Consider the following 144179-nt stretch of genomic DNA (forward strand, 5'->3'; position numbering starts at 1 on the left):
GTAGATGAAAGTGATGAGGATAGTTATAGTCGCCAGGATGACATAGCAAGGATGTTGCAATGGGAAGAAGCATGGCAGAGAAGTGCGGAGAAGTGTGAAGTGATGCACTTTGGGAGGACTAAAATGGAAAGACAGTGTGCTATAAATGGCTCAGTGACAGGGAGCCAATGGTGGAAGTGAATGGATGTTTTTTCAGACTGGGGCAAGGTTAGTGGGGGAGATAGCTGTCCATGGTGTTCATCAAGCGTCATCTTGTGTCTTCAACTTTTCACCACATTTATTAATGACTCATTTTACAAAAGGTCAACCACCTTGGAACCAAGTAAGATAACTCGGTGTATTTTCTAAATGATGGGAAGCTATTAATTTGAGGAGCAAAGAGGTTTGTGAGTCCCAGTTCACAAATCATTAAAAACTAGTATACATGTACAAAAATGTGTTTGATAATGTCTGGCATAAGAGAAAGTTAGCTAAACGCGATGCTCGTGGAATTGAAGGCAAATGATTGTCCTGGTTAGGAAATTGGTTGAGTGACAGGATTCAGAGTGCACGGATAATGGGCAGGCACTTCAGTTGGCAGGATATAACTAGTGGTGTCCCGAGGGTTCTGTGTTGGGGGCTCACCTATTCACCATATTTATTAACGATTTAGATGATGACATTGAGAGCCACATATCGAATTTGGATGATGACACAGATAGGCGGCATTGTAAGCAGTGTAGATGGAAGCATAAAACTACATAGAGATATTAATAGATTAAGGGAATGGGCAACATTGTGGCAACTGGATTTAAGTATTGAGGAAGGTTGTATTAGCTTTGGAGATATTAAGGTGGACTAATAGGGGAAATATAAAGAAACAATACCTGATGGTTGTGAAGTCTAGGACTAGGGGAAAAAGCCTCAAAAATTAGAGCCAGGAGTGAAGTTAGGAAACAATTCAACGTGCAAAGGATGGTAGAAAGTTGGAAATTCCTTTGACAAATGGCAGTTTTTCCAGAGGTGAGGTGAGAGTGACTGTCCTTGACACCAAGGCAGCATTTGACCGAGTGTGGCAGCAAGGGACACTAGTAAAATTGAAGTCAATTGTAATCAGGGGTAAAGCTCTCCACTTGCTGGAGTCATACTGAGCACAAAGGAAGATGGTTGTGGCTGCTGAAGGCCAAACATTTCAGCCCAGGACAGCACTGCAGGAGATCCTCAGGGCAATGCCCTAGGATCAACCATCTTCAGCTGCTTCATCAATGACCTTCCCTCCATCATTACGTCACAAGTGGGAATGTCCGTTGATGACTGCACAGTGTTCAGTTTCATTCACAAATCTTCAGATAATGAAGCAGTCCATGCCCGCATGCAGCAAGGCCTGGATGACATTCAGGGTTGGGCTGATAAGTGGGAAGTAATATTCGCACCACACAAGTGCCAGACAATGACTACCTCCAACAAGCAAGAGTTGAACCACCGTATCATGAAATTCAATGTGATTACTGTCGCCAAATCCCTGACCATCTACATCCTGGGGGTCACCATTGACCAGAAACTAAACTGGACCAGCCACGTAAATACTGTGGCTACAAGAGCAGGTCAGAGGCTGGGTATTCTGTGGCATGTGTCTCACCTCCTGACTCCCCAAAGCCTTTCCACCATCTACAAGGCGCAAGTCAGGAGTGTTGTGGAATAATTTCCACTTGGCGGGACGGGTGCCGCTCCCATAACATTCAAGAAGCTCCACACCATCCAGGATAAAGCAGCCCGCTCGATTGGCACCCCATCCACCACCTTAAGCATCCACTCCCTGTAACACCGGCACTCCTGCAGTGTGTACCATCTACAAGATGGCAGCTCGCCAAGGCTTTTTCGAAAGCACCTCCCAAACCTGCGACCTCTACCACCTAGAAAGACAAGGGCAGCAGGCGCAGGGGAACACCACCATCTCCCAGTTCCATATGATCCTGTCTTGGAAATATATCACCCTTCCTTCATTGTTGCTGCGACAAAATCCTTGAACTCCCTTCCGAACAGCAATGTGGAGTACCTTCACCACACGGACTGCAGCGGTTAAAGAAGGTGGCTCACCACCACCTTCTCAAGGAACAGTTAGGAATAGGACTTTAATGCTGACCTTGCCAGCGACGCCCACATCACAAGAATGAAAAATAGAGTCTTTGGTGAAGATTAAAAAAATATATAATTCATTAGCTTTTAGCCTTTTCTTTTGTCTCTTGTATCTCTCACTCTCTTTTATTCACATATTTATTTTCTCTCTTCATTGAGGGTTGATGAGGGCAATGCGGTTGATGTGGTGTACATGGACTTCCAAAAGGCGTTCGATAAAATGCCACATAATAGGATTGCGAGGAAAGTTGAAGCCCATGGAATAAAAGGGACAGTGGCAGCATGGTACGAAATTGGCTAAGTGACAGTACACAGAGAGTATTGGTGAACGGTTGTTTTTCAGACTGGAGGAAAGTATGCAGTGGTGTTCCCCAGGGGCCGGTACCAGGACCACTGCTTTACTGGATATATTTTAATGACTTGGACTTGGGTATACAGGGCACAATTTCAAAATTTGCAGAGTACACAAAACTTGGAAGTATAGTGAACAGTGAGGGGGATAGTGATAGACTTCAAGAAGACAGAGACAGGCTGAGTGAATCGGTGGACACCTGGCAGATGAAATTTAAAGTAGAAACGTGCGAATGATACATTTCGGCAGGAAGAATGAAAAGAGGCAATATAAACTAAAGGGTACAATTCTAAAGGGGGTGCATGAACAGAGCAACCTGGGGGTACATGTGGACAAATCGTTGAAGGTGGCAGAGTAGGTTGAGAAAGCAGGATCCTGGGCTTCATAAATAGAGGCAGAGAGTAGAAAACACGGAAGTTCTGTGAACATTTACAAAACACTGTTTCGGTCTCAACTGCAGCATTGTGCCCAATTCATGGCACCGCACTTTAGGGAGGATGTGAAGGCCTCAGTGAGGATGCAGAAAAGATTTACAAGAATGGTTCCAGGTATGAGGGACTTCAGCCACATGGATAGGCTGGAGAAGCTGGGGTTGTTCACATTAGAGCAGTGAAGTTTGAGAGGAGATTTGATAGAGGTGTTCAAAATCATGAGGTGTATAGTCAGAGTAGATAGAGGGAAACTGTTCCCATTGCCGGAAGGGTCGAGAACCAGAGGACACAGCTTTAAGGTGATTGGCAGAAGAACCAAAGATGATATGAGGGAAAAAGAATTATGCAACGAGTGGTTATGGTCTGAAATGCCCTGCCTGAAAAGATGGTGGAGGCAGATTCAATCGTTGCTTTCAAAAGGGACATAAGTACATGAAGGAAAAATTATCAGGGCTACAGGGACAGGGAAGGGGAGTGGGTCCAGTTGAAGTTCTCTTGCAGAGAGCTGACAGGGGCCCGACAGGCCGAATGGCCTCCTTCTTTGCCGTAAATTTATATAATTTTATTATTGTCCTTTGCAATGGAATAGCACTTTACAATGGAATAATCTTTTCAATAAAATAGTACTTTGCAATGAAGTAGCACTTTGCAATGGAATAGTCCTTTGCAGAATAATTGCGCTTTGCGGTGCACTGTGAATTTAAATGGGTGCCACATGTGTTTCAGGATGGGGTCCTGCGCCGCTGCTTTGTGCCATTGCCTGGAGCCGCTCACAGGCTGTGCAGCTGCTCACACATACCCAGGCAGGAGCACATGGTGCAGGAAGGAGGGAAGGAAGGAATGGCAGCTGCAGCTCACCAGCTTGGCTCCTGTGTGTGAGTGAGTGTGGAGCTCAGGACCACAAGGGGCTGGGGGATTGGCGGGGGTGAAAATGAATGTAGGGGGTGATTGACGCCCCAGGAGATGGGCACGGAGGGAGTGTGAAAAGAATCAAATACAATCAAGAATAAATAATAACAACATATGGACTTTACTTCTGTTAATGAAGTGTCTGCATTCTGTGATTTGAGTGGAGTGGAATAAAATGAATGGAAAGATCCCACAGTAGATTTTGCTCTGAAAACACTCCAGAAACTTTCCCCCAATAGAGCCCAGTCCAGAAAAACATCAAATGGATTATTCTGAAAATAATAATAATAATAAAATATAATATATATATACTTTGTTTTTTCAAAAGTCTTGTCTTGTCTTTTTTGGGTTGGGAATTCAAGGGAGAGTAAGGTCCCACAGCAGGATATGCTCTGTCACTTCCCATAAGCATACTCGATAAAATCCAGTTCAGAAAGAAAATCAAATGGCTTGTTGTATATATGTAGCTTTGAATTTTACAAGTCTTGAGAGAAAGGCAAAGTAAGATCCCACAGCAGTGCGGTCTGGAATGAAATCAGTATGATCTAATGGTGTACACTTTCTGTTTTTACAGACATGAGATGCAGTACCAATGATCACGGCAGATAACTTGAACACAGACAAGCCCTGCATACACACCAGCTTTTGCACTGTCTATGTTTCTCTCACACACAAACACAGGCCAGCCTGCAAAATTTCCACACAACACTGTCAGCAATGAAAGAAAGTTGATTTCTCTCATTGCTCTGCTGTGTTTGGCAGTTTAAAAGTAAAAAAAACAATTTTCAGTTTCTTATCTTTTCATTTTGCAGCCTACAAAATTAGGCTTTCCATTCTGCATCAAAAGCAAAAGACTGTGGATGCTGGAAATCTGAAATTCAAACAGAAAATGCTGCAAATACTCAGCAGGTCAGGCAGCTTCTGTGGAGAGAGAGAGAAACAGAGTTAATTCAGCTCGATGACATTTCGTCAGATTCTGGATCCCCAACACTCAAGAAGCTCAACACCATCCAGGACAAAGCAGCCCGCTTGATTGTCTCCGTCCACCACCGGCGTACCGTGACTGCAGTGTGGCCCATCTACAAGATGCATTGCAGCAACTCACCAAGGCTTCTTCGGCAGCACCTCCCAAACGTGTGTCCTCTTCCACCTAGAAGGACAAGGGGCAGCAGGTGCATGGGAACACCACCACCTCCAAGTTCCCCTCCAAGTCTCACACCATCCGGACTTGGAAATATATCGCCGATCCTTTATCGTCGCTGAATCAAAATCCTGGAACTCCCTCCCTAACAGCACTGTGGGAGTACCTTCACCACACGGACTGCAGTGGTTCAAGGCGGCGGCTCACCACCACATTCTCAAGGGCAACTAGGGATGGGCAATAAATGCTGGCCTTGCCAGCGACGCCCTGATCCAATAAAATAATAAAAAAGTAATTGAACAGAGACATTAACTATGTTTCTCCCTCTCACCACAGGCGCTGCCTAACCTGCTGAGTATTTCCTGGCTTTTTCTGTTTTGATTTCTATTCTGCCTGTTGTCTTAATTTCAAGTGTCTCTCTCATTGCCTGCCTGCCTTGTCTTGATTTGAGTGGAGTGGAATAAAAAGAATTCAAAGATCGCAGAGCAGCTTTTACTGTCAGACAGTCCACAAAGACATTTTTCAGTATCTCACTGACTGTCTTGAAGTGAAGTGAAATAAAGTGATACACAGCAGCATTACACGTGGACCAGGCAAGAATGAAATCAATAGGGTTTAATACAACAGCAGATAATAAGACAGCAGAACACATCTCACACAAACACCAGCTTTTGCTCTCTCCCTCTCACACACACACACTGGCCAGCCTGCAGAATGATGTCTGCCGTGTTGGAAAATTAAACCCAAAAATACACTTTTCTGTATCTTTTCACTTTGTAGCCTACAGAAAAATGCTTTCTATTCTGCATCTTGCCTTTTGATTTCATGTCTGTAATGATATCAGCAAATAGTGATGGTATTTGCCTGTTTGATTATTTATGCCTTACCAGCAGAGGATATCAGCAAATAGTGATGGTATTTGCCTGTTTGATTATTTATGCCTTACCAGCAGAGGGCATGTGAGAGACAAGCAGTTTGGTTTTTGTTTCGTTTTAGATGGATCTCTAAGATGGTGTCTCCTGTAATGCTATTAACTGAGTTGAACTTACTTTAGATAAAAAGTCATTCTCTTTCATGAATGTGTCGTCATTGAACCCACATACAAATCGATACAGATAATGTAAGTTCATTAAGTGTTACAGTTAAAATGCAGATTAATACAAAGAAAACATGTTGTTAGATAAAAGTAAAATACATTTGTTTTCTGAGAGAATTACTTTTTATCTAAAGTAAGTTCAACTCAGTTAACAGCATTACAGGAGACACCATCTTAGAGATCCATCTAAAACAAAAACAAAACCAAACTGCTTGTCCCTCACATGCCCTCTGCTGGTCAGGCATAAGTAATCAAACAGGCAAATATGCTGGTAAGGCATAAATAATCAAACAGGCAAATACCATCACTATTTGCTGATATCATTACATCTCCCTTTCTTAAAACAAAAGTATTTTACTTTTATCTAACAACATGTTTTCTTTGTATTAATCTGGAACACAAAACCTACCTGAACTCCACACTGGTGACCAAGTAAGCTTCAAAGACAAAACAAACATATGGACTCAGAAGGGAACTGTCCTGAGTGAAGTCCAACCAAGATCACACACCATTCAGACAGATGAGGGTGCTGTTCTGCGAAGAAATCGTCGAGATCTTCTCATGGGACCAGCCACAGCAGGTCAAAAGACTGATACTGTTGAACAACCTGATCACACTGCTGAGAAACCATCATCTGAGGCAACAACTCAGATTCAAGGACAGTCAATCAGAAAATCCTCAAGACGCGTGAAGCCTCCTGAGAGACTCATTGAGCAAATTTAAGGACTATTGTTACAGAAGGAAGTAATGTTATCTTATTCTCTCTTCAAGTTATAGTGTATTTACATATTTCATGTGAACACACAAAACAAGGTTAACTAACTTTGATGATAATGTAAGTTCATTAAGTGTTACAGTTAAAATGCAGATTAATACAAAGAAAACATGTTAGATAAAAGTAAAATACTTTTGTTTTAAGAAAGGGAGATGTAATGATATCAGCAAATAGTGATGGTATTTGCCGGTTTGATTATTTATGCCGTACCAGCATATTTGCCTGTTTGATTACTTATGCCTGACCAGCAGAGGGCATGTGAGAGACAAGCAGTTTGGTTTTGGTTTTGTTTTAGATGGATCTCTAAGATGGTGTCTCCTGTAATGCTGTTAACTGAGTTGAACTCACTTTAGATAAAAAGTCATTCTCTTTCATGAATGTGTCGTCATTGAACCCACATACAAATCAATACGTCTCACTCTCTCACTGGCTATCTGTCTCTCACTCACACACGCTCCCTCCCATCCAGTGAACTAAGACTTAGTGACATGACACACAGACACCCACGCACATACAGACACGCACACAGACTCTGCAATTTGCAGAAACACCGACACCCACTCACATACAGACACACTCAGACTCTGCAATTTACAGACACACACCCACTCACATACAGACTCACTCATACAGACTCTGCAATTTGCAGAAACTCACACTCACACATCCATTTTGAAAGGGGTGCAGCCTGGGTGTGTTAATTTTTGATGATGTCCCTTCCTGGCTGTGCGGCCATGTTTGATGAGGACAATCCAACAGGAAGATGAGAAGCCGAGGCCCCAGAAATCCCGGTCCCCGAGAGGAAATGAAAGCCCGGGAGGGTGAAAAGAAGTAAATACAATCAGGAATAAATAATAATATATATACTTTACTTCTGTTAATTAAATGGCTGCCTGTCTGTGGTTTGCCTGGAGTGTAATAAAATGAATGGAAAGATCGCACAGCAGCTTTTGCTCTGAAAACATCCCAAGCACATTCCCCAATAAAGCCCAGTCCAGAAAAAAATCAAATGGATTATTCTGAAAATAATTAAAAAAATTAATATACTTTTTTTTTTACAAAAGTCTTGTCTTGTTTGGGTTGGGCTGAAGGGGATAGTAAGACCCCACAGCAGGATATGCCATGAAACACTCCACAAACATTCCCCTATAAAGTCCAGTCCAGAAAAATATCAAATGGCTTGATGTAAATATGTAGATTTGCTTTTTACAAAATTCTTGAAAGGCAATGTAAGAGCCCACAACAGTGCAGTCTGGAATGAAATCAGTGTGATCTAATGGTGTATACATTCTGTATTTCTCAGACATGAGATGCAGTACCAAGGCACACAGCAGGTAACTTGAACACAGACAAGCCCTGCATACACATCAGCTTTTGCTCTCTGTCTCTCTCTCTCACACACACACAAACACAGGCCAGCCTGCAATATTTCCACAAATCACTGTCAGCACTGAAAGAAATTTGATTTCTCTCATTGCTCTGCTCTGTTTGGCAGTTTAAAAGCAATCAGTCAGTTTTCATTATTGTATCTTTTCATTTTGCGGCCTACAGAAACAGGCTTTCTATTCTGCATCAAAAGCAAATGCTGTGGATGTGGGAAATCTGAAATAAAAACAGAAAATGCTGGAAATAATCAGCAGGTAAGGCAGCATCTGTGGAGAGAGAGAGAAACAGAGTTAATGTTTCAGCTCGATGACCTTTTGTCAGATTCTGGCAAGGTTCTGATGAAAGGTCATCGAGCTGAAACATTTACTCTGTTTCTCTGTATCTCCACTGATGCTGACTAACATACTGAGTATTCCAGCATTTTCTGTTTTTATTCTACCTGTTGTCTTGAGTTCATGTGTCTCTCTCACTGCCTGCCAGGTCTTGATTTGAGTAGGGTGGGATAAAAAGATTGCAAAGATGCCAGAGCAGCTTTTATTGTCAGAAAGTACAAAAAGATATTTTTCAGAATCTCACTGACTGACTGTCTGTCTTGAAGTGAAGTGAAATGAAAAAAAGTGCAATAAAGTGATACACAACAGCATTACATGTGGACCAGGCCAGAATGAAATCACTAGGGTTTAATACAACAACAGGTAATAAGACAGCAGAACTCATCTCACACAAACACCAGCTTTTGCCCTCTCTCTCTCTTTCACACACACACACTCACAGCCTGGCCAGCCTGCAGAGGGATGACTGCTGTGTTGGAAGATTTAAACCAAAAAGACACTTTTCAGTATCTTATCTTTTCACTTTGTGGCCGACAGAAACAGGCTTTCTATTCTGCTACTTGCCTATTGATTTCATGTCTCTCTCGCTCTCAGTGACTGTCTGTCTGTCTCTCACTCACACAGTCTCCCTCCCACCCACATTGAACTAAAATTTACAGTAACATGACACACAGACTCTACAATTAGCAGAAACACAGACACCCACACACATACAGACTCACTCACACAGACTGCAATTCGCAGAAACTCTCATCCATTTTGAAAGGGGTGCAGCCTGGGAGCCGCTGAGTCTCGGGACTCTCTGACTGGTCCTCTGACCTCACAATGGGAGGTGACGCGATCAGCTCGAGCTGGAAACCATTAAATTAAATTAAAATCAAATCAACGGCCGGAAATGGTCACACAATGGGAGCAGTGACGTCATCACTTGGAATGGTCACACAATGGGAGCAGTGACATCATCACTTGGAATGGTCACACAATGGGAGCAGTGACATCATCACTTGGAATGGTCACACAATGGGAGCAGTGACATCATCACTTGGAATGTTCATACAATGGGAGCAGTGATGTCATCACTTGGAATGTTCACACAATGGGAGCAGTGATGTCATCACTTGGAATGGTCACACAATGGGAGCAGTGACGTCATCACTTGGAATGTTCACACAATGGGAGCAGTGATGTCATCACTTGGAATGTTCACACAATGGGAGCAGTGATATCATCACTTGGAATGGTCACACAATGGGAGAAGTGACGTCATCACTTGGAATGTTCACACAATGGGAGCAGTGACGTCATCACTTGGAATGTTCACACAATGGGAGCAGTGACATCATCACTTGGAATGGTCACACAATGGGAGCAGTGACGTCATCACTTGGAATGGTCACACAATGGGAGCAGTGACATCATCACTTGGAATGTTCACACAATGGGGGCAGTGACATCATCACTTGGAATGTTCACACAATGGGAGCAGTGATGTCATCACTTGGAATGGTCACACAATGGGAGCAGTGACATCATCACTTGGAATGGTCACACAATGGGAGCTGTGATATCATCACTTGGAATGGTCACACAATGGGAGCAGTGATGTCATCACTTGGAATGGTCACACAATGGGAGCAGTGACATCATCACTTGGAATGGTCACACAATGGGAGCAGTGACATCATCACTTGGAATGTTCAAACAATCGGAGCAGTGACGTCATCACTTGGAATTGTCACACAACGGGAGCAGTGACATCATCACTTGGAATGGTCACACAATGGGAGCAGTGAGGTCATCACTTGGAATGGTCACACAATGGGAGCAGTGATGTCATCACTTGGAATGGTCACACAATGGGAGCAGTGACGTCATCACTTGGAATGTTCACACAATGGGAGCAGTGACGTCATCACTTGGAACGTTCACATAATGGGAGCAGTGATGTCATCACTTGGAATGGTCACACAATGGGAGCAATGACATCATCACTTGGAATGGTCACACAATGGGAGCAGTGATGTCATCACTTGGAATGGTCACACAATGGGAGCAATGATGTCATCACTTGGAACGGGCACACCATGGGAGCAGTGATGTCATCACTTGGAATGTTCACACAATGGGAGCAGTGACGTCATCACTTGGAATGGTCACACAATGGGAGCCGTGACATCATCACTTGGAATGTTCACACAATGGGAGCAGTGACGTCATCACTTGGAATGTTCACACAATGGGAGCAGTGACGTCATCACTTGGAATGGTCACACAATGGGAGCAGTGACGTCATCACTTGGAATGGTCACACAATGGGAGCAGTGACATCATCACTTGGAATGGTCACACAATGGGAGCAGTGACGTCATCACTTGGAATGGTCACACAATGGAAGCAGTGACGTCATCACTTGGAATGTTCACATAATGGGAGCAGTGACGTCATCACTTGGAATGGTCACACAATGGGAGCAGTGATGTCATCACTTGGAATGGTCACACAACGGGAGCAGTGACGTCATCACTTGGAATGGTCACACAATGGGAGCAGTGATGTCATCAATTGGGAGCAGTGATGTCATCAATTGGAATGGTCACACAATGGGAGCAGTGACATCATCACTTGGAATGGTCACACAATGGGAGCAGTGAAGTCATCACTTGGAATGGTCACACAATGGGAGCAATGACATCATCACTTGCAATGGTCACACAATGGGAGCAGTGATGTCATCACTTGGAATGGTCACACAATGGGAGCAGTGATGTCATCACTTGGAATGGTCACACAATAGGAGCAGTGACGTCATCACTTGGAATGGTCACACAATGGGAGCAGTAACATCATCACTTGGAATGGTCACACAATGGGAGCAGTGACGTCATCACTTGGAATGGTCACACAATGGGAGCATTGACGGCATCACTTGGAATGGTCACACAATGGGAGCAGTGACGTCGTCACTTGGAATGGTCACACAATGGGAGCAGCGACATCATCACTTGTAATGGTCACACAATGGGAGCAGTGACGTCATCACTTGGAATGGTCACACAATGGGAGCAGTGACGTCATCACTTGGAATGTTCACACAATGGGTGACGTCATCACTTGGAATGTTCACACAATGGGAGCAGTGACGTCATCACTTGGAATGGTCACACAATGGGAGCAGTGATGTCATCACTTGGAATGGTCACACAATGGGAGCAGTGACGTCATCACTTGGAATGTTCACACAATGGGAGCAGTGATGTCATCACTTGGAATGGTCACACAATGGGAGCAGTGACGTCATCACTTGGAATGTTCACACAATGGGAGCAGTGACATCATCACTTGGACTGTTCACACAATGGGAGCAGTGACGTCATCACTTGGAATGTTCACACAATGGGAGCAGTGACGTCATCACTTGGAATGTTCACACAATGGGAGCAGTGACGTCATCACTTGGAATGGTCACACAATGGGAGCAGTGACGTCATCACTTGGAATGGTCACACAATGGGAGCAGTGACGTCATCACTTGGAATGGTCACACAATGGGAGCAGCGACATCATCACTTGGAATGGTCACACAATGGGAGCAGTGACATCATCACTTGGAATGGTCACACAATGGGAACAGCGACGTCATCACTTGGAATGGTCACACAATGGGAGCAGTGACGTCATCACTTGGAATGGTCACACAATGGGAGCAGTGACATCATCACTAGGAATGGTCACACAATGGGAGCAGTGACGTCATCACTTGGAATGGTCACACAATGGGAGCAGTGACATCATCACTTGGAATGGTCACACAATGCGAGCAGTGACATCATCACTTGGAATGGTCACACAATGGGAGCAGTGACATCATCACTTGGAATGGTCACACAATGGGAGCAGTGACGTCATCACTTGGAATGTTCACACAAGGGGAGCAGTGACGTCATCACTTGGAACTTTCACACTTCCACACTCAATCCTGGTCTTGTTACCCGCAGTAACTCCAGCTGTTTTTTTCCGGTTAAACTGAACTGATTCACCCCCAGCCTGAAACAGATTAAAGATTAAACAGGAAATAAACAGATTGAACAACAGCGTAAATAACCGCGAGACTGGGGTTAATATTTCAATAATAATTACAGACAAATATTACCCAGAAAAGTGACTGAATCCCATTGATATTTTATTTATTACATTAAACATTAACACAAACACTCACCGGATCCGCTCCAGACTCCTGCAGGTCAGTATGAGGCGGCGGAGAGCAGGGACTGATCGGTCTGTGAAGGAGTTAAATCTCAGGTCCAGATCCGTCAGTGAGCGGTTTGTACTGAGAGCGGAGGCGAGATCCTTGGCACAAGAATCTGTGAGACCGTTAGCACCCAACCTGGGGATCAGAGAGAGAAATAACAGGAATCAGAGTCAATCCCCAGAGTTTATTAATAACACTATTACTGATACTAATAATAATGTTCAGTGTCAGACATCCAGTTATTATAAACACAATCTCACACAGTCTGGAACTTACCCCAGTTCCTGTATTTTACAGTCCGGGTTCCTCAGAGCCGCAGACAGTAGTTTCACTCCTGAATCTCCCAGTTTAGTATAACTCAGGTCCAGATCCGTCAGTGAGCGGTTTGTACTGAGAGCGGAGGCGAGATCCTCGGCACAAGAATCTGTGAGACCGACATCCCATAGACTGGGGGTCAGAGAGAGAAATAACAGGAATCAGAGTAAATCCCCAGAGTTTATTAATAACACTATTACTGATACTAATAATAATGTTCAGTGTCAGACATCCAGTTAATATAAACACAATCTCACACAGTCTGGTACTTACTCCAGTGTCTGTATTTTACAGTCCGGGTTCCTCAGAGCCGCAGACACTAGTTTCACTCCTGAATCTCCCAGTTTATTATCACTCAGGTCCAGATCCGTCAGTGAGCGGTTTGTACTGAGAGCAGAGGCGAGATCCTCGGCACAAGAATCTGTGAGACCGACACCACCCAGCCTGGGGATCAGAGAGAGAAATAACAGGAATCAGAGTAAATCCCCAGAGTTTATTAATAACACTATTACTGATACTAATAATAATGTTCAGTGTCAGACATCCAGTTATTATAAACACAATCTCACACAGTCTGGTACTTACCCCAGTTTCTGTATTTTACAGTCCGGGTTCCTCAGAGCCGCAGACACTAGTTTCACTCCTGAATCTCCCAGTTTATTATCACTCAGGTCCAGATCCGCCAGTGAGCGGTTTGTACCGAGAGCGGAGGCGAGATCCTCGGCACAAGAATCTGTGAGACCGTTCGCATCCAGCCTGGGGATCAGAGAGAGAAATAACAGGAATCAGAGTAAATCCCCACAGTTTATTAATAACACTATTACTGATACTAATAATAATGTTCAGTGTCAGACATCCAGTTATTATAAACACAAGCTCACACAGTCTGGTACTTACTCCAGTGTCTGTATTTTACAGTCCGGGTTCCTCAGAGCCGCAGACAGTGGTTTCACTCCTGAATCTTCCAGCTCATTATAACTCAGTCTAAATACAAACAGAGAGAGAGAAACAAACTGAATCAAAGCCCGGATCTGATATATTTTTCTCTCTGGGATATTACAGCAATCACTGAAAGTACTTCAGGACATTAATTACCCAGTTTCCCCCCTGATTTCCCACCTGGGCGCGTCGGTGACAGCCTGGGTCGGGTGGGGCCAGGGTTGGGTGGGGCTGGGGTCGTTCGCGGTTCGGGTGAGCCGGGGTCAGTGGCGGGTCGAGTAGGGTCGGGGTCGGTGGAGGGTCGGCTGGGGCCGGGAGTCGGGTCAGGTCAGGGTCGGGTGGGTCCGGGGTCGGGTCGGGTGCGGCTGGGGTCGGGTCGGGGTTGGGGCCAGGATCGGGTCGGGTGGGGTTCGGTTCAGGTCGGGGTCTCGCTCTGGGGAATTGCAGGAAGTGGGTTTGATGACCTCATTTGATGACACACATTGACTTTGACCATTGTGCTCTCAGTGTTCTACAGTATTGAGGTTCTACAAACACTGACAACATCAGCACAGAGGAGTTCGGCTGCACCCAAGCTCTCCCAGAACTCCCTCTAGATGATTATGGAGGGAGCCACAGCCCGCAGGGAGGTTCTCGTCACTTCCAAGGGGTGAGAGAGACCCACACAGCCTGGCTGCACATTGCACAGTGGGGCTCAAGCAGTGATGTCGTCGGGAGGACCAGCCTGCAGTGACAGAAACCTTTCAATGGTTTGAGTAGATCACAAAACGTTACTGCAAACCCACACTTAACCTCATCCGGCTGTGCCTCTCATCACATCCCCATCACTCTGCCTTCCCTACCCTACTCCTGCACATCCTTACTCTCACCAACTTACCTTGCACCTCCACCCATCTCTCTCTCTCTATATTATCACATCCCCATCTCACGAGCCACCCCTTACACTCACCCTCACCCTAGTCCAATCATACCAACTAACAACACACAAGGGTAGGCAATTGTGTGTTTTAGCCAATGTTCATGCGAAGTTTCTATTAATATGGTGTCCAGCATTGAAATCTTTATTTTCAACACTTTCCGTTCTTAGACATAATTGTGCGCACCTTTCGATGTGGCATAGTGAGTTGCAGTGCATGGCGAGACATAACAGAACCCCCCCCCGCAATGCTGATGTGTGTGACAGGAATGGTTTGGGCATTGTAGGGATGCTTTGTGTTGTTGGTGTGGGCTGGTGTTAACCTGGTGCATCATGTGTCATCCAGGGCATGCAGCGTCAAGTGAAGAAACTCTGCCCACTGTGAGGCCATCTCTGGCGACCCAGTCAGCAACGTGGCCGGGTGTTGATGCCCTCTTTGCTGTGCAGCATCAGGAGTTGTGGAGAAGGCTGGTGCTGCTGGTGTGCCTGGTGCTGCGGGTGTTGGGGCTGATGGTGGCGAGGCTCTGAGGCACAAGGTGAGACAGTATAAACCATACCCAGCAAAAAGAGACTATAAGAACAAACTAGTGTCTCAGTACGGCAGGGGCTCTGATGCCAGACGCATGTGGCAGGGACTAAGGGCCATCACCAACTACAAGGGGAGCTCAGCGGGAGTCACCAACACCGATCCCTCCCTACCAGACGAACTGAATACTTTTTATGCTCGCTTTGAGAGGGAGGACACTGAGCCGGCCATCAAAACCCCCAGCCACCCAGAGGATTACACATTACAGCTGACTAAATCCGAGGTCCGGAGAACCTTCAGGAGGGTAAAAGCACGGAAGGCAGCCGGCCCGGACGGGGTTTCACCCCTTGTCTTCAAGACCTGCGCAGACCAGCTGGCTCCTGTGTTCACAGACATTTTTAACATCTCATTGCAGCAGTCTGTTGTACCAGTGTGCTTCAAGGAGACAACCATTGTGACGTTACCTATGAAGACCAAGGTAACAGGCCTCAATGACTATCGTCCCGTGGCTCTAACATCTATACCCATGAAGTGCCTGGAAAAGCTGGTCATGACACACATAAGCAGCATCATATCCGATTCCTTGGACCCATTCCAGTTCGCATATAGGGCGAACAGGTCTGTAGACGATGCCATCTCCTTAACACTACACACTGCCCTGGAACACCTAGACAGGAGGGACACTTACGTCAGACTGTTGTTCATTGACTACAGCTCTGCATTTAATACTATTATTCCCTCCAAGCTGGTCCTGAAACTGAGGGACCTAGGCCTCGGCACCCCCATCTGCAATTGGATTCAACTGGTAGGCCTCAAGCGGTGAAAATAGGGAACAACACCTCATCCACTCTGGTCCTCAACACCGGAGTGCCACAAGGCTGCTGCCTCAGTCCTTGGCTGTACTCTCTGTTTACACATGACTGTACAGCCATACACAGCAACAACCGGATTATCAAGTTTGCCGACGACACCACATTAATTGGCCTGATAAGCAACGATGACGAGACGGAGTACAGAGATGAGATAGTCCAGCTGATGAGATGGTGCAATGAAAACAACCTTGCCCTGAACGTTGGCAAGACTAAGGAGCTCATCGTGGACTTCAGAAGCCACCGAGGGAACCATCGCCCCATCAGCATAGATGGGACACCAGTGGAAGTCGTCAGTTGCTTCCGATTCCTGGGACTGCAGATCTCTGATGACCTGGCCTGGAACCATAATACGGAGGCTATGCTGAAGAAGGCACACCAGCGCCTCTACCCTCTACGGTGCCTGAGGAAATGCGGCATTAGCACACAGTGGCTTGTGAACTTTTACCGCGGCACCATAGCGAGTGTCCTGACGAGTGGTGTCAATGTGTGGTATGGTAACACCACTGCACAGAACAAGAAAGCCATCCAGAGAGTTGTGAATACGGCAGAAAAGATCATCGGGTGTGCACTTCCGTCCATCGAGGAGATCTTCCAGAACAGGTGCCGGAACAAGGCCCCCAATCACCCTGGGCACAAACTGTTCTCCCTCCTGTGGTCTGGACGTCGGTACCGCAGCATCCGAACCAGGACCAGCAGGTTTAAGAACAGTTTCTATCCACAGGCAGTGCGCCTACTGAACTGCTAACTGCACTGCCCCACATATTAAAGTTATATGTTTATGTAAATATATATATTATATACTTATTACCATATATTTATCATATTACATTACTATTATTTCCAGTAGTAATTGAGGCTTTTTGGCACTATTCATCATATCCTGCAAGTTGGACTGTTATTGGTATACTTTCTGCTTATTTGCTTATTGTTATACTTTTTGCTTATTGTTTTTATTTATACTTGTTTTTACTTTTTGCTTTTATATTTATATGCTTGTATTGTGGGAGTGAGTGGGGAGTAAGCATTCCATTGTACTAGTTACATATGGCAATAAAATGATCTTGAATCTTGAATTTTGTAATAGATGGCAGGTGAACTTGAAATGTCAGAAGCAATCTGTCAATGGTGAGAGAGGTTGTTCCAATGAGGTGACACTGGATAGAAAGTTTGCTCCAAGCACATGCAACCTGCATAAAGCTCAATCTGTCTTCCAAATGCAGTGAGCAACAGCTTCTGTGCTTGAAAAGTGAACAGCTGTGAGATGGGAGCTTTTCTTGCACATTTCCAGCTGTCAAGTAATGAAACGATTCCATGGCCTTTCAACTCCCGCCCTGGTTACCTGACGTGATCCCCGAGCAGTGTGGACCACACGGGTGAACTGGAAAACTCTGAAGGTGAGCTCAAAATAGTCGTTAATCCTTTGCTTACAAGGTTATAATGACCTGAATTGCCTCCCCCGCCGCTACGTGTCAGGTCTGCTCAGCGCTGACAGACCCGACATTTTGGAAAAGTGTGTGGCGGCGGGTTGACAGCTCGCCCACACTGGGAATTACCCTCACAGAATTACCCTCCTGGAGCTCAGTGACCGGCCTCGTCATGTTGGGAGAAACTTGTCTCATTTCTGCTGTAAAGTGCCTAATTGAAAGATGAGGTGCTGTTCGTCAATCTTATCTTGTACATTGTTGGAAGAGTGTAAGAGGCCGAGAATGGAGAGATCAGAGTGGGAGTGGAGCTGAGAATTAAAGTGACAGGCGACCAGAAGCTCGGGGTCTCCCTTACAGTCTGAGCAGAGGTGTTCCGTCAAGTGGTCACCCAATCTGCGTTTGGTCTCCCCAATGTAGAGGAGACCGCATCGTGAGCAGCGAATACTGTATACTAAATTGCAAGTACAACAAATAACTTGCTGTTTCACCTGGAAGGTGTGTTTGGGGTCCTGGACAATGGGAAGGGAAGAGGTATGAGGGACAGGTGTTGCATTTCCTGCACTTGCACGGGAAGGTGCCGGGCGAAGGGGAAGGGTTGTTGGGGGGTGATTGAGGAGTGGTCCAGGGTGTCGCGCAGGGAGCGGTCCCTTCGGAATGCTGAAAGGGGAGGTGAGGGAAAGATGTGTTTGGTAGTGGGATCAGGCTGGATGTGGCGGAAATGGCGGAGGATGATCCATTGAATGTGGAGGCTGGTGGGGAGAAAGGTCAGAGAGACCCATTGACTCAGATACACACTGGTCCTGGAGATGGACTGGGGAGAAAGGTCAGAGAGAGTCCCATTGACTCAGATACACACTGGTCCTGGAGATGGACTGGGGAGAAAGGTCAGAGAGAGTCCCATTGGCTCAGATACACACTGGTCCTGGAGATGGACTGGGGAGAAAGGTCAGAGAGAGTCCCATTGACTCAGATACACTGGTCCTGGAGATGGACTGCGGAGAAAGATCAGAGAGAATCCCATTGACTCAGATAAATACTAGTCCTGGAGATGGACTGGGGAGAAAGGTCAGAGAGAGTCCCATTGACTCAGATAAATACTAGTCCTGTTGACAGGACAAAAAGGCTACACATTCAGTCAGGAAATGTTTAGAATGAGACTGGGAGAGTCTGACCACCGAGCACAATTATCCAGCATGAGGCCGTGCAATGGGATGTGAAGTCAGATCAGTTTCTGTCTCTGAACACACAAGTCACAGTGAATCTTGTGTGTGTTTTCTAGTAAAGGGGTTTGATCTAAATAGTAACTCCGGTCTGAAACAGAGCCCAGCAGACAGACACGTGCCTGTTTATCAGGTGGGGCTGAACTCACACCGACACCATCAGATCTCAATTATAAATGAGCTTAGATCTGGTGACTATTCAATTGGAAAGGTGGAACCGGAAACATCACAGTCAATTTAGTGATCACGATTCACAGACCAATCTCAAAGATTAGCATGGCCTATCACCGACAGAATCAGTTATTCATTCACTAACAATTGTAGTTATAACGAAATATATCGCTAATTACAAATATCTAGAATGTGATTTATTGATCACGAGAGATGTGCAGAATTCCACACGCACGTCCCGCACTCACCCCGAGCCACCCGCACGTGCCTCACTCACCCTGACCCACCCGCACGTGCCGCACTCAGCCCTGACCAAACCGCATGTCCCGCACTGACCCCCTGACCCACCCGCACGTCCCGCACTGACCCCCTGACCCACCCGCACATCCCGCAGTCACCCTGACCCACCCACATGTCCCGCACTCACCCCCTGACCAACCCGCATGTCGCACACTCACCCCCTGACCCACCCGCACGTCTCGCAGCCGCCCTCTGATCCACCCGCACGTCCCGCACTCCCCCTGACCCACCCGCACGTCCCGGACTCAACTTGACCGTCCCGCACTCGCCCCCGACCCACCTGCACGTCCCGCACTCGCCCCCTGACCCTCCCGCACCCGCTCCCTGACCCTCCCGCACCCGCCCCCTGACCCTCCCGCACCCGCCCCTTGACCCTCCCGCACCCGCCCCTGACCCAGCCGCACGTCCCGCACCCGCCCCCTGACCCTCCCGCACCCGCCCCCGCCCCCTGACCCTCCCGCACCCGCCCCTTGACCCTCCCGCACCTGCCCCTGATCCACCCGCACGTCCCGCACCCGCCCCCTGACCCACCCGCACGTCCCGCACCCGCCCCCTGACCCACCCACACGTCCCGCACTCGCCGCCTGACCCACCCGCACGTCCCGCACTCACCGCCTGACCCACCCGCACGTCCTGCACTCACCACCTGATGAACATTGAGTGGCAATATTTTTCACTATTTTAGAATTTACAAATCGATGTCCTCGTCTCTCAATTTTGTATCAACGGTGCAATGGAATTTTTTGAATCTGCGTGTTTCTGTTCTATTCTAATATACCCTGCTAAATCCTGGAATTAAATCTTTTGCAGATAAGACGTTGCCTGAGATGGGGCACTTCTCAAGTAAACCAAGCGATGCAATAAATCACCCCCAGAATCAATGCCCTGCTCCTGGGGAAGGTGATCAGGCCGCAGGAACCAGTACAAGTGAACAAAGTCAGGGTCAAGGCCCCGCTCCTGGGGAAGGTGATCAGGCTGCAGGAACCAGTACACATGAACAAAGTCAGGGTCAAGGCCGTGCTCCTGGGGAAGATGATCAGGCCCCAGGAACCGGTACAAGTGAACAAAGTCAGGGTCAAGGCCGTGCTCCTGGGGAAGGTGATCAGGCTGCAGGAACCAGTACACATGAACAAAGTCAGGGTCAAGGCCGTGCTCCTGGGGAAGATGATCAGGCCCCTGGAAGCAGTACAAGTAAACAAAGTCAGGGTCAAGGCCGTGCCCCTGGAACCAGTACAAGTGAACAAAGTCAGCATCAAGGCCGTGCTCCTGGGGAAGATGATCAGGCCCCTGGAACCGGTACACGTGAACAAAGTCAGGGTCAAGGCCGTGCTCCTGGGGAAGGTGATCAGGCCCCTGGAACCGGTACACGTGAACAAAGTCAGGGTCAAGGCCGTGCCCCTGGGGAAGGTGATCAGGCCCCTGGAACCAGTACAAGTGAACAAAGTCAGGGTCAAGGCCGTGCTCCTGGGGAAGATGTTCAGGCCCCTGGAACCAGTACATGTGAACAAAGTCAGGGTCAAGGCCCCGTTCCTGGGGAAGGTGATCAGGCCCCTGGAACCAGTACACATGAACAAAGTCAGGGTCAAGGCCGTGCTCCTGGGGAAAATGATCAGGCCCCTGGAACCGGTACACGTGAACAAAGTCAGGGTCAAGGCCGTGCCCCTGGGGAAGGTGATCAGGCCCCTGGAACCAGTACAAGTGAACAAAGTCAGCGTCAAGGCCGTGCTCCTGGGGAAGATGATCAGGCCCCTGGAACCAGTACAAGTGAACAAAGTCAGGGTCAAGGCCGTGCTCCTGGGGAAGATGATTAGGCCCCTGGAACCAGTACACATGAACAAAGTCAGGGTCAAGGCCGTGCTCCTGGGGAAGATGATCAGGCCCCTGGAACCAGTACAAGTGAACAAAGTCAGGGTCAAGGCCGTGCTCCTGGGGAAGATGATCAGGCCCCTGGAACCGGTACACATGAACAAAGTCAGGGTCAAGGCCGTGCTCATGGGGAAGATGATCAGGCCGCAGGAACCAGTACACGTGAACAATGTCAGGGTCAAGGCCGTGCTCCTGGGGAAGGTGATCAGGCCCCTGGAACCAGTACAAGTGAACAAAGTCAGGGTCAAGGCCGTGCCCCTGGGGAAGGTGATCAGGCCCCTGGAACCAGTACAAGTGAACAAAGTCAGGGTCAAGGCCGTGCTCCTGGGGAAGATGATCAGGCCCCTGGAACCAGTACACGTGAACAAATTCAGGGTCAAGGCCCCGTTCCTGGGGAAGGTGATCAGGCCCCTGGAACCAGTACAAGTGAACAAAGTCAGGGTCAAGGCCGTGCCCCTGGGGAAGATGATCAGGCCCCTGGAACCAGTACACGTGAACAAAGTCAGGGTCAAGGCCGTGCTCCTGGGGAAGATGATCAGGCCGCAGGAACTGGTACACATGAACAAAGTCAGGGTCAAGGCCGTGCTCCTGGGGAAGATGATCAGGCTGCAGGAACCAGTACACATGAACAAAGTCAGGGTCAAGGCCCCGTTCCTGGGGAAGGTGATCAGGCCCCTGGAACCAGTACAAGTGAACAAAGTCAGGGTCAAGGCCGTGCCCCTGGGGAAGTTGATCAGGCCCCTGGAACCAGTACAAATGAACAAAGTCAGGGTCAAGGCCGTGCTCCTGGGGAAGATGTTCAGGCCCCTGGAACCAGTACACGTGAACAAAGTCAGGGTCAAGGCCCCGTTCCTGGGGAAGGTGATCAGGCCCCTGGAACCAGTACAAGTGAACAAAGTCAGGGTCAAGGCCGTGCCCCTGGGGAAGGTGATCAGGCCCCTGGAACCAGTACAAGTGAACAAAGTCAGGGTCAAGGCCGTGCTCCTGGGGAAGATGTTCAGGCCCCTGGAACCAGTACACGTGAACAAAGTCAGGGTCAAGGCCGTGCTCCTGGGGAAGATGATCAGGCCCCTGGAACCGGTACATGTGAACAAAGTCAGGGTCAAGGCCGTGCTCCTGGGGAAGATGTTCAGGCCCCTGGAACCAGTACACGTGAACAAAGTCAGGGTCAAGGCCCCGTTCCTGGGGAAGGTGATCAGGCCCCTGGAACCAGTACAAGTGAACAAAGTCAGGGTCAAGGCCGTGCCCCTGGGGAAGGTGATCAGGCCCCTGGAACCAGTACAAGTGAACAAAGTCAGGGTCAAGGCCGTGCTCCTGGGGAAGATGTTCAGGCCCCTGGAACCAGTACACGTGAACAAAGTCAGGGTCAAGGCCGTGCTCCTGGGGAAGATGATCAGGCCCCTGGAACCGGTACATGTGAACAAAGTCAGGGTCAAGGCCGTGCTCCTGGGGAAGATGTTCAGGCCCCTGGAACCAGTACACGTGAACAAAGTCAGGGTCAAGGCCCCGTTCCTGGGGAAGGTGATCAGGCCCCTGGAACCAGTACAAGTGAACAAAGTCAGGGTCAAGGCCGTGCTCCTGGGGAAGATGATCAGGCCCCTGGAACCAGTACACGTGAACAAAGTCAGGGTCAAGGCCCCGTTCCTGGGGAAGGTGATCAGGCCCCTGGAACCAGTACAAGTGAACAAAGTCAGGGTCAACGCCGTGCCCCTGGGGAAGATGATCAGGCCCCTGGAACCAGTACACGTGAACAAAGTCAGGGTCAAGGCCGTGCTCCTGGGGAAGGTGATCAGGCCCCTGGAACTGGTACAAGTGAACAAAGTCAGGGTCAAGGCCGTGCTCCTGGGGAAGATGATCAGGCCGCAGGGACCGGTACAAGTGAAGCGACTCCTTCTCCCGGAGATTTATTAAAAGTGAATACTCCAAGCTTTGACCAAAAAACAGGTTAGTAGAATGAAACTCACTTCAAGTAAAACAGTTCTAAACATTTCAACCACTACAGCAAAACTCTGCCCTTTCACTCACTGACCTGCAAAAAAATATATAATATAGTTACAATGATGAAACAATTGGAACGGCTACACTTGTGGCATATTCTGGTTTCTGTTCTCTACCCGTATACTTTATTATTTCAGGATGTTTTTAGACAAAAGTGCTGAGGGGGCAGAAATTGCTTTTAGGGCACAGAATAGACACCGCCCTTTGAACGTGCACATAATCACGCGGCCGCAGAGAAGGACTTAAACTTGCCCATCCCTTTAATTGAAGTAAAATAAGTGGGCTGTCAGCGCCACTTGGGCTGCGGTTTGGCTGCACGCAGAAAGATAGGTGTCAATTTCACCATTGCTGACGCAAAATAATGACAACCTGCACCTTTGAAAGTGGAGGAGCTCTTTGGCTGTCGGCAAATATCAGTGAAGATTGTGGACAATGGCCGGCACAGCGCACCCCACAAGTGCCGCCCAATATTCGGACACTGCTTTTGAGGTATTGCAGGAGGGCTCCAGGAATAGGGAATTCTTCTATCCACCAGGCGACAGGAAGATATCCAGGCAATCTGTGAGTGGGGAGTGGTGGCAGAAATATAGCCCTATAACAGCTGCAATGCAGGAAGAAGTTCAACCTCCTCGCACAGAAACCCAAGATAACTCTACTAACTCATTTATATAATTACTCTCCCGTTAGCCTTACTTTACCTGTTCCCCTGACACTCGCAACCCTTCCCTCCCCAATTACCAGAACTCTCCTTGATTCACTGCAAATTCCTATCTGTGCATTCGGCAGCCCAGTAGCAGCAACATCTTCTGGATACGGGCAATACTTTTTAATACAGTTTCTGCTAAACCAGAAAAATAACATTATAATTACACAGCAGGTTGCATAGATACATATAGTTCATAAGGTTTCCCGTTGCCATGGTTTAATAAAACTTTTTAAAACTTGATAACGCCTGTTTCAATTCCTTTTACAATAGAGAATATTGTTCACTTGTTCAGAACTCCCAGCACTGGAGGGCGCTGTAGTGAACATTAACACATGTCCGCCTGCCATTCTCGCCTGTTTCAAACAATGCAGTGAGAACACTTTCCAGTTCATCTGTCTAAGCATGATCGAAACAATGGAGATTCACCAGTAACCAATTAAACTTCTTATTTATAACGCACACTTTCTGTAATCGTCACACATATTGCTTCCCTTGTCACATTCACTTCCTGTTACACATCAAAATTCACAATGCAGACATTAACTTTGGAATATAACATCTCGCAACTTGTTACTGGGGTAGCGGGGCTGGGTCAGCGGGGTGCGGCGCTGGGAGCGGGGCATGGGGGCGGGTCTGGGTCAGGGGGGGCAATGTATAGCATCAATATTCTGCCCACCGATCATCCCTGAGCTTGAGAACCTACAATGGCTCCCTGTCCCCCAGCACATCCACATTAAAACTCCCATCACCCTTTAAATCCCTGCATGGTCCTGTCCCTTCCTGTCTCTGTAACCTCCTCCAGCTCTACAATCCCCACCACCAAGATCTCTCTGTTCCTGCAGCTCAGGCCTCTTGTGGCATTTCACCCTCTCCTCCCCCTGTCTATGGCGACTGTGCCTTCGGCTGTTCCGGCTCAACGTTCATCAATTCCCCACCTAAACCTCTCCAGCTCCCTCCTCCTTTAGAACCCTCCGAACCTCACTGCTGTGACCAACATTCTGACCACGCCTCCTTCTACCCCCTTTAGTCTCAGCCCATCTTTTGTCGTATTTGGCGTCTGTGAAGCACCTTGCGATGTGTTTCGATGGAAATGTCATTTGGTGCTTCTGTGTGTTTATTGTACCAGTGTCAGTGTGAGTGACGCAGCAGATAACTCAATCTTACAAGGTCTGAAGCTTCCTTATAAGTTAATGCCGGAGAATAACTTCAAATAATGTTTGGAGAAATTATTGATCCGAGACTGAATCGCTTTTATATTTCCCCAGTTGGGAAAGGGAAGGACGCTGACTGAGAGTTTGATTGGACGGACATGTGTGGACACACACACAGCGGGACACGCGCACAAGTGGAGAATATTCACTGTAAAACAGCAGGCAAATCTCCCATTTGTATATTTATGGCCATTTCTGAGATTGAAAAGACCTGTGGAAATATCCCACTAATCAGTTCTGTGCCTCACCTCACTGTTTAAAGTGACATGATTCACAACATAATACATTAGTGTTAATATTAGTGGAACAGCAGTAAATGTCCTCGCCTCCTACAGTGCTCATTGGTCAGGTGCTGGCACCATGAGAGATATGGTCAATATATTCAAATAGAAAGAACCAACCAGGACACATCTCCATGAACACACGGACAATGTCACTGCCCATAGAGACCAGAGGGATCACACCCAGCTCTATATTGTGTATGTGGGTAGGTATATATTCATAAAGTACCAGAATTTAGTATCAAAACACTGCAAATCAACAACATTAAACACAAATCTGTGAATAAACTTAATCCAATACCACCAGACTGCGTAAAACCGAGTGGTGGATCATTGAATTCATCAGTGATCACCCGCTCCATATTTCCCTGCAGAATATTCTCTACCTCTGGAATAAGGCTGGTTTTGGCCTGCACTGTGTGAGTAAATCTCACCAATAGGTGCTCCCAATGCAGAGTCTCAGCCTGTACTTTGAGTAAATCTCACCAATGGGCGCTCCCACTGCGGAGTCTCGGCCTGTACTGTGAGTAAATCTCACCAATGGGTGCTCCCAGTGCAGAGTCTCGGTCTGCACTGCGTGAGTAAATCTCACCAATGGCTGCTCCCAGTGCAGAGTCTCGGCCTGTACTGTGTGAGTAAATCCCAGTGCGGAGTCTCGGCCGACGGGAGCTGGTCTGGAACTGGGTTGTGGAGATCAGCGGGACTCACTGGATTTCACTAAGCAGCTGTCTGTGTCACACCTGATGTGGAGGGCTAATCGTAACACTCAGGAAATGCTCGATCCTGGAGCTAACAGCTGTTGTATGATGGGGAGGAGGGACTTGATATCATCTTTCCCAAGGCAAAGTTCTCCTCCTCATTTCAGTATTTCCATCTAACCCTCCATTAATATTATATTTGTTACAGAGCATCAGAATCCGGGAGCACCTGGCACCGCCATGGCTGAAGGTCCAGACACTGGAGAAGATCCAACATCTTCAAGAATGAGAATTGACACAAGTAGGTTCAGATAATACTTTAAATTTATATTCTGTCCAGACAAAGGGTCCAAATCTCATGTAAGATACTGCAGCTCACAGAGGAAGAGGGAACAGGACAGGGGCTGAGTAGAAAAAGGGAAGTGAGTGACCATCTAGAGGGGCATCGCAGTCACAGGTGGAGGGAGCCCCTGAGTACTGGAACTGTCCAATAGATACCTGGTATTGGGGACTGTAAGGTGGATCGAGACAGTGACTCAGAGGAGGGTCATCCTGAGTATCAGTGGCACCAGAGAGCAGGAGGTCACCCCGAGTGTGGCGGGGGTGAGAGGCAGATGGGGCACAGGAATAGGAAAGTGATAATGGTGGGAGATTCTATCGTCAGCGGAATGGACAGACTCTTATGCAGCCCTGAGCAGGTCCCGAATGGTAAGCTGCCTCCCTGGTGCCAGAGGGAAGAAGAACCTGGAACATGTGGGGCCATCTCTGGGAAGGAAAATGACCAGAAAATAGCCATGGTTGGAGCCAGTAACTCGGATAGAAATGCATTTATAGAGAGAATTTGTAGCCTCGGTTTAACGTCTCATCCGAAAGACGGCACCTCCGACAGTGCAGCACTCCCTCAGTACGCCACTGGAGTGTCAACCTAGATTTATGTGCTCAAGTCCCAGTTATGAACCCACAACCTTCTGACTCAGAGGCGAGTGTGCTACGCGCTGAGACACAGCTGACACTCTGGGAATGGGTGAGTGGAGCAGTGGGAGGGTGACTCGGGGGCGAGTGTGCTGTCCACTGAGACACAGCTGACACTCTGGGAATGGGTGAGTGGAGCAGTGGGAGGATGATTCGGGCGAGTGCGCTGTCCACTGAGACACAGCTGACACTCTGGGAATGGGTAAGTGGAGCAGTGGGAGGGTGACTCAGGGGCGAGTGTGCTGTCCACTGAGACACAGCTGACACTCTGGGAATGGGTGAGTGGAGCAGTGGGAGGGTGACTCAGGGGCGAGTGTGCTGTACACTGAGACACAGCTGACACTCTGGGAATGGGTGAGTGGAGCAGTGGGAGGGTGACTCAGGGGCGAGTGTGCTGTCCCCTGAGACACAGCTGACACTCTGGGAATGGGTGAGTGGAGCAGTGGGAGGGTGACTCGGGGCGAGTGTGCTGTCCACTGAGACACAGCTGACACTCTGGGAATGGGTGAGTGGGGCAGTGGGAGGGTGACTCAGGGGCGAGTGTGCTGTCCACTGAGACACAGCTGACACTCTGGGAATGGGTGTGTGGAGCAGTGGGAGGGTGACTCAGGGGCGAGTGTGCTGTCCACTGAGACACAGCTGACACTCTGGGAATGGGTGAGTGGAGCAGTGGGAGGGTGACTCAGGGGCGAGTGTGCTGTCCACTGAGACACAGCTGACACTCTGGGAATGGGTGAGTGGAGCAGTGGGAGGGTGACTCAGGGGCGAGTGTGCTGTCCACTGAGACACAGCTGACACTCTGGGAATGGGTGAGTGGAGCAGTGGGAGGGTGACTCAGGGGCGTGTGTGCTGTCCACTGAGACACAGCTGACACTCTGGGAATGGGTGAGTGGAGCAGTGGGAGGGTGACTCGGGGGCGAGTGTGCTGTCCACTGAGACACAGCTGACACTCTGGGAATGGGTGAGTGGAGCAGTGGGAGGGTGACTCAGGGGCGAGTGTGCTGTCCACTGAGACACAGCTGACACTCTGGGAATGGGTGAGTGGAGCAGTGGGAGGGTGACTCAGGGGCGAGTGTGCTGTACACTGAGACACAGCTGACACTCTGGGAATGGGTGAGTGGAGCAGTGGGAGGGTGACTCAGGGGCGAGTGTGCTGTCCCCTGAGACACAGCTGACACTCTGGGAATGGGTGAGTGGAGCAGTGGGAGGGTGACTCGGGGCGAGTGTGCTGTCCACTGAGACACAGCTGACACTCTGGGAATGGGTGAGTGGGGCAGTGGGAGGGTGACTCAGGGGCGAGTGTGCTGTCCACTGAGACACAGCTGACACTCTGGGAATGGATGTGTGGAGCAGTGGGAGGGTGACTCAGGGGCGAGTGTGCTGTCCACTGAGACACAGCTGCCACTCTGGGAATGGGTGAGTGGAGCAGTGGGAGGGTGACTCAGGGGCGAGTGTGCTGTCCACTGAGACACAGCTGACACTCTGGGAATGGGTGAGTGGAGCAGTGGGAGTGTGACTCAGGGGCGAGTGTGCTGTCCACTGAGACACAGCTGACACTCTGGGAATGGGTGAGTGGAGCAGTGGGAGGGTGACTCGGGCGAGTGTGCTGTCCACTGAGACACAGCTGACACTCTGGGAATGGGTGAGGGGAGCAGTGGGAGGGTGACTCGGGGGCGAGTGTGCTGTCCACTTAGACACAGCTGACACTCTGGGAATGGGTGAGTGGAGCAGTGGGAGGGTGACTCAGGGGCGAGTGTGCTGTCCACTGAGACACAGCTGACACTCTGGGAATGGGTGAGTGGAGCAGTGGGAGGGTGACTCAGGGGCGAGTGTCCTGTCCACTGAGACACAGCTGACACTCTGGGAATGGGTGAGTGGAGCACTGGGAGGGTGACTCAGGGGCGAGTGTGCTGTCCACTGAGACACAGCTGACACTCTGGGAATGGGTGAGTGGAGCAGTGGGAGGGTGACTCAGCGGCGAGTGTGCTGTCCACTGAGACACAGCTGACACTCTGGGAATGGGTGAGTGGAGCAGTGGGAGGGTGACTCAGGGGCGAGTGTGCTGTCCACTGAGACACAGCTGACACTCTGGGAATGGGTGAGTGGGGCAGTGGGAGGGTGACTCAGGGCGAGTGTGCTGTCCACTGAGACACAGCTGACTCTCTGGGAATGGGTGAGTGGAGCAGTGGGAGGGTGACTCAGGGGCGAGTGTGCTGTCCACTGAGACACAGCTGACACTCTGGGAATGGGTGAGTGGAGCAGTGGGAGGGTGACTCAGGGCGAGTGTGCTGTCCACTGAGACACAGCTGACACTCTGGGAATGGGTGAGGGGAGCAGTGGGAGGGTGACTCGGGGGCGAGTGTGCTGTCCACTGAGACACAGCTGACACTCTGGGAATGGGTGAGTGGAGCAGTGGGAGGGTGACTCAGGGCGAGTGTGCTGTCCACTGAGACACAGCTGACACTCTGGGAATGGGTGAGTGGAGCAGTGGGAGGGTGACTCAGGGCGAGTGTTCTGTCCACTGAGACACAGCTGACACTCTGGGAATGCGTGAGTGGAGCAGTGGGAGGGTGACTCGGGGGCGAGTGTGCTGTCCACTGAGACACAGCTGACACTCTGGGAATGGGTGAGTGGAGCAGTGGGAGGGTGACTCAGGGGCGAGTGTGCTGTCCACTGAGACACAGCTGACACTCTGGGAATGGATGAGTGGAGCAGTAGGAGGGTGACTCGGGGGCGAGTGTCCTGTCCACTGAGACACAGCTGACACTCTGGGAATGGGTGAGTGGAGCACTGGGAGGGTGACTCAGGGGCGAGTGTGCTGTCCACTGAGACACAGCTGACACTCTGGGAATGGGTGAGTGGAGCAGTGGGAGGGTGACTCCGGGGCGAGTGTGCTGTCCACTGAGACACAGCTGACACTCTGGGAATGGGTGAGTGGAGCAGTGGGAGGGTGACTCAGGGGCGAGTGTGCTGTCCACTGAGACACAGTTGACACTCTGGGAATGGGTGAGTGGAGCAGTGGGAGGGTGACTCTGGGGCGAGTGTGCTGTCCACTGAGACACAGCTGACACTCTGGGAATGGGTGAGTGGAGCAGTGGGAGGGTGACTCAGGGCGAGTGTGCTGTCCACTGAGACACAGCTGACACTCTGGGAATGGGTGAGTGGAGCAGTGGGAGGGTAACTCAGGGGCGAGTGTGCTGTCCACTGAGACACAGCTGACACTCTGGGAATGGGTGAGTGGAGCAGTGGGAGGGTGACTCAGAGGCGAGTGTGCTGTCCACTGAGACACAGCTGACACTCTGGGAATGGGTGAGTGGAGCAGTGGGAGGGTAACTCAGGGGCGAGTGTGCTGTCCACTGAGACACAGCTGACACTCTGGGAATGGGTGAGTGGAGCAGTGGGAGGGTGACTCAGGGGCGAGTGTGCTGTCCACTGAGACACAGCTGACACTCTGGGAATGGGTGAGTGGAGCAGTGGGAGGGTGATTCAGGGGCGAGTGTGCTGTCCACTGAGACACAGCTGGCACTCTGGGAATGGGTGAGTGGAGCAGTGGGAGGGTGACTCAGGGGGCGAGTGTGCTGTCCACTGAGACACAGCTGACACTCTGGGAATGGGTGAGTGGAGCAGTGGGAGGGTCACTCAGGGGCGAGTGTGCTGTCCACTGAGACACAGCTGACACTCTGGGAATGGGTGAGTGGAGCAGTGGGAGGGTGACTCGGGGGCGAGTGTGCTGTCCACTGAGAGACAGCTGACACTCTGGGAATGGGTGAGTGGAGCAGTGGGAGGGTGACTCAGGGGCGAGTGTGCTGTCCACTGAGACACAGCTGACACTCTGGGAATGGGAGAATGGAGCAGTGGGAGGGTGACTCAGGGCGAGTGTGCTGTCCACTGAGACACAGCTGGCACTCTGGGAATGGGCGTGGGGAGCAGTGGGAGGGTGACCCAGGGGCGAGTGTGCTGTCCACTGAGACACAGCTGACACTCTGAGAATGGGTGAGTGGAGCAGTGGGAGGGTGACTCAGGGGCGAGTGTGCTGTCCACTGAGACACAGCTGACACTCTGGGAATGGGTGAATGGAGCAGTGGGAGGGTGACTCAGGGGCGAGTGTGCTGTCCACTGAGACACAGCTGACACTCTGGGAATGGGTGAGTGGTGCAGTGGGAGGGTGACTCGGGGGCGAGTGTGCTGTCCACTGAGACACAGCTGACAGTCTGGGAATGGGTGAGTGGAGCAGTGGGAGGGTGACTCAGGGCGAGTGTGCTGTCCACTGAGACACAGCTGACACTCTGGGAATGGGTGAGTGGAGCAGTGGGAGGGTGACTCAGGGGCGAGTGTGCTGTCCACTGAGACACAGCTGACACTCTGGGAATGGGTGAGTGGAGCAGTGGGAGGGTGACTCGGGGGCGAGTGTGCTGTCCACTGAGACACAGCTGGCACTCTGGGAATGGGTGAGTGGAGCAGTGGGAGGGTGACTCAGGGGCGAGTGTGCTGTCCACTGAGACACAGCTGACACTCTGGGAATGGGTGAGTGGAGCAGTGGGAGGGTGACTCAGGGGCGAGTGTGCTGTCCACTGAGACACAGCTGACACTCTGGGAATGGGTGAGTGGAGCAGTGGGAGGGTGACTCGGGGGCGAGTGTGCTGTCCACTGAGACACAGCTGACACTCTGGGAATGGGTGAGTGGAGCAGTGGGAGGGTGACTCAGGGGCGGGTGTGCTGTCCACTGAGACACAGCTGACACTCTGGGAATGGGTGAGTGGAGCAGTGGGAGGGTGACTCAGGGGCGAGTGTGCTGTCCACTTAGACAAATCTGACACTCTGGGAATGGGTGAGTGGAGCAGTGGGAGGGTGACTCAGGGGCGAGTGTGCTGTCCACTGAGACACAACTGACACTCTGGGAATGGGTGATTGGAGCAGTGGGAGGGTGACTCGGGCGAGTGTGCTGTCCACTGAGACACAGCTGACACTCTGGGAATGGGTGAGTAGAGCAGTGGGAGGGTGACTCAGGGGCGAGTGTGCTGTCCACTGAGACACAGCTGACACTCTGGGAATGGGTGAGTGGAGCAGTGGGAGGGTGACTCAGGGCGAGTGTGCTGTCCACTGAGACACAGCTGACACTCTGGGAATGGGTGAGTGGAGCAGTGGGAGGGTGATTCGGGGGCGAGTGTGCTGTCCACTGAGACACAGCTGACACTCTGGGAATGGGTGAGTGGAGCAGTGGGAGGGTGATTCAGGGGCGAGTGTGCTGTCCACTGAGACACAGCTGACACTCTGGGAATGGGTGAATGGAGCAGTGGGAGGGTGACTCAGGGGCGAGTGTGCTGTCCACTGAGACACAGCTGACAGTCTGGGAATGGGTGAGTGGAGCAGTGGGAGGGTGACTCGGGGGCGAGTGTGCTGTCCACTGAGACACAGCTGACACTCTGGGAATGGGTGAGTGGAGCAGTGGGAGGGTGACTCAGGGGCGAGTGTGCTGTCCACTGAGACACAGCTGACACTCTGGGAATGGGTGAGTGGAGCAGTGGGAGGGTGACTCAGGGGCGAGTGTGCTGTCCACTGAGACACAGCTGACACTCTGGGAATGGGTGAGTGGAGCAGTGGGAGGGTGACTCGGGGGCGAGTGTCCTGTCCACTGAGACACAGCTGACACTCTGGGAATGGGTGAGTGGAGCACTGGGAGGGTGACTCAGGGGCGAGTGTGCTGTCCACTGAGACACAGCTGACACTCTGGGAATGGGTGAGTGGAGCAGTGGGAGGGTGACTCCGGGGCGAGTGTGCTGTCCACTGAGACACAGCTGACACTCTGGGAATGGGTGAGTGGAGCAGTGGGAGGGTGACTCAGGGGGCAAGTGTGCTGTCCACTGAGACACAGCTGACACTCTGGGAATGGGTGAGTGGAGCAGTGGGAGGGTGACTCAGGGGCGAGTGTGCTGTCCACTGAGACACAGCTGACACTCTGGGAATGGGTGAGTGGAGCAGTGGGAGGGTGACTCAGGGCGAGTGTGCTGTCCACTGAGACACAGCTGACACTCTGGGAATGGGTGAGTGGAGCAGTGGGAGGGTGACTCAGAGGCGAGTGTGCTGTCCACTGAGACACAGCTGACACTCTGGGAATGGGTGAGTGGAGCAGTGGGAGGGTGACTCAGGGGGCGAGTGTGCTGTCCACTGAGACACAGCTGACACTCTGGGAATGGGTGAGTGGAGCAGTGGGAGGGTGACTCAGGGGCGAGTGTGCTGTCCACTGAGACACAGCTGACACTCTGGGAATGTGTGAGTGGAGCAGTGGGAGGGTGACTCGGGGGCGAGTGTGCTGTCCACTGAGACACAGCTGACACTCTGGGAATGGGTGAGTGGAGCAGTGGGAGGGTGATTCAGGGGCGAGTGTGCTGTCCACTGAGACACAGCTGACACTCTGGGAATGGGTGAATGGAGCAGTGGGAGGGTGACTCAGGGCGAGTGTGCTGTCCACTGAGACACAGCTGGCACTCTGGGAATGGGTGTGGGGAGCAGTGGGAGGGTGGCCCAGGGGCGAGTGTGCTGTCCACTGAGACACAGCTGACAGTCTGGGAATGGGTGAGTGAACAGTGGGAGGGTGACTCGGGGGCGAGTGTGCTGTCCACTGAGACACAGCTGACACTCTGGGAATGGGTGAGTGGAGCAGTGGGAGGGTGACTCAGGGGCGGGTGTGCTGTCCACTGAGACACAGCTGACACTCTGGGAATGGGTGAGTGGAGCAGTGGGAGGGTGACTCAGGGGGCGAGTGTGCTGTCCACTGAGACACAGCTGACACTCTGGGAATGGGTGAGTGGAGCAGTGGGAGGGTGACTCAGGGGCGAGTGTGCTGTCCACTGAGACACAGCTGACACTCTGGGAATGGGTGAGTGGAGCAGTGGGAGGGTGACTCAGGGGCGAGTGTGCTGTCCACTGAGACACAGCTGACACTCTGGGAATGGGTGAGTGGAGCAGTGGGAGGGTGACTCGGGGGCGAGTGTCCTGTCCACTGAGACACAGCTGACACTCTGGGAATGGGTGTGTGGAGCAGTGGGAGGGTGACTCAGGGGCGAGTGTGCTGTCCACTGAGACACAGCTGACACTCTGGGAATGGGTGAGTGGAGCAGTGGGAGGGTGACTCCGGGGCGAGAGTGCTGTCCACTGAGACACAGCTGACACTCTGGGAATGGGTGAGTGGAGCAGTGGGAGGGTGACTCAGGGGGCAAGTGTGCTGTCCACTGAGACACAGCTGACACTCTGGGAATGGGTGAGTGGAGCAGTGGGAGGGTGACTCAGGGGCGAGTGTGCTGTCCACTGAGACACAGCTGACACTCTGGGAATGGGTGAGTGGAGCAGTGGGAGGGTGACTCAGGGCGAGTGTGCTGTCCACTGAGACACAGCTGACACTCTGGGAATGGGTGAGTGGAGCAGTGGGAGGGTGACTCAGAGGCGAGTGTGCTGTCCACTGAGACACAGCTGACACTCTGGGAATGGGTGAGTGGAGCAGTGGGAGGGTGACTCAGGGCGAGTGTGCTGTCCACTGAGACACAGCTGACACTCTGGGAATGGTTGAGTGGGGCAGTGGGAGGGTGACTCAGGGGGCGAGTGTGCTGTCCACTGAGACACAGCTGACACTCTGGGAATGGGTGAGTGGAGCAGTGGGAGGGTGACTCAGGGGCGAGTGTGCTGTCCACTGAGACACAGCTGACACTCTGGGAATGGGTGAGTGGAGCAGTGGGAGGGTGACTCAGGGGCGAGTGTGCTGTCCACTGAGACACAGCTGACACTCTGGGAATGGGTGTGTGGAGCAGTGGGAGGGTGACTCAGGGGCGAGTGTGCTGTCCACTGAGACACAGCTGGCACTCTGGGAATGGGTGAGTGGAGCAGTGGGAGGGTGACTCAGTGGGCGAGTGTGCTGTCCACTGAGACACAGCTGACAGTCTGGGAATGGGTGAGTGGAGCAGTGGGAGGGTGACTCAGGGGCGAGTGTGCTGTCCACTGAGACACAGCTGACACTCTGGGAATGGGTGAGTGGAGCAGTGGGAGGGTGACTCAGGGGCGAGTGTGCTGTCCACTGAGACACAGCTGACACTCTGGGAATGGGTGAGTGGAGCAGTGGGAGGGTGACTCAGGGGCGAGTGTGCTGTCCACTGAGACACAGCTGACACTCTGGGAATGGGTGAGTGGAGCAGTGGGAGGGTGATTCAGGGGCGAGTGTGCTGTCCACTGAGACACAGCTGGCACTCTGGGAATGGGTGAGTGGAGCAGTGGGAGGGTGACTCAGGGGGCGAGTGTGCTGTCCACTGAGACACAGCTGACACTCTGGGAATGGGTGAGTGGAGCAGTGGGAGGGTCACTCAGGGGCGAGTGTGCTGTCCACTGAGACACAGCTGACACTCTGGGAATGGGTGAGTGGAGCAGTGGGAGGGTGACTCGGGGGCGAGTGTGCTGTCCACTGAGAGACAGCTGACACTCTGGGAATGGGTGAGTGGAGCAGTGGGAGGGTGACTCAGGGGCGAGTGTGCTGTCCACTGAGAGACAGCTGACACTCTGGGAATGGGTGAGTGGAGCAGTGGGAGGGTGACTCGGGGGCGAGTGTGCTGTCCACTGAGAGACAGCTGACACTCTGGGAATGGGTGAGTGGAGCAGTGGGAGGGTGACTCAGGGCGAGTGTGCTGTCCACTGAGACACAGCTGGCACTCTGGGAATGGGCGTGGGGAGCAGTGGGAGGGTGACCCAGGGGCGAGTGTGCTGTCCACTGAGACACAGCTGACACACTGGGAATGGGTGAGTGGAGCAGTGGGAGGGTGACTCAGGGGCGAGTGTGCTGTCCACTGAGACACAGCTGACACTCTGGGAATGGGTGAATGGAGCAGTGGGAGGGTGACTCAGGGGCGAGTGTGCTGTCCACTGAGACACAGCTGACACTCTGGGAATGGGTGAGTGGTGCAGTGGGAGGGTGACTCGGGGGCGAGTGTGCTGTCCACTGAGACACAGCTGACACTCTGGGAATGGGTGAATGGAGCAGTGGGAGGGTGACTCAGGGCGAGTGTGCTGTCCACTGAGACACAGCTGACAGTCTGGGAATGGGTGAGTGGAGCAGTGGGAGGGTGACTCAGGGCGAGTGTGCTGTCCACTGAGACACAGCTGACACTCTGGGAATGGGTGAGTGGAGCAGTGGGAGGGTGACTCAGGGGCGAGTGTGCTGTCCACTGAGACACAGCTGACACTCTGGGAATGGGTGAGTGGAGCAGTGGGAGGGTGACTCGGGGGCGAGTGTGCTGTCCACTGAGACACAGCTGACACTCTGGGAATGGGTGAGTGGAGCAGTGGGAGGGTGACTCAGGGGCGGGTGTGCTGTCCACTGAGACACAGCTGACACTCTGGGAATGGGTGAGTGGAGCAGTGGGAGGGTGACTCAGGGGGCGAGTGTGCTGTCCACTGATACACAGCTGACCCTCTGGGAATGGGTGAGTGGAGCAGTGGGAGGGTGACTCAGGGGCGAGTGTGCTTTCCACTGAGACACAGCTGACACTCTGGGAATGGGTGAGTGGGGCAGTGGGAGGGTGACTCAGGGGGCGAGTGTGCTGTCCACTGAGACACAGCTGACACTCTGGGAATGGGTGAGTGGAGCAGTGGGAGGGTGACTCAGGGGCGAGTGTGCTGTCCACTTAGACAAATCTGACACTCTGGGAATGGGTGAGTGGAGCAGTGGGAGGGTGACTCAGGGGCGAGTGTGCTGTCCACTGAGACACAACTGACACTCTGGGAATGGGTGATTGGAGCAGTGGGAGGGTGACTCGGGCGAGTGTGCTGTCCACTGAGACACAGCTGACACTCTGGGAATGGGTGAGTAGAGCAGTGGGAGGGTGACTCAGGGGCGAGTGTGCTGTCCACTGAGACACAGCTGACACTCTGGGAATGGGTGAGTGGAGCAGTGGGAGGGTGACTCAGGGCGAGTGTGCTGTCCACTGAGACACAGCTGACACTCTGGGAATGGGTGAGTGGAGCAGTGGGAGGGTGACTCGGGGGCGAGTGTGCTGTCCACTGAGACACAGCTGACACTCTGGGAATGGGTGAATGGAGCAGTGGGAGGGTGACTCAGGGGCGAGTGTGCTGTCCACTGAGACACAGCTGACAGTCTGGGAATGGGTGAGTGGAGCAGTGGGAGGGTGACTCGGGGGCGAGTGTGCTGTCCACTGAGACACAGCTGACACTCTGGGAATGGGTGAGTGGAGCAGTGGGAGGGTGACTCAGGGGCGGGTGTGCTGTCCACTGAGACACAGCTGACACTCTGGGAATGGGTGAGTGGAGCAGTGGGAGGGTGACTCAGGGGGCGAGTGTGCTGTCCACTGAGACACAGCTGACACTCTGGGAATGGGTGAGTGGAGCAGTGGGAGGGTGACTCAGGGGCGAGTGTGCTGTCCACTGAGACACAGCTGACACTCTGGGAATGGGTGAGTGGAGCAGTGGGAGGGTGACTCAGGGCGAGTGTGCTGTCCACTGAGACACAGCTGACACTCTGGGAATGGGTGAGTGGAGCAGTGGGAGGGTGACTCAGAGGCGAGTGTGCTGTCCACTGAGACACAGCTGACACTCTGGGAATGGGTGAGTGGAGCAGTGGGAGGGTGACTCAGGGGCGAGTGTGCTGTCCACTGAGACACAGCTGACACTCTGGGAATGGGTGAGTGGAGCAGTGGGAGGGTGACTCAGGGGGCGAGTGTGCTGTCCACTGAGACACAGCTGACACTCTGGGAATGGGTGAGTGGAGCAGTGGGAGGGTGACTCAGAGGCGAGTGTGCTGTCCACTGAGACACAGCTGACACTCTGGGAATGGGTGAGTGGAGCAGTGGGAGGGTGACTCAGGGGCGAGTGTGCTGTCCACTGAGACACAGCTGACACTCTGGGAATGGGTGAGTGGAGCAGTGGGAGGGTGACTCAGGGCGAGTGTGCTGTCCACTGAGACACAGCTGACACTCTGGGAATGGTTGAGTGGGGCAGTGGGAGGGTGACTCAGGGGGCGAGTGTGCTGTCCACTGAGACACAGCTGACACTCTGGGAATGGGTGAGTGGAGCAGTGGGAGGGTGACTCAGGGGCGAGTGTGCTGTCCACTGAGACACAGCTGACACTCTGGGAATGGGTGAGTGGAGCAGTGGGAGGGTGACTCAGGGGCGAGTGTGCTGTCCACTGAGACACAGCTGACACTCTGGGAATGGGTGTGTGGAGCAGTGGGAGGGTGACTCAGGGGCGAGTGTGCTGTCCACTGAGACACAGCTGGCACTCTGGGAATGGGTGAGTGGAGCAGTGGGAGGGTGACTCAGTGGGCGAGTGTGCTGTCCACTGAGACACAGCTGACAGTCTGGGAATGGGTGAGTGGAGCAGTGGGAGGGTGACTCAGGGGCGAGTGTGCTGTCCACTGAGACACAGCTGACACTCTGGGAATGGGTGAGTGGAGCAGTGGGAGGGTGACTCAGGGGCGAGTGTGCTGTCCACTGAGACACAGCTGACACTCTGGGAATGGGTGAGTGGAGCAGTGGGAGGGTGACTCAGGGGCGAGTGTGCTGTCCACTGAGACACAGCTGACACTCTGGGAATGGGTGAGTGGAGCAGTGGGAGGGTGATTCAGGGGCGAGTGTGCTGTCCACTGAGACACAGCTGGCACTCTGGGAATGGGTGAGTGGAGCAGTGGGAGGGTGACTCAGGGGGCGAGTGTGCTGTCCACTGAGACACAGCTGACACTCTGGGAATGGGTGAGTGGAGCAGTGGGAGGGTGACTCAGGGCGAGTGTGCTGTCCACTGAGACACAGCTGACACTCTGGGAATGGGTGAGTAGAGCAGTGGGAGGGTGACTCAGGGGCGAGTGTGCTGTCCACTGAGACACAGCTGACACTCTGGGAATGGGTGAGTGGAGCAGTGGGAGGGTGACTCGGGGGCGAGTGTGCTGTCCACTGAGAGACAGCTGACACTCTGGGAATGGGTGAGTGGAGCAGTGGGAGGGTGACTCAGGGGCGAGTGTGCTGTCCACTGAGACACAGCTGACACTCTGGGAATGGGAGAATGGAGCAGTGGGAGGGTGACTCAGGGCGAGTGTGCTGTCCACTGAGACACAGCTGGCACTCTGGGAATGGGCGTGGGGAGCAGTGGGAGGGTGACCCAGGGGCGAGTGTGCTGTCCACTGAGACACAGCTGACACTCTGGGAATGGGTGAGTGGAGCAGTGGGAGGGTGACTCAGGGGCGAGTGTGCTGCCCACTGAGACACAGCTGACACTCTGGGAATGGGTGAATGGAGCAGTGGGAGGGTGACTCAGGGGCGAGTGTGCTGTCCACTGAGACACAGCTGACACTCTGGGAATGGGTGAGTGGTGCAGTGGGAGGGTGACTCGGGGGCGAGTGTGCTGTCCACTGAGACACAGCTGACACTCTGGGAATGGGTGAATGGAGCAGTGGGAGGGTGACTCAGGGCGAGTGTGCTGTCCACTGAGACACAGCTGACAGTCTGGGAATGGGTGAGTGGAGCAGTGGGAGGGTGACTCAGGGCGAGTGTGCTGTCCACTGAGACACAGCTGACACTCTGGGAATGGGTGAGTGGAGCAGTGGGAGGGTGACTCAGGGGCGAGTGTGCTGTCCACTGAGACACAGCTGACACTCTGGGAATGGGTGAGTGGAGCAGTGGGATGGTGACTCGGGGGCGAGTGTGCTGTCCACTGAGACACAGCTGACACTCTGGGAATGGGTGAGTGGAGCAGTGGGAGGGTGACTCAGGGGCGGGTGTGCTGTCCACTGAGACACAGCTGACACTCTGGGAATGGGTGAGTGGAGCAGTGGGAGGGTGACTCAGGGGGCGAGTGTGCTGTCCACTGATACACAGCTGACCCTCTGGGAATGGGTGAGTGGAGCAGTGGGAGGGTGACTCAGGGGCGAGTGTGCTGTCCACTGAGACACAGCTGACACTCTGGGAATGGGTGAGTGGGGCAGTGGGAGGGTGACTCAGGGGGCGAGTGTGCTGTCCACTGAGACACAGCTGACACTCTGGGAATGGGTGAGTGGAGCAGTGGGAGGGTGACTCAGGGGCGAGTGTGCTGTCCACTTAGACAAATCTGACACTCTGGGAATGGGTGAGTGGAGCAGTGGGAGGGTGACTCAGGGGCGAGTGTGCTGTCCACTGAGACACAACTGACACTCTGGGAATGGGTGATTGGAGCAGTGGGAGGGTGACTCGGGCGAGTGTGCTGTCCACTGAGACACAGCTGACACTCTGGGAATGGGTGAGTAGAGCAGTGGGAGGGTGACTCAGGGGCGAGTGTGCTGTCCACTGAGACACAGCTGACACTCTGGGAATGGGTGAGTGGAGCAGTGGGAGGGTGACTCAGGGCGAGTGTGCTGTCCACTGAGACACAGCTGACACTCTGGGAATGGGTGAGTGGAGCACTGGGAGGGTGACTCGGGGGCGAGTGTGCTGTCCACTGAGACACAGCTGACACTCTGGGAATGGGTGAGTGGAGCAGTGGGAGGGTGATTCAGGGGCGAGTGTGCTGTCCACTGAGACACAGCTGACACTCTGGGAATGGGTGAATGGAGCAGTGGGAGGGTGACTCAGGGGCGAGTGTGCTGTCCACTGAGACACAGCTGACAGTCTGGGAATGGGTGAGTGGAGCAGTGGGAGGGTGACTCGGGGGCGAGTGTGCTGTCCACTGAGACACAGCTGACACTCTGGGAATGGGTGAGTGGAGCAGTGGGAGGGTGACTCAGGGGCGGGTGTGCTGTCCACTGAGACACAGCTGACACTCTGGGAATGGGTGAGTGGAGCAGTGGGAGGGTGACTCAGGGGGCGAGTGTGCTGTACACTGAGACACAGCTGACACTCTGGGAATGGGTGAGTGGGGCAGTGGGAGGGTGACTCAGGGGCGGGTGTGCTGTCCACTGAGACACAGCTGACACTCTGGGAATGGGTGAGTGGGGCAGTGGGAGGGTGACTCAGGGGCGTGTGTGCTGTCCACTGAGACACAGCTGACACTCTGGGAATGGGTGAGTGGAGCAGTGGGAGGGTGACTCAGGGGCGGGTGTGCTGTCCACTGAGACACAGCTGACACTCTGGGAATGGGTGAGTGGAGCAGTGGGAGGGTGACTCAGGGGCGAGTGTGCTGTCCACTGAGACACAGCTGACACTCTGGGAATGGGTGAGTGGAGCAGTGGGAGGGTGACTCAGGGGCGAGTGTGCTGTCCACTGAGACACAGCTGACACTCTGGGAATGGGTGAGTGGAGCAGTGGGAGGGTGACTCGGGGACGAGTGTGCTGTCCACTGAGACACAGCTGACACTCTGGGAATGGGTGAGTGGAGCAGTGGGAGGGTGACTCGGGGGCGAGTGTCCTGTCCACTGAGACACAGCTGACACTCTGGGAATGGGTGAGTGGAGCACTGGGAGGGTGACTCAGGGGCGAGTGTGCTGTCCACTGAGACACAGCTGACACTCTGGGAATGGGTGAGTGGAGCAGTGGGAGGGTGACTCCGGGGCGAGTGTGCTGTCCACTGAGACACAGCTGACACTCTGGGAATGGGTGAGTGGAGCAGTGGGAGGGTGACTCAGGGGGCAAGTGTGCTGTCCACTGAGACACAGCTGACACTCTGGGAATGGGTGAGTGGAGCAGTGGGAGGGTGACTCAGGGGCGAGTGTGCTGTCCACTGAGACACAGCTGACACTCTGGGAATGGGTGAGTGGAGCAGTGGGAGGGTGACTCAGGGCGAGTGTGCTGTCCACTGAGACACAGCTGACACTCTGGGAATGGGTGAGTGGAGCAGTGGGAGGGTGACTCAGAGGCGAGTGTGCTGTCCACTGAGACACAGCTGACACTCTGGGAATGGGTGAGTGGAGCAGTGGGAGGGTGACTCAGGGCGAGTGTGCTGTCCACTGAGACACAGCTGACACTCTGGGAATGGATGAGTGGGGCAGTGGGAGGGTGACTCAGGGGGCGAGTGTGCTGTCCACTGAGACACAGCTGACATTCTGGGAATGGGTGAGTGGAGCAGTGGGAGGGTGACTCAGGGCGAGTGTGCTGTCCACTGAGACACAGCTGACACTCTGGGAATGGGTGAGTGGAGCAGTGGGAGGGTGACTCAGGGGCGAGTGTGCTGTCCACTGAGACACAGCTGACACTCTGGGAATGGGTGAGTGGAGCAGTGGGAGGGTGATTCAGGGGCGAGTGTGCTGTCCACTGAGACACAGCTGACACTCTGGGAATGGGTGAATGGAGCAGTGGGAGGGTGACTCAGGGGCGAGTGTGCTGTCCACTGAGACACAGCTGGCACTCTGGGAATGGGTGTGGGGAGCAGTGGGAGGGTGGCCCAGGGGCGAGTGTGCTGTCCACTGAGACACAGCTGACAGTCTGGGAATGGGTGAGTGGAGCAGTGGGAGGGTGACTCAGGGGCGGGTGTGCTGTCCACTGAGACACAGCTGACACTCTGGGAATGGGTGAGTGGAGCAGTGGGAGGGTGACTCGGGGGCGAGTGTGCTGTCCACTGAGACACAGCTGACACTCTGGGAATGGGTGAGTGGAGCAGTGGGAGGGTGACTCAGGGGCGGGTGTGCTGTCCACTGAGACACAGCTGACACTCTGGGAATGGGTGAGTGGAGCAGTGGGAGGGTGACTCAGGGGGCGAGTGTGCTGTCCACTGAGACACAGCTGACACTCTGGGAATGGGTGAGTGGAGCAGTGGGAGGGTGACTCAGGGGCGAGTGTGCTGTCCACTGAGACACAGCTGACAGTCTGGGAATGGGTGAGTGGAGCAGTGGGAGGGTGACTCGGGGGCGAGTGTGCTGTCCACTGAGACACAGCTGACACTCTGGGAATGGGTGAGTGGAGCAGTGGGAGGGTGACTCAGGGGCGAGTGTGCTGTCCACTGAGACACAGCTGACACTCTGGGAATGGGTGAGTGGAGCAGTGGGAGGGTGACTCGGGGGCGAGTGTCCTGTCCACTGAGACACAGCTGACACTCTGGGAATGGGTGTGTGGAGCAGTGGGAGGGTGACTCAGGGGCGAGTGTGCTGTCCACTGAGACACAGCTGACACTCTGGGAATGGGTGAGTGGAGCAGTGGGAGGGTGACTCCGGGGCGAGTGTGCTGTCCACTGAGACACAGCTGACACTCTGGGAATGGGTGAGTGGAGCAGTGGGAGGGTGACTCAGGGGGCAAGTGTGCTGTCCACTGAGACACAGCTGACACTCTGGGAATGGGTGAGTGGAGCAGTGGGAGGGTGACTCAGGGGCGAGTGTGCTGTCCACTGAGACACAGCTGACACTCTGGGAATGGGTGAGTGGAGCAGTGGGAGGGTGACTCAGGGCGAGTGTGCTGTCCACTGAGACACAGCTGACACTCTGGGAATGGGTGAGTGGAGCAGTGGGAGGGTGACTCAGAGGCGAGTGTGCTGTCCACTGAGACACAGCTGACACTCTGGGAATGGGTGAGTGGAGCAGTGGGAGGGTGACTCAGGGCGAGTGTGCTGTCCACTGAGACACAGCTGACACTCTGGGAATGGGTGAGTGGGGCAGTGGGAGGGTGACACAGGGGGCGAGTGTGCTGTCCACTGAGACACAGCTGACACTCTGGGAATGGGTGAGTGGAGCAGTGGGAGGGTGACTCAGGGGCGAGTGTGCTGTCCACTGAGACACAGCTGACACTCTGGGAATGGGTGAGTGGAGCAGTGGGAGGGTGACTCAGGGGCGAGTGTGCTGTCCACTGAGACACAGCTGACACTCTGGGAATGGGTGTGTGGAGCAGTGGGAGGGTGACTCAGGGGCGAGTGTGCTGTCCACTGAGACAAAGCTGGCACTCTGGGAATGGGTGAGTGGAGCAGTGGGAGGGTGACTCAGGGGGCGAGTGTGCTGTCCACTGAGACACAGCTGACAGTCTGGGAATGGGTGAGTGGAGCAGTGGGAGGGTGACTCAGGGGCGAGTGTGCTGTCCACTGAGACACAGCTGACACTCTGGGAATGGGTGAGTGGAGCAGTGGGAGGGTGACTCAGGGGCGGGTGTGCTGTCCACTGAGACACAGCTGGCACTCTGGGAATGGGTGAGTGGAGCAGTGGGAGGGTGACTCGGGGGCGAGTGTGCTGTCCACTGAGACACAGCTGACACTCTGGGAATGGGTGAGTGGAGCAGTGGGAGGGTGACTCGGGGGCGAGTGTGCTGTGCACTGAGACACAGCTGGCACTCTGGGAATGGGTGAGTGGAGCAGTGGGAGGGTGACTCGGGGGCGAGTGTGCTGTGCACTGAGACACAGCTGACACTCTGGGAATGGGTGAGTAGAGCAGTGGGAGGGTGACTCAGGGGCGAGTGTGCTGTCCACTGAGACACAGCTGACACTCTGGGAATGGGTGAGTGGAGCAGTGGGAGGGTAGCTCAGGGGCGAGTGTGCTGTCCACTGAGACACAGCTGACACTCTGGGAATGGGTGAGTGCGGCAGTGGGAGGGTGACTCAGGGGCGAGTGTGCTGTCCACTGAGACACAGCTGACACTCTGGGAATGGGTGAGGGGAGCAGTGGGAGGGTGACTCAGGTGCGAGTGTGCTGTCCACTGAGACACAGCTGACACTCTGGGAATGGGTGAGTGGAGCAGTGGGAGGGTGACTCGGGGGCGAGTGTGCTGTCCACTGAGACACAGCTGACACTCTGGGAATGGGTGAGTGGAGCAGTGGGAGGGTGCCTCAGGGCGAGTGTGCTGTCCACTGAGACACAGCTGACACTCTGGGAATGGGTGAGTGGGGCAGTGGGAGGGTGACTCAGGGCGAGTGTGCTGTCCACTGAGACACAGCTGACACTCTGGGAATGGATGAGTGGAGCAGTGGGAGGGTGACTCGGGGGCGAGTGTGCTGTCCACTGAGACACAGCTGACACTCTGGGAATGGGTGAGTGGAGCAGTGGGAGGGTGACTCAGGGCGAGTGTGCTGTCCACTGAGACACAGCTGACACTCTGGGAATGGGTGAGTGGAGCAGTGGGAGGGTGACTCAGGGCGAGTGTGCTGTCCACTGAGACACAGCTGACACTCTGGGAATGGGTGAGTGGAGCAGTGGGAGGGTGACTCGGGCGAGTGTGCTGTCCACTGAGACACAGCTGACACTCTGGGAATGGGTGAGTGGAGCAGTGGGAGGGTGACTCAGGGGGCGAGTGTGCTGTCCACTGAGACACAGCTGACACTCTGGGAATGGGTGTGTGGAGCAGTGGGAGGGTGACTCAGGGGCGAGTGTGCTGTCCACTGAGACACAGCTGACACTCTGGGAATGGGTGAGTGGAGCAGTGGGAGGGTGACTCAGGGCGAATGTGCTGTCCACTGAGACACAGCAGACACTCTGGGAATGGGTGTGTGGAGCAGTGGGAGGGTGACTCAGGGGCGAGTGTGCTGTCCACTGAGACACAGCTGACACTCTGGGAATGGGTGAGTGGAGCAGTGGGAGGGTGACTCAGGGAGCGAGTGTGCTGTCCACTGAGACACAGCTGACACTCTGGGAATGGATGAGTGGAGCAGTGGGAGGGTGACTCAGGGGCGAGTGTGCTGTCCACTGAGACACAGCTGATACTCTGGGAATGGGTGAGTGGAGCAGTGGGAGGGTGACTCGGGGGCGAGTGTGCTGTCCACTGAGGCACAGCTGACACTCTGGGAATGGATGAGTGGAGCAGTGGGAGGGTGACTCAGGGGCGAGTGTGCTGTCCACTGAGACACAGCTGATACTCTGGGAATGGGTGAGTGGAGCAGTGGGAGGGTGACTCGGGGCGACTGTGCTGTCCACTGAGACACAGCTGACACCCTGGGAATGGGTGAGTGGAGCAGTGGGAGGGTCACTCAGGAGCGAGTGTGCTGTCCACTGAGACACAGCTGACACTCTGGGAATGGGTGAGTGGAGCAGTGGGAGGGTGACTCAGGGAGCGAGTGTGCTGTCCACTGAGACACAGCTGACACTCTGGGAATGGATGAGTGGAGCAGTGGGAGGGTGACTCAGGGGCGAGTGTGCTGTCCACTGAGACACAGCTGATACTCTGGGAATGGGTGAGTGGAGCAGTGGGAGGGTGACTCGGGGGCGAGTGTGCTGTCCACTGAGGCACAGCTGACACTCTGGGAATGGGTGAGTGGAGCAGTGGGAGGGTGACTCAGGGGCGAGTGTGCTGTCCACTGAGACACAGCTGACACTCTGGGAATGGGTGAATGGGGCAGTGGGAGGGTGAATCAGGGGCGAGTGTGCTGTCCACTGAGACACAGCTGACACTCTGGGAATGGGTGAGTGGAGCAGTGGGAGGGTGACTCGGGGGCGAGTGTGCTGTCCACTGAGACACAGCTGACACTCTGGGAATGGGTGAGTGGAGCAGTGGGAGGGTGACTCAGGGGCGAGTGTGCTTTCCACTGAGACACAGCTGACACTCTGGGAATGGGTGAGTGGAGCAGTGGGAGGGTGACTCAGGGGCGAGTGTGCTGTCCACTGAGACACAGCTGACACTCTGGGAATGGGTGTGGGGAGCAGTGGGAGGGTGACTCAGGGGCGAGTGTGCTGTCCACTGAGACACAGCTGACACTCTGGGAATGGGTGAGTGGAGCAGTGGGAGGGTGACTCGGGGGCGAGTGTGCTGTGCACTGAGACACAGCTGACACTCTGGGAATGGGTGAGTGGAGCAGTGGGAGGGTGACTCGGGGGCGAGTGTGCTGTCCACTGAGACACAGCTGACACTCTGGGAATGGGTGAGTGGAGCAGTGGGAGGGTGACTCGGGGGCGAGTGTGCTGTCCACTGAGACACAGCTGACACTCTGGGAATGGGTGAGTGGAGCAGTGGGAGGGTCACTCAGGGGCGAGTGTGCTGTCCACTGAGACACAGCTGACACTCTGGGAATGGGTGAGTGGAGCAGTGGGAGGGTGACTCAGGGCGAGTGTGCTGTCCACTGAGACACAGCTGACACTCTGGGAATGGGTGAGTGGAGCAGTGGGAGGGTGACTCAGGGCGAGTGTGCTGTCCACTGAGACACAGCTGACACTCTGGGAATGGGTGAATGGGGCAGTGGGAGGGTGAATCAGGGGCGAGTGTGCTGTCCACTGAGACACAGCTGACACTCTGGGAATGGGTGAGTGGAGCAGTGGGAGGGTGACTCGGGGGCGAGTGTGCTGTCCACTGAGACACAGCTGACACTCTGGGAATGGGTGAGTGGAGCAGTGGGAGGGTGACTCAGGGGCGAGTGTGCTTTCCACTGAGACACAGCTGACACTCTGGGAATGGGTGAGTGGAGCAGTGGGAGGGTGACTCAGGGGCGAGTGTGCTGTCCACTGAGACACAGCTGACACTCTGGGAATGGGTGTGGGGAGCAGTGGGAGGGTGACTCAGGGGCGAGTGTGCTGTCCACTGAGACACAGCTGACACTCTGGGAATGGGTGAGTGGAGCAGTGGGAGGGTGACTCGGGGGCGAGTGTGCTGTGCACTGAGACACAGCTGACACTCTGGGAATGGGTGAGTGGAGCAGTGGGAGGGTGACTCGGGGGCGAGTGTGCTGTCCACTGAGACACAGCTGACACTCTGGGAATGGGTGAGTGGAGCAGTGGGAGGGTGACTCGGGGGCGAGTGTGCTGTCCACTGAGACACAGCTGACACTCTGGGAATGGGTGAGTGGAGCAGTGGGAGGGTCACTCAGGGGCGAGTGTGCTGTCCACTGAGACACAGCTGACACTCTGGGAATGGGTGAGTGGAGCAGTGGGAGGGTGACTCAGGGCGAGTGTGCTGTCCACTGAGACACAGCTGACACTCTGGGAATGGGTGTGTGGAGCAGTGGGAGGGTGACTCGGGGGCGAGTGTGCTGTCCACTGAGACACAGCTGGCACTCTGGGAATGGGTGAGTGGAGCAGTGGGAGGGTGACTCAGGGGCGAGTGTGCTTTCCACTGAGACACAGCTGACACTCTGGGAATGGGTGAGTGGAGCAGTGGGAGGGTGACTCAGGGGCGAGTGTGCTGTCCACTGAGACACAGCTGACACTCTGGGAATGGGTGAGTGGAGCAGTGGGAGGGTGACTCAGGGGCGAGTGTGCTGTCCACTGAGACACAGCTGACACTCTGGGAATGGGTGTGTGGAGCAGTGGGAGGGTGACTCAGTGCGAGTGTGCTTTCCACTGAGACACAGCTGACACTCTGGGAATGGGTGAGTGGAGCAGTGGGAGGGTGACTCAGGGGCGAGTGTGCTGTCCACTGAGACACAGCTGACACTCTGGGAATGGGTGAGTGGAGCAGTGGGAGGGTGACTCAGGGCGAGTGTGCTGTCCACTGAGACACAGCTGACACTCTGGGAATGGGTGAGTGGAGCAGTGGGAGGGTGACTCAGGGCGAGTGTGCTGTCCACTGAGACACAGCTGACACTCTGGGAATGGGTGAGTGGGGCAGTGGGAGGGTGACTGAGGGGCGAGTGTGCTGTCCACTGAGACACAGCTGACACTCTGGGAATGGGTGAGTGGAGCAGTGGGAGGGTCACTCAGGGCGAGTGTGCTGTCCACTGAGACACAGCTGACACTCTGGGAATGGGTGAGTGGAGCAGTGGGAGGGTGACTCAGGGGCGAGTGTGCTGTCCACTGAGACACAGCTGACACTCTGGGAATGGGTGAGTGGGGCAGTGGGAGGGTGACTCAGGGCGAGTGTGCTGTCCACTGAGACACAGCTGACACTCTGGGAATGGGTGAGTGGAGCAGTGGGAGGGTGACTCAGGGGCGAGTGTGCTGTCCACTGAGACACAGCTGACACTCTGGGAATGGGTGAGTGGAGCAGTGGGAGGGTGACTCAGGGCGAGTGTGCTGTCCACTGAGACACAGCTGACATTCTGGGAATGGGTGAGTGGAGCAGTGGGAGGGTGACTCAGGGCGAGTGTGCTGTCCACTGAGACACAGCTGACACTCTGGGAATGGGTGAGTGGAGCAGTGAAAGGGTGACTCAGGGGCGAGTGTGCTGTCCACTGAGACACAGCTGACACTCTGGGAATGGGTGAGTGGGGCAGTGGGAGGGTGACTCAGGGCGAGTGTGCTGTCCACTGAGACACAGCTGACACTCTGGGAATGGGTGAGTGGAGCAGTGGGAGGGTGACTCAAGGGCGAGTGTGCTGTCCACTGAGACACAGCTGACACTCTGGGAATGGGTGAGTGGAGCAGTGGGAGGGTGACTCAGGGCGAGTGTGCTGTCCACTGAGACACAGCTGACATTCTGGGAATGGGTGAGTGGAGCAGTGGGAGGGTGACTCAGGGGCGAGTGTGCTGTCCACTGAGACACAGCTGACACTCTGGGAATGGGTGAGTGGAGCAGTGGGAGGGTCACTCAGGGCGAGTGTGCTGTCCACTGAGACACAGCTGACACTCTGGGAATGGGTGAGTGGAGCAGTGGGAGGGTCACTCAGGGCGAGTGTGCTGTCCACTGAGACACAGCTGACACTCTGGGAATGGGTGAGTGGGGCAGTGTGAGGGTGACTCAGGGCGAGTGTGCTGTCCACTGAGACACAGCTGACACTCTGGGAATGGGTGAGTGGAGCAGTGGGAGGGTGACTCAGGGCGAGTGTGCTGTCCACTGAGACACAGCTGACATTCTGGGAATGGGTGAGTGGAGCAGTGGGAGGGTGACACAGGGGCGAGTGTGCTGTCCACTGAGACACAGCTGACACTCTGGGAATGGGTGAGTGGAGCAGTGGGAGGGTCACTCAGGGCGAGTGTGCTGTCCACTGAGACACAGCTGACACTCTGGGAATGGGTGAGTGGAGCAGTGGGAGGGTCACTCAGGGCGAGTGTGCTGTCCACTGAGACACAGCTGACACTCTGGGAATGGGTGAGTGGGGCAGTGTGAGGGTGACTCAGGGCGAGTGTGCTGTCCACTGAGACACAGCTGACACTCTGGGAATGGGTGAGTGGAGCAGTGGGAGGGTGACTCAGGGGCGAGTGTGCTGTCCACTGAGACACAGCTGACACTCTGGGAATGGGTGAGTGGAGCAGAGGGAGAGTGACTCAGGGCGAGTGTGCTGTCCACTGAGACACAGCTGACACTCTGGGAATGGGTGAGTGGAGCAGTGGGAGGGTGACTCAGGGGCGAGTGTGTTGTCCACTGAGACACAGCTGACACTCTGGGAATGGGTGAGTGGAGCAGTGGGAGGGTGACTCAGGGGCGAGTGTGCTGTCCACTGAGACACAGCTGACACTCTGGGAATGGGTGAGTGGAGCAGTGGGAGGGTGAATCAGGGGGCGAGTGTGCTGTCCACTGAGACACAGCTGACACTCTGGGAATGGGTGAGTGGAGCAGTGGGAGGGTGACTCAGGGGCGAGTGTGCTGTCCACTGAGACATAGCTGATACTCTGGGAATGGGTGAGTGGAGCAGTGGGAGGGTGACTCAGGGCGAGTGTGCTGTCCACTGAGACACAGCTGACACTCTGGGAATGGGAGAGGGGAGCAGTGGGAGGGTGACTCAGGGGCGAGTGTTCTGTCCACTGAGACACAGCTGACACTCTGGGAATGGGTGAGTGGAGCAGTGGGAGGGTGACTCAGGGGCGAGTGTGCTGTCCACTGAGACATAGCTGATACTCTGGGAATGGGTGAGTGGAGCAGTGGGAGGATGACTCAGGGCGAGTGTGCTGTCCACTGAGACACAGCTGACACTCTGGGAATGGGTGTGGGGAGCAGTGGGAGGGTGACTCGGGCGAGTGTGCTGTCCACTGAGACACAGCTGACACTCTGGGAATGGGTGTGGGGAGCAGTGGGAGGGTGACTCGGGGGCGAGTGTGCTGTCCACTGAAACACAGCTGACACTCTGGGAATGGGTGTGGGGAGCAGTGGGAGGGTGACTCAGGGGCGAGTGTGCTGTCCACTGAGACACAGCTGACACTCTGGGAATGGGTGAGTGGAGCAGTGGGAGGGTGACTCGGGCGAGTGTGCTGTCCACTGAGACACAGCTGACACTCTGGGAATGGGTGAGTGGAGCAGTGGGAGGGTGACTCAGGGCGAGTGTGCTGTCCACTGAGACACAGCTGACACTCTGGGAATGGGTGAGTGGAGCAGTGGGAGGGTGACTCAGGGCGAGTGTGCTGTCCATTGAGACACAGCTGACACTCTGGGAATGGGTGAGTGGAGCAGTGGGAGGGTGACTCAGGGGCGAGTGTGCTGTCGACTGAGATACAGCTGACACTCTGGGAATGGGTGAGTGGAGCAGTGGGAGGGTGACTCAGGGGGCGAGTGTGCTGTCCACTGAGACACAGCTGACACTCTGGGAATGGGTGAGTGGAGCAGTGGGAGGGTGACTCGGGGGCGAGTGTGCTGTCGACTGAGACACAGCTGACACTCTGGGAATGGGTGAGTGGAGCAGTGGGATGGTGACTCAGGGGCGAGTGTGCTGTCCACTGAGACACAGCTGACACTCTGGGAATGGGTGTGGGGAGCAGTGGGAGGGTGACTCAGGGGCGAGTGTGCTGTCCACTGAGACACAGCTGACACTCTGGGAATGGGTGTGGGGAGCAGTGGGAGGATATCAGCTGATATGACTGGAAGGTGAGAAATACCCGGATTTGAGGCAAGAATGCAGAATGACTAAAACTGTTGAAACAGGAACACTTGGGTCGGGGTTTCCATGATGTTGACCCAGCGATGATGACGAACGGCGATATATGTCCAAGTCAGGTGAGTGTCTGACTTGGAGTGTAAATGGGAGCCGATGGTGTTCCCATGCACATTCTGCCGTTGTCCTCCTGGGTGCTGTGATCGATTAACTATGAGACAGGACTTGGGTTTGAACGGGACTCGGATCGAAACGATCCTGATTATAACATTTTAAGGAGAGTGCAAATATATTTGTGGATGCCAGTATTACTAAAGGGTTCTATGTCCGCGCTGGAACACTAGGATGTTCCTGGAGTTATGTTAAGATGGAATCTATATGTATACAGCTAAGGAATAGGAAGGGGAATAGCACATTTTGCGCTGGGCTTTTGCAGGCTATCGAGCAGTGGAGATGAGATCGAGGGAGGACTGCGTTGAGTAAACTCCTGGGAACTATTTGAATGTCAAATTCATGAAAATTTATTGATAGAGGGGATGATCGCTGTGGCTGGAACTGATAATCTGTAGGCAAGTCGTGTTTGACAAATTTTCACTGTTTTTAAGAATTGTCTACATAGATCGATGGAATGAAACACATGCAATGTATGTGGGTTTTCAGAAGGTGTTTGTTAACGTGGTTCTTTGTGTTCACAGATCCGAACTGGACAATCAATAAGTTCTTCACAAAGTGCGACGATTACCAGCTGTTCCAGTTGACGAAATTGTACCGGGACAGACTGGAACAGGCGGTTGAAGAGGGTGTGGAGGGACTCGGTCTCTGGTTAACAGGTGAGGAACATTTCAGTGGACAAGAGTATCACGTGAGTGGGAGGGACACAGAATGAGTTTAGATTATTCTAATATCACAGAACTGACAGAATATCCTAACATAGGAACAAAGGAATTACTCGATTGAAAAAAGATCACGGTCTATGTAATTCCCCTCCTAACACCCTGATAATCGAATGCTACAATGATAATGGAGCTGTTGACGAATCAATCTATCAATTAATCTACAGCAGACCCAGACATGAGGTGAGGAAACCCCAGCGGTGGAGAGCTCTGGGAACCAGAGTTCATAGGTCACCTGTTCCTCTCAAGCATGCTACACTTACCACATCAGATCTCAAATTACTCATATACTGCATCCCCAAATGTGATTTTCAGAAATAAATTTGCCTTTTAAAGAATCAATACAAACTGTTTCTGCCATCTCCCGAGGGAGCCTGTTCCCCAGATTGACCACTCGCTCACTGAAATATTGTTTCCACAGACTAGTTTTCAATTTACCCTCCAAGTTTGTGTCCTCTGACTTTGTCCAATAAAGTCGAAACAGACAGAGAACATACCACCGTACAAACTTCACTAATCCAGTGAGAACATGTCCAATTTACACACTAGCTCCTCCTAATCCAACCCCTCCACCCTCTCAATCATTCTAGTTGCTGTCTTCAATAGCTGTGATAATCTTTGTACAGAGGCAAGCAGAACTGTACACAGTATTCTCAGTGCGGTCACACCAATGATTTATAAATAGCAGGATTATCTCACTATTTTGGCTCAAAAATGTTAATAAACGCCAACATCGCATTTACTTTATTCACTGCCACCGAGAATAGTTGAAACAACAAATCTTAGAATCATATAATGTTACAGAACATGAACCTGAAAAATAGGGACGGAATTAATAAAACAGCAAATATTGTGAATCTGAAACAATGATCCGAAGAGGTGAAAATACCCAGCGGATCCGTCAGTATCTGTACAAAGGGCAGGGGCACGGGTCGGTATAACTCTTGAGTGGATGGAAAGCAAAAGGGAAACGGTTTTATTGGGACTGGGAAAAGGAGAGACCGGAGACAACAGACAGGAGTTAGAGGGAAGGCAATGAGTTGAGTGACCAGGAAACTACTTCATAGTAAATCGGGGAAAGTTTAGATGACAAAAAACATCCCTTGTGGGTTAAACAAATTGTATTAAAAAAAAAACAGGAGCTCAAATGATGAAACTGCGGAAGACACAAACAGGGAAAACAACCCAGAAATAACTGGATGGAAAAGTCAGACCGTTCCCTCCTAGACACTGCTTTCTCATCCCTTAGTCACGGAGTCTAATCACAACTGCCTGCTCACTACCCATTACCGTTAATATCTCACCTAGTCTAATCCCAACCTCCTGCTCACAACCCATTACTGTTAATATCCCACCTAGTCTAATCCCAACCTCCTGCTCACTGCCCATTACTGTTAATATCCCACCTAGTCTAATCCCAAACTCCTGCTCACTGCCCATTACCGTTAATATCCCACCGAGTCTAATCCCAACCTCCTGCTCACTGCCCATTACCGTTAATATCCCACTTAGTCTAATCCCAACCTCCTGCTCACTACCCATTACCGTTAATATCCCACCTAGTCTAATCCCAACCTCCTGCTCACTGCCCATTAACGTTAATATCCCACCTAGTCTAATCCCAACCTCCTGCTCACTGCCCATTACTGTTAATATCCTACCTAATCTAATCCCAACCTCCTGCTCACTACCCATTACCATTAATATCCCACCTAGTCTAATCCCAACCTCCTGCTCACTACCCATGACCGTTAATATCCCACCGAGTCTAATCCCAACCTCCTGCTCGCTACCCATTACCGTTAATACCCCACCTAGTCTAATCCCAATCTCCTGCTCACTACCCATTACCGTTAATATCCCACCTAGTCTAATCCCAACCTCCTGCTCGCTACCCATTACCGTTAATACCCCACCTAGTCTAATGCCAATCTCCTGCTCACTACCCATTACAGTTAATATCCCACCTAGTCTAATCCCAACCTCCTGCTCACTACCCATTACCGTTAATATCCCACCTAGTCTAATCCCAACCTCCTGCTCACTGCCCATTACCGTTAATATCCCACCTAGTCTAATCCTTACCTCCTGCTCACTACCCATTACCGATAATATCCCACCCAGTCTAATCCCAACCTCCTGCTCACTGCCCATTACTGTTAATATCCCACGTAGTCTAATCTCAACCTCCTGCTCACTGCCCATTACCGTTAATATCCCAACTAGTCCAATCTCAACCTCCTGCTCACTACCCATTACCGATAATATCCCACCCAGTCTAATCCCAACCTCCTGCTCACTGCCCATTACTGTTAATATCCCACCTAGTCTAATCTCAACCTCCTGCTCACTGCCCATTACCGTTAATATCCCACCTAGTCTAATCTCAACCTCCTGCTCACTACCCATTACCGTTAATATCACGCCTAGTCTAATCCCAACCTCCTGCCCACTGCCCATTACTGTTAATATCCCACCTAGTCTAATTCCAACCTCCTGCTCACTGCCCATTACTGCTAATATCCCACCTAGTCTAATCCCAACCCCCTGCTCACTACCCATTACTGCTAATATCCCACCTAGTCTAATCCCAACCTCCTGCTCACTGCCCATTACCCTTAATATCCCACGTTGTCTAATCCCAACCTCCTGCTCACTACCCATTACTGTTAATATCCCACCTAGTCTAATCCCAAACTCCTGCTCACTGCCCATTACTGTTAATATCCCAACTAGTCTAATCCCAACCTCCTGCTCACTACCCATTACCGTTAATATCCTACCTAGTCTAATCCCAACCTCCTGCTCACTGCCCATTACCGTTAATATCCCACCTAGTCTAATCCCAACCTCCTGCTCAATACCCATTACTGTTAATATCCCACCGAGTCTAATCCCAACCTCCTCCTCACTGCCCATTACTGTTAATATCCCAACTAGTCTCATCCCAACCTCCTGCTCACTGCCCATTACTGTTAATATCCCACCCAGTCTAATCCCAACCTCCTGCTCGCTGCCCATTACCGTCAATATCCCACCTAGTCTAATCCCAACCTCCTGCTCACTGCCCATTACTGTTAATATCCCAACTAGTCTAATCCCAACCTCCTGCTCAATACCCATCACTGTTAATATCCCAACTAGTCTGTTCCCAACCTCCTGCTCAATACCCATTACTGTTAATATCCCACCAAGTCTAATCCCAACCTCCTGCTCACTACCCATTACCGTTAATATCACACCTAGTCTAATCCCAACCTCCTGCTCACTGCCCATTACCGTTAATATCCCACCCAGTCTAATCCCAAACTCCTGCTCACTGCCCATTAAGCTTAATATCCCACCTAGTCTAATCCCAACCTCCTGCTCACTGCCCATAACCGTTAATATCCCACCGAGTCCAATCCCAACCTCCTGCTCACTGCCCATTAAGGTTAATATCCCACCTAGTCTAATCCCAACCTCCTGCTCACTGCCCATAACCGTTAATATCCCACCTAGTCTAATCCCAACCTGCTGCTCACTACCCATAACCGTTAATATCCCACCTAGTCTAATCCCAACCTCCTGCTCACTGCCCATTACTGTTAATATCCCACCTAGTCTAACCCCAACCTGCTGCTCACTACCCATAACCGTTAATATCCCACCTAGTCTAATCCCAACCTCCTGCTCACTACCCATAACCGTTAATATCCCACCTAGTCTAATCCCAACCTCCTGCTCACTACCCATTACTGTTAATATCCCACCTAGTCTAATCCCAACCTCCTGCTCACTCCCCATTACTGTTAATATCCCACCTAGTCTAATCCCAACCTCCTGCTCACTGCCCATTACCGTTAATATCCCACCTAGTCTAATCCCAACCTCCTGCTCAATCCCCATTACAGTTAATATCCCACCTAGTCTAATCCCAACCCCCTGCTCACAACCCATTACCATTAATATCCCACCTAGTCTAATCCCAACCTCCTGCTCACTACCCATTACTGTTAATATCGCACCTTGTCTAATCCCAACCTCCTGCTCACAACCCATTACCGTTAATATCCCACCTAGTCTAATCCAACCTTCTGCTCACTGCCCATTACTGTTAATATCCCACCGAGTCTAATCCCAAGCTCCTGCTCACTACCCATTACCGTTAATATCCCACCTAGTCTAATCCCAACCTCCTGCTCACTGCCCATTACTGTTAATATCCCACCTAGTCTAATCCCAACCTCCTGCTCACAACCCATTACCGTTAATATCCCACCTAGTATAATCCAACCTTCTGCTCACTTCCCATTACTGTTAATATCCCACCTAGTCTAATCCCAACCTCCTGCTCGCTGCCCATTACCGTTAATATCCCACCTAGTCTAATCCTAACCTTCTGCTCACTACCCATTACCGATAATATCCCACCCAATCTAATCCCAACCTCCTGCTCACTGCCCATTACTGTTAATATCCCACCGAGTCTAATCTCAACCTCCTGCTCACTACCCATTACCATTAATATCCTACCTAGTCTAATCCCAACCTCCTGCTCACTGCCCATTACCGTTAATATACCACCTAGTCTAATCCCAACCTCCTGCTCAATACCCATCACCGTTAATATCCCACCGAGTCTTATCCCAACCTCCTGCTCTCTGCCCATTACTGTTAATATCCCACCCAGTCTAATCCCAACCTCCTGCTCGCTGCCCATTACCGATAATATCCCAACTAGTCTAATCCCAACCTTCTGCTCAATACCCATTAATGTTAATATCCCAACTAGTCTGTTCCCAATCTCCTGCTCAATACCCATTACTGTTAATATCCCACCTAGTCTAATCCCAACCTCCTGCTCACTACCCATTACCGTTAATATCACACCTAGTCTAATCCCAACCTCCTGCTCACTGCCCATTACCGTTAATGTCCCACCCAGTCTAATCCCAACCTCCTGCTCACTACCCATTACCGTTAATATCCCACCTAGTCTAATCCCAAACGCCTCCTCACTGCCCATTAAGGTTAATATCCCACCTAGTCTAATCCCAACCTCCTGCTCACTACCCATTACCGTTAATATCCCACCCAGTCTAATCCCAACCTCCTGCTCACTACCCATAACCGTTAATATCCCACCTAGTCTAATCCCAACCTCCTGCTCACTGCCCATTACCGTTAATATCCCACCCAGTCTAATCCCAACCTCCTGCTCACTGCCCATTACCGTTAATATCCCACCTAGTCTAATCCCAACCTCCTGCTCACTGCCCATTACCGTTAATATCCCACCTAGTCTAATCCCAACCTCCTGCTCTCTAGCCATTACCATTAATATCCCACCTAGTCTAATCCCAACCTCCTGCTCACTACCCATTACTGTTAATATCCCACCTAGTCTAATCCCAACCTCCTGCTCACTCCCCATTACCGTTAATATCCCACCTAATCTAATCCCAACCTCCTGCTCAATCCCCATTACCGTTAATATCCCACGTAGTCTAATCCCAAACTCCTGCTCTCTGCCCATTACCGTTAATATCCCACCCAGTCTAATCCCAACCTCCTGCTCACTGCCCATTACCGTTAATATCCCACCCAGTCTAATCCCAGCCTCCTGCTCACTACCCATTACCATTAATATCCCACCCAGTCTAATCCCAACCTCCTGCTCACTACCCATTACCATTAATATCCCACGTTGTCTAATCCCAACCTCCTGCTCACTGCCCATTACTGTTAATATCCCACCAGTCTAATCCCAACCTTCTGCTCACTGCCCATTACCGTTAATATCCCACCTAGTCTAATCCCAACCTCCTGCTCACTGCCAATTACCGGTAATATCCCACCTAGTCTAATCCCAACCTCCTGCTCTCTAGCCATTACCATTAATATCCCACCTAGTCTAATCCCAACCTCCTGCTCACTACCCATTACTGTTAATATCCCACCTAGTCTAATCCCAACCTCCTGCTCACTGCCCATTACCATTAATATCCCACCTGGTCTAATCCCAACCTCCTGCTCACTCCCCATTACCGTTAATATCCCTCCTAGTCTAATCCCAAACTCCTCCTCACTACCCATTACCGTTAATATCTCACCTAGTCTAATCCCAACCTCCTGCTCACTACCCATTACTGTTAATATCGCACCAAGTCTAATCCCAACCTCCTGCTCACAACCCATTACTGTAAATATCCCACCTAGTCTAATCCAACCTCCTGCTCACTGCCCATTACTGTTAATATCGCACCTAGTCTAATCCCAACCTCCTGCTTACGACCCATTACCATTAATATCCCACCTTGTCTAATCCCAACCTCCTGCTCACTGCCCATTACTGTTAATATCGCACCTAGTCTAATCCCAACCTCCTGCTCCCTGCCCATTACTGTTAATATCCCACCTAGTCTAATCCAAACTTCTGCTCGCTGCCCATTACCGTTAATATCCCACCTGGTCTAATCCAACCTTCTGCTCACTGCCCATTACTGTTAATATCGCACCTAGTCTAATCCCAACCTCCTGCTCCCTGCCCATTACTGTTAATATCCCACCTAGTCTAATCCCAACCTCCTGCTCCCTGCCCATTACTGTTAATATCCCACCTAGTCTAATCCAACCTTCTGCTCACTGCCCATTACTGTTAATATCCCACCTCGTCTAATCCAACCTTCTGCTCACTGCCCATTACCGTTAATATCCCACCTAGTCTAATCCCAACCTCCTGCTCACTAACCATTACCGTTAATATCGCACCTAGTCTAATCCCAACCTCCTGCTCAATACCCATTACTGTTAATATCCCACCTAGTCTAATCCCAACCTCCTGCTCACTACCCATTACTGTTAATATCCCACCTAGTCTAATCCCAACCTCCTGCTCACTACCCATTACTGTTAATATACCACCTAGTCTAATCCCAACCTCCTGCTCACTACCCATTACTGCTAATATCCCACCTACTCTAATCCCAACCTCCTGCTCACTACCCATTACTGTTAATATCTCACCTCGTCTCATCCCAACCTCCTGCTCACTAACCATTACCGTTAATATCGCACCTAGTCTAATCCCAACCTCCTGCTCACTACCCATTACTGTTAATATCCCACCTAGTCTAATCCAACCTCCTGCTCACTACCCATTACTATTAATATCCAACCTTAGCTATTCCCAACTTCCCAGTTTCCTGTTCACTCCACAAATACTAACAACTCAATTTGTCATAAATAATAGAATTATCTATTGTAATCTATCGAGTGCTTCAGGTTGTGGGAGTAAATTATGCATTCTGACCACAATGTACATAAATATATGAATCTAACCTAACCCGTAATACTTCGAATTGGCCGACATTTGCCCCCTCTGTACAAACAGTGGAAACACTCTGCGGTCGGAGGCCTACCTCGGGAGTACAATCCGACCTGCAAAATGATTCCGAAAGTGTCCGCTTGGGTCCATGAAGAATTCCGGTCTTGGGCCTCCAGGCGGAGGCAGCGTAATGGCCAACACATCCCAGTGACCCAGGTGGTTCAGAACCGTCCCTGGAATCTCGTACACCCAGTTCTCCAATGACCAAGGAGGATTGTGTTTCAATCATCTATAAAGGGAATCCCCTAATGATAAGCAATGTAATCCCCAAATAATTATAAATGTACAGAATAATAATAATGATAAATGTACTAAACTGCAATTTTATGCAAAAGATCCTTCCTTGCACCAACCTCAGTAAAAATGTAATTTTTTGATAAATAATTTTAGCCATCTGAATCCGGGTCAATATTTGCATAAACTCATTTGATGTGTATGTGCATAATTTTGGATTTTTAAACGTTTTATTTAAGCCTTATATAAACCATTATGCGGATGCAAGCAGGCCCTGTGCCTACTTTTAGCAGCCATAAGAGTTGTGTGGGCAATAACTGGGCAGTTGTTGGGTAAAGAGCCGAACTCAGCTTCAGCAATGCTCATTTTATGGGCGGTTTGGATGATCTGTCAAGGCGTAAATTGACGGATTGCAAGTTCCGGCTCCAAAAGTTGCAAGGCCTTTCAAATGGATTACAGAGACTGTAATTTCAGGGCTATTTATTTCATCATGTGCGTTCAGAATCTTGAAGACTTCCATCAACACTTCACTTAATCTTCTCGACTCTCGTGGCATGAGCCCAGATTATCAAATCCCCTCCAAAACACACGGCCTACTGTGGCTGCAGTGTGTACCATCTACAAGATGCACTGCAGCAACTCGCCAAGGTCTCTTCAGCATCAGCTCCCAAACCCACAACCTAGAAGCACAAGGTCAGCAGGCGCATGGGAACGCCACCATCTCCAAGTTCCCCTGCAAGTCACACAAACCATCCTGACTTGGAAATAACTCGCTGTTTCTTCTTTGTCGCTGGGTCAAAATCCTGGAAGTCCCTCCCTAACAGCACTGTGGGAGTACCTTCACCTCACGGACTGCAGCGGTTCAAGAAGGCAGCTCACCACCACCTTCTCAATGCAACTAGGGATGGGCAATACATGCTCACTTTGCCAGCAACGCCACATCCCATGAATGAATTAACACATCACTCCTCATTTCTGATAACATCCCAGTGAATCCGCAAGACTGTTTCCCATTTGTTAAAATGTCCTTCCCATAAATGGAGTGTCCAAAATGGAGTTTACACTACTGGGTAAATGACCTCCTGTGCTCTGGGTCTGGAGCATCACTCCCCAGAGGAACATTAGGAAAATGAGCTCATTCAGTCTGCAAATGTCAATTAAATTTATGTGGATGAATTTCCGCTCCACTCTGGTTACAGAGAGGATGACTGATGGATGAAATATTAATAGTTGCATAGTTTAATGTTCTTCCACGTTTTAGATTCAGTATTTTTATTAGATCGAGCCGTTTTTTGAGTTTGAACTTTCATCCAATTAAACAGTGTGAAAACTGAAGCCATCGTATTCTACAAACTCCGCCTCCTCACCACTTCATTTCATCCTCCTACTAGACCACTGAGGCTGAAGCAAACTGTCCAATATCTCTTCATCCAACCTCAATCTGAACTCCCCACCCCATATACATTCCTTTTCAAAGACCACCTACTTCTGTCTCTAATATTGTCCATCTTCAGCCCTACCTCATTCCATCTGCTGCTGAACCCTCACCCATGCCTTTGTCAACTCCAGACTCGACTATTCCAATGCTTCCCTGGCCGGCCTCCCACCCTGCCCCTCCATAAACTTCAGCTACTCCAAACTATGCTGCCTGTGCCCTGTTGTTCTGACTCTGGCCTCTTGTGCACCCCTTCCTTTACAACACCACTGATGGCCAAGCGTTCAGTTGACTAAGGCTCCACACTCTGTAATTCACTCTCTGAACACCTCTGCCTCGCCACCTCTCTCTCCTCCTTCAAATTGACCTTTCCTCTAGTTTTTGGTCATCTCTAATAGTATATCCTGCTTTGTCTCGGGTCCATTGTCTGATTCCGTCTCTGTGAAGGGCCTTGGGACATTCTTCTACGTTAAAGCCGTTATATAAATAAAAGTTGTTGATGATAAACATCCTGATTACATGCTGCAAGTGTGCCTGGGTTACTGCGGTTTCATACTAGCAGCGGGCGTGCAAAATAATGGTTGTCAAACATGTCTATCACCGACGGACATGTAATTGGATTTTTCATTTTTTTTTGGTAGATTTATGTGACCGATAAATCAACAGTGGTTTTAGTTCTCAGTAAATAACAAAGTGTGAAAGCAGGAAGTAAGTGTGAGAAACGAGTGCATCATCTTGTCAATCAGGACTCTGATGTCATGTTGGACACTGAAGCACAGAGAATACTAATCCCATTAAACCTATTGCAGATTCTCAGTGACTCCTCACTCTCCGAGAACAATATTCCTGATTTCTATTTTCCTTTTATCTCATTTATTTCCCGTTAATGAGTGAATCAAGATGTTTACAGAATACTCAGCCCATGTTCAGAATGGGTAAGTACTCGTCCCAGTGATGACTTTCTGTGCTCAAAGCAATTGGGAGATCCCATCACTGAGCAGATCCTTTCCTTCTCATTATCAGTGTTTGTCTTTCACTCATCTCCTCAATATATTTATGACTATTCTTTACAGGCAGTCACTGAGCTCGCGGAGAAGGGAAACCGGGCGGACAGTTCCAAACTTCTCCTAACTCTGGTGATGGAGAAAGGCTCTGGGGTCCGAAGGGTGATGTGGGAATCCTTGGTGAAAATGCGCCACAGGTTACCAAAGCTGAACAAAATGCTGAAAGAAATACAGGAACTTGGTACGGTAAAATCACCCACTGAATTCAATGACAGATTCTAACACTGCAGATTTTACTATAATATCACCGAGATCTGAATTGATGAAAGTTAATTGTTTTAAACAGGTTCTGATCCATTTGATTACATGAACATCGCAGAAGGTTTATCCAAAATACCCGGTAACCTGAAAGGTAAGTGATGAAATGGGGAGTTCAAACCTGTCTGCATGTACACTCTTTACCTGTGGTGTGACCACCTCGTTAAACGTGCTATCCACGTAGATCTCAGCCTCGTGGATGCTCCACAGTGACTCCAGATCTGAAACGCGGAACAGCTAGTGGAGAATATTCCCCCCGTTTTGCATTTACTTCAGCTTTACTAGGGCTCCTTGATGCCACACTCGGTCAAATGCTGCCTTGCTGCCAAGGCAGTCACTCTCACCTCACCTCTGGAATTCAGTTATTTGTCCATGGTTGGACCAAGGCTGCAATGAGGTTGGAAGCCGAGTGGTCTTGGCGGAACCCAAACCGGCCATCAGTGAGCAGGTTAATGGTGAGTAAGTGCTGTTGATAGCACTGTCGATGACAGCTTCCATCACGTTGCTGATGATTAAGAGTAGACTGATAGGGTGGCTAGTTCTGGAGCACAGGTCTTCCGCACGAAAGCCGGGCTGTTGTCAGGGCCCATAGCCTTTGCTGTATCCAGTGCACTTTCTTGATATCTGGAGTGAATTGTATAGGCTGAAGACTGGCTTCTGTGATGGTGGGGCCCTCAGGGGGAGGCCGGCCCCAAAGTTCTTTTCGCACAAGATTCTTGCGATCACTGTGTCGAGAATGTTGGGTTTTCCAAACTTTAATTCAAATCAAAATTTTTTTTTAATTCGTTTATGGGATCAGGGTGCCGCTGGCAAGGCCTGCATTTATTGCCCATCCCTAGTTGCCCTTGAGAAGGTGATGGTGAGCTGCCTTCTTGAACCACTGCAGTCCATGTGGTGAAGGTACTCCCATGGTGCTGTTTGGGAGGGAGTTCCAGGAATTTGATCTAGCGATGATGAAAGATCGGTGATACACTTCTAAGTCAGGATGGTGTGTGACTTGGAGGGAACTTGGAGGTGGTGGTCCCATTTGCCTGCTGCCCTTGTCCTTCTAGGTGGAAGAGGTTGTGTGTTTGGGAGGTGCTGCCGAAGAAGCCTTGGCAAGTTGCTGCAGTGCATGTTGTAGATGGTACACACTGCAGCCACGGTGCGCCGGTGGTGGAGGGAGTGAATGTTTAAGGTGGTGGATGGGGTGACAATCAAGCAGGCTGCTTTGTCCTGGATGGTGTTGAGCTTCTTGAGTGTTGTTGGAGCTGCACTCATCCAGGCAAGTGGAGAGTTCAATCACACTCCTTACTTGTGCCTTGTAGATGGTGGCAAGGCTTTGGGGAGCCTGGAGGTGAGACACTCGCCGCAGAATACCCAGCCTCTGATCTCTTGTTGCCACAGTATTTATGAGGCTGGTCCAGTTATTTTCAAAATAAATATTTCAATGTTTGCCCAAACCTGATATAAAGATGGGCAAACATTAAAATATTTCTTTTGAAAATCTTCTTAAAACAAATATTTTTTTTTAAATGGACAAATTTCACACCGCGCAAAAGTAAAATTAGTTTCCAGACCCTTAACAGTTGTTTACTAGTAATAATGCTTTAATTCCCCAGTTTCAGCAATTCCTTTCTATCTAACGTTTTGTGAGGAATTGGACAGTGTACATACTGCGGAAGAGCTGAAGTTCTCTTCAGTTTCCCTGATCTGGTATTTACACTGATTCCCGGCTCTGTTGGGACAGGTGTCGGGGGGCGGGGGGGGGGCGGGGCGGGCACAGTGCAGCTAGTTCCGGAGCTGTCATTGACAAGACCACAACTTCAGGATTTTCACCTGCACCTGCTCATGTGCCAAAATCCCGAAGTTGCAGTCAGCTTCAAAGGAGGAATCATGGCGAATGCTGTCAGTTCGCCATCATTCCGACCGCAAATTCTGGGTTTACAATTTCTGAAACACTATATAACAGGATATGATTTCAAAAGGCCTTCGATAAGGTGCCCCATAATAGACTGATGAACTCGGTCAGAGAATGTGGAGTCAGGGAACAAGTAGCAGAATGGATAGCTAGCTGGCTTCAAGACAGAAAGCAGAGAGTAGGAGTAAAGGGTAGCTATTCACAGTGGCAGAAGGTGGGTAGTGGTGTTCCACAAGGATCACTGCTAGGACCACTGCTGTTCACAATTTACATTAACGATTTAGACTTTGGAATCAAAAACACAATTTTTAAATTTGCAGATGGCACCAAATTGTGGGGGGCGGATAGTCAATACTGAGAAGGACTGCAACAAGTAACAGGAGGCCATTAATAAACTTGCAGAATGGGCATATAATTGGCAGATGAAGTTCAACACAGAAAGATGTGAGGTATTACATTTTGGTAGGAAGAATAGGGAGGTCGCCCATCACTTGGAGGGTGCGAGTCTAGGTGGGGTAGAGCAACAAAGGGATCCCTGAGTACAAATACACAAATCACTAAAAGTTGCGACACAGGCCAAGCACTAGGGGTTATTTCTAGAGGGATAGAATTGAAAAGTAGGGAAGTTATGCTAAACCTGTATCGAACCTTGGTTAGACCACACTTAGATTACTGTGTACAGTTCTGGTCACCATAGTATAAAAAGGCACTGGAGAGGGTGCAGAGAAGATTTACAAGGATGATACCAGAAATGCGAGGGTATACATATCGGGAAAGGATGAAGAGGCTGGGTCTATTTTCTCTTGATAAAAAGAAGACTAAGTGGTGACCTAATATATGTCTTCAAAATTGTGAAACATTTTGATAGAGTGGATACAGAGAGAATGTTTCCACTTGTGGGGAAGAGCATAACTAGAGCCCATCAAGAAAGACAGTCACCAAGAAATCCAACAGGGAATTCGGAAGAAACTTATTTGCCCAATGAGTGGTGAGAATGTGGAACTCGCTACCACAGGGAATGGTTGAAGCGAATAGTATCGATGCATTTAAGGGGAGGCTGGACAAGCATATGAGGGAGAAGGGAATAGAGGGTTACGCTGATAGATTTAGATGAGGAAAGACGGGAGGAGGCTCGAGTGGAGCATAAACACCGGCATGGACTGGTTGGGTCGAATGGCCTGTTTCTGTGCCGTATATCCTATGTAATGATTAGGGACAGCAAATGGCCATTTGTCCCAAATGAGCGTTTCTCTATTATCGAGATGAACCCAACTAGCCCTCCTCTCAGTGTGTCCACAGAATCGCATTTACTTGTCTCCGTACTCCACTAACACTGCCCCTTTAGTGTCCTTCCCTGATAACTGTTCCCCCGCTCTATTACCCTTTGGGTAAAAAGTTACCTTGGTTTCCCTTCCTACTTCTGACATTCAATTTTCTCGGTTACTAATTAATTTGTAAATGTGAGCCTGTTTCTTGCACTAATGTCATGAATTCCATTAAAATGTTTCTATACAGAAGTCTCTTGCCCTCAACCTAAACTCCTAATACCTAGAATAATCTTTCTCGTTCCCCTCTGTACCTTCAGAATGACAGTAACCCTCACCAGTGATCAGGTGACTGTGGAAGTGGAGTTAATACACCAGATAACCAGAGTCCTGAAGCAACAGCAAATGATCTCCTGTTCTTTCACAGCCTGTCTCTCGCTCAGTGACCACAATACCACAGATAACATGTCCGAGTCCTGATATAAGGACAGTGGATTTCTGTTCAGGATCGGCGAGGATTAAATAGAGAATTCCAGAGCTTAGGACCAAGAAAGCTGAAAAAAGGCTGGCAATGATGGAATGATGAAAATTTGGAACACGCAGGAGGCCAGATTTGGAGGAGTGCAGAGATCTCGGGTTGTAGGGCTGGAGGAAGCTACAGGGATTGGGAGGGTGAGGTTATGGAGGGATCGGAATGCTAAAATGATTATTTTTAAAACGAGGCATTGCCGGACGCGGAGCCGATGTAGGTCAGCGAGGAATGGGGTGAGGGGTGAACGGGAATTGGGGCAAGTTAGGTTAGGGGCAGCAGAGTTTTGAATGACCTCAAGTTTCCGGCGTGTGCAAGGTGGGAGGCTGACCAAGAGCGCTTTGGAATAAGGAGGCTGAGCAGGAGAGGGGTGGAGTTGTTCATCTGGAGGTAATGAAGACATTGGTGTGGGTTTCAGCAGCAGATGAGCTGAGGCAAGGGCGGAGATGGCTAATATTATGGAGGTGGAAGTAGGTCTTGGTGATGGAGAGGATATGGGGTTGGGATCTCAGTTAAGGATCAAATAGTCCGCCGATTGGAACTTACTTCCCTTCCCAGTCTGTCCATCACCCAATGCACACAATATCATAGATAACGTGCCCAAGGCCTGATAAAATAATAGTGGGCTTCTGAACATTCACAGTCTGTCCCTCTTCCCAGAGATATCCAATGTCCTATTTCCCATTTCTGAAGATTGTAAGCACCACTGACTGTGTGAATGATTGATCCACTAGAAGTCTACTATCTTATAACCAGGATCATGTGTGGATTTGTACTGAACATAAGAAATAGGAGCAGGAGGAGGCCATTTGATCCTTCGAGCCTGCTCCGCCATTCAATAAGGTCATGGTTGTTCTTCTACCTCATCTCCGGTTTCCTGCATTATCCCCATATTCCTTGATTCTCTTAATATTCAAAAATCTATCAATCTCTGTCTTGAATATACTCAATGACTGAGCCTCCACAGCCCTCTGGGGTAGAGAATTCCAAAGATTCACCACCCTCTGAGTGAACAAGTGTCTCCTCATCTCAATCCTAAATGGCTGACCCCTTATTCTGAGACTGTGACCCCTGGTTCTAGACTCCCCAGCCAGGGGAACCATCCTCCCTGCATCTACCCTCTCAAGCCCTGTAAGAATTTTGTATGTTTCAATGAGATCACCTCTCACTCTTCTGAACATTAGAGAATATAGGGCTAGTCTACTCAATCTCTCCTCATAGAACAGTCCCCCCATCCCAGGAACCAGGCTGGAGAACCTTTGTTGCACTCTCTGTGGCAAGTATATCTTTCCTTAGGTAAGGAGACCAAAACTGTACAAAATAATCCAGCTGTGGTCTCACCAGGGCCTTATATAACTGCAGTAAGATATCTTTACTATTGTACTCCAATCCTCTTGTAATAAGTGCCAACATACCATTTGATTTCCTAATTACTTGCTGTACCTGCATGTTAACTTTGTGATTTGTGTACAAGGACACCCAGGTCCCTCTGAACACCAACATTTCCCAATCTCTCACCATTTAAAAAAAATTCTGCTTTTCTATTTTTCCTACCAAAGTGGACACATTCAGATCTCTCCACATTATATTCCATGTGCCATGTTCTTGCCCACGCACTTAGCCTGTCTACATCCCCTTGAAGCCTTCTTGCAACTCCTCACAACTTACATTCCCACTCAGCATTGAATCATCAGCGAACTTAGATAAAGTACATTTGGTTCCCGCATCCAAATCATTGATGTAGAGTGTGAATAGCTGAGGCCCAAGCACTGACCCTTGCGTTACCCCACTAGTTACAGCCTGCCGACCAGAAAATGTCCCGTTTATTCCTACTCTCTTCTGTCCGTTAACCAATCCTCAATCCATGCTAGTACATTACCCCCCAGTCCCATGAGTCCTAATGACTGAGGTTTAATAACCTCTTGTGTGGCACCTTATCGAATGCCTTCTGAAAATCCAAATACACTACATCCACTGGTTCCCCCTTATTTATTCTGCTAGTTACAACCTCATAAATCTCTAACAGGTTCGTCAAACACGATTTCCCTTTCATAAATCCATGTTCACTCTGCCCAATCCTATTATTATTTTCAAATTGCCCTGTTACCACTTCCTTAATAATAGATTCTATCATTTTCCCTACGACTGATGTCAGGATAACTGGTCTGAAGTTCCCCATTTTCTCTCTCCCTCCTTTCTTAAATAGTGGGGTTACATTTGCTACCTTCCAATCTGCGGGGACTGTTCCAGAATCAAGGGAATTTTGGAAAATGTCATCCAGTGCATCCACTATCTCTATAGCCAACTCTTTCAAAACCCTAGGATGAAGGCCATCAGGTCCAAGGAATTTATCGGCTTTCAGTCCCATTAATTTCTCCAGTACTTTTTTTTACTAATACTAATTTCTTTCAGTTCCTCATTCTCGCTGGACCTTCGGTCTCCACTATTTCCGGGAAGTTTTTTGCATTTTTCTTCTGTGAAGATAGACACGAAGTATTTGTTTAATTTATCTGCCATTTTCTTATTTCCTGTTACAATTTCTCCTGTCTCAGCCTGTAAAGGACCCACATTTACTTTCACAAATATTTTTCTTTTTACATAACTATAGCAGATTTTACAGTCTGTTGTTATGTCTCTTGCTAGTTTACTCTCATTCTATTTTCCCTTTCGTTATCAGTTTCTGGTCCTCCTTTGCTGAATTCTAAAATACTCTCAAACTTCAGGCTTACTACTCTTTTTGGCAACAATATAAGCATCTTCCTTTGATCTAATACTATCTTTAACTTCTCTTGTTAGCCACGGTAGGAACACCTTTCCTGTGGGGTTTTTGTGCCTTAAACGAATGTATATTTGTTGTAAATTATGTAGTAATTCTTTAAATGCTCGCCATTGCTTGTCTACCATCATAGCTTTTAATGTGGTTTCCCAAACTATCTTAGACAACTCGTCCTCATAACTACGTAGTTTGCTTTGTTTAGTTTTAAGACCCTAGTTTCAGATTTAACTAAATCACTTTTAAACTCAACATAAAATTCTATCATATTATGGTCACTCTTCCCTAAAGGCCCCTTTACAACAAGGTTATTAATTCATCCTTTCTTATTGCACAATACTAGATCTAAACTAGCCTGTTCCCTAGTTGGTTCCTCAACATACTGATCTACAAACCTAACTTGCATACATTCCGTGAATTCGTCCTCCACAGTATTACTGCAAATTTGGATTGCCCAGTCTATATGTAGATTAAAGTCCCCCATGATTATTGTATTACCCTTGTTACATTCGCCTCTAATTTCATGATTTATATTCTGCCCTACGTTACAACTACTGTTTGGGGCCTATACACAACTCCCACCAATGTTTTCAGCCCCTTGCTGTTTCTTAGCTCCACCCGAACTGACTCTACTTCTTGATTTTCAGAGGTAAGGTCCTTTCTCTCAACTGCCTTTATTCCATCCTTTATTATCAGGGCTAACCCTCCTCCTTTTCCATTTTTTTTAACTCTTCTAAAAGTTAAGTATCCTGAAATATTTAGTTCCCAATCTTGGCCACTTTGCAACCAGGTCTCCATTATAGCTATCAGATCAAACCTGTTAATTTCTGTCTGCAGTATTAATTCATCTATTTTGTTGCGAATGCTTTGCGCATTCAGATATAGTGCCATTAGCTTTATCTTATTTCTATTTTTCCCTGATGTCAACTTAGTCACTGATGCCTTATTACCTTTGTTAGTCTCTCTCTGCCATCCTGACGCACTCTGCTTATTTTTACCCAAAACACTACTCTGTTCTAGAGCCTTGACATTTCTCTCACTGCTTTTAAATTTACTCTTTCCTGAAGCCTCCCACCCCCAACCCTTCATTAGTTTAATGCCCTGTCTACTGCCCCAGTTATTCGGTTCCCCAGGGCACTGGTCCCAGCCCCGTGGAGCCCGTCCCAAAGGAACAGCTCCCTCTTTCCCCAGTACTGGTGCCAGTGCCCCATAAATTGAAAGCCCTTCCTCCCACACCACTCATTGAGCCACACAGTTAAACCTCTATTCTGTTTGGCCCTATGTCAATTTGCGCGGGGTTCAGGTACCAATCCATAGATCATTACCTTTGAGGTTCTGTTATTTAATTTGGATCCTAGCTCCTCAAACACCCTCAGCAGAACCTCTTTCCTGGTTCCTACGTAGACCACGACAACTGGATCCTCCCCCTCCCACTCCAAGTTCTTCTCCAGCCTCGAGGAGATGTCAATAGCAAAGGGCAGGCTGGAAAGTATTAACCATCAGAGGGAAAAGTCATATCATTGAAACCTGCATGTTCAGTGAATATTAGAATCATTTGAGGATTTGAAACAATTCTCGGCCATTGTTCACTTTCAAACGAGGTTTCTATTAACTGAGTTTTAATTTCAACACCCACCTCTATTGAAGCTGTGAATTAAACCTTGCAATATTTTACTGAATAATGAAACGTTATTGAGAAGTTGTCTTTATGTCAATACAACTAACATTGAGACCACGTTCTGTCTGTTCTAATTGAAGATCTTCAACAGCAACACAAGGAAACACTCCGGGTACAAACTGAAACACTGAGAGTGAACACGATCCTAATAAGGGAGAAGGTTAAGATTTTCCAGCTGGTTGACCGATACGCTGAACTAACGGTCATTTCTACTGTTCGAGATCGGACACTTCTGGAACATGAACTGCTGGCAAGAGGCCGAGACCATGAAGAGTGGAGAGAGAAACACCTCCGGAGAGAGCTGGAAAAAATCCGAACTGATCAATTGTTCCACCGCAGTTTTTCCCGGAGAAAATCCAATTCTGGGAGTTCAGGAGCAGTGAGCGGTGTCCCGGGGATTGGAAAAACAACAATGGTACAAAAGATTGTTCATGACTGGGCCACTGAGAAAATATACCCACACTTTCAATTTGTTTTCAGCTTTAAATTCCGGGATTTGAACGCTATTAACTGTAGAATAAACCTGAGGAATCTGATACTGGATCTGTATCCTTACTTTGGGAATATTCTGGGAGAGCTCTGGAAGAACCCAGAGGGATTGCTGTTTATATTCGATGGTTTGGATGAATTCAAGGACAGTATTGATTTTGCTGACAATCGGAGAAATACAGAACCTCAGCACAGGTGCACAGATCCTGAAGACTGGTGTGAAGTATCTGACATTGTGTACAGTTTAATACAGCACAAGCTGCTCCCAGGATGTTCAGTGCTAGTGACCAGCCGCCCCACTGCATTACATTTATTGGAAAAGGCTGAGATCAGTGTCTGGGCTGAAATCCTGGGATTTGTTGGTGAAGAACGGAAGGAATATTTCAAAAAGTTTTTTGAAGATCAGATGGTGGCAGCAGCTGTTTTCAAACATGTGGAGGAGAACGAGATCCTGTACACCATGTGCTACAACCCTTCCTACTGCTGGATCCTCGGTCTGTCACTGGGTCCCTTCTTTACACAAAGAGACAGGAATCAGCAGCGAGTTCCCAAGACCATCACCCAACTATATTCCTACTATATTTACAACATTCTGAAAAACCATGGCCGAGAGATTGAAAGCCCCCGTGACGTGTTACTGAAGCTTGGTGAGATGGCCTTCACGGGAGTCTCCGAGAAGAAGATTGTGTTTAGAAATGGAGATTTGACCAAGTACAATCTGCAACCTTCCCAGTTCCTGTCTGGGTTCATGATGGAACTTCTGGAGAGAGATGATTCTGTCCAGAGCGTGGTGTACACATTCCCGCACCTCACCATCCAAGAGTTTGTAGCTGCAGTCGCACAATTCCTGACTCCAGGTCCCGGGGACATTCTGAAACTCCTCAGAGAAGCCCACAGAAAGGAAGATGGGCGATTTGAGATATTTCTCCGTTTTGTTGCTGGTCTCTCCTCCCCACAGGCAGCTCGGCCCCTGGAGGAGTTTCTGGGTCAATTTCTTCATCAAACCACCTGCCGAGTGATTGACTGGGTGAAGGAGAAGGTTGAAGGACAGATTGGAGACACAGAGAGTGTAACTGGTAAAAGGAACCTCCTGAACACATTCCACTGCCTCTTTGAGTCTCAGAATAAAGCACTGGCTCGGAAAACAGTGGGATCTGTGGAAACACTTACATTTACTGGATTGAGATTGACCCCGATTGACTGTGCGGTCCTGTCTCACGTCATTGGACTCTGTGATACAATAAAAGAGCTCGATCTACAGGACTGCTTCATTGAGTGTGAAGGACTCCAGCGGCTGGGACCCGTACTGCACAAATGCCGGGTGTTGAGGTAACTGTTTATTTGTCTCTAACTGTTGGGTGAGTTGTAGAACTGTCAGGGATTGTGTTGTTGCTCCGTAATGTAGGGAAACAAACAGTTCAGTTAAACCAGAGAGAAGCGGATTCAACACAAATATGACCAATAATAAGAGGATCGGTCAGTAATTCCCCAAGGACTGGAGAATCTAAATTGGATCCTTTTGAACAAGTAGGGATTTTACAGTCTTTATCGGATCAGCAGATACAGGTCACTGAGAGCCTGATAATTTAATTACAATAAATCATATTTAATAAGGCTGGACAGTGGAATGTAAACATAAAATATAATCCGGCCGTAAAGATCAAATTAATTTAAAATGTTTTCCACATCCACCATTTCAACTAGAAACAGGAGAGAAACCCGAGTTTAAATCACTGACATTTTGATATTTACTCCAATACCGTGCAGGGTGTGTCCTGTCGAGGGGTTATTTTCCTGGATTGGGAATATTGGGGAATCGGGAATCCTTTCAGCTGTAAATGTTTACAATTATTCACAGTCCTGAACATTAAGTAAAGATTGATATTCAGGATCTTAAAACTGCCGGTGAAAAGGTTCCAATCTAACCGGAGCACAGACACACACCGGCCAGCGGTGGGGGCTCGCACACAGCGGGCAGCTCCTGGGTAAACTGGGGGCAGTGAACCCGGGAATTCTCCATAATCCACCCCCTGTGTGTAAGGCCCCGCTCGGGGAGGGAACTTCCGAAATTTCCCCAAAAACTGTCGGGCCAGTTACCCCTGAAATAAATGTAGAGCCAGTTTAATAGGAATAATGTGAGCAGCAGTAGCCAACTTCCTGGCACCATGGGTGGGGTTCTGCTGCACAGGACGGGAGGAAAAAGAATGGGAGAGCTATAGTGATAGGGGATTCTATTGTAAGGGGAACAGATAGGCGTTTCTGCGGCCGCAAACAAGACTCCAGGATGGTATGTTGCTCCCCTGCTGCAAGGGTCAAGGATGTCTCCGAGCGGCTGCAGGGCATTCTGGAGGGGAAGGGTGAACAGCCAATTGTCATGGTGAATATAGGGACCAACGATATAGGTAAAAAAAAAATGGGATGAGGTCCTAAAAGCTGAATATAGGGAGTTAGGATGTAAATAAAAAAATAGAACATCAAATGTAGTAATCTCAGGATTGCTACCAGTGCCACGTGCTAGTCAGAGTAGAAATAGAAGGATATTGCAGATGAATACGTGGCTAGAGGAATATGCAAGGGGGAAGGATTCAAATTCCTGGGACATTGGAACCAGTTCTGGGAGAGGTGGGACCAGTACAAACTGGATGGTTTGCACATGGGCAGGACCGGGACTGATGTTCTAGGGGGAGTGTTTGCTCGTGCTGTTGGGGAGGGTTTAAACTAAAATGTCAGGGGGATGGGAACCTGTGCAGGGAGACAGAGGAAAGGGAAGCAAGCATAGAAGCAAAAGACAGGAAGGAGAAAAGCAAATGTGGAAGGCAGCGAAATCAAGAGTGTAAATCAAACAGGGCCACAGTAAATAATAATTCTAAAAGGGCTAAGAGGTTTAAAAAAACAAGCCTTAAGGCTTTGCGTCTTAATGCGAGGAGCATTCGTAATAAGGTGGATGAATTAGCTGCACAAATAGATGTAAACGGATATGATATAATTGGGATTACAGAGACTTGGCTGCAGGGTGACCAATGCTGGGAATTCAACATCCAGGGGTATTCAATATTCAGGAAAGACAGGCACAAAGGAAAAGGAGGTGGGGTAGCATTGCTGGTTAAAGAGGAGATTAACACAACAGTAAGGAAGGACATCGGCTCTGATGATGTGGAATCTGTATGGGTAGAGCAGGGAAATACCATGGGGCAGAAAACATTAGTGGGATTTGTATACAGACCCCCAAACAGTAATGCTGAGGTTGGGGATGGCATTAAACGGGAAATTAGAGACATGTGCAATAAGGGCACAGCAGTTATCATGGGTGACTTTGATCTACTTAGAGATTGGGCTAACCAAATTAGTAACAATACTGTGGAGGAGGAATTCCTAGAGTGTATATGGGGTGGTTTCCTGGACCAATATGTCGAGAAACCAACTAGAGATCAGGCCATCTTAGACTGGGTATTAAGTAATGAGAAAGGATTAATTAGCAATCTTGTGCGAGGCCCCTTGGGTCGGAGCGATCATTTTATGATAGAATTCTTCATTAAGATGGAGAGTGAAGTAGTTGACTCAGAGACTAGGGCCCTACGATAAAGGAAACTACAATGGTATGAGGCGCGAGTTGGTTAGGATGGATTGGGGAACGTTACTTAAAGGGTTGATGGTGGATAGGCAATGGCAAACATTTAAAGATCGCATGGAGGAACTTCAGAATTTGTTCATCCCTGTCTGGCATAAAAATAAAACAAAAAAAGTGGCACAACTGTGGCTAACCAGGGAAATTAGGGAGAGCATAAGATCCAAGGAGAGGACATATAAATTGGCCAGAAAAATCAGCAACCTGAGGATTGGGAGCAGTTTAGGATTCAGCAAAGCAGGACAAAATGATTAATTAAGAGGGGGGAAATAGAGTATGAGAGTAAGCTTGCGAGGAATATAAAAATTGACTGTAAAAGCTTCGATAGATATGTGAAGAGAAAAAAGATTATTGAAGTCAAGCGCAGGTCCCTTGCAATCAGAATCAGGGGAATTTATATTGAGGAACAAAAAATGGTTGACCAATTAAATACATACTTTGGTTCTGTCTTCACAAAGGAGGACACAGATAACCTCCCAGAGATGTCAGGGAACATAGGGTCTAATGAGAGGGAGGAACTGAATGAAATCAGTATTTGTAGGGAAATGGTGTTTGGGAAATTGACGGGATTGATGGCCGATAAATCCCCAGGGCCTGATAATCTACATCCTAGGGTACTTAAGGAAGTGGCCCTAGAAATAGTAGATGCATTGCTGATCATCTTCCAACATTCGATGGAATCTGGAACAGTACCCATGGATTGGAGGGTAGCTAATGTTGTCCCACTATTCAAAAAATGTGGTAGAGAGAAAACGGGAATTACAGACCGGTAAGCCTGACATCGGCAGTGCGGAAAATGCTAGAGTCCATTGTAAAAGATGTAATAGCAGAGCACTTGGAAAACAGTGACAGGATCGGACAAAGTAAACATGGATTTACAAAAGGTAAATCGTGCTTGACTAATCTACTGGAATTTTTTGAGGATGTAACTGGTGAAATAGATAAGGGAGAACCAGTGGATGTTGTGTATTTGGACTTTCAGAAGGCTTTTGATAAGGTCCCGCATAAGAGATTAGTGTGTAAAGTTAAGGCACATGGGATTGGGGGAAAGGTATTGACTTGGATAGAGAACTGGTTGGCAGACAGAAAGCAAAGAGTTGGAATAAACGGCTCTTTTTCCGAGTGGCAGGCAGTGACTAGTGGGGTAGCGCAGGGATCAGTCCTTGGACCCCAGCTATTCACAATATACATTAATGATGTAGACAAGGGAACTAGATGTAATATCTCCAAATTTGCAGACGACACAAAGTTGGGTGGGCGTGTGTGCTGTGAGGAGGATGCTGAGAAACTCCAGGATGATTTGGACAGGTTGGGTGATTGGGCAGAAGCATGGCAGATGCAATATAACATGGATAAATGCGAGGTTATCCACTTTGGTGGCAAAAACAGGAAGGCAGATTAATATCTGAATGGCAATAGATTGGGAGAAGGGGAAGTGCAACGAGACTTGGGTGTCCTTGTGCACCAGTCGCTGAAGGTAAGCATGCAGGCGGTGAAGGAGGCAAATGGTATGTTGGCCTTCGTAGCGAGAGGGTTTGAGTACAGGAACAAGGATGTCTTGCTGCAGTTGTACAGGGCCTTGGTGAGACCACATCTTGAGTATTATGTGCCATTTTGGTCGTCTTATCTGAGGAAGGATGTTCTTGCCGTGGAGGGAGTGCAGCGAAGATTCACCAGGCTGATACCTGGGATGGCAGGAATGACGTATGAAGAGAAATTGGGTCGATTGGGCTTGTACTCGCTAGAGTTTAGAAGAATGAGAGGGGATCTCATTGAAACTTATAAAATTCTAACAGGACCAGACAGACTAGATGCAGGAAGGATGTTTCCGATGGTCGGGGAGTCCAGAACCAGGGGTCACAGTCTAAGGATAAGGGGTAAGCCATTTAGGACAGAGATGGGGAGGAAATTCTTCACCCAGAGAGTGGTGAACCTGTGGAACTCTCTACCACAGAAGGCAGTTGAGGCCAATTCATTAAATATATTCAAGAAGGAGTTAGATATATTTCTTAAGGCTAACGGGATCAAGGGATAAGGGGAGAAATCAGGGACAGGGTACTGAGTTTGGATGATCAGCTATGATCTCATTGAATGTTGGAGCAGGCTCGAGGGGCTGAATGGCCTAATCCTGCTCCTATCTCCTATGTTTCTATGACTCCCCTCCCCTATCAACTAGGAGTAAAGGGCCATTTAAAACTTGTAACAGGACAGAATAAACTCTATTGCTGCTATTGACAAACATTCACTATAAGCCCTCTGACTCCCACAGCTACCTGGAATACACTTCCTCCCACCTCGCTTCCTGTAAGGACACTGGTCCATTCTCCCAGTTTTTCTGACGATGCCATGTTCCATACTATTGCATCCGATGTGTCATCCTTGGTCCTCAACCGAGGATTCCCCTCTACCGTGGCTGACACGGCTCTTGACCGTCTCCATTCTATTTCACGCACTTCCGCTATCACCCCTTCCCATCCCACCCAGAACCACGATAGGGTTCCCCTTGTCTTCTCCTTTCACCCACTAGCCTTCGCATTCAACGGATCATCCTCCGCCATTTCTGCCACCAAACACATCTTCCCCTCACCTCCCCTTTCAGCATTCCGAAGGGACCGCTCCCTGCGCGACACACTGGACCACTCCTCTATCACCCCCAACAACCCTTCCCCTTCGCCCGGCACCTTCCCGTGCAAGTGCAGGAAATGCAACACCTGTCCCTCATACCTCTTCCCTTCCCATTGTCCAGGACCCCAAACACCCCTTCTAGGTGAAACAGCGAATTATTTGTTGTACTTGCAATTTAGTATACTGTATTCGCTGCTCACGATGCGGTCTCCTCTACATTGGGGAGACCAAACGCAGATTGAGTGACCACTTGGCAGAACACCTCTGCTCAGTCCGTAAGGGAGACCCCGAGCTTCTGGTCGCCTGTCACTTTAATTCTCTGCTCCACTCCCACTCTGATCTCTCCATTCTCGGCCTCTTACACTCTTCCAACAATGTACAAGATAAGATTGACGAACAGCACCTCATCTTTCAATTAGGCACTTTACAGCAGAAATGTGACAAGTTTCTCCCAACATGACGAGGCCGGTCACTGAGCTCCAGGAGGGTAATTCTGTGAGGGTAATTCCCAGTGTGGGCGAGCTGTCAACCCGCCGCCACGCGCTTTTCCAAAATGTTGGGTCTGTCAGCGTTGAGCAGACCTGACACGTAGCGGTGGGGGAGGCAATTCAGGTCATTATGACCATGTTAACAAAGGATTAACAACTATTTTCAGCTCACCTTCAGAGTTTACCAGGTCGCCCATGTGGTCCACGCTGCTCGGGGATCACGTCAGGTAAGCAGGGCTGGAGTTGAAAGGCCATGGAATCGTTTCATTACTTGACAGCTGGAAATGTGCTATAAAAGCTCCCATCTCACAGCTGTTCACTTTTCAAGCTCAGAAGCTGTTGCTTACTGCATTTGGAAGACAGGTTGAGCTTTATACAGGTTGCAAGTGTTTGGAGCAAACTCTCTATCCAGTGTCACCTCATTGGAACAACCTCTCTCACCATTGACAGATTGCATGTGGCATCTCAAGTTCACCTGCCAACTATTACATCAGCATGGGTATGGTTTATAGTGTCTCACCTTGTGCCTCAGAGTCCCACCACCATCAGCCCCAACACCCGCAGCACCAGGCACACCAGCAACAACACCAACCTTCTCCGTAACTCCTGATGCTGCACAGCACAGAGGGCATGAACACCCGACCACATTGCTGAGCGGGACACCAGAGATGGCCTCACAATGGGCAGAGTTTCTTCACTTGACGCTGCATGCCCTGGATGACCCATAATGCACCAGGTTAACACCAGCCCACACCAACAACACAAAGCATCCCTACAATGCCCAAACCATTCCTGTCACACACATCAGCTTTGCGGGGGGTTCTGTTATGTCTCACCATTCACTGCAACTCACTATGCCACATCGAAAGGTGCACACAATTATGTCTAAGAACGGAAAGTGTTGAAAATAAAGATTTCAATGCTGGACACCATATTAACAGAAGCTTCACATGAACATTGGCTAAAACACACAATTGCCTACCCTTGTGTGTTGTTAGTTGGTATGATTGGACTAGGATGAGGGTGAGTGTGAGGGGTGGCGAGTGAGATGGGGATGTGATAATATAGAGAGAGATGGGTGGAGGTGTAGGTAAGTTGGTGAGAGTAAGAATGTTCAGGAGTAGAGTAGGGAAGGCAGAGTGATGGGGATGTGATGAGAGGCACAGCCGGATGAGGTTAAGTGTGGATTTGTAGTAATGTTTTGTGATCTACTCAAACCATTGAAAGGTTTGTGTCACTGCAGGCTGGTCCTCCCGACAACATCCCTGCTTGAGCCCCACTGTGCAATGTGCAACCAGGCTGTGTGGGTCTCTTCCACCCCTTGGAAGTGAAGAGAACCTCCCTGCGGGCTGTGGCTCCCTCCATAATCATCTAGAGGGAGTTCTGGGAGAGCCTGGGTGCAGCCGAGCTCCTCTGTGCTGATGTCAGTGTTTGTAGAACCTCAATACTGTAGAACACAGAGCACAATGGGCAAAGTCAATGTGTGTGTCATCAAATGAGGTCATCAAACCCGCTTCCTGCAATTCCCCAGAGCGAGGACGCGACCCCCGATAGTGGATTGGTGGTTAGGATCAGATCAGCCATGATCTTATTGAATGGCGGAGCAGGCTTGAGGGGCCAATTGGCCTACTCCTGCTCCTATTTCTTATGTTCTTATGTTCTGAACTGAACCCCGGCCCCACCCGACCCGATTCTGGCCCTAACCCCGACCCGACCCCTCCTGACCTGACCCCAGCCGCACCCGACCTGACCCCGAACCCACCCGACCCTGACCTGACCCGACTCTGGGCCCCACCCGACCCAGGCCGCCACCGACCCGCCCAGGTGGGAAATCATGGGGGGAAACTGGGTAATTAATGTCCTGAAGTACTTTCAGTGATTGCTGTAATATCCCAGCGAGAAAATTATATCAGATCCGGGCTTTGATTCAGTTTGTTTCTCTCTCTCTGTTTGTGTTTAGACTGAATCACAATAATCTGGGAGATTCAGGAGTGAAACCACTGTCTGTGGCTCTGAGGAACCCGGACTGTAAAATACAGACACTGGAGTAAGTGCCAGACTGTGTGAGATTGTGTTTATAATAACTGGATATCTGACACTGAACATTATTATTAGTATCAGTAATAGTGTTATTAATAAACTCTGGGGATTTACTGTGATTCCTGTTATTTCTCTCTCTGATCCCCAGGCTATGGAATGTCGGTCACACAGATTCTTGTGCCGAGGATCTCGCCTCCGCTCTCAGTACAAACCGCTCACTGACAGATCTGAACCTGAGTGATAATAAACTGGGAGATTCAGGAGTGAAACTAGTGTCTGCGGCTCTGAGGAAGCCGGACTGTAAAATGCAGAAACTGGTGTAAGTACCAGACTGTGTGAGATTGTGTTTATAATAACTGGCTGTCTGACACTGAACATTATTATTAGTATCAGTAATAGTGTTATTAATAAATTCTGGGGATTTACTCTGATTCCTGTTATTTCTCTCTCTGATCCCCAGGCTGTATGGTGTCGGTCTCACAGATTCTTGTGTCGAGGGTCTCATCTCCGCCACCGACCTCGGCCCCTCCCGACCCTCCACCGATCCCGGCCCCGCCCGACCTTCCCCCGACCCTCCACTGACCCTGGCCCCACCCGACCCTCCACCGACCCCACCCGATCCTCCACCAACCCCAACCGACCCCACCCGACACTCCACCGACCCCGGACCTCACTTTATTAATAAACTCTGGGGATTTACTCTGATTCCTGTTATTTCTCTCTCTGATCCCCAGGCTGGATGGTGTCGGTCTCACAGATTCTTGTACCGAGGATCTCGCCTCCGCTCCCAGTACAAACCGCTCACTGACGGATCTGGATCAGAGCAGCAGTGAAATGGGTGATAATAACCTGGGAGATTCAGGAGTGAAACTACTGTCTGCGGCTCTGAAGAACCCAGACTGTAAAATACAGAAACTGGGGTAAGTCCCAGACTGTGAGATTGTGTTTATGATAACTGGATGTCTGACACTGAACATTATTATCAGTATCAGTAATAGTGTTATTAATAAACTCTGGGGATTTACTCTGATTCCTGTTATTTCTCTCTCTGACCCCCAGTCTATGGGGTGTCGGTCTCACAGATTCTTGTGCTGAGGATCTCGCCTCTGCTCTCAGTACAAACCGCTCACTGACTGATCTGAACCTGAGTGATAATAAACTGGGAGATTCAGGAGTGAAACTACTGTCTGCGGCTCTGAGGAACCCGGACTGTAAAATACAGAAACTGTGGTAAGTACCAGACTGTGTGAGATTGTGTTTATAATAACTGGATGTCTGACACTGTACATTATTGTTAGTATCAGTAATAGTGTTATTAATAAACTCTGGGGATTTACTCTGATTCCTGTTATTTCCCTCTCTGATCCCCAGGCTGTATTGTGTCGGTCTCACAGATTCTTGTGTTGAGGATCTCGCCTCCACTCTCAGTACAAACCGCTCACTGACGGATCTGGACCTGGGATCAAACTCCTTCACAGACCGATCTGTCCCCACTCTCCGCCACCTCATACTGACCTGCAGGAGTCTGGAGCGGATCTGGTGAGTGTTTGTGTTAATGTTTAATGTAATAAATAAAATATCAATGGGATTCAGTCACTTTTCTGGGTAATATTTGTCTGTAATTATTATTGAAATATTAACCCAAGTCTCGCGGTTATTTACACTTGTTCAATCTGTTTATTTCCTGTTTAATCTTTAATCTGTTTCAGGCTGGCGGGGAATCAGTTCAGTTTAACCGGACAGAAACAACTGGAGTTACTGCGGGGAACCAGACCCCGACTGAGTGTGAGAGTGTGAACAGTCCAAGTGATGACGTCACTGCTCCCATTGTGTGACCATTCCAAGTGATGACGTCACTGCTCCCATTGTGTGACCATTTCCGGCCGTTGATTTGATTTTGATTTTAATTTAATTGTTTCCAGCTCGAGCTGATCGCGTCATCTCCCATTGTGAGGTCAGAGGCCCAGCGACAGGGTCACCTGACTCAGCCGCTCCCAGGCTGCACCCCTTTCAAAATGGATGTGAGAGTTTCTGCAAATTGCAGAGTCTGTCTGAGTGTGTCTGTATGTGAGTGGGTGTCTGTGTTTCTGCAAATTGCAGAGTCTGTGTGAGTGTGTGTGTCATGTTACTGTAAATTTTAGTTCAATGTGGGTGGGCGGGAGACTGAGTGAGAGACAGATGGACAGTCAGTGTGAGAGACATGAAATCAAAAGGCAAGTAGCAGAATAGAAAGCCTGTTTCTGTAGGCCACAAAGTGAAAAGATAAGATACAGAAAAGTGTCTTTTTGGTTTAAATCTTCCAACACAGCAGTCATCCCTCTGCAGGCTGGCGTGTGTGTCCGCGTCCATCTGTTCTCTGCTACTACCATGCCCGTTTCAGTCCGAGATTCCGGGAACTTATTGTATATCACCGACTCCATTTAGGCCCGGCGGTTTTTCTGTGACACGGGCGCTCAGTGCAGCATCCTCCCCGCTTCACTCCTCGACGTCAGGGCAGGGAGGCGCGGTTCTCCACTCCAGGCCGCCAACGGCAGTGCTATTCGTACATTCGGGAAGCGGCGGATCCAGGTGTGTTTCGGCGGGCAACTTTTCCAATGGGAGTTTATAACCGCCAAAATCGCACAGGCAATCCTCGGCACTGACTTCTTCTGTACCAATGGCCTATCGGTTAATTTATGAAATCGCCGTCTGATTCACGCCGCCACGTTTGCCTCCATCCCATGTTTTCGGGGCTCAGGCGTGCCTAACACGGGTTCCTGCACCGTGCCAGCGCCCGACGACTTCACCCGCCTTCTCGGGGAATTTCCGGAGCTCACTCGACCCACCCTCTCGGCGACGATCGCTAAACATGGTGTAGAACACCACATCGCAACGACCGGCCCCCCGGTTTATGCCCGGGCTCGACGGCTGGAGCCCAGTAAACTCGAGGCCACGAAGGCGGAGTTCGCCACCATGGAGCGACTGGGAATCGTTCGCCGGTCCATATCGTCCCTAAGCCCGGTGGTGGTTGGCCGCTCTGCAGTGATTATCGGCACCTCAATGAGGTCACGACTCCCGACCGGTACCCTACACCGTAAATCCAAGATTTCTCCGCACATTTGGCTGGCAATTCGTTTTTTTCCAAAATCGACCTCGTCCGGGGGTACCATCAAGTGCCCGTCCACCCCCAGGATGTCCAGAAGACGGCGGTCATTACCCCTTTCGGACTTTTCGAATTCCTCTGAATGCCGTTCGGACTCAAAAATGCGGCGCAGGCGTTCCAGCGCCTTATGGATTCAGTGCTGCGGGATCTTAAGTTTCTGTTTGTGTATCTCGATGACATCCTGGTCGCCAGTACTTCGAAAGAGGAACATCTCAAACACCTGCGCCTCCTTTTTCGCCGCCTCCATCAGCATAGCCTCATAATTAACCCGAACAAATGTCAATTCGGACTGCGGCAGATCGACTTTTTGGGCCACCGCATCACTGCGGCAGGAGCACTGCCGCTTCAGTCGAAGGTGGCGGCCATTGCTGCTTTCCCGCGCCCGCAATCCGTTAAAGCGCTCCAGGAGTTCCTTGGTACCATCGGTTCATTCCCCGGGCTGATGCGGCCGCTCTACGAGGCACTCAGAGGGAAGCCGGGGAAGGAACCTGTGGCCTGGACACCGGAGATGGATTGCGCTTTTGTGGACACGAAGGATGCTCTCGCAAACGCAACGATGTTGGCGCACTCGCTGCCTGGCGCCACCATCGCACTTATGAGTGACGCTTCAGACTACGCTATAGGCGCCGTGCAGGAGCAATGGGTTGATGGGACATGGTAACCGCTGGCGTTTTTTAGTTGCCAATTGCGTCGTAACGAGCGTAGCTGCAGCACGTTCGACAGGGAGTTGTTGGCGTTGTTTCTGGCCATCCGCCATTTTCGTTTTCTGTTGGAAGGACGCCAATTCACCGCGTTTGTGGATCACAAGCCCCTGACGTTTGTCATGGCCAAGACGGCTGAGCCGTGGTCAGCTCGACAGCAACGACAGCTCACCTTTATTTCCGAGTTCACCACCGACATCCGGCACGTGGCCGGCAAGGACAACGTGGTCGCTGATTGCCTCTCGCGTGCGACTGTCCAGGCCATCCAGCTGGGATTCGATTATTCACTCATGGCTGCTGACCAAGCAGCCGATCCGGAAACGCAAGCTTTCCGCACCGACTCCTCCTGCCTTCAGCCAGCGGATGTGCTTTTCCACTCGGCTGGCACCTCCCTGCTCTGCGACGTCTCATTGGGGGACCCCCGCCCGATCGTACTGCTGTCCTGGCATAGGAACGTTTTTGATGCCATTCATGGGCTTGCGCACCCTGGCGTGAGGGCTTCACAAAAATTTCTGGCGTCCAAGTTTGTCTGGAGAGGAATGCAAAAAGATGTCCGCGACTGGGCTAACACCTGCATCGTGTGCCAGCGGGCTAAGGTGCAGCGGCACGTCAAAGCTCCCATCGCCGATTTCGAAGTACCGGAGCGGCATTTCGATCACGTCCATGTCGACCTCATTGGCCCACTACCGCTGTCACAAGGTTTCACACATCTTTTGACAATAGTCGACCATACCACCAGGTGGCCGGAGGCCATTCCTTTGACGTCCACCACCTCCGCGGATGTCGCCCGGGCTTTTCTTTCATCCTGGGTTGCACGTTTCGGCGTTCCGCCTGATATTTCGTCGGATCGCGGGCCGCAATTCTCGTCTGCTTTGTGGAACGCCGTAGCCTTGGGTTTGGGCACCAAGCTCCATCGGACCACGGCTTACCATCCGCAGGCCAATTATGTGAGCGTTTTCATCAGTCCTTGAAGGCGTCGCTGCGGGCCAGCCTCCGGGGGACCACATGGATGGACAAGCTGCCTTGGGTGATGCTCGGGTTACGCACAGCGCCTAAAGAGGACCTGCAGGCATCGGCCGCTGAACTGGTTTATGGCCAACCGCTCCGAGTGCCCGGCAAGTTTCTTCCATCACCAACGCATCCTTGGTCGGCGGCCAAACAACTGGAGTCTCACCGGGACGCAGCTCAATCTTTTCGGCCCATTCCGACGTCACATCACGGGTTGCCTGCGTCACGCGTTCCGCCGGAGCTTATGCGGGCTAAATTCGTTTTTGTCAGGCATGACGCCCACCGTAGTCCTCTCACGCCTCCATATACAGGCCCTTTCCAAGTACTGCAGGCGGGCGCCAAGAGTTTTGTAGTGGACGTCGGGGGCAAGCCTGACCACATTTCCGTGGACTGCCTCAAGGCCGCACACCTGAACCTCGAGCGACCGGTTGAGACAGCGCAGCCACCGCGTCGTGGGCGCCCGCCCGTGACCGCCATGCCTGACCAGACTGTTCCACAGACCAGCTCATCGTCTACCCAGCCCATTCCTCTCCGGGAATATCTGAGTCGTTCGAACAGGCTTGTCCGACCTCTTCTGCGATTGACTTTTGAGGTTAAAGACACTTTTGGGGGGGGCGCATGTGGCAAAGCCATCAAGGGGCTCCTGTATAACTGCCTTTAACAGAGTGCTACAGCACCTAGGTTTGTTTACTGTATGTAAATAGCCCGTTCTGGGTAAGTCCCAGAACCAGCACGATGACGTCATCATGTTGGTCACGTGACGTCCCGAACGGCGAGAAACATGATGACGCCATGGCGTCAGACTGGGATGTTCCCAGTTCAGACCTGGTGAAGCCAGCATTAAGAAAAGACCTGTTGATTGTTTCTCCTGCATGCCATTGTTTGTTCTCTAGTTTACATTAAACTTTGTTTTATTATCGGACTGACTCGACCTCAGTACTTCAGTTAGGGATCTGTTGATTCCTACACATTCATTTTATTCCACCCTACTCAAATCAAGACAAGGCAGGCAGGCTGGCAGGCAGTGAGAGAGACACATGGAATCAAGACAACCTGCAGAATAGAAATAAAAACACAAACTGCTGGAAATACTCAGTATGTTAGGCAGCATCAGTGGAGACACAGAGAAACAGAGTAAATGTTTCCACTCAATGAGCTTTCGTCAGATCCTTGCCAGCATCTCACAAAAAGTAATCGAGCTGAAACATTAACTCTGTTTCTCTCTCTCTGTTCACAGATGCTGCCTTACCTGCTGAGTATTTCCAACATTTTCTGTTTTTATTTCAGATTTCCCACATCCACAGCATTTACTTTTGCTGCAGAATATAAAGCCTGTTTTGTAGGCCGCAAAATGAAAAAATAAAATACTGAAAACTGTCTGTTTGCTTTTAAACTGCCAAACAGAGCAGAGCAATGATAGAAATCAACTTTCTTTCATTGCTGACAGTGATTTGAGGCAATTTTGCAGGCTGGCCTGTGTGTGTGTCTGTGTGTGTGCGAGACAGCAAAAGCTGGTGTGTATGCAGGGCTTGTCTGTGTTCAACTTAACTGCCGTGTACATAGGTACTGCATCTCATGTCTGGAAAAAAACAAAGTGTACACCATTAGATAATATTACTTTGCCTTTCTTTCAAGAATTTTGTAAAAAGCAAATCTACAGATATACATCAAGCCATTTGATATTTTTCTGGACTGGACTTTATAGGGGAATGTTTGTGGAGTGTTTTATGGCACATCCTGCTGTGGGATCTTACTCTCCCCTTCATCCCTACCCAAACAGGACAGACCTTTTGTAAGAAAAAAAAGTATATAATAGTTTTTTAAATTATTTTCAGAATAATCCATTTGATTTTTTTCTGGACTGGGCTTTATTGGGGAATGTGCTTGGGATGTTTTCAGAGCAAAAGCTGCTGTGCGATCTTTCCATTCATTTTATTACACTCCAGGCAAACCACAGACAGTCAGACATTTCATTAACAGAAGTAAAGTATATATATTATTTATTCCTGATTGTATTTACTTCTTTTCACCCTCCCGGGCTTTCATTACCTCTCGGGGTCCAGTATTTCTGAGGCCTCGGCTTCACTTCTTCCTGTTGGATTGTCCTCATCAAACATGGCCAGGAAGGGACATCATCAAAAATTGACACTCCCAGGCTGCACCCCTTTCAAAATGGATGTGTGTGTGTGAGTTTCTGCAAATTGCAGTCTGTGAGTGTCTGTATGTACGTGGGTGTCTGCAAATTGCAGATTCTGTGTGTCTGTGTCATGTCACTGTAAGTTTTAGTTCACTGTGGATGGGGGGGAGAATGTGTGGGTGAGACAGACAGACAGACAGTCAGTGAGAGATCGAGATATGAAATCAAAAGGCAAGATGCAGAATAGAAAGCATTTTTCTGTAGGCCAGAAAGTGAAAAGATAAGATACAGATAAGTGTATTTTTGGTTTTAATTTTCCAACACGGCAGTCATCATTCTGCAGGACGGCCAGGCTCTGTGTGTTTGTGTGTGTGTGTGTGAGAGAGAGAGAGAGAGAGAGAGGGAGAGCAAAAGCTGGTGTTTGTGTGAGATGTGGTCTGCTGTCTTATTATCTGCTGTTGTTGTATTAAACCCTTTTGATTTCATTCTGGCCTGGTCCCCGTGTAATGCTGTTGTGTATCACTTTATTTCACTTCATTTCACTTCAAGACAGTCAGTGAGATACTGAAAAATGTCTTTGTGGACTGTCTGACAGTAAACGCTGCTCTGCGATCTTTGCATTCTTTTTATTCCACTCCACTCAAATCAAGACAAGGCAGGCAGGCAATGAGAGAGACACATGAAATTAAGACAACAGGCAGAATAGAAATCAAAACAGAAAAAGCCAGGAAATACTCAGCAGGTCAGGCAGCGTCAGTGGAGAGAGGGAGAAGCATAGTTAACGTTTCAGTTCAATTATCTGTCGACAAAACCTTGCCAGAATCTTACGAAAGGTCATCGAGCTGAATTAACTCTGTTTCTCTCTCTCTCCACAGATGCTGCCTGACCTGAGTATTTGCAGCATTTTCAGTTTTAATTTCAGATTTCCAGCATCCGCAGTATTTTGCTTTTGATGCAGAATAGAAAGCCTAATTCTGTAGGCCGCAAAATGAAAAGATAAGATACTGAAAAGTGTTTTTTTTACTTATAAACTGCCAAACACAGCAGAGCAATGAGAGAAATCAACTTTATTTCATTGCTGACAGTGTTGTGTGGAAATTTTGCAGGTTGGCCTGTGTTTGTGTGTGTGTGTGTGTGTGTGTGTGTGTGTGTGTGTGAGAGAGAGAGACACAGAGAGCAAAAGCTGGTGTGTATGCAGGGCTTGTCTGTGTTCAAGTTATCGGCCGTGTGCATTGGTACTGCATCTCATGTCTGTAAAAACAAAGTGTACACCATTAGATCATACTGATTTCATTCCAGACCGCACTGCTGTGGGATCTTACTTTGCCTTTCTTTCAAGGCTTGTAAAAATCAAAGCTGCATATATACAACAAGCCATTTGATTTTCTTCTGGATTGGACTTTATCGGGGAATGTTTGTGGGAAGTGTCAGAGCATATCCTGCTGTGGGACCTTGCTCTCCCTTTAATTCCCAACCCAACAAAGACAAGATAAGACTTTTGTAAAAATAAAGTATATATATATAACACTAGCTGGAGTGCCCGGCGGTGCCGAGGCTTTTTCGAGGGCATGTTGTTGTTGGAAGAGAGAGAGAGAGCGACTGGGGGGGGCGGGGGGAAGAGAGAGAGCGACTGGGGGGGAACTTGGCCCGATGGACCCCTGCGAAGGAAGGAAGAAGGTAAGCTCTCCCTCCCTGTCCCACCCCCTCACTCTTTCCCTCCCTGTCCCACCCCCTCACTCTTTCCCTCCCTGTCCCACCCCCTCACTCTTTCCCTCCCTCACCCTCTCCCTCCCTCCCCCGTCTCTCCCTGCTTTACTCTCCCTCCCCCTCTCCTCACGCTTCCCCCTCTCCTCACGCTCTCCCTCCCTCACCCTCTCTCTCTCTCTCTCTCTCTCTCCTCCTGTCTCTCCCTGCTTTACTCTCTCTCCCTCCCCCCACCCCCTCTCTCTCCCCTCCCCCCCAACCCCTCTCTCTCTCCTCCCCCAACCCCTCTCTCTCCCCTCCGCCCACCCCCTCTCTCTCCCCTCCCCCACCCTCTCTCTCTCCCCTCCCCCCACCCTCTCTCTCTCTCTCTCTCTCTCTCTCTCTCTCTCTCCCCTCCCCCACTCTCTCTCTCCCCTCCCCCCACCCTCTCTCTCTCTCTCCCCTCCCCCCACCCCTCTCTCCCCTCCCCCCACCCTCTCTCTCTCTCCCCTCCCTCCACCCACCCTCTCTCTCTCCTCCCCCCACCCTCTCTTCCCTCTCCCTCCTTGCCCCTCTCCCTCCCTGCCCCTCTCCCTCTCCTCCCTCCCTATTTCTCTGATGTCTGTTCCCCTCTGTCGCTCTCAGTTTTTCTTCTGCCGTGGTGCCCGATTTGCTACTCCAGTCCCCGCCATCCGCCCGCTCTCCGGGGCAAGGTAAGAGCCGGGCTCCGGCCCCACACTGCCAGGGATCAGCACCTGAGGAACCCGCCCAATGTGAACGAAGACCCTCCTTTCCTGTCACGGAGTTGAAGTCTCCGAATGCGGCATGCGCCGGGCCTCTTCCCCCGCGCATTCAGGAGGCGCGGGGAAGAGAGAGAGAGAGAGACAGACTGGGGTGGGGGGGGTGGGCGCGAGTTAGACGCCGCTGCGCACCTGCTCCGCGGAGCTCTCTGCCACCACTGCCGCACCAGCCTTTACTAAGATGGCGGCGCTCGGCTGAGGCCCGCCCCTCCAGCCTTCACAAAGATGGCGGCGATCGGGGGCCGCTTGTTGACTGGGGCCGGGAGGTGCCTAGCTCGGGCGTGGTTGCGGAGGAGAGGCCGAGGCTTCGAGGCTTACCTGGAAAAACGGGGAATGGTAGGAAAATTAATGAGATTAGATAAGTTAATTACTTTCTAAAATTTTTTTTAAAAACAATATGTGTTTTAAAAGCAACGTTTTTTTTAAAGACGCAGAAAGCGGGAAAAAGAAAGGAAAAGTTTGGAATCAAGATGGCGGCGACTCACCTCGGTTCAAAGCGTAGGATTGGTCAATCGTCCCATCACGCGACCGTAGGAGGGCCCGGCCGCACGCGCCAGCAACCCGGCGTACGATTGGTCGACCTCGAGGTCACTCTGTCGCTAATGAGCGGATAATGAGATGCTAATGAGCGGAATGTTGAAGGTTTTTCGGATACCGCGGGCGCAATTTTTGTCCGGCCGAAACGTAAATACGCTTACCATCGTTTTGGAACGGTGAGCTTTCTTTCGACGTAATGCACGCGTAGGTATGCTCTAACTTTCGAGCACATAGCTGGACAGACGCACACCCGAGGACAGATGGAAGGACAGACAGATCGACTCGTTTATATGTATAGATTTTCAGAATAATCCATTTGATGTTTTTCTGGACTGGGCTCTATGGGGGAACGTTTCTGGAGTGTTTTCAGTGCAAAAGCTGCTGTGGGATCTTTCCTTTCATTTTATTCCACTCCACTCAAATCACAGAATGCAGACATTTCATTTACAGAAGCGAAGTCCATACGTTATTATTATTATTTATTCTTGATTGTATTTGTTCCTATTCACCCTCCCTCTGTGCCCATCTCCTGGGGCGTCAATCACCCCCTACATTCATTTTCACCCCTCCAATCCCCCAGCCCCTTGTGGTCCTGAGCTCCACACTCACTCACTCACACACAGGAGCCAAGCTGGTGAGCTGCAGCCGCCATTCCTTCCTTCCTTCCTTCCTTCCTGCACCATGTGCTGCCTGCCTGGGTATGTGTGAGCAGCTGCACAGCCTGTGAGCGGCTCCAGACAATGGGGAAGGGTCCAACAGATTGTGATATATAAAGAGGAGAAAGGCAAGAGCCAGGAACCAAGCAGCACCAGAGTAAGGGAATGCCCGCTGCTAGAGAAAGCGCCAAGGAATGGGTTAGTGGTCACCCGGACCAAATAAGAAGCTGCACAGCGACGTGAGATATGAGATAGTGCCCGTTCTACTCCACTTCAGGGACATCCCTCTCCCACAGGGGCTGTGTCCCGCAGGATACCGCATCTACTTGAATCAGCTGGTGGAAGAGACAGTGAGGGATTTCTTAGCAAAAATCCAGGTACCGGATAACTGGGGATCATGGGGCGAGGAAGAGGTAGCAGCAAAAGTAAACATGACGAGCCAGAACAATAAGGGGATTGGGGGAGTGGCGGGGACAGCTGCCTGGAATCAGGTCGATGTAGAAAACGTGGGAACACAATGAGACAATGAGAGGGGATTCTATCAGGAATAAACGAAGAAGGGTGGGATGTGATCCAAGAACTGTCCCAAAATCTCTTGACAGTCAGAGGCGAGGTAAAGGTGTTACAACAAATAGAAAAAACAGTTAATGAAATCATCAAAGATAAGGGGAAGCAGAGAAAAACATATCCAGGGCTATGGTCTGGTCTGTTTATGGGAGTTATATGCTCAGCCAGATAGCAGACGGACTCAGAGATATAGGAGACAATCAATTCCATCCTTCATAAGTGACAGCCTGATTAGAATGCTGCTCCAATCAAGGAGGGCCCTGTTTGTGCCACTGCGATGTAAGGAACCCCGGATGGCAGGAATGACGTATGAGGAGAGATTGGGTCGATTGGGCTTGTACTCGCTGGAGTTTAGAAGAATGAGAGGGGATCTCATAGAAACTTATAAAATTCTGTCAGGACTGGACAGACTAGATGCAGGAAGAATGTTCCCGATGGTCGGGGAGTCCAGAACCAGGGGTCACAGTCTAAGGATAAGGGGTAAGCCATTTAGGACAGAAATGAGGAATTTCTTCACCCAGAGAGTGGTGAACCTGTGGAATTCTCTAACGCAGAAGGCAGTAGAGGCCAATTCATTAAATATATTCAAGAAGGAGTTGGATATATTTCTTAAGGCTAAAGGGATCAAGGGGTATGGGGCGAAAGCAGGGACCGGGTACTGAATTTGGATGATCAGCCATTATCGCATTGAATGGCGGAGCAGGCTCGAGGGGCCAAATGGCCTACTCCTGCTCCTATCTTCTATATTTCTATGAAAGCCAGCCTGCGGCTTCACCCTGGATCCAGAGTCGCCCACTGCGACATAAACATCCAGTGATGGGGGCCAGACAGCTCAAACTATACGTACCTCCAGATGGGAAATTACTGTGTCACGACTAACGCCAAGACGATGAAACATGGGGACCAGGGATGTCCCATTCAGAGCACTACATTCTGCTTTAAGCCAACCCAAACAACCATAGTAGGGGTCACGTCCTGCTCCCTGTCTCAGCTCACAACATCACAGAACTGAGAGTTAACATATCCATGCAGAACGAAGCGCTCGAGGCCGTAACCCAGTTCGGCCACCCGATTCCCCCATTGTCTCTCAACCTCAAATCAATCTTAGAAAGAACTAGCACCTCGGAAGCTCCCTTAGTTAAAATGACCCAGCGGAATAAGGAGATGGAATCAGAAATCCAAAAGCTAGGGGAACGGAAGTGGTATGAATCAGTCTACAATGTTAGCCAAACTCCTTGTTTAAGGATGCTAATGCTGTGCTCAGTAGTAGGGCAAGGATCCATACTGATAATCTTGGTAATACTGGTAGGCTACCTGCAGCACCGAATCAAACGGATGGGGAGACAACCCAAAATTTAGAATTAGCTAGAATTGTGAGAAGTCAATAAGGATATTTCCTTCTCAAAGAAGGGAATTGTAAGAAACAGCTATTCGATGCACAGATGAAGTTTGACTCTTAGAAAATAAATTAAATCTGCAGTCAGGAACAGATGGGGGAAGTGTCAGCAAGGTCAATTAACAAACACCAAAATGATAAGAAGGTCGTAAAATGCAAGGAAACAGGCGAGGGGTGTTGTCCTGAATCACACTTGCGATAAAGATGAGTATAGGAGCGTGACATTAAATAGATCATGGCCCACCGAAATAACTATAAATATAGTGAGCTGAGAGCAGAAGACAGACAGCGAGGGGCGAAGGCTTCTTCAAGGTGGATCAATGCTGGATCAGGCCTAACATCTTGACTAGATTCAGCCTCTGAGGTGGATCAATGCTGGCTCAGGTCCAACACCTTGACTAGATTAAGCCTCTGAGGTGGATCAATGCTGGCTCAGGCCCAACACCTTGACTAGATTATGCCTCTGAGGTGGATCAATGCTGGCTCAGGCCCAACACCTTGACTAGATTAAGCCTCTGAGGTGGATCGATGCTGGCTCAGGCCTAACACCTTGACTAGATTCAGCCTCTGAGGTGGATCAATGCTCGCTCAGGCCTAACACCTTGACTAGATTCAGCCTCTGAGGTGGATCAATGCTGGCTCAGGACTAACACCTTGACTAGATTCAGCCTCTGAGGGAGATCAATGCTGGCTCAGGCCCAACACCTTGACTAGATTCAGCCTTTGAGTTGGATCAATGCTGGCTCAGGACTAACACCTTGACTAGATTCAGCCTCTGAGGTGGATCAATGCTTGATCAGGCCCAATTGTAGTGTACGAGCCTTTAAGAGCCCCATGTGTGCTGTAATGCCGGTAATTGCCACTCGGGCTATATAAACCTGTATATTGTGTATATCCGTTAGAACCCCCCCCCCCCAGACTTTGCTTAGTAAACACCTATGAACCAACTCCTGTCTTCAGTGTCTTTATCAACACACGGACACTACAGTGGCGATGAAGTGGAAACGGACTTACCTGCAATTCAGCAGCACCTCCAGGACATCGATTCCTGGGCGTCAGGCTGGGGCTCCAGTGGCTGGCTCTACAGCTGAGACAGGCAGCGAAATCGGAGGCAAGCAATAATGGACTGGGAGGGAGCACTCGGGAGACGGCCGGCGCGGCAAGCAGGTCAGCGTTCAGACCTGCAGAGAAAGTGCGGCGGGAACGAGTCTCCAACTGTAAACAAATAAAAAAAAAAAAACGGAAACCGAGGGAAACAGCATTGTCATCGGCAGCAGCGGCTGGAAAGCACGGGAAGCACCATATCTTTTCTGAAATGCCTAGGTCTGGTAATATTGATGCTTTTGATAGCGAAATAGAGGATTGGACCACATACGTGGAAAGAGTAGAGGTATATTGCACTGCAAATGGAATAGAAGATGAAAAAAAAGCTTCAGTACTGCTGGACCTAATGGGTGCAAAGGCATACAAGCTGTTACGAAACTTAATCACTGCAGCCGAACCGATGGACAAGAATTTTAAGGAGATTGTTGATACCCTACACTGCCAATTCGAGGCCGGACTGGCAGATTCTCTGCGAGACAAATTCGTCTTCGATCCCCTAAGTGTAGAAACACAAAAAAGGCTATTGTCTGAGAAAGATTTAACACTGGACAAGGCTTTCAGTGCAATAGGAGCTGCAGAGATACAGCAAAGGCCACAGGACTTCGGCACCCATGAAATGACACGGGCTTTCGAGAGATGTTATCGCTGCGGCAGATCCACCCATGACCAGAGGGACTGCTGGTTCAAGGACAAAGCATGCAGGCAATGCGGAAACATGGGACACATTCCATGTGTGTGCCGATCTGGAAACAAAAAATCCACTAACAGGAAAAGAATCAATAAGGAAAAGCACAGAAAGATACAAATGATGATGGACAGTAGCTCCGAAGACCAGAAGAGTGATAGCGACTCCGGGAACAAGAGACTAAGCTCCCTCAAATGACATAATATAATTGCCAAAGAAGATTACCAGACCATTTGGGTTACCCTCACAATAGCAGGGTCCCCAGTTAAAATGGAGCTAGATACAGGATCAGCTCTGACCGTCATAAATCGATGGGATTACGAGCGGCTATTTCCGCATATACCTTTAAAAGACACATCCATTATCTTGAAAACATATACGGGGCAGAAAGTATACCCCAAAGGAAAAATAAGGGTGCCTGTTGTATACAATGGCAAAGAAATACAGAAGTTGTATTTATACATTCTCACCGCCTCAATAAAAGTGGAAGATGTAGCAATTCCCAAGTTTTTTAAGGCAAGACCGGTGCCATACGCAATTCGTCCAGCAGTCGAGGCAGAGCTGGAGAATTTGGAAAAGGCAGGCGTATTATCTAAAATAGATTGGAGCGAGTGGGCAACACCCATCATCCCAGTCATGAAGAAAGCATTGAAGAATGATAAATCTGAAGAACAGAGAAAAATTCGCATCTGTGGAGAATTCAAGGTGACTGTAAACCTGGTCCTTCACACGGTACAGTATCCTCTTCCGAGGATAGAAGATATTTTTACCTCACTATCCGGCATATCTGCAGATTGAGGTTGAAGAGGCCTCTAAAAAATATCTCACGATAAATACACACAAAGGTCTGTACCAGTACAATCGACTGGTTTTCGGAGTAGCATCCGCTCCAGCTATCTGGCCAAGAGCTATGGAGCAAGTCCTCCAAGGGATTCCTGGGACTCAATGCTACCTAGACGACATCCTTGTAATAGGAGAAAACGACAACGAGCACCTTGCCAATTTAGAGCAGGTGCTCACTGGGCTGAGAGAACGGGGCCTACGAGCAAATCGCCCCAAGTGCGAATTTTTCCAAAATCAAATATCATATTGTGGCCACATAATAAATAAGGAAGGGTTGCATAAGTCACCTGAAAAAATTGAAGCGGTCATAAAAGCCCCAGCACCTGAAAATGTTTCACAATTAAGGTCGTTCCTGGGATTAATAAATTACTATCATAAATTTTTACCGAACTTATCAACTCTTCTACACCCTCTTAATGAAATGCTACAAACAGGAGTAATTTGGAAATGGAACGAAGACTGCAAACGTGCCTTCCATAAATGCAAAGACTTAATCACATCCAAAGAAGTTTTGGCTCATTACAACCCATCACTGCCAATCAGACTGGTGTCCGATGCATCCCCTTACGGCATAGGAGCAGTATTATCGCATAAATTCCCTGATGGCTCGGAACGGCCGATAGCTTTTGCGTCACGCTCATTGAACTCAGCTGAGCGTAACTATGCCCAAATCGACAGGGAAGCACTCAGCCTGGTATGGGGAGTAAAGAAATTCAACCATTACCTACACGGATAAAATTTACCTTGTTGACTGGCCATCAACCCCTCATCTCCATATTCAACCCTAAAAAGGGTGTTCCCATTATGACAGCGCAAAGGCTACAGAGGTGGTCCCTTTTTCTAGGGGCACACCAATACAACATAGAATACAAAGGGTCAAAACAGCATGGGAATGCTGACGGTTTATCGCGCCTATCATTGCCAACGGTAGAAGAGGCACCTACAGTAGACCCAATGGAGATGTTCCACTCTACCATAGTGGAATGTCTACCAGTAACAAATTCTGCCATTGAAAGGGAAACGAGAAATGACCCGACTCTCTCACGGGTCTACGATTTAACAGTGAAGGGATGGCCAGCACATGGTGAACCACTGTTGCCAGCATTCTCACAAAGAAGAGAACAGCTGTCAGTGTGCCGAGGAACCTTGATGTGTGGATCCAGAGTGTTGATTCCACCCAAACTCCAGGATAAAGTGCTAAAGGAGCTTCACGAGGGGCATCTGGGTGGAGTGAAAATGAAGAACGTAGCCAGGGCGTTTGTATGGTGGCCAGGTATCGATGGAGACATCGAAGAAATGACCAAGAGCTGCCTAGGATGCCAGAAGGTCCAAAACGCTCCACCACAAGCCCCTCTACATCCATGGGAGTGGCCCTGATCTCCCTGGCAAAGGGTACACATCGACTTTGCTGGTCCATTTATGGACTCAATGTTCTTAATCGCAGTTGATGCACACTCCAAGTGGCCGGAGGTAATGAAGATGTCCTCCAGCACCATGGAAAAAACCATCACAGTATTAAGACCATATTTGCCAGGAATGGGCTGCCGGAACAGATATGTTCTGATAATGGACCGCAATTTGTGTCCGAAGAATTCAGAAAGTTCTTAAATAAACAATGGGGTTAAGCACTACACATCCGGCCCATACCATCCCGCCACCAATGGATTGGCTGAAAGGTTTGTCCAGACCTTCAAGAAGGCCATAAAGGCTATGGGTAATGAAGACATAAAACTTCAGCACAAGGTGGATAACTTCTTATTCGCATACAGGAATGCAACACATATGATTACCAACCAAACTCCCGCCATTATGTTCTTCAATAGAAACCTAAGATGCCAGCTGGATTTGGTCAAGCCCAACATCAGAAGGGACGTGGAGAACTGGCGGTTTCAAGGCATGAATGAAAGGCCAACTAGAACCTTCCAGATAGGTCAACAAGTTTTGGCCCGGAACTACCGTACCGAGAAATGGCAGCCTGGAACTATCTGCACACGACTAGGACCACTGATGTATACCGTGGACATCGGAGAAAGCATAATAAGGCGCCATGCTGACAAATCATAAAGTCATCCAAAAAGGGACAACCTACACCACAAATCTATACATCTAACGATGAAGTAGAGATACCCATATCTACCTCCGATCCGGTGATACTGGAACCCGATGAACCCGACACTGGCATTCAAGCCGAATCAGCCATGCCAGAAGAACCTACTACACCGCCAGAAACTACTACACCCCCGAGGTGTTATCCGGACCGAGTCAGGAAGCCTCCTGAGAGACTGACTTATAATTAATTAACTACAGCAATGTATATTATTTTGCTTATAACATGTAATTAATAATTATTTAAAATATGATGTACTGGTTGCTAAAAGGGGAGGAATTGTAATGTATGTGCCTTTTAGAGCGCCAGGTGTGCTGTAATGCCGGTAATTGCCACTCGGGCTATATAAACCTGCATATTGTGTATATCCGTTAGAACCCCCCCCCGCCCAGACTTTGCTTAGTAAACACCTAGGAACCAACTCCTGTCTTCAGTGTCTTTATCAACACACAGACACTACACCAACAACTTGACTAGATTCAGCCTCTGAGGTGGATCAATGCTGGCTCAGGCCCAACACCTTGACTAGATTCAGCCTCGGAGGGGCGTCAATGCTGGCTCAGGCCTAACACTTTGTCTAGATTCAACATCTGAGGTCGATCAATGCTGGCTGAGGGCTAACACCTTGACTAGATTCAGCCTCTGAGGTGGATCAATGCTTGCTCAGGCCCAATACCTTGACTAGATTCAGCCTCTGACGTAGGTCAATGCTGGCTCAGGCCCAACAATTTGACTAGATTGAGCCTCTGAGGTGGATCAATGCTGGCTCAGGCCCAACACCTTGACTAGAGTTAGCCTCGGAGGTGCGTCAATGCTGGCTCAGGCCTCACACCTTGTCTAGATTTAGCCTCTGAGGTCGATCAATGCTGGCTCAGGCCCAACACCATGATTAGATTCAGCATCTGAGGTGGGTCAAAGCTGGCTCAGGCCCAACACCTTGACTAGATTCAGCCTCTGAGGTAGATCAATGCTTGCTCAGGCCCAACACCTTGACTAGATTCAGCCTCTGACGTGGGTCAATGCTTGCTCAGGCCCAACACCTTGTCTAGATTCAGCCTCTGAGGTGGATCAATGCTGGCTCAGGCCTAACACCTTGACTAGATTCAGCCTCTGAGCTGGATCAAAGCTGGCTCAGGCCCAACACCTTGACTGGATTCAGCCTCTGAGGTGGATCAATGCTGGCTCAGGCCCAACACCTTGACTAGATTCAGCCTCTGAGGTGGATCAATGCTGGCTCAGGCCCAACACCTTGACTAGATTCAGCCTCTGAGCTGGATCAATGATGGCTCAGGCCCAACACCTTGACTGGATTCAGCCTCTGAGGTGGATCAATGCTGGCTCAGGCCCAACACCTTGATTAGATTCAGCCTCTGAGCTGGATCAATGATGGCTCAGGCCTAACACCTTAACTAGATTCAGTCTCTGAGATGGATCAGTGCTGGCTCAGGCCCAACACCTTGACTGGATTCAGCCTCTGAGGTGGATCAATGCTGGCTCAGGCCCAACACCTTGACTAGATTCAGCCTCTGAGGTGGATCAATGCTGGCTCAGGCCCAACACCTTGACTAGATTCAGCCTCTGAGGTGGATCAACGCTGGCTCAGGCCCAACACCTTGACTAGATTCAGCCTCTGTTGTGGATCAATGCTGGCTCAGGCCCAACACCTTGACTAGATTCAGCCTCTGATGTGGATCAATGCTGGCTCAGGCCCAACACCTTGACTGGATTCAGCCTCTGAGGTGGATCAATGCTGGCTCAGGCCCAACACCCTGACTAGATTCAGCCTCTGAGGTGGATCAATGCTGGTTCAGGCCCAACACCCTGACTAGATTCAGCCTCTGAGGTGGATCAATGCTGGCTCAGGCCCAACACATTGACTAGATTCAGCCTCTGAGGTGGATCAATGCTGGCTCAGGCCCAACACTTTGACTAGATTCAGCCTCTGAGGTGGATCAATGCTGGCTGAGGCCTAACACTTTGACAAGGTTCATCCTCTGAGATGGATCAATGCTGGCTGAGGCCTAACACTTTGACTAGATTCATCCTCTGAGATGGATCAATGCTGGCTGAGGCCTAACACCTTGACTAGATTCAGCCTCTGATGTGGATCAATGCTGGCTCAGGCCCAACACCTTGACTGGATTCAGCCTCGGAGGTGCGGCAATGCTGGCTCAGGCCCAACACCTTGACAATATTCAGCCTCGGAGGTGCGGCAATGCTGGCTCAGGCCTAACACCTTGACTAGATTCAGCCACTGAAGTGGATCAATGCTGGTTCAGGCCCAACACCTTGACTGGATTCAGCCTCTGAGATGGATCAATGCTGGCTCAGGCCTAATATCTTGACTAGGTTCAGCCTCTGAGGTGGATCAATGCTGGCTGAGACCCAACACCTTGACTAGATTCGGCCTCTGCGTTGGATCAATGCTGCCTCAGGCCTAACACCTTGATGAGATTCAGCCTCTGAGGAGAATCAATGCTGGTTCAGGCCCAACTCCTTGACTGGATTCAGCCTCTGAGATGGATCAATGCTGGCTCAGGCCTAACACCTTGACTAGATTCAGCCTCTGAGGGGAATCAATGCTGGCTCAGGCCCAACACCTTGACTAGATTCAGCCTCTGAGATAGTTCAATGCTGGCTCAGGCCTAACACCTTGACCAGATTCAGCCTCTGATGTGGATCAATGCTGGCTCAGGCCTAACACCTTGACTAGATTCAGCCTCTGATGTGGATCAATGCTGGCTCAGGCCTAACACCTTGACTAGATTCAGCCTCTGAGCTGGATCAATGATGGCTCAGGCCCAACACCTTGACTAGATTCAGCCTCTGAGGTGGATCAACGCTGGCTCAGGCCCAACACCTTGACTAGATTCAGCCTCTGTTGTGGATCAATGCTGGCTCAGGCCCAACACCTTGACTAGATTCAGCCACTGATGTGGATCAATGCTGGCTCAGGCCCAACACCTTGACTTGATTCAGCCTCTGAGGTGGATCAATGCTGGCTCAGGCCCAACACCCTGACTAGATTCAGCCTCTGAGGTGGATCAATGCTGGTTCAGGCCCAACACCCTGACTAGATTCAGCCTCTGAGGTGGATCAATGCTGGCTCAGGCCCAACACACTGACTAGATTCAGCCTCTGAGGTGGATCAATGCTGGCTCAGGCCCAACACTTTGACTAGATTCAGCCTCTGAGGTGGATCAATGCTGGTTGAGGCCTAACACTTTGACTAGATTCATCCTCTGAGATGGATCAATGCTGGCTGAGGCCTAACACTTTGACTAGATTCATCCTCTGAGATGGATCAATGCTGGCTGAGGCCTAACACCTTGACTAGATTCAGCCTCTGATGTGGATCAATGCTGGCTCAGGCCCAACACCTTGACTGGATTCAGCCTCGGAGGTGCGGCAATGCTGGCTCAGGCCCAACACCTTGACAATATTCAGCCTCGGAGGTGCGGCAATGCTGGCTCAGGCCTAACACCTTGACTAGATTCAGCCACTGAAGTGGATCAATGCTGGCTCAGGCACAACACCTTGACTGGATTCAGCCTCTGAGATGGATCAATGCTGGCTCAGGCCTAATATCTTGACTAGTTTCAGCCTCTGCGGTGGATCAATGCTGGCTGAGACCCAACACCTTGACTAGATTCGGCCTCTGCGTTGGATCAATGCTGCCTCAGGCCTAACACCTTGACGAGATTCAGCCTCTGAGGAGAATCAATGCTGGTTCAGGCCCAACTCCTTGACTGGATTCAGCCTCTGAGATGGATCAATGCTGGCTCAGGCCTAACACCTTGACTAGATTCAGCCTCTGAGGGGAATCAATGCTGGCTCAGGCCCAACACCTTGACTAGATTCAGCCTCTGAGATGGTTCAATGCTGGCTCAGGCCTAACACCTTGACCAGATTCAGCCTCTGATGTGGATCAATGCTGGCTCAGGCCTAACACCTTGACTAGATTCAGCCTCTGATGTGGATCAATGCTGGCTCAGGCCTAACACCTTGACTAGATTCAGCCTCTGACCTGGATCAATGATGGCTCAGGCCTAACACCTTGACTAGATTCAGCCTCTGAGCTGGATCAATGTTGGCTCAGGCCTAACACCTTGAATTGATTCAGCCTCTGAGGGAGATCAATGCTGGCTCAGGCCTAACATCTTGACTAGGTTCAGCCTCTGAGGTGGATCAATGCTGGCTCAGGCCCAACACCTTGACTAGTTTCAGCATCTGAGGTGGATCAATGCTGGCTCAGGCCTAACATCTTGACTAGATTCACCCTCTGAGGTGGATCAATGCTGGCTCAGGCCTAACATCTTGACTAGATTCACCCTCTGAGGTGGATCAATGCTGGCTCAGGCCGAACACCTTGTCTAGATTCAGCCTCTGATGTGGATCAATGCTGGCTCAGGCCGAACAGCTTGTCTAGATTCAGCCTCTGATGTGGATCAATGCTGGCTCAGGCCCAACACCTTGACTAGATTCAGCCTCTGATGTGGATCAATGCTGGCTCAGGCCCAACACCTTGACTAGATTCAGCATCGGAGGTGCGGCAATGCTGGCTCAGGCCTAAAACCTTTACTACATTCAGCCTCTGATGTGGATCAATGCTGGCTCAGGCCCAACACCTTGACTAGATTCAGCCTCTGAGGTGGATCAATGCTGGCTCAGGCCCAACACCTTGACTAGATTCAGCCTATGAGGTGGATCAATGCTGGCTCAGGCCTAACATCTTGACGAGATTCAACCTCTGAGGTGGATGAATGCTGGCTCAGGCCCAACATCTTGACTAGATTCAGCCTCTGAGGTGCGGCAATGCTGGCTCAGGCCTAACACCTTGACCAGATTCAGCATCTGAAGTGGTTCAATGCTGGCTCAGGCCTAACACCTTGACCAGATTCAGCCTCTGAAGTGGTTCAATGCTGGCTCAGGCCCAACACCTTGACTAGATTCAGCCTCTGAGGGAGATCAATGCTGGCTCAGGCCTAACATCTTGACTAGGTTCAGCCTCTGAGGTGGATCAATGCTGGCTCAGGCCCAACACCTTGACTAGTTTCACCATCTGAGGTGGATCAATGCTGGCTCAAGCCCAACACCTTGACTGGATTCAGCCTCTGAGATGGATCAATGCTGGCTCAGGACTAACACCTTGACTAGATTCACCCTCTGAGGTGGATCAATGCTGGCTCAGGCCCAACACCTTGACTAGATTCAGCCTCTGATGTGGATCAATGCTGGCTCAGGCCCAACACCTTGACTAGATTCAGCCTCTGATGTGGATCAATGCTGGCTCAGGCCCAACACCTTGACTAGATTCAGCATCGGAGGTGCGGCAATGCTGGCTCAGGCCTAACACCTTTACTACATTCAGCCTCTGATGTGGATCAATGCTGGCTCAGGCCCAACACCTTGACTAGATTCAGCCTCTGAGGTGGATCAATGCAGGCTCACGCCCAACACCTTGATTAGATTCAGCCTCTGAGGTGGATCAATGCTGGATCAGGCCTAACACATTGACTAGATTCAGCCTCTGAGGTGGATCAATGCTGGATCAGGCCTAACACCTTGACTAGATACAGCCTCTGAGGTGTATCAATGCTGGCTCAGGCCTAACACCTTTACTACATTCAGCCTCTGATGTGGATCAATGCTGGCTCAGGCCCAACACCTTGACTGGATTCAGCCTCTGAGGTGGATCAATGCTGGCTCAGGCCCTACACCTTGACTAGATTCAGCCTCTGAGGTGGATCAATGCTGGCTCCGGCCTAACACCTTGACGAGATTCAACCTCTGAGGTGGATGAAGGCTGGCTCAGGCCTAACACCTTGACTAAATTCAGCCTCTGATGTGGATCAATGCTGGCTCAGGCCCAACATCTTGACTAGATTCAGCCTCTGAGATGGATCAATGCTGGCTCAGGCTTAACACCTTGACCAGATTCAGCCTCTGAAGTGGTTCAATGCTGGTTCAGGCCCAACACCTTGACTAGATTCAGACTCTGATGTGGATCAATGCTGGCTCAGGCCCAACACCTTGACTAGATTCAGCCTCTGATGTGGATCAATGCTGGCTCAGGCCCAACAATTTGACTCGAGTCAGCCTCTGAGGTGGTTCAATGCTGGCTTAGGCCCATCACCTTGACTAGATTCAGCCTCTGACGTGTATCAATGCTGGCTCTGGCCCAACACCTTGACTAGATTCAGCCTCTGACGTGTATCAATGCTGCCTCAGGCCCAACACCTTGACCAGATTCAGCCTCTGATGTGGATCAATGCTGGCTCAGGCCCAACACCTTGACTAGATTCAGCCTCTGAGGTGGTTCAATGCTGGCTCAGGCCCAACACCTTGACTAGATTCAGCCTCTGAGGTGGATCATTGCTGGCTCAGGCCTAACACCTTGACTAGATTCAGCCTCTGAGGTAGATCAATGCTGGCTGAGGCCCAAGACTTTGACTAGATTCAGCCGCTGAGGTGGGTCAATGCTGGCTCAGGCCTAACACCTTGAGTAGATTCAGCCTCTGAGGTAGATCAATGCTGGCTCAGGCCTAACATCTTGACTAGGTTCAGCCTCTGACGTGGATCAATGCTAGCTCAGGCCTAACACCTTGACTAGATTCAGCCTCTGAGGTGGATCAATGCTGGCTCAGGCCTAACACCTTGACTAGATTCAGCCTCTGAGGTGGATCAATGTTGGTTCAGGCCCAACGCTTTGACTAGATTCAGCCTCTGAGGTGGATCAATGCTGGCTCAGGCCCAACACCTTGACTAGATTCAGCCTCTGATGTGGGTCAATACTGGCTCAGGCCTAACACCTTGACTTGATTCAGCCCCTGAGATGGATCAATGCTGGCTCAGGCCTAACACCCTGACCAGATTCAGCCTCTGAGTTGGATCAATGCTGGCTCCGGCCTAACACCTTGACTAGATTCAGCCTCTGAGGTGCGTCAATGCTGGCTCAGGTCTAACAGCTTGACTGGATTCAGCCTCTGAGAGGGATCAATGCTGGCTCAGGCCCAACACCTTGACTAGATTCAGCCTCTGAGGTGGATCAATGCTGGTTCAGGCCCAACAGCTTGACTAGATTCAGCCTCTGAGGTGGATCAGTGCTGGGTCAGGCCCAACAGCTTGACTGGATTCAGCATCTGAAGTGGATCAATGCTGGCTGAAGCCCAACACCTTGACTAGATTCAGCATCTGAAGTGGATCAATGCTGGCTGAAGCCCAACACCTTGATGAGATTCAGCCTCTGATTTGGATCAATGCTGGCTCAGGCCTAACATCTTGACTAGATTCACCCTCTGATGTGGATCAATGCTGGCTCAGGCCTAACACCTTGACTAGATTCAGACTCTGAGGTGGATCAATGCTGGATCAGGCCCAACACCTTGACTAGATTCAGTCTCTGAGGTGGATCAATGCTGGCTCAGGCCTAACACCTTGACTAGATTCAGCCTCTGAGGTGAATCAATGCTCACTCAGGCCCAACACCTTGACTAGTTTCAGCCTCTGAGGTGGTTCAATGCTGGCTCAGGTCCAACACCTTGACGAGATTCAGCCTCTGAGGTGGTTCAATGCTGGCTCAGGCCCAACACCTTGACTAGATTCAGCTTCTGGGGTGGATCAATGCTGGCTCAGGCCCAACATCTTGACTAGATTCAGCCTCTGATGTGGATCAATGCTGGCTCAGGCCCAACACCTTAACTAGATTCATCCTCTGAGGTGGATCAATGCTGGCTCAGGCCCAACACCTTGACTAGATTCAGCCTCTGATGTGGATCAATGCTGGCTCAGGCCCAACACCTTGACTAGATTCAGCCTCGGAGGTGCGGCAATGCTGGCTCAGGCCTAACACCTTGACTAGATTCAGCCTCTGATGTGGATCAATGCTGGCTCAGGCCCAACACCTTGACTAGATTCAGCCTCGGAGGTGCGGCAATGCTGGCTCAGGCCTAACACCTTGACTAGATTCAGCCTCTGAGGTAGATCAATGCTGGCTCAGGCCCAACACCTTGACTAGATTCAGCCTCTGAGGTGGGTCAATGCTTGCTCAGTCCCAACAATTTGACTAGAGTCAGCCTCTGAGGTGGATCAGTGCTGGATCTGGCCCAACACCTTGACTAGATTCAGCCTCTGATGTGGGTCAATGCTGGCTCAGGCCTAACACCTTGACTAGATTCAGCCTCTGAGGTGGATCAATGCTGGCTCAGGCCTAACACCTTGACTAGATTCAGCCTCTGAGATGGGTCAATGCTGGCTCAGGCCTAACACCTTGACGAGATTCAGCCTCTGAGGTGGATCAATGCTGGCTCAGGCCCAACAGCTTGACTAGTTTCAGCCTCTGCGGTGCATCAATGCTGGCTCAGGCCCAACACCTTGACTAGATTCAGCATCTGAGGTGGATCAATGCTGGCTCAGGCCCAACACCTTGACTAGATTCAGCCTCTGAGGTGGATCCATGCTGACTCAGGCCTAATACCTTGACTAGTTTCAGCCTCTGAGGTGCATCAATGCCGACTCAGGCCTAACACCTTGATTAGATTCAGCCTCTGAGGTGGATCAATGCTGGCTCAGGCCTAGCACCTTGACTAGATTCAGCCTCTGAGGTGGATCAATGCTTGCTGAGGCCCAACACTTTGACTAGATTCAGCCTCTGAGGTGGATCAATGCTGGCTCAGGCCTAACACCTTGACTAGATTCAGCCTCTGAGGTGGATCAATGCTGGCTCAGGCCCAACACCTTGACTAGATTCAGCCTCTGAGGTGGATCAATGCTGGCTCAGGCCTAACACCTTGACTAGATTCAGCCTCTGAGGTGGATCAATGCTGGCTCAGGCCTAACACCTTGACTGGATTCAGCCTCTGAGATGGATCAATGCTGGCTCAGGCCTAACAACTTGAATTGATTCAGCCTCTGAGGTGGATCAATGCTGGCTCAGGCTTAACACCTTGACTAGATTCAGCCTCTGAGGTGGAGCAATGCTGGCTCAGGCCCAACACCTTGACTGGATTCAGCCTCTGAGGTGGATCAATGCTGGCTCAGGCCTAACACCTTGAATTGATTCAGCCTCTGAGGTCGATCAATGCTGGCTCAGGCTTAACACCTTGACTAGATTCAGCCTCTGAGGTGGAGCAATGCTGCCTCAGGCCCAACACCTTGACTAGATTCAGCCTCTGAGGTGGATCAATGCTTGCTGAGGCCCAACACTATGACTAGATTCAGTCTCTGAGGTGGATCAATGCTGGCTCAGGCCTAACACCTTGACTAGATTCAGCCTCTGAGGTAGATCAATGCTGGCTGAGGCCTAATATCTTGACTAGGTTCAGCCTCTGAGGTGGATCAATGCTGGCAAAGGCCTAACACCTTGACTAGATTCAGCCTCTGAGGGGGATCAATGCTGGTTCAGGCCCAACACCTTGACTAGATTCAGCCTCTGAGGTGGATCAATACTGGCTCAGGCCCAACACCTTTACTGGATTCAGCCTCTGAGATGGATCAATGCTGGCTCAGGCCTAACACATTGACCAGATTCAGCCTCTGAGGTGGATCAATGCTGGCTCAGGCCTAACACCTTGACTAGATTCAGCCTCTGAGGTGGATCAATGCTGGCTCAGGCCTAACACCTTGACTAGATTCAGCCTCTGAGCTGGATCAATGATGGCTCAGGCCTAACACCTTGACTAGATTCAGCCTTTGAGGTTCGTCAATGCTGGCTCAGGCCTAACACCTTGACTGGGTTCAGCCTCTGAGATGGATCAATGCTGGCTCAGGCCTAACACCTTGACTAGATTCGGCCTCTGAGGTGGATCAATGCTGGCTCAGGCCCAACACCTTGACTAGATTCAGCCTCTAAGGTGGATCAATATTGGCTCAGGCCCAACACCTTGACTAGATTCGGCCTCTGAGGAGAATCAATACTGGTTCAGGCCCAACACCTAGACTAGATTTGGCCTCTGAGGTGGATCAGGCCCAACACCTTGGATATATTTCTTAAGGCTAAAGGGATCAAGGGTATGGGGAGAAAGCAGGGGCCGGGTTCTGTATTTGTATGATCAGCCATGATCGCATTGGATGGCGGAGCAGGCTCGAGGGGCCGAATGGCCTACTCCTGCTCCTATCTTCTAAGCTTTTCTGTTTCTATGTTTCTAATCCGAAAGTAGGGTCCTTAATCTAAACAAAGGAAAGTACGAAATATGAAGAGGGAGTTGGCTATAATAGATTTGTGAGCTTCATTTAATTGCATGACAGTGGATTGCAATGACTAACGTTTAAGGAACGAATGCAAGAATTGCAAAAGTTATAAATTCCTTTCTGGTGCAAAAACAGAAAAGGAAAAGCGGCCTAACAATGGCTAAGCAAATACATTTAGGATAGCATTAGATCCAAAGAGAATCCATATAGAGTTGCCAGAAGATGTAGCAAGCCTGAGGATTGGGAGCAGTTTAGATTTCAGCAACAAAGGACCAAGAGTTTGATAAAGAGTGGAAAATAGAATATGAAAGTAAACTTGGAAGGAACATAAAAGCGGATTGCAAAAGCTTCTAAAAGTATGTTAAAGGAAAATGATTAATGTAGAAAAATGTAGGTCCCTTACAGCCAGAAACGGGCCAAATAATAATGGGCAACAAAGTAATGGCTGGACAATTAACAATACATTTTACTGTCTTCACGTAAGAGGACATTAATAACATCCCAGAAATTGTAGGGAAACTAAGGTCTAGGGAGAAGGAGGAATTAAAAAATTTAGTATTAGTTAAAAAATAGTGCTGGAGAAATTAAAGAGACTGAAAGCCAATAAATCCCTAGGGTCTGATAATCTGCATCCCAGAGTACTAAAATAGGTAGCCATGGAAATTGTGGATGCATTGGTTGTCATCGTCCAAAATTCTAAAGATTATGGAACAGCTCCTGCAGATTGGTGGGTGGCAACTGTAACCCCACTATTTAAAAAAGGAGGGAGAGAGAAAACCGGGAACTACAGACCGGTTAGCCTAACATCAGTAGTAGGGAAAATTCTAGAGTATATTATAAAGGATGTGATAACAGGACACTTAGGAAATATGAACGGGATTAGAAAAATTCAACATGGATTTATTAAAGGGAAATTGTGTTTGACAAACCTACTGGAGGTTTTGAGGATGTAATTGGTAGAATAGATAAGGGAAACCCAGTGAATGTGTTGCATTTGGCTTTTCTGGAGGCCTTTGACAAAGTCTCATATAACAGTTTTGTGTGCAAAAGTAAGCATATGGGATTGGGGGTAATATACTGGCATGGATTAATAATTGGGTAACAGACAGGAAACATATAGTAGGACTTAATGGGTCTTTTTCGGGGTGGCAGGCGGTGATTGGTGGGGTGCCGCAGGGATCAGTGCTTCGGCCCTATCAATCATTTGGATGAGGGAACCAAATGTAATCTTGCGAAGTTTTCTGATGACACAAAACTAGGTTGGATTGTGAGTTGTCAGGAGAATGCAAAGAGGCTTCAAGGCGATTTAGAAAAGTTGATTGAGTGGGCAAATACATGGCAGATGCAGTATAACGTGGATAAATGTGAAGTTATCAACTTCGGTAGGAAAAGCAGAAAGGCAGAGATTTACTTAAATGATAAGAGATTGGGAAATGTTGATGTACAAAGGGACCTGGGTGTCCTTGTACACCAGTCGCTGCAAGAAAACATGCAGGTCCAGCAAGCGGTTAGGAAGGCAAATGGTATGTTGGCCTTCATTGCAAGAGGTTTGAGTACAGGAGCAAAGATGTCTTACTACAGTTATACAGGGCCTTGGTGCGACCTCACCTGGAGTTCTGTGTGCAGTTTTGGTCTCCTTACCTAAGAAAGGATATATTTGCCCTGGCGGGAGTGCAGCGAAGGTTCACCAGACTGATTCCTGTGATGGTAGAACTGTCGTATGAGGAGAGATTGGGTCGACTCGGCCTGTATTCACTAGAGTTTAGAAGAATGAGAGGGAATCTCACTGAAACGTATAAAATACTGACAGGGTTAGACTGGGTGCAGGGAGGATGTTTCCCCTGACTGGGGGGACTTTAACGAGGGGTCACAGCCTGAGGATACGGGGTAGAACATTAAGAACTGAGATGAGGAGAAATGTCTTCACTCAGAGGGTGGTGAACCTCTGGAAATCTCCACCAGAGAAGGCTGTGGAGGCTAAGTCACTGAATATATATCAGAAGGAGAGAGATAGATTTCTAGACACAAAAGGCACCAAGGGGTATGACGAGAGAGCGGGAATATGGTATTGAGATAGAGGATCAGCAATGATCGAATTGAATGGCAGAAACAGGCTCGAGCGACTGAATTGCCTAGTTCGATTCCTATGTTCCTATATCCTAATTTGGGTGTGGTTTGCTGAAGTGCTCACAGTATTCCAGGTGGAATATATATCTTCCTTAGGTCAAAATTGGTTGACCAAACAGTCCCCGACACTGAACTAAATTGCCCAGAGTTTTACCCACTCGTTAATCTACCAATGACGCATTACAACATTCTGCTGCTATCGCCAAATTATACAGCTTAGTGCCGTCAGTGAACTTGGATATCTGGATCTTTATTCGTTCCTGTAACTCATAGATCAATGCAGTTAAAACATGAGGCCGTATTACAGAATCCTGGGGACACCACGTGTCACTTCCTGCCAGTTAGATTACAGATCCATTATCGCTCCTCTATGTTTCCTAACTGCTGATCAATTCACTACCAATGTCACTAAGTTGTCTTCAATTCCAAGCACTTTACCGGACAAATGCTCTACTTAATATTACGATGACTTATTTTGATCTAACCTGTGTATACTTTGGTTAACAACCCAAGTTCCTTTTTATCCAGCTTCTCTGACATTCCATTTTCCTTAATTTGTACGGTTGAATTATTGGTGAACAATCACAGCGACCTTCTGTGCCTCTCCTGGCATTCTTTGAAAGGTCCATTGAGAGCTCTGTCAATCTTTTCAGACGAGCAGCAACACCAACTCCCGCTCCTTCTCTGTTGCTGATCTCCCCACCCATCGGTCTTGCTGAAGCCTAATCTCACAATCTTTTTACCGGCCCAGTCAAGTAATTCTCCACTATCCCCTTGGATTCTTCAATGTATCAACCAGCGCCGCTACCAATTTCCATCCGGATTGATTGTTCACTATTATGTACAAAGTGTGAAGTGGAAGGATATATGTGGGACAACATAAGTAAGTGAAATCAGGATACCACTTACTACTTAGAAACGAATTGCCTAAATGGGGTAGAAGAGCAGAGGAATCTGGGGGTACAGGGCACAAATCACTAAAATCTGAGACACAATTTAATAAAGACATAACAAAACAAAGAATGCCATGGGATTCATTTCTTAAGGCAGACCACACTTGGAGCACTGTCAACAGTTCTGGTCTTCATATTATAAACTGGATATAGAGGCACTGGAGAAGGTGCAATGTATATTTACTACGATGATACCAGACCTGAATTAATGTAACTATCAGAAGAGATTGAAAAGGCTCGGGCTCTTTTCTCTAGGTATGTAAAATCAGAAGCGTGATGGGAAAACGCTCTTTAGGATTATGAAAGGGTTTGATAGGGCAGTTGTAGAGGAAATGTTTCCACTTCCGTGGGAGACCAGATCTAAGGTCCATCAACATAAGATCGGCATTGATGAATCTAAAAGGGAATTCAGGACAAACCTCTTTACCCAGAGAGTAGTTAGAATATGGATTTCGCTAGTTGAGGAGAATGATATATTAATGGGGTTAGAAGAAGAGGGTGGGAGGAGGTTCGTGTTGAGCATAACTGCAGACATGGATTATTGGGTCGAATGATCTGTTTCTGTGCTGCCGTATTATGTAATACACTTGCCATCCATGTGGGTGATTGTTGAATTGCTTTGGTCTATTGGCTTTGCCTTTGACTTGACTCACAATGGCAACATCTTGAACCTCGCTGAAGCCTCCCTAGGTGCTTCCGCATTCTAGCACCTGTGGTAGCACTGTGGCCCTAATCACCAAATCTCAACGCAGACTCTGCCCTTGCTCCTCCCTTAGGTAGACTTACATTCCCCGCCTCAACATGATCCACTCTTCTGGTCTCTCCACAAGACATAGTTGCCTACCAAACTCCAGTCCCATCCGAGTCTCTTACTAAGATAGGCTTTCACCCTTTCATCCCAGGGCCTGTTCATTGAGCGACTCCATGTCCTCCATGCTTTCAGTTCCCATGTCAGCTTCTCTCCCCACCCCATGTGTTTGGAGCTCGGCTGTGTTCCTAAACTTCTCCCACCTCTACTACCCAAACTCACCATCACCTCCGCTAGAACTTGTCATCTCAGTACACTCCTCTATTCCTAAGGTCATCCACTCAGCTGCCTCTGCTCCTTCTACTGCTTCCCGTGCTCTGCAACAGAAACCATCCCCTTAGCCCGCTCACCCTGCCCTCGACTTGAATTGCCTTTTATTTATCTCCCATCTCCCCTCATGCCCTCTCTGAACTCGTCCTGAGCACGAACACCACCTCCTGCTCCCTTGACACAGGAGAACACAGGGACCTCCCTGCTCTTCCGAAAAAGCCGGGGAATATTTACCGTTCACCGGCGAGGAAGGTAAGGACCTCGGTTTAAAGTCTATTCCAAGGGTTGGTATCTCCACAGTGCATCACTCCCTCAGTACTGCAGTGGGCGTGTCTGCCTAGATTATGAGCTCCAGTGTTTGGAATGGGGCTCGAACCCACAATTATTTCACTCAGAGACGAGAGAGTGATAAACACTGAGCAAAGCAAATCTCTTCTCTTTTCCTTTACTGCACTGAACTTTGCATATCACAAAGACGGAGAATATTGACATGTTTCTCCACTCGTTTTGATGTGCTATCCCTCCATTTTGTTGCAACTTTAGATGCCCTGAAAAGTGCATTAGCGCCTTCTGTCGGCGAACAACACCATCACAAAAGAAGGTGACTAACATGAATCCCTTTCTATTTCGGTAGAGCATAAATTCATACCATGATACAATCTGTCAGAAACAGAAGTAGGCCACTCCACATATCGTGTCTGTGAAGGCTGTGTGAAAGAGCTGTACAATTGAATCCCACACCCCAGCTTTTTACTCTAAAGCTGTACATGAGCACCCTTCAAGTTGATGTCCAATTGAATCTTGAGTGTTCAGATGGAATCTGTTTCCTGCACCGTTTCACATAGTGCTGTTCCGATCTTAAAATCATCTGTGTGAAAAAAATTCTCTGCCGGCCCCTTCTTGTTCCTTTCCCAATTATTTAAGTCACTGAGCTTTGGTTATGGACCCAGGTGCCAGACGATAAAGATTCTCCCTATTTACTCTATCATACCCCTCTTAATTTAGAATACACCAATTAGGTTCTACCTTAACTTTCCCTGCACAATCGCAGGTTCTCCAATCTCTCCACATAACTGAAGTCCCTGACCCCGTATCATCCTGGTAAACCTCCACTTTACCCTCTACAAGTCCTTGACATCCTTCTTAAAGTTTGGTGCCCAGAACACTACACATTACTCCAGCTGAGAGCAAGCCAGTGCTTTATAAATGTTTAGCATGAATATCTCGTTTTTATATTCAAAGCCTCTATTTAAAAAGCCAGGTGTCACCTTCGCTTTTTTAACCACCTTATCAAGTTACTCTGTCACCTTCAAAAACATGTGAATATTCACTCCCAGGTGCCTCTGCTCTAAAACCCCTCTCAAAATATTACCACTTTGATTATACTGCCTCTCAATGACAATCCTCACAAATTACATCCCTTCACACTTATCCGCTATAAATTGCATCATCCATGTGCTGCACATTTCACCAGTCTGGTTATGTCCTCCTGTAGACTGCTACTATCCTGCTCAGTATTTACTACGTTAACAAGTTTTGTATCATCCATAAAATGTGAAATTGTACTTCGTGTAACAAAGTCCATCTGGTATATGTGTGACCATGAAATCAATGGTCCTAATACTGCCCCAGGCGGACTCTACTGCATTCTTCTCTCCAGTCTGAAATACATCCGGTCACCATTGCAATTTGTATTGCGGGCCGCATCGCATACACTCGACAACGAGAAGTGATAATGCATCCTGAAATATTTGGTTCGGAAATGAAATTATTGCATCGACGGTTTTACTTCTTCACAATAATTGAGATATAATATTATAATACCTATTTGTTAGAATTAGTTCAGAAACATTTAACTCCCAGACAAGCAGACGCTCTCTGGAATGTTGCTTAGGGAAAATTAGCTGGAGTACCGGTCATTTCAGAAATGTGCATTCTCACAGAGCACATTAGTTTCAGACAATAGGAATTCGTCCAACAACGTCAACAGGCAATGGGAGATGAGGAGAATTATTATTAGTGAGTTGCTATGTTGTGGACTGCACTTCCTGAAAGGCTGGTGGAAGAAGAGTCAATAGTAACTTTCAAAAGTAAATTGGATAAATACTTCAAAGCAGCAGATTTGCAGATTTTTGGGGAAAGAGCAGAGGGTAGAGGGATTCATACGATTGCTACTTCAAAGAGCCGGCGCAGGCAAGATAGATCGAATGGCCTCCATCTGCGCTGTATAATTCTATGAGCAGATATTCACAGCTTTAATGTTTCAATAGTTTTTATTCAGAAGCTCTCAGTGGGGTGCTGATTATGTAGAATTACATGGAAGTTATTAGCACAGAAAGAGAACATTTGGTCCTGCTGGTCCACATCAGCGTTCCTAATACACATTTCACTTCCATCCTACCGCCCTGCACCGACGGGCCTCTATTCCTTTCTCCCTCGTATATACATTTAGCCTCAGTTAAGAGGCAGCAATGTCACCTGCTTCAATCACTCCACGGGGCAGCGAGTTCCACATTCTCAGCACTCCCTGTGTGAAGAAATTCCTCGCAAATTCTCAGCTAACCCGACAACCTGCTTGCAGTAGCTCCCCAACCAACATGGGTGACGTTTCTCATGCTAGGTAGATTGGTAGCTAAGCGAGCCAATCATCAACGCCGAGAGCTGAGGGAGGGGGTGAAAGTTCCATCTTCTGTCTCTTTCTTTCTTTCTCTCAGTCCCCCTTTCCATTTCTTTATGATTGCAGTCGCCTGTCCCATTTTTATGCACTCTCTCATTCCCCATTGCCTCGAGTTTCCATATGACAACTTTCAACCCTCTGTCTCAATACAATTTCATTCCCTTCCACCCTCACTCCCTTTTTATCTTCCTTATCCGGTCTCAGCTGATTCCCCCTCGTTCCATTTCTCCATGATGCTCCGGCAGTCTCTATTTCTCTCCCTCTCCTATTATTCATTCCTCTCCAGTGCCCTGTCTATCTCTCATAACCTCTCGCCAACGTCTTTTGTTGGTCTCTTTGAACCTGTCATTTTCCTTCTCCCCTCACTCTCTGTCTGTCTGGATCTCTCTCTCTTTCTCCCTCACCCTGTGCATGTCTGTCTCGATCTCTCTTTCACTCTCTCGTCTATCTATCAGCTAGCTCTGCACGACAGCACTGTGCCTTTTTACACAGGGTAGTTTGAGGCTCACAGGTAAACACAAACTGGTCTATGTTCTACTGAAGTGGTCGCTAGCGCTGGAGCTGTTGGTTGGGAGTGCAGCTCCCAGCTTCCTGTCCTCTTTACCGCTCAGACTGAAACGTGTTTCACTGGTACCTGCTCCTTGACGGTCACTGTCGTTGTTTTTACCGTAGAACTTCTGCTGAAACCTGAAATTACCCGGAATGAAGTATCTGGCGTGTATTTACCGGGAGAGAACATCACGATTACCTGCAATGGTGACAGAAATTCCCCGGGTAGCAATTATACCTTTTATAAAGATGGGGACGAACTTCTATTTTCCACTACCAGCAGAGTGTCTTACATTGCAACAACCAGCAGACATCAGCAAGGAGATTACCAGTGCAAGTATGGATACGATGTCAATAAGCAATGGACTTGGTCCTCACTTAGTGACCCGGTGCGAGTAACAGTAACAGGTGAGTGAGACGGGGCACAGCTTTTGTAATATTAAAACTGGGAAGTGTTTTAGTTATCTGGATAGACTAGATAAGGTGCTTTTGTAACCTTAAAGCTGAAACGAATAAGGCAAGATTCAAATTAGGTGTTCAAAGTTATAAGGGTTATCGACAGAGTAAATAAAAAAGAAACTAAACCAAAGGACACAGATTTAAGATAATTGGCAACATATCCAGAGAGGAAATAAAGAGAACTGTTTTACACGATGAGATGTTGGGATCTGGAATGCCATGCCTGGAGCGGTGGTGGAAACATATTCAATAGCAACATTCAAGAGCGAATACATTTTTGACATATAGTAATGACCTGGACTTGGTTATACAGATCATAAGTTTCAAAGTTGGTAGACGAGAGGAAACTCAGAAATATAGTGAGCAATGAGGACAGTAACAGATTTCCGGAGGACATTTAAACAATCCCAAACCAGTGACCTCCACGACCCACAAGACAAGTGCAATAGGTGCATGGGAACACCATCACCACCAGGCAGCCCTCCAAGTCTCACACAATCCCGACTTGGAAATATATCACGGTTCCTTCATTTTTAACTGCATTACACCCCTGGAACTCCCTGCTGGAGCATTGTGGGAGCACCTTCACCAAACAGATTGCGTCGATTCAAGAAGAAGACCCACCCCCATCTTCTCAAGGGCAGCTATGTATAGGCAATAACTGCTGGCCTTGCCAGCAACGCCCACATCTGGAATGATTCAATAATATTTTGGGCCCACTGAAACAACTCCATTGTTTGAAATACGAATCTGCTGAGTTAACATGGGGGTTCAATTGGTTGGATGAGAGCAGCTCCAATGCTGGAAGCTTGACACCATCCAGGACAATGCAGCCCGATTCATTGGCACCCCATCCACCACCTTAAACATTCACTCCCTCCTCCACCGGCGCACGTGGCTGCAGTGTGTACCATCGACAAGATGAACTGCAGCAACTCGCAAATTTTCTTCAGCAGCACCTCCCAAACGCGCAACTTCTACCATCAGAAGGAGAGGGGCAGCAGGTGCATGTGAACACCATCACCTCCAGGTCCCCTCCAAGTCAAACACCAACCTGAATTGGACAAATATCCTATTTCTTTCATTGTTGCTAGGTCCAAAACTTAGAAGTCATTACGTTGTTGTGCACTTTGACATAACAGGACTCGCTGGGGTTCAATTAGAAGGCCACCCACCCACTTTTGAATGGGAAGCTAGTGATGGGCAGTAGTTGCCGGCCATGCCAGTGATTATCACAGTGGTATTGATTACAATAATTGCGGCCTCACCAAATCAGCCCAAATATTTGAAACGTGTGACCGTCACAGCCTCGCTGAGATTAGTTTCTAACTTCCTTCCCTTGGTGGAGGTTTCATATTTGCACTGGTACCGATCGCGGTGCAGGTTTATGATCACTTCTTCACCTGGGATAAATTAGTCGACCACGGGATTTCAAAGAAACCATTTCCTTATACTGCTCATATCCTAAACTTAAATATCCGGCCTAATACCGGACTCTGGACAGAGAACTCGAGCTGATTAAGGTTCCTCGGCTTGGCCATCTGATCACATCAGAAACAGCGACACTTCAACATTATTAACTTGGCTGTAAAGCGCTTTGTCTCTTTGCTTCTTTGCAATCAAATCCCAAACTCCCCTTTGTGGAATCTCTGTATCCGATGTGGAGCGGCACTTCAACACCGCACAATTATAACAGCATTCACAACCTTGCACTGCACAGGAAAATCAGCAGAACCATTTCTCATTGTACTTTCTATTTATTTTACCACAGATCCGCTAACAACATCAGTGATATCTCTTGATCAACCGAGTGGGGTGTATGTAGTAGGAGAGACGGTCACCATTACCTGCACCGTGACTGGAGATAATCGCGATAAAACCTTTTACTTTTACAAAGATACTCAATGGCTGTACTCCGCTGAAATCATCACAAAGGGCAACATTGGAACATTCCCGGTTACCAGTAAAGATCAAGGAGGGTGGTACCAGTGCCAATATGGAACCTCCATCAAGAGAAGGTGGTTAGAATCTCACCGGAGTGAGTCTGTAATGGTCAATGTAGCAGGTGAGTGACAGGGAGCAGAGTATTTTTGTAGTATTTCTTCAGGATCTTGGTATTTTTATAAAATCATGCTTTATTCATTGGAAGAACATGAATGGTTTAATATTAGGAGAGAGGTAGATAACCGAATGGGCTTTGAACCTATTGCTCAACTCTAGACCGGATTCATGTAAAATTGGCCCTGCATTCACCCGAAGTGAATCCATTAGCGACAAAGGGCATTACTGGAGATAAGGCGGTGCAGTTCATCATGGGCGGTAGAACAAAATGGGCGATAGCGATTCGGCCGCCGGTTTTATGCTCCGCCTGATAAAGTTTTCCATTGAATTATGTGCATAAAATCGAATCGTGACCACTTGTTTCAAGGCTCCGCTTAAGAGAAAATTATCCCCTATACTTTTGAAATGTCAAAGTTTATTGCTACAATGACAGCATGGCGCCAGGGATTAAACTCCACTAAGTGTAGCGCCAGCTCAAGAAGCTGGCCAGACTGGCTGGCCTTGAAATATTACAGGTTTCTCTGTCAGAGAAGAGAATCTGCGTGCCGAGACTTTCAAAATGATCCTGTTATGCGCGATATTTTAATCTAATTACCTTGTGGGTTTCCATATCTCTCTCTGCATTGCATTTCGGCAGCATTTCACTTACATGGGAGCTCCACCAACCAGTAGGACAAGGACAGCAGGCGCATGGGACCAACATCCACTCCAATATTCCCCTCCACATAAACACTGTGGCTACTAGAGCTGGTCAGAGGTCGGGAATTCTGCGGCGAGCATCTCACCTCCTGATTACACAAAACATTTCCACTTGTGCATCTACTTGCACAAGTCAGGTGTGTGATTGAATACTCTCCACATGCCTGGGTGAGAGCCGCTCCAACTCAGGAAGCTTGACACCATCCAGGACAAAGCAGCTCGCTTGATTGGCACATCATGCACCACATTAAATATTCAGCTCGTCCACCACCAGCGCACAGTGTCTGCACTGTGTACCATCTACAAGATGCACTGCAGCAAGTCACCAAGGCTTCTTCAGCAGCACCTCCCAAACCCGCGACCTCTTCCACCTAGAATGATAAGGGAAGGAGGCGCATGGGAATACCAGCACCTCCAATTTCCCCTCCAAGTCACACATCAGCCTGACTTGGAAATATATTGCTATTCCTTCATCGTCGATAGGTCCAAATCTTGGAACTCACTACATTATTGTGCACTTTGACCACACCGGACTCACTAAGGTCCAATTAGAAGGCCACCCATCACCTTCTGAAGGGGATCTAGAGATGGACAGTAGTTGCCGGCCATGCCAGCAACCACCACAATGGTAATGATAACAATAATTACGTGCTCATAAAAATGTCTGAATTTTTTGAAATGTGTGAATCTCAAAGCCTCGCTGATTTTGGTTGCTCACTGCCTTCGGCTGGTGCAGGTATCATACCAGTACCAGTCGCTGTTATGGTAAAAATGGACACTTACACTCTCTCTGATCGCATCTTCACCTGGGCTAAATTAGCAGCACTTGGCTTTTCAAAGCAACATTTTCCTTGTTCCGTTCTTATCCCAGAGTAAAATCTCTGGCTGGAAACCAGACTTTGGACAGAGAACTGGAGCTGATTTAAGTACTTTGGCATAGCCATTTGGTTTCCCAAATTACAACAGCGAATACACTTCAACATGACTTAATTGGCTGTAAAGAGCTTTCGGACGTCCCAAGAGCATGAAAGGCGCTATCGAAATGCAAGTCTTTCTTTTTTTATAATCAAATCCCGAACTCCCCTATTGTGGAATCTCTGTATCCGATGTGAAACTGTGCGTCAACACCGCACAACCATCAGTGAGTTCCCAACCTTGCACTTTGCATGAAATTCCGCAGATACCTTTCTAATTGTAATTTCTATTTATTTTACCACAGATCCAATAGCATCACCAGTGATATCTCTTGATCAACCGAGTGGGGTGTATGTAGTAGGAGAGATAGTCACCATTTCCTGCACCTTGACCGGAGATTATCGTGATAAATCCTTCTACTTTTACAAAGATAATCAGTATCTGAAATCTGATCAAATTGTCAGAAAGGACAACATTGGAAAAATCCTGGTTACCATGAAAGGCCAAGGAGGGCGGTACCAGTGCAAATATAAAACCTCCGTCACGGGGAGGCAGTTAGAATCTCATCGCAGCGAATCTGTGATGGTCACTATAGCAGGTGAGTGACAGGGAGCAGAGATTCGTAATTCTTTTCCAGCACTCTTGGTATGTTTATAAAATCATGCTTTAATCACTGTAACTGAATTAATTGTTTAATATTAGGAGAAAGGAAGACAACAGGATTGATTTTAAGAACATAAGAATATATGAGATAGCAGCAGGAGTGGGCCATTTGGTCCTTCAAGCCTGCTCTGCTATTCAGTAAGATCATTCGCAATCATCTACTGCATCTCCACTTTACTGCACTATCCACATATCCCTTGATTCCCTTAATATTCAAAAATCTATCTACCCCTGTCTTGAATATACTCAACGACTGTGCCTTCACAGCACTCTGGGGTACTGAATTCCAAAGATTCACCATCCACTCAGTGGAGGAACTTTCCCTCATCTCATTTCTAAACGGCCGACCCCATAATCTGAGACTGTGGACCCTGGTTCTAGACGCACATTTCTCCACATTTTATTTCATTTGCAATGTTCCTGCCCACTCACTTTGCCTGTCTATATCACCTTGAAGCCTTCTTGCATCCTCCTCACTACTTATGTTGCACCAGCTATGTATCATCAGCAAACTTGGATGTATCACAATTGGTCCCCACATCCAAATCATTCATGTAGATTGTGAATAGCTGAGGCCCAAGAACAGATCCTTAATTTACCCGACCAGTTACAGCCTGCCAACACGAAAATGTCCCGTTTATTCCTCCTCTCTATTTTCTGTCCGTTAACCAATCGTCAATCCATATTATCCCCAATCCCATGAGCCCTAATTTTGTTTAGTAACCTCGTGTGTGGCACATTATCGAATGCGTTCCGAAAATCCAAATACACCACATCCACTGGTTCGCCCTTAGCTAATCTGCTAGATAAAACCTCAAAAAACTCTAACAGATTTGTCAAACACGATTTCCCTTGCATAAATAACAACAGAAAATGCTGGAAAAACTCAGCAGGCCAGGCAACATCAGTGGAGAGAAAATAGTGTCAACGTTTCGGGTGAAAACCCTTTGTCGAGACTAAAGAAGCACAGGACATGAAATAGATTAAGAGGCCAGGCTGGGAGAGAACAAAAGAGAAGAAGAGGCATTAAGACGTATTTAAAAAGAGACGAGATGGTGATAGGACTAGTGGAGACAAAAGATGGCTCTAGATTAGGTGTGAAAGGCGCTGCAGAGTGGGAGACACCTGCCATGTGGGAGAGAGAAAAAAAAGAAAGGGTGGGGGAAAGGCCAAAACAAAGGTGTGGATAAAAAATATAAGTAAAAATGTTACAGGGGCCGAAGTTATGATCTGAAATTGTTGAACTTGATATTGAGTCCGGAAGGCTGTTAAGTGCCTAATCATAAATCCGTGTTGACTCGGCCCAATCCTATTATTATTTTCTAAGTGCCCTATTACCAATTCCTCAGTAACAGATTCTAACATTTTCCCTACTACTGATGTCAGGCTAACTGGCCTGTAGTTCCCCGATTTCTTTCTCCCTCCTTTCTTAAATATTGGTGTTAGGTTTTAACCTGAGTGCTCAACTCTTGACAGGATTCATGTAACAAGTGCTGCAATAACTCGCTGTGCACCTGTTAGCAGCAAAGGGCGTTACTGGAGATAAGGGTGTGAAATTCGTAACGGGAATAGCGCAAAATGGGCGAAAGCGAATCGGCTGCCCGATTCACACCTGCCCAATTTCTGATTCCATTGTAGGTAATGGGAACGGAAATCCGGTGATGTGTAAAACGTGCTGACGGTGAGCTATCGCCTGCTGTAGGCTATTGTGCAAGGCGAATTTATACCCCATTTCATATGAATTTTGTGAAATCAATCCCGATGAAAAACATGAGCTCACAGTGCGCGGCAGCACTTGGAGGGTAAATTTATCCACATCCTCCAGGCGGGAAAGAGGCAGATAGGGATCGTCCTCCCGTTTTACTCCCCGCCCAATTTTACCCTCCATTGACTTGGCTGGATTGTAATATCGTGCTGGTTTACAATTGCCCCTGTGACTGTGTACTTGGGGAATGCTGTGTGATGGAGCTGAGAGACGCGATAATTTGCGATGTGAAGGCAAGACATTCTGACAGGGGAATTACAGGCTGTCTGTTATAATCAAACAATATATGACCCTGATATCTAATTTTACTCCCTAATTGTCTGGAACTACCACAATGGATTGTTTAAAGTCAAATGGCTTCATCCTACCAGATTTTAAATTCCACTGAGTGTATGCTCACCTCACGAGGCACCACCAGACAGGCTGGCCTTGTCACGTTACAGATTCTCCGTCAGTTAACCGAAACTGCATAACGAGATTCACAAAATCATCCTGATACGCAAAATATTTTAACTTAAGTACATTTTAGGTTTCCATATCCCTCAATGGATTGCATTTCGACTACACCTCGAAAACCCTCGACCTCCATCATCAAAAAGGACGATGGCTGTAGTTGCATCTGAACAGCATCATCTCCTAGTCCCACCTCCAAGTCACATGCCATCCTGACTTGGAAATATATCTGGCGTTCCTTCATCATTGCTCGCTCAAAATCTTGGATGTCCAAACCGAACAGCATTGCGGGAGCACAAATTGGTTCAAGAACCATCATCTTCTCAAGGGCAACTGGGGTCCGGCACTAAATGCCTGCCTTGCCAGCAAAGCCCACATCCTAGAGCCCAGCAACACTGAACTACTTTATGTGAAATGCACATCCTCACAGTGTTTGTGAGTTGTTCACTCCTTTTAATCAGGTTATGGTTCGGCAAAATTAACAGAAATGTGAATTTCAAACAAACACTTCTTCTGGTATCAAATATGAACATTTCAGCGATAAGCCCAGGTTTTGGAACAAGACCCCCAACGGACTTATTTTCTGTCCCATTTCTGTTTGATACAGTCAATTCCGCTTTTGTCGAATCTCAATCGCCGATGCGAATATTTAAATTTAACACGTCACAATCGTTATTGAGTTACCATACTTTCATGGCACAAGAACATGCAGAAATCCATTTTTGTTGTTCTTTCCATTTATTTTACAAGAGATGCGGTAACAATACCAAATATATTAATGTAGAAGAGTGCAACGTGATATATTTTGGTAGCAAGAATGAGGAGAGGCAATAAAAAGTAAATGTTACAATCCTAAAGGGTGTGTGTAAACAGAGAATCCTGGAGCTATATGGGCACACATTGTTGAAGGCGGCAGGGCAGGTTGACAAAATGGTTATAAAAGCGTACGGGATCCTGAACTTCTTAAATAGCAGCATAAAGTACAAAAGCAAGAATGTTATAATAAACATTTATAAAACACTTGTTCGGCCTCAACTGGAGCATTGGGTCGAATTCTGGGCATTGCATTTTAGGAAGGGTGTGAAGGCCTTAGAGAGGGACAGAGAAGAATTATGACAATGATTCCAAGGATGACGGACCTCAGTTACGTGGATAGATTAGTGAACCTGACTTTGTTCTCCTTAGAGCGGAGAAGGTTGAGAGCAAATTTAATTTGTACAATCAGACCTGCGTCCCCTGGTTACCCACATTTCTGTCACTGGAAAAGGTTTATCCTTACTTACTCTATCAAAACCCTTCATGATTTGGCTCACCAGTATCAAATCTCTACTCAACCTTCTCTGCTCTGAGGAGATCAATCACAGCTTCTCCAGTTTCTCAATATAACTGAAGTCCCTCATCCCTGGAACCATTCTGGTAAATCTCCTCTTCACCATCTCTAAGGCATTGACATCGTTCCTAAATTGTAATGCCCTAATTTGGGACACAGTATTCCTACATGTCGTCTAACCAGTGATTTCTACAGCTTTAGCATATCGTCTTTGACTTTGTAGACTAAGCCTCTGTTTGATAAAGCTTTTCTTTAAATGTCTCCTCAGCCTATCCCGGCACCTTCAAAGACGTGTGCATGTGTACCCCAGGTCCCTCCATTCCACCACCACGTTTAAAACTGTACCATTTCGTTTAAACAGTCCCTCCTCATTCGTTCTTACCAAAATGTGTCACTTCACACTTATGTGTGTAAAAATCATCTACCATGTTCCTCTCAATTTCACCAGTCTGACTATGTACTCCTGAATTAAAAACAGAACATGCTGGAAATACTGCAGGCCAGGCAGCATCTGTAAGAGAGAAACAGTGTTAACGTTTCAGATCGATGACCTTTCCTCAGAACTGGAAAAAACTTAGAGATATAAAAGACTTTAAGCAAATGCAGAGGCAGTGAAAGTAGGGGGCGGCGGGGGGGGGGGGAGAAAATATCAAAGGGGAAGGTTTGTGTTAGGTTGGAATGACAACGATTAAATGACAAAAGGTCTGAATGCACAATGCAAAAGGAGTTGTTATGGGACCAGTAAAGAAACAAAAGATGCATCTACTGGAGGTGTAAATGGGAATAGCAGAATCATGTCCTCTTGATGTGTGTTGATATCCTCCTCACTGCTCACTATATTTTCGAATGTCGTGTCTTCTCCAAATTTTGTAGTGATGCCCTGTGTACACAAGTTCAGGTCATTAATATTTTGGTTCTCAAGAATAAGTCTGTATTGCATTTTGAATCGAATGTCACTACTTGTTCCTTTCGATTTACAGGTCTACCCAAATCAAATCTATCAATGGATTCCGATGTTGTTGTGAAGGGCGGAGAAGTCACCTTTAACTGTACAAGCCCCCGGGAGCTTCCTGGCGTCACATTTTACTTATACAGACACGGAGAAACGAATTACTCGGATGTCCAGCCTGCTGCTGCAAGGTGTAATTCTGTCACCTTCACCATCAGGAATGTAGATCACGCCCAAGGAGGAAATTACACCTGCCTGTATGAAGCGGATGTGAAGGGAAGGCGGCTAACATCAGCTCTGAGTGACCCTGTACATATAACTGTAGCAGGTGAGAGTGATTCACAGAGTCGCTGTTTACATTGGACACCAGCACAAGAGGTTTTTGCGTCATTGTTAGTCTGCATCAGTTGTTCTGTTTAAAGATTAAAGCTGGCATGGAAGTGACATCCAGGTGTTAAAATTCTTCTTGTACGGTGTCTCATAGGCTGCCCGCCTTACACCCCATCATATAGGAATGAACAGGTGGGTGATGCGACAAAGCCCGCTTTTGCGCCAGTGGTCGAATACCCTTTGATGCTTATTCCATTAAGTGTTCGCCACTTACTGCGTGACTGATGGCAGAACTAAAGTGCTAAACATTGAATGATTTTACTGTTCCAACTTCGATTAAGCATTTGATTCAGTCGCTTTCTCTTGTAGTTCCTCAACGATTCTCTAATAGTCCAAGGTTACGCACTAGGGAAGCTGAGAAAAAGATATCCACTTTACCGACTTTAACAGAAGGTCATTTTAACCTAGTAAGCAAACAGCAAAATAAACTACCTGCTGTTTGAAATATACAAAATTTCAGTCAGCGTCTATGGAGAGAGCAGGGTGTTCTAACCAAGGCCCGCACCTGAAACATTAGCTCATCTCGTTCTCTCCTCGCATGCACAGTTTTGACCCAATGGCCAGAATGAAACTTACAGAATTAAACTGACTAATTTACACACAGTGTGTTATATTTTTGCCTCCAGCTGGGAACAGTCGCTTGGTCCCAGAACATGGTTCATATCCAATGAAAAAAATCTAAGAATTAATGAGGCAACTAATCAATCGACCAATGAGAATGATCTGCGTGCTGCGTCATGTTCACCCAGTGCATTGTGCTGTCACCTGCGTGCCAATTACTTTAGTACTGATTCGCTGATTTTGCAGCACTGATTTAATGCGGGTCATTTATTATAAAGACAGAGAGGAGGAGAGGCAGACTTTGAACATCTGAGGCACGTTATCGAAACAGTGCAAATCCAAGGAACCACTAACATTAAGAAATCGCGAGTGTTGGAAATGCTATGCCATTTTATCTGGAGAGACAAGGGAATCTGGGGTCATTCCCCTTAGAGCAGAGAATGTTAAGGGGAGATTTAATAGAATGGTTCAAAATTATGAGGGTTTACGATAGAGTAGATAAGGAGAAACTGATTAGACTGGCAGGAGGGTCGGCAACCAGAGGGCACAGATTTAAGATAACTGGCTAAACTTAGAGGTGAGATAACAATACTAAAATAAACAAGCGAGTTGTTGTTATCTGCAATGCACTTCCTGAAAGTGAGGTGGAAGCAGATACAATAGTAACATACCAAATGGAATCGGATAAATACTTGAAATTTAGAACAAAATGTAGGGCTGTGGGGAATGAGCAGAGCTGTGATACTAATTGTATAGCTCTTTCAAAGAGCCGGCACAGGCACGATGGGCCAAATGGCCTCATACCATCCTGTGCAATTCTATGATTTTATATTATTTCTTATGTATTATTTCTGTTTGGAATTCACTCCGGATCTATTGCCTATTGCTGGCTTCCATTAAGCTGCAGAGTATCTATTTTGTGTAGAAACTGTTGTTTAACTTGGTTCCACTGTGTCCCTTTATCTCACTTAGATAAATCCTTTGCGCTGGAGGCTGGTGTTGGCTCTGCTGTGGGTCTAATTCTCATCCTTGCTCTGTTGGGTGTGTGCTTCTGGAAGAAAGGTGGGTTAAACAATTTGGATTATCCATTCATTAAGGACACACAGATTAAGCTTACTGCCGCCGCTCTACTTACCCAGTATTGACAAGCTCCTCCAACAATCTTCCACTCCACTCATAAGCTCGGAGTGTAAATATTTGGAAATCGTAAACTGACAGGTGAAATAGCGAGGATCGAAGCTGAAAGGGAGCTTCGTAGAAATGCGTCTTTGGAGGAAGCACATAACGGAAGGACTTTAATTGGCCACCTGTTATATGCACTGTCAGATATTTAGTACCAATGATTTCAATAGATAATAGATTTTAACGTAGAATGGGCGGCTCAAACTTACCGCTACTTTTGCGCTATTGCATTACTGGGGTACAAATCTGTCTTGCTTGATAGTGCAAGATGGATGACATCACATTGGCCACCTATGATATTCCCCATGTGTGGAACTGAATGTCCTGTGGGCTGTACAACAGGCAGAGTGAGCGATACTGTCCATTTTGCTTTACCAGTCATGTGGAATTCCAACCCACAGTGTCACATTTTAAAAAATGAATCGAAAAACTCAGGATTCTATGTCTGGAAGGAGACGGCTGAGAGGTGAAGTTGTGGAGCTGGTTAGGGTAGCACATGAGAATGCAAGGGGAAAATCTGGAAGACGGCATGGAATAAAACTATAGGTAAGTGGAGTGAGAAATGGGCGGTGTGTACAACAGGAATCCTGCCTGAATTCGCCCGTTTCCCACTGGCGGGCTAGGTTAAAATTACACGATTCATGTTTCTTCATAAAACATTTGGTGTTTGGGTTGGGACAGTAATGGTGCTGTGGCACAGGTTTCTGTGTCCAAAAGACCTTTTCTGCTCTTTGACTTTTCTCATATTCCTATTTTGTAATCCAGTATTTGGCTCAGATTTCTAACACTTAAATTTTCTTCTCAGGGAAGTGGAGAAGCAGCAGAGAAATGAGGTGAGAGCATTAACTGTTGAATTGTCAATTTCAGCCACACCTGACCAAGATAAAACTCAAATGCAGACGTTCAAGAATAATTGTACCCCGAATACATCACTTCCTTTACATATCAGAAAGAAGCTCCCCCACTCACACTCACGCACTCACTCTAACACACAATTAGATGTATATACATACACACACTCACAAATACATATACATATACACACAGACTTGTATACAGAATCACAAACATTCACACACACGGACACATATATTTTCTCAGACGTTCAGTCAACGACACAGAGACACATTCGTACTAAAGCATAGTCACACACAAAAGCACACTCATTTTAAAGCATACACACACACACTCAAACACACACACAATCGCACACACTCAAACAATAATCCAGGCAGGTTTCACTTACTTCAGTAATGATGATGCATCTGCTCTACATCCCTTTAACTGTGCTTTTGTTCATTATCGCGTTAAACTATAGCCTTTCTCATCTGGGGATCTCATCTTAACGGCAGGTCAATGAGAGAAGAAATCCCTCTGTCAGCTCACTGAAGCGATATTGCGAATCCGTTTGTGACGATTTCATCAAATTCTTATTTTTAACCCAATGGAAACTGTGCTCGTCAAAAAGATTGTCCAATGGGAGGAAATATTCATAAACTATTTAACGGTGCTGGTCCACATGGTCAGAGCAGGAGACAGGTCCTCATTAATCGCCCTAGACGTCAAACAAATCGTTAGTTTCAGGGTAACAAGGAATAACCTTGCCTGGGAACAGTTGGATAAGCACATGTCCCAGGACGTGGTCAGAGAGACACTTCTACATATAACACGGGATCCATGTCTGATATCCAATCAATACCTGTATCAAGAATTTAATGACCTGTGCCATCGAAAATAAAATGATTAATTGACGATTTGTGTTGTTTTAAGGAACACAGCGCCTCCTGGTGACCAAAGCAGTGAGACCCTAACATGTAAGTTCAGTTTTGTATTCGTGCATCCAAAATTCTCATTTGCATTTAGCTTTTGTTGCAGTTAACGAAAACGAATGAACACAGTGTTATTGCTACAATTCTCTTAACCGTTTGTAGACTTTTTTGTATTTAGCAACACATCTGTGAATCACATAAAATGTCAATCATTCTGAAACATTTAGTGAATCTGGCTAAGAATCAAAATAAACTCTGAATTTATATTTTCATCATTTAATTAACGTGATGTTTTAGACAGGGAGTGATGAGCGAGTGTAGTCAACAGATGCAGAGAGGATAGTCGGAAAGAGATCGTTGGACCCGGCACATAGATGTAAACCAATCCCCTTTTTAATTCCGACCTGCTGTGCTTATTTGTTTACATAGAAAGTCTGATCATGCTTTGTGCAAAATATTTATATATTTACAGTATAGTATATAATTGGCAATTGCTGAAGCAAGTAGACTTGGTGATAGCATCACAGGTTTTTGCAAACATGCTGAGAAGCTGCACCGCGCCACCACTGGTGAATAGCTGTAATGACAGCATGGCAAACTTCTGTTGGCAGGTTTTGATTCTACGTGAATGGAGCAGAGGAATTTATAATGCACAATGTGAAGCAACCAATTACAATGCGAAGTGCATTCTTATAAAGAGCACAAATAAGATTTTTATAGTTATTGCTTATCGAATTCACAGTGCATTAGGCATGTGGAGTCTGGGCTAAGTAGAGTCTTCAAGTGCAGGGTCTTCTTCTTCTTAGGCAGTCAATCGCAAACGAATATGACTTGCTTCCACACTAAAAATGAGTTCTCAGGTGACTACAGTCTCTGTCACAGGTGGGGCAGACAGTGGTTGAAGGGGTGGTTTGGTGTGGTGCTTGGGTTGATGTGCGTTCCTTCCACTTTTTGCTATTGTAGGGTCGTGGATTACAGGACCAGGGTACACAGGTAAAATTAATTTCCAATGTTGCCAGTCTTTCCCTTTTGGACAATACTTCACATTTTATTGTTATTTACAGATAAATAGCCAAACCATTGCCAAATTGTGAAGCTAACACATTGGGTTGGGTAGAGCATCTACCTTCCTCTACAGTACAGGTTAATATGCTATAGTGCTTCCAGTGGTGAGACGGTGTAACTACAGTGTGCGACATTTATACAGAAATTTTCCAGAGTTAAGGTTCACATATGATATTATGAGAGAGATTGATCAAAAAGGATAACAGAATATTTACAACAGCAAGTAACCTTTTGTAGAGAGGCAGCAACATGCCTGTGTGATGCTAATACATTAAAGCCATGCAAATATTTCGGAATCAAGTGTTTCCTTATTCAAATTGCTATCCTTATTATCATGGATACAAATGCATTAATAATCAACAATCGATTCAGTTTAGCACTCATTGAAATCACAGGACAACTCAAGACTAGACAAGCTATCGCTGCATCAGCGATAATCCGAGAAACATCAAGTCATACAGAGCAAATCTACTGCTCATGTCGAGGAAAACCTCGGCCAACCCATCCACTTCCTGGAGACCAAGAGGATTTTAGAAGGAAAGCTCAGCATAGGAGGTCCATTCACTTCCTAGTTAATAGTCAAATACCCATTGGTGGTTGTCAATGACCAGCTAGTTCCCACTATTGAGAGTGGAGATGGTGTCCCATCCATATGATGATAAACAAAACCTCCATAGGCATAAAACTCTTTAATAAAAGAGGGAAATGTACTTAGTATTTAAACATCAATCCATTTCTTTTGTGTTTTGTTTTATTTAGATGCTGTTCTTAGCCTGCAAACATTGCCGAGAGTAAACGCTGTAAGTTACAAATGCACTGGGATTTTATGTTTTTCATTTATGTTGTTTGTTATGTCGCTCATTCCAGCTCCTGGAAAGATGTGTCCAAATCATTTGTTGCATTCTCTCACAGAGTTCTTGTTCTTTTGAAATATCACAATTGCCTTGTCCAGTAATTAATATCCATGAGGCCAAAAACGTTTTTGATCACACTTCAATATGTCTTAAAATGCCGACAGAAAGATCTCCAAGAAAGAATAGTGAACGGACCTCTGTTTGTCTAAGCGGATTGAACAAACTTATTTCCAATAGAACACAAATCTTTGAGGGGGGAAGTGTAGATTTGTCCCGCTACAGGAACTGAAGGGAAATGACAGATTTCAATTACCATGAATGCAGCTGCAAATACACTCCTGTACAACCGAATTCAGACAGTGTAAAGCAGTTACAGTTTAATTGTTCGTTAATGTGTGGAATATGCAGAGCATTGTGATATAGACAAGATCATTTTCTACTTCTCCCAGTGAACCAACGTGCGGTTTCCACGTCCTACACACCACATCCTAGTATCCCGCCTGGAAAGTTAATTGTCCCTTCATTTTCCAATGCTGTCAGAAATAGGCGCTGGAACTTTTGGCTTAGAGTGGGCGTAAAACAGTGATTGGATTCAGCCGCTCATTTTACACCTTACCAATGTCCCTTTCCATCGAAGTCAATGTGATCGGTGGCCGAACACTTATCGCCCCTTCAGTGTCTCTGATCAAGTAGAAAGTTCGTCCCGCTCTCTGTTTCTATCATGTCCTGTTACCCTGCTGCTGCTCGAGAGTCCCTTCTTGTTTTTAAATAAACAGCTTTACCTTCATCTGCAAATGTAGCCGTTAGCAGACAGTTAATACCCTTTAGAGCAGAACAATAATCCCCGTTTACTACTGTTCACTGGAATAACGCCGCTTTTGACATTTTTCGGCTTCTGCCGCAGAGCATCTGCTGAAAGAATTTTGCTGAACTGTTACCAGAGTGTAGGATGTTCGATTGCATTTCTGACCAACTGTACCATTCATTTCAGTGTCAGCGGGACACCTTCCAAACCCTCGATGAGGACTCCGTCCTCTACGCAGCGGTGAAGATCTAGAGCACCAGGCACGTCCATCTCAAATGTGCCGGACAATGCGATGGTCATCAGCATTTCATCGATTAAAATATTATTCAGAGAGACTTTGTGTTTCCAAATAGCCATCTATGGTAATATAATCTGTGAGACGTGTCCGACCCCACTCCTGGTATTTTGTTTACTTTGTACATAATTTAAATGACCATTTTGGAACATGGTAACCAGGAGCAGGCCATTTAGCCCCTCGAACCTTCTCTATGGAATGAGACCCTGGTTGGTCTGAACCTCAACTCCATTTACCCGGATTCCGCCAAATCATTTAATACCCTGACCTAACAAAAACTTTTCAATCCCAATCTCGAAATTTCCTATTGTCCATAGCACACAAAGCCTTTTTGCAGGTGAAGTGCTAAATTTCTACAAAACTTCGTGTGAAAATGTGCTTCCTGAATTAGATTCTGAGCGGCCTACCTCTAATTTTCGGATTACATTGTTATAGATTTCAATACCAGAAGAAATAATTCACCTGTATCCAACCTATCAGAGAGTTTAAACATTTTAAGAATCTTGATTAATTTACGCAGTACTCTCTTGTACACAAGGGAAAACAATCCAAGTCAATGCAACCTATCCTCACACTTTAACCCTCTGAGCCCCGGTAACAGTCTGGTGAATCTGCGCTGCGCCCCCTCCAAGGACAATATCTCCAACCTATCCTCACACTTTAACCCTCTGAGCCCCGGTAACAGTCTGGTGAATCTGCGCTACACCCCCTCCAAGGCCAATATCTCCAACCTATCCTCACACTTTAACCCTCTGAGCCCCGGTAACAGTCTGGTGAATCTGTGCTACACCCCCTCCAAGGCCAATATCTCCAACCTATCCTCACACTTTAACCCTCTGAGCCCTGGTAACAGTCTGGTGAATCTGCGCTGCGCCCCCTCCAAGGACAATATCTCCAACCTATCCTCACACTTTAACCCTCTGAGCCCCGGTAACAGTCTGGTGAATCTGTGCTACACCCCCTCCAAGGCCAATATCTCCAACCTATCCTCACACTTTAACCCTCTGAGCCCCGGTAACAGTCTGGTGAATCTGCGCTGCACCCCCTCCAAGGCCAATATCTCCTTCCTGAAGTGCGGTGCCCAGAACGGACCACAGTATTCCAGACCGGGTCTGACCAATTATTTGTACAACTCACGTTTAAATTACATCCTTTTTTCATGTTCCTTGAGATAATTGTGACTGAACCGCTGCTTCTGCGTAGCTGGGCGCAAAATGCAAATTTGACCCCCAGTCCATTAATTTGAATAATCCATTAACCACGGGATTGGGGGCTGTCAATTTCACGAATACTTTCGGACCCACCATGCAGCAGGAGAGTAGAAGCGGTATTTTAGTAAAATAAATCTTCTTTCTAAGCTTGTACATTATAGAACGGATCTCACTTTGGGGCAATTAGAATAGATCAGGAAACCTCAGGTGCATTTTTGCCACCAACTTTACTGCCGGAGTTTCCTCCAGGAAGTGAATTCTGCTCTAAATAAATTGGTTTAATATGTGTTTTTGCTTTTACTGCCTGGGCATTAAGTTTCACCTGAGCAGAGCGCCGAAAGGTAAATCTGGCGTGGAGAATCGCGCGCAACTTGAGGAACGGGATTGACTTTCCTTTCTTTGAGAGTAACGGGGATTACTGTGTTAAAACTGTGCGAATCCCTGCTGCCCACCACATTTTCCTCTCTGCGCTCCACCCGGGTGATGCTTTCTTGCAGGGAATAATTATTACTGTTAACGGCATTGAAGAGGATGTAATACCTTTCTACGATCATAGGCGCTTGATCGTAAAGCAATGGCATGCTTTCAATATCTGAATAAATGCATTACAGTTTCACAGAAGTCTATTGACACAGTAGTGGTGTTTGTGTATTTACTACAAGGTCCCATGAGGTGGGAAAGTTCAATAACAACAACTTGCATTCAGATCCTTTCCTTAACATAGAAAACGGTCCAAGGCGGTTCAAAGGTACATAATGAGATAAAAATTGAGAACGCGGCATATGACACGATATATATTCCTTGAATATGCTCAACGATTCAGCATCCACAGCCCTCTGGGTTAGAGAATTACTAAGATTCATAACCCTCTGAATGAAGATATTCCTCCAGATCTCAGTCCTAAATGGGCAACCACTTATACTGAGACTATGCCCCCTAGCTCTAGACTCTCCAGCCAGGGGAAACAAGCTCTTAGCATCTACCCTGTCAATCACCCTCAGAATCTTCTATGTTTCAATGAGATCACCTCTCAATCATCTAAACACCAGAGAGTACAGGCCCAATCAACACAATCTCTCCTTAGAGGACAACCTTCTCATCCCAGGAATGAATCAATTCGTTGCACCACTCCTAAGGCACGTATATACTTGCTCAGATAAGGAGACAAAAATTGGCTGAGATGTTAAACCGAGTTCCTGCCTACCCTCTCAAGTAGACATAAAGTATCCCATGTCACTATTCGATAAAGTGCAGGGGAGTTCTCCCCGGTGTTCTGGACAATGTTTATCTCTCATACAACATCACTAAAACATCATCTCGACAATGATGCATTGCTCTTTGTGGGACATTGCTGTGCACAAATTGGATGCAGCATTTCTGACATTGCAACAGTGATTGCACCTCCAACGTACTTCACTGACAGTAAAGTGTGTCCTGAGTTCGTGAAATGGAAGACTTACTTTTTTCTGTCGACTGAACTAGAGTGGCAACACCTTGCCCTTACTAAAGCCCACTAACAAAGCCATACTTTCCGGCCGCTTTCCCGTCCAAAAATCTCCACTAACTGGCGGGTAAACTCATATCTCCCAAAGTTAAAATTACAAACTTCGTGTGGAGCAGCGGTCAGCGGCCTTGTAAATGCGAGATCTGAAGACTGGGCTGCAATGTGAACTGTGATTCAGAAAGTGAGTGGACGAATCACAGGGAGCCAAGGAGGAAAACGAGGGGCTGCTCGCTCGCCGTGGACACCACCACATATTTCGGCACTACCCGTTGAACTGAACTGTTTCGGGGAGCCTGAGATTGACTCCTGCTCCGATATAATTAAATGTTTGGAGGCGATGAGTCTGCGGGAGAGGTGCTCAAAGAAGCAAACAGCAGCCCTCAGACAGCAGCGCTCCTCTCTCTGTCCAAATTTTGCGTGCTTAGCTGTCAATGGGGATGTAGCTAAGTGGTAGAGCGCATGATTTGAATGTATCAAGGTCTAGTGTTCTAATCTTAAGCCTCGCCAACACATTATGCCTGTAACTTTGAAAATAATATCTCTGACTGCGAGCCACCTGCCCAGCGATGCTGATAGCTCACAGCTTTTAAAGTAATTTTCTTTTCACAAGGTTTCTGCCCCTCTTTGAACATTTCAAAAACAGGTCTGTGTCATAAATGCAATGACCAAGGTTCAGCGTCCAAGCTGCAATCCGATCTCTGAATCAAAAAGTGAGATGGAAGAACCACAGAGCGTCAAAAAGGAACTAGAGCTGTGGCTGCTCGCTCAGCATTGTGACGTCGCACAATCTGCTCAGTCTGCGACTGGGGGTGAAGAACAGCTTCGGCCCACTGAATGTTTCTGGAGCACCAGCTGTTGCAACCTGCTGCGCTCATAAAGCAAAATTCAGCAACTGTGGCTAAAAACAATGTTTGGAGATGCTGGGGATTGAACTTAGGCTCGCATAGCACTGAACTACATGTCCGGGACACCATGCTAATGACATCAAGGATAGAAGGACTGAGTTCCTTACTTTCTTAATGCCAACATTCATTGGCTGGACTTAAAATAATCTCCTTTAGTGATCCAAGTATTTACTGAAGTATGTGCACCTGTTACAACTGTGGGTGATGAGAAGAAACCAGGGCTCAGCACAGAAGTGTGAAAAGCGCATTGAGAAGGAAGACATGTGGACTCCTTGGGCTCTTCGCTCAGGGAAATAGGAGACTAAGAGGAGAACTCATGGAGACCTTTAACATTATGAAGGGATTAAAAACACATAATCGTAGAATCTTACATCACAACAGGGGCATTTGGCTCCATTATGACTGTGCCGGCTCTTTGAAAGAAAAATCCCATTTAATCCACCAGCCCACTATTTGCCCCATAATTGTCCTTCTATGAACATCTAAGAAATAAGAGCATGAATCGGCCATTTGGACCCTCGAGCCTGCTCCTCCATTGAATGAGATCATGGCTGATCTTCTACCTCAACTCTACTTTCCTGCACGATCCCCATTTCCCTTGATTCCCTTAATATCCAAAATTCTATCGATCTCTGTCTTGAATTTATTCAAGGACTGATCATCCACAGTCCATGGCGTGGATAATTCCAAAGATACACCACCCTCTGAGTGAAGAAATGTTTCCTCTTCTCAGTCTTAAATGGCTTTCCCCTTATTCTCAAACTGTGACCGCTGGTTCTATACACTGGAGCCAAATTAAACATTCTCCCTGCATATAGCCTGTCGAGCCCTGTAAGCATTGTGTATGTTTTTTGAGATTATAGGCCTAATATGCTCAATATATATTCATAGAACAACCCCACCATCCCAGCAATCAGTCTGGTGAACCTGTCTTTGCACTCCCTCTATGGCAAGCGTATTTTCCCTTAGGTAAGGAGAACAAAAGTCTACACTGACAGCCTGAATGCTTATCCCCACATGTAGCATGTATATTGTACTTGTTGGCTAAAATTAGTTTCTGAGGATCTCGTTCTCTAATCTCACATCGGTTCACATTAGTCAGGCCACTATCAATCACACCAACCCCGTTCTAATTCTGCAGCTCCTTACCAGGTGTTACCGAGGTCTGGAGCAAACTATTTAGATACTGCTCCCCCTCCATTTTGTGTCAGAGAGTTCGAGACAGAGACATATACAGCAGACGTGTCCACTCAGAACAGTGGCGCTGTCCAGAAATTCCAAAATTTTGCAGACCAGACAGTCCTTGTGGAGACGAAGTCCCATCTTCATGTTGAGGATAACCTCCACCGTGTTGTGTGGCACTACCACCATGCTAAATGGGACAGTTTTTGAACAGATCTGGCAACTCAAAACTGGGCATCAATGAGGCACTGTGGGCCATCAGCAGCAGCAGAATTGTATTCAACCAAAATCTGTAACCTCATGGCCCGGCATATCCCTCACTCTACCATTACCATCAAGCCGAAAGATCAACCCTGGTTTAACGAAGAGTGCAGGAGAGCATTCCGGGAACAACACCAGGCATACCGAAAAATGTGGTGTCAACCTGGTGAGGCTACAACACAGGACTACTTGCATGCCAAACAACAGAAGCAACATGCGATAGACAGAGCTAAGCGATCTCACAACCATCAGACCAAATCAAAGATCTGCAGTCCTGCCACATCCAGTCGTGAGTGGTGGTGGACAATTAAACAGTTAACAGGAGGAGGAGGCTCCAAAAATATTCCCATCCTCAATGATGGTGGAGCCCAGCACGTGAGTGCAAAGGACAAGGCTGAAGGATTTGCAACTATCTTCAGCCAGATGTGCCGAGTGGATGATCCATCTCGGCCTCCTCCTGAGGTCCCCAGCATCACAGATGCCAGTCTTCAGCCCATTCAATTCACTCCACGTGATGTCAAGAAACGGCTGAAGACACTGGATACTGCAACGGCTATGGGCCCTGACAACATTCCGGCAATAGTACTGAAGACTTGTGCTCCAGAAATAGCTGCGCCCCTAGCCAAGCTGTTCCAGTACAGCTAGAACTTTGGCATCTACCCGGCAATGTGGAAAATTGCCCAAGTATGTCCTGTCTACAAAAGCAGGACAAATCCGACCCGGCCAATTACCGTCCCATCAGTCTACTCTCAATCATCAACAAAGTGATTGAAGGTGTCATCGACAGTGCTATCAAATGGCACTTACTAAGCAATAACCTGCTAACTGACGCCCAGTTTGGGTTCCTAAGCGCCACTCAGCTCCTGACCTCATTACAGCCTTGGTCCAAACATGGACAAAAGAGCTGAACTCAAGAGGTGAGGAGAGAGTGACTGCCCTTGAAATTTAGGCAGCATTTGATCGAGTGTGGCATCAAGGAGCCATAGCAAAACTGAAGTAAATGGGAATCAAGGGGAAAACTCTCCATTGGTTGGTATCATACCTAGCACAAAGGAAGGTGGTTGTTGGAGGTCATTCATCTCAATCACATGACATCACTGCAGGAGTTCCTCAGGGCAGTGTCCTAGGCCCAACCATCTTCAGCTGTTTCATCAATGACCTTCCGTCCATCATAAGGTCAGAAGTGGGGATGGTCGCTGATGATTGCACACTGTTCAGCACCATTCGAGACTCGTCAGATGCTGACGCAGTCCGTGTCCATATGCAGCAAGACCTGGACAACATTCAGACTTGGGCTGACAAGTGGCAAGTAACATTCGCAACACACAAGTGCCAGGCAATGACCATCTCCAACAAGCGAGACTCTAACCATCTCCCCTTGACAGTCAATGGCATTACCATCGCTGAATCCCCCACTATCAACATCCTGGGGGTTACCATTGATCAGAAACTTAACTGGACCAGCCATATAAATACTGTGGCTACAAGAGCAGGCCAGAGGCTGGGAACTCTGCGGCGAGTGTCTCACCTCCTGACTCCCCAAATCCTTTCCACCATCTACAAGGCACAAGTCAGGAGTTTGATTGAATACTCTCCACTTGCCTGGATGAGTGCAGCTCCAACAACACTCAAGAAGCTCGACACCATTCAGGATAAAGCAACCCGCTTGATTGGCACTCGACCCACCAACTTCAACATTCACACCCTCCACCACTGGTGCACTGTGGCTGCAGTGTGTACCATCTACAAGATGCACTGCAGCAACTCGCCAAAGCTCCTTCAACAGCACCTTCCACACACGCGGCCTCTACCACTTAGAAGGACAAGGGCAGCAGATGCATGGGAACATCACCACATACAAGTACCCCTCCAAGCCACACACCATCCTGACTTGGACCTGTTTCGCCATTCCTTCACTGTCGCTGGGCCAAAATCCTGGAACTCCCTTCCTAACAGCATTGTGGGTGTACCTACACCATATGGACTGCAGCGGTTCAAGAAGGTGGCTCACCACCATCTTCTCAAGGGCAATTAGGGATGGGCACTAAATGCAGGCCTAGCCAGCCAGCGACGCCCACATCCCATCAATGAATGAAAAAAACCACAAGAAAAACCCCAGCTCTGCCATACCTCAGGCTGTGTTTATTTATGGAGTAAATAGATCTGTACGTTCTTTTTAGATTTAAAGCTATTTAACTGCTTAACTAACGCCATAAAACAAATTCTAAACACGGAATTCACTAACCAACAAATTAACTACTTACTCTAATTACCAAAAGCAGTATCCAATAAACTAACTACTTACCTGTAACTTAGCCACGTCCGTTTTTGATTGTGTCCCTCTGTTTGTCTGAAGTCTGCTCTCTGCTCCCGATGCTGCTGTCGACTTCCTTTCTGGAGGATTCTGCTCATTTCCTTGTAAACATTAAAAAAAAACTGCAGCAACGAAGCAATTGTGAAGGTTTAGTGACCAGACCAAAATCCGATGTCCCAATCAAAAAGAGAGATGGAAGAACGACAGGGAATCAAACAGGAACAAGAGCTGTGACTGCTCGCTATGCGTTGTGACGTCACACAATCTGGTCAGTCTGTGACTGCTGTGAGCTGAGATGTTGAGGAGTCCGTGAGATGAAGACCAGCTCCGGGCCAATTCAATGCTTGTGGAGCCTCAGATTTTGGAACAACTCGCTGCCCTCATAAAGAGTGGATGTTTAACCAAGTGGACGGGGGGCTGAGCAAGCGCACTCTAATCAAGGGTAAATTAACAGGCACTTGGAGAGCTTTAATCTAGTGAAGTAGAGACAACATGAATTTGTAAATGGCAGATCGTGTTTGACTAATTCAATTGATTTTTTTGATAAAGTAACAGGGCAGATTGATGAAGGGAATGCAATGGATGATGTCTACATGGATTTTAGGAAGGCATTTGACAAAGTCCCACATAGAAGGCTGGTTAACAAAATTGTGCCTAATGGTACAGGCAGGTTGGATAAGGAATTGGCGTAAGGACAGAATACAGCGAGTTGTGGTAAATGGCTGTTTTGTAGACTGGAGACTGGTAGACAGTGGTGTTCCCCAAGGGTCTGTGTTGGGGCCACTGCTTCTTTGAAATGTATAAATGACCTGGATATTGGAATACAGCGTAGAATTACTAGATTTGCCGATTACACCAAACTTGGACGCGTGACAAACAGTGAGCATGATACCAATCGACAGTAACAGGACATAGAAAAGCTAGCAGAATGATCAGACAAGTGACAGATGGAATGTAATACAGAGAAGTGTGAGGTGATGCATTTTGGCAGGAAGAACAGGGAGAGGCAATATACAATTAATGGCACATTATTGAAGAGTGTGCAGGGAGAGAGGGGCCTGGGAATTAATATGCATACCTCCCTGCAGGTGGCAGGACATATTGGGAGTGTGGGTAGCAAAGCATATGGGATATTGGGTTTCATAAATAGATGTATTGAATACAAAAGTACTAAAGTTATGCAGACCGTTTATAACGAGCTGGTTAGGCCATAACGGGAGTACAGCGTTCAGTTGTGTTCACCACATTTTAAGAAGGATGTGAGGACACTTGAGAGGGAGCAGAGGAGATTTACCGGGGATGGGGGAGCTTAGCTACAAGGACAGGTTGGAGAAGCTGGATTTTTTATCCTTAGAGCAAAGGAGGTTGAGGGGTGACTTGCAAAGGTGTACAAGATTAAGAAAGTATTGGATAGGCTACACGGGGAAAGGCTCTTCCCAATAGTTGATGGTTCAAGGGCTAGGGGACACAGAATTAGCCTATTGGGCAATAGATACATGTTGGATGTGAGGAAAAACGTTTTTACGAAGCAGAGGCACTCAACATTTTCAAACGGAGACTGGATAGGGACTTGAGGGAAATAACATTGCAGGGCTATGGGGAAAGAGCGGGAGAATGGGACTGACTGGATTGCTCTACAGACAGCCGGCAAGGAGGTGATGGGCCGAATGGTATCCTTCTGTGCCTTTATGAGTTTATGACTATGTTTGAAATGATTGCTTTAAGAATTCAACGCCGCACTCTCCCGAACGGAGATAATGAGCCTTTGAAAATTCCATATGACTGGTTAGCTATGAGGTTAATTTAGGACAAAATGTTGATACACTTACAGTTAATTCACCTATAAAAACAGGCTTTGCAGTGCCGTTTTGCACTGAGTGCGGTTTAAAGTGAATGCTGCGAGTTGGGTGAGTCAGCGAGTCAGGTGAGGAGTGAAAGGACGAGCTCCCTTGCTTCGCCTTTGTTTTTCCTAATGACTCACCCTGTAGGAATTGGTTCTTACTTTACACCAGGTAAAGAGTCCGAGAGCGGGAGCAGTCAAACAACAACAACTGTGAAACCGCTAAAGTGACGTTGCAACCAGGGAACGAGCTGATTGGTAAGTAGGACCTGGTGAGTATTTCTACAGTCCAGTCACTAAAGTTAAAGTAAGGTCCCTGATTTTGAGTAAGGCGTGTTTAAATAGTAGTAATTTTCCTAAGGTATTTAATATTCTTTAATTTAAACGAATTAAAGAGAGTAAATTAAGTTTAGCACATGGCAGGGCAGCTTGGCAGCGTGAAGCGCTCCTCCTGTGCTATGTGGGAATTCAGGGACACTTTCAATGTCCAGGGCGAACACATGTGCAGGAAGTGTCTCCAGCTGCAGCTGCACGAAATCAACGTTTCGGAGCTGCAGCTGCAGCTGCAGTCACTGTGGAGCAGCCACGAAGCTGAGATCTTCATGGATAGCACATTTAAGGAGATCAGCACACCGCAGGTAAACAGTGCACAGACAAACTGGAAATGGGTGACCGCCAGACAGCGTAAAAGAACTGGAAAGGTAGTGCAGGAGTTCCCTAGGTCCACCTCCAGCACCAGCAGAATTTCCGTTTTGGATACTGATGGGGGAGATGGTTTCTCAGGGGAATGCAGCAAAAGCCAACTCCGTGGCAGTACGAGTGGCGCAGCTGCGCAGGAGGGGAGGGAAAAGAATGGGAGAGCAGAAGTGAAAAGGGGATTCTATCGTAAGGGGAACAGATAGATGTTTCTGTGGCCACAATCGTGACTCCATGATGGTATGTTGCCTCCCTGGTGCCAGGATCTAGGATATCACTGAAAGGCTGCAGGGCATTCTGAAGGGTAGGGCGAAAAGTCATAGGTCGTGGTTCACATTGGTACCAACGACATGGGTAGAAGTAGGGATGAGGTCTTGTAACAAGATTTTAGGGAGCTAGGTTGCAGATTAAATAGCAAGACCTCAATGGTTGTAATTTCTGGATTACTCCCGGTGCCACGTGCTAGTGAGTATAGGAATAGGAGGATAGGGCAGATGAATGCGTGGCAAAAGAGTTGGTGCAGGAGGGAGGGCTTTAGTTTCCTGGTTCTGCATCTGGGGAATGTGGGACCTGTACAAGTCGGACCGGTTGCTCCTGAACCAGAAGGGGACCAACAACCTTGCTGGCAGGTTAGCTAGTGCTGTTGGTGGGGGTTTCAATTGGCATGGGGATGGGATAAGGAGCAGATTCAAATATAGAGGAAAAAACATGTCAGCCTGGAAGGCAGAGCAAATATGTAACGGCACAAAGGAGTGTGGCAAGGCGAGATTGCATTTATTTTAATGCTAGTAGTCTTGCGAGTAAGGGAGATGAATTGAAGGTGTTGATGAACACAAGGGAGTATGATATTGTTGCTATCACAGAGACATGACTGAAGGGGGGGCAGGACTGGCAGCTAAATTTTACGGGGTATAGAATCTTCAGGCTAGACAGAGGAGGGCGTAAAAGAGGACGGGGTGTCGCAATAATAATCAAGGAGTCAATTACTGTGGTAAGGAGGGGTGATATCTAAGCAGGTTCCTCTAATGAGGCCATATGGGTAGAAATTGAACACAAAAAGGGGCCAAACACTTTTCTGGGAGTGTACTATTTGCCCCCAAACAGTCAGGGGGAGATAGACGAACAGATATGTAACCAAATCTCAGATAAAAGGAGAAATAATATGGTAATAATAGAAGGGAATTTCAAGTTCCCCAATATTAACTGGGATAGTCAGAGTGTGAAAAGCTTAGAGGATGCGGAATTCTTAAAGTGCGTCCAGGAGAGCTTTTTGAGCCAGCATGTAGAATGTATGCATCTAATTCTAGGGATTGTAGCCGGGCAATTGGTTGAAGCATCAGTAGGAGAGCATTTTGGTAACAGTGACCATAATTCGGTGAGTCTTTAGGCTGTCATGAAAAACGACAAAAATGAAACGCAAATAAAGGTTCTAAATTGGGGGTAGTCCGATTTCAATATGATAAGGCAGGATTTGGCCAAAGTGGACTGGGATCAGCTACTTTTAGGGAAATCCACATCAGAGCAGTGGGAGTCTTTCAGAAAGGAAATAGAAAGTGTACAATGCCAACATGTTCCCGTCTAGATCAAGGGTGGAACCAACAAACCCAGGGAACCCTGGATGTCAAGGAATATACAAGAATGGATTTGGAAAAAATGCAGGCCTTCGGCATATACAAAGGACTTAAAACAGTAGAAGCCCTAGAGAAGTATAGAAAGTGCAGGGGGGTACTTAAAATGCAAATAGGAGAGGGAAGAGTGGGCATGAAAAAACACTGGCAGGCAAAATAAAGCAAAATCGTAAGGCGCTTTATAAGTATATTAAGGGCAAGAGGATAACCAGCTAAACAGTAGGATGCATGAGGGACCAAAGTGGCAATCTGTGTGTATAGCCGGAAGATGTAGGTGAGGTTTTAAATTAATATTTTGCATCTGTGTTCACTATGGCGAAGGACGATGGAGCATAGAAATCAGGCAGGGGGATTGTGATATACTGGAACAAATCAGTTTTTTCTAAATTCATTGATGGGATGTGGGCGTCGCTGGCTGGCTAGGCCTGCATTCAGTGCCCATCCCTAATTGCCCTTCAGAAGATGGTGGTGAGCCACCTTCTTGAGCTGCTGCAGTCCATGTGGTGTAGGTACACGAACAATGCTGTTAGGAAGGGATTTCCAGTATTTTGGCCCAGCGAGAGTGAAGGAACGGCTATACAGGTCCAAGTCAGGATGGTGTGTGGCTTGGAGGGGAACTTGTAGGTGGTGATGTTCCCATGCATCTGCTGCCCTTGTCCTTCTAAGTGGTAAAGGTCGCGGGTTTGGAAGGTGCTGTTGAAGGAGCTTTGGCAAGTTGCTGCAGTGCATTTTGTAGATGGTACACATTGCAGCCACAGTGCGCCAGTGGTGGAGGGAGTGAATGTTGAAGGTAATGGATGGAGTGCCAATCAAGCGGGCTGCTTTATCCTGAATGGTGTTGAGCTTCTTGAGTGTTGTTGGAGCTGCACTCATCCAGGCAAGTGGAGAGTATTCCATCACACTCCTGACTTGCGCCTTGTAGATGGTGGACAGGCTTTGGGGAGTCAGGAGGTGAGGCACTCGCCGCAGAATTCCCAGCATCTTGCCTGCTCTTGTAGCCAAAATATTTATATGGCTGGTCCAGTTAAGTTTCTGATCAATGGTAACACCCCAGGATATTGATAGTGGGGGATTCAGCGATGGTAATGCCATT

At 48.8% G+C, this 144179-nt stretch overlaps 3 protein-coding genes across 7 annotated transcripts; 2 read left to right on the forward strand and 1 right to left on the reverse strand.

Moving 5' to 3' along the window:
• Nucleotides 1-12493: 12493 nt before the first annotated feature.
• LOC147084781 (ribonuclease inhibitor-like) lies at nucleotides 12494-17952 on the reverse strand. The gene is made up of 4 exons (XM_085979333.1): nucleotides 17945-17952; nucleotides 13375-13545; nucleotides 13063-13233; nucleotides 12494-12581 (listed from the first exon to the last, which is right to left on the reverse strand). Exons 1-4 carry the CDS (start codon nucleotides 17950-17952, stop codon nucleotides 12494-12496), a joined length of 438 nt encoding a protein of 145 aa, XP_085835459.1.
• Nucleotides 17953-26469: 8517 nt separating this feature from the next.
• Nucleotides 26470-82189, forward strand: LOC147084782 (NACHT, LRR and PYD domains-containing protein 3-like). Of its 5 annotated transcripts, XM_085979500.1 has the most exons (10): nucleotides 26470-26530; nucleotides 52423-52589; nucleotides 62732-62903; nucleotides 63009-63074; nucleotides 71206-72943; nucleotides 80313-80399; nucleotides 80541-80711; nucleotides 81452-81622; nucleotides 81764-81931; nucleotides 82102-82189. In XM_085979500.1, the coding sequence occupies exons 1-10, from the start codon at nucleotides 26470-26472 to the stop codon at nucleotides 82187-82189; spliced, it is 2889 nt and encodes a 962-aa protein (XP_085835626.1). The 5 variants fall into 5 exon arrangements, with proteins under 5 accessions (XP_085835626.1, XP_085835627.1, XP_085835628.1 ...); XM_085979501.1 differs by lacking the exons at nucleotides 26470-26530; nucleotides 52423-52589; nucleotides 62732-62903; nucleotides 80541-80711 and adding an exon at nucleotides 81127-81312 and having other exon boundaries at nucleotides 63014-63074; XM_085979502.1 differs by lacking the exons at nucleotides 26470-26530; nucleotides 52423-52589; nucleotides 62732-62903; nucleotides 80541-80711 and having other exon boundaries at nucleotides 63014-63074.
• A 28174-nt stretch (nucleotides 82190-110363) lies between these two features.
• LOC147084783 (immunoglobulin superfamily member 1-like) lies at nucleotides 110364-131502 on the forward strand. The gene is made up of 11 exons (XM_085979334.1): nucleotides 110364-110413; nucleotides 112289-112356; nucleotides 115454-115738; nucleotides 117561-117854; nucleotides 119769-120062; nucleotides 124656-124952; nucleotides 126548-126637; nucleotides 127563-127590; nucleotides 128528-128571; nucleotides 130351-130391; nucleotides 131437-131502. The coding sequence occupies exons 1-11, from the start codon at nucleotides 110364-110366 to the stop codon at nucleotides 131500-131502; spliced, it is 1557 nt and encodes a 518-aa protein (XP_085835460.1).
• Nucleotides 131503-144179: the final 12677 nt, after the last annotated feature.

Source organism: Somniosus microcephalus, unplaced genomic scaffold (assembly GCF_052327205.1).
Source record: "Somniosus microcephalus isolate GS21.2 unplaced genomic scaffold, FLI_Smic_1.0 unresolved_chr9, whole genome shotgun sequence".
NCBI classification, from domain to species: domain Eukaryota; kingdom Metazoa; phylum Chordata; class Chondrichthyes; order Squaliformes; family Somniosidae; genus Somniosus; species Somniosus microcephalus.

Coding starts and splice junctions, on each gene's coding strand:
- LOC147084781 (XM_085979333.1), bottom strand. Junction 13,234..13,374: donor TGTAAAATACAGACACTGGA/GTAAGTACCAGA, acceptor TCTGACCCCCAG/TCTATGGGATGTCGGTCTCA. Junction 12,582..13,062: donor TGTAAAATACAGGAACTGGG/GTAAGTTCCAGA, acceptor AATCTGTTTCAG/GCTGGGGGTGAATCAGTTCA.
- LOC147084782 (XM_085979500.1), top strand. CDS start 26,470: ATGGCTGAAGGTCCAGACACTGGAGAAGATCCAACATCTTCAAGAATG. Junction 72,944..80,312: donor CACAAATGCCGGGTGTTGAG/GTAACTGTTTAT, acceptor GTTTGTGTTTAG/ACTGAATCACAATAATCTGG. Junction 81,932..82,101: donor AGGAGTCTGGAGCGGATCTG/GTGAGTGTTTGT, acceptor AATCTGTTTCAG/GCTGGCGGGGAATCAGTTCA.
- LOC147084783 (XM_085979334.1), top strand. CDS start 110,364: ATGAGGCCGTATTACAGAATCCTGGGGACACCACGTGTCACTTCCTGC. Junction 110,414..112,288: donor CCACGTGTCACTTCCTGCCA/GTTAGATTACAG, acceptor CCCTTGACACAG/GAGAACACAGGGACCTCCCT. Junction 112,357..115,453: donor ACCGTTCACCGGCGAGGAAG/GTAAGGACCTCG, acceptor TTTTTACCGTAG/AACTTCTGCTGAAACCTGAA.